The sequence below is a fragment of the Piliocolobus tephrosceles genome, chromosome 13 (assembly GCF_002776525.5).
Source record: "Piliocolobus tephrosceles isolate RC106 chromosome 13, ASM277652v3, whole genome shotgun sequence".
Lineage (NCBI taxonomy): Eukaryota > Metazoa > Chordata > Mammalia > Primates > Cercopithecidae > Piliocolobus > Piliocolobus tephrosceles.
Window position 1 is genome coordinate 48,879,655 of NC_045446.1, and position 144,179 is coordinate 49,023,833.

The window sequence follows — 144,179 nt, forward strand, 5'->3', positions numbered from 1 at the left end:
TTTCTAATGATAATGACTGACATATATTGGGTGCCTCCTATATGCCTGACACAATCTTAAAATGTTGTATTTATTATTTCATTTAATTGATTCTTCCTTTGGTCCACAGTTATTAATGAGAGATTTCATTGAAGAGAATCATAGTCTATTTCTATTGTACTAGAGTTGCATTTTTATATGCTGGTTCAGTGGCAAATGGGGACAAAAGAGGCTCAAGCAATGTAAATACAATTGAGTATTGTAAGCACAGCTGATGAAGTCAGTAAAACTGAGCAATTGCCGATGAAAGACTGAGAATGCACTACAAATAGTTTCAGTTCTCAAATAAAAACATGACCGGATCAGTGAACAACAAAGAATGCGAACAAAAGAATGAAGGAGCCAAAAAGACTGATTCCCTCTATGCCACTTTTGGTTCAGAATTCCATTGATAATTCTGGTGAGGAAGCACTTAGGTCTCAGGGATCCTGTGCAGTATATCTGGGCCTGCAGACCCTTGAGAGCAGGAATGTGATAGTTCACTTTTGATGCCCCAGAGCCTAGCATAGTGCTTGGCAAATAGTGCAAACTCAACATTCTTTAAAGACCTGAACTCTGGCCTATCATAGGGTGGAAAGAAGCTTAAGGAAATTTATCAACCTCTTGACCAAGTTTCCACAGACAATGCCTCTTTCTGTTCCTCTCTGTTAGAGATCTCAGTGGTGGAAGCACTATCATCCCAAGGAGACTTAGGGTAAGTAAATACTCTTCAGTTCTGTCATTTAATATCTGAATATAATCTTTTCTCTATCCCTGTACCTGCCCCTCATATCTGTCCCAAGATCTTGGTCTGCAGGAAGCAGGCAGATGTCAAGAGGCCATTGAGCAAAGGCCTCTTGTGCTCTAAGTAGTGCTAAATTGTGGGGATGTGACTTTGAAGGCTGCCATGGGAATTACATGAGGCTGTGACCGGTGAATGGTACAAGCTTTCAATTCATTACCAGAAAGAGTATGCACTGGGGCCGGGCACGGTGGCTCACGCCTGTAATCCCAGCACTTTGGGAGGCCAAGGTGGGCGGATCACAAGATCAGGAGATGGAGACCATCCTGGCTAACACAGTGAAACACCGTCTCTACTAAAAATACAAACAATTAGCTGGGTGTGGTGGCACACACCTGTAGTTCCAGCTACTTGGGAGGCTGAGGCAGGAGAATCATTTGAACCCGGGAGGCGAGGTTGCAGTGAGCCGAGGTTGTGCCACTGCACTCCAGCCTGGGCAACAGAGTGAGACTCCATCTCAAAAAAAAAAAAAGAAAAAAAGAGTATGCCTCACTCCCAAGCCATCAGGAATTACCAAAGATTGTGCAAAAAACACCCCTCAATTTTTAAAAAAAATTTCCTTCTTAGATCTTCTAGTTCTATCAAGTTCACCTTGAATGGGGAGGAAAGGGAAGACTTTTCATATCTATCTCCCTAATCCAATTCCTATAATATATATAGTAAAAATTGGCTATTAGAATGAGTAATTTCTAAAGAAAGGGGGCTTATTTGGCTTGCAGTTCTACATGCTGTACAAGCACAGCACTAGCATCTGCTACTGGTGAGACTGTCTCACGTGTCCGAATGAAGAGACCACCAAACAGGCTTTGTGTGAGCAACATGGCTGTTTATGTCACCTGTGTGTAGGCAGGCTGAGTCCGAAAAGAGTCAGCAAAGGGTCGTGGATTATCATTAGTTCTTATAGGTTTTGGGATAGGGGTGGAGTTAAGAGCCATGTTTTGGGGGCAGGGGGTGGATCTCACAAAGTACATTCTCAAGAGTAGGGGAGATGATAAAGAACCTTCTTAAGGGTGGGGGAGATTACAAAGTACATTGATCAGTTAGGGTGGGGCAGAAACAAATCATAATGGTGGAATGTCATCAGTTAAGGCTATTTTCACTTCTGTGAATCTTCAGTTGCTTCAGGCCATCTAGATGTATACGTGCAGGTCACTGGGGATCTGATGGCTTAGCTTGGGCTCAGAGGCCTGACAGAGACCTCAGGAAGCTTTTAGTCATGGTGGAAGCTGAAGGGGGAGCAAGTGTGTCCAACCCGCTCTCATGTGAACTATGAAAGTGAGAACTCATTACTATAGGCAGGGCATTTCATGAGGGATTTGCCTCCATGACCCAAATACCTCCCACCAGACTTCCACCTCCAACATTGGAGACCGTATTTCAATCTGAGATTTGATATCTGAACCACATCATGGGATTAGTGCCCTTATAAAAGAGGCCCAGGGTGGCTTGTTTGCCCCTTCCACCATGTGAGGCACATAGCAGGCACCATGTATGAGGAACAGGCCTTTACCAGACTCCGAATTGGCTGGCACCTTGATCTTGGACTTCCCAGCATCCAGAAATGTGAGCAAAAAATTCTGTTGTTTATAAATTACCCAGCTTAAGGTACTTTATTGTTACAGCCAAAATGGACTATGGCCCTCTGGGTGATGGATTATGATGCAAGCATCTCTACGGCATTATGCAGGCAGAAATAAAAGGGTGTAGAATTGTGTATAGTCTTCAGAGGAGAGGTGCCCTTTTTCACTCGTGTCCGTGTAAGGAGACCACCAAACAGGCTTTGTGTGAGCAACAAAGCTGTTTATTTCACCTAGGTGCAGGCGGGCTGAGTCCGAAAAGAGAGTCAGTGAAGGGAGATAGGGGTGTGGCCGTTTTATAGGATTTGAGTAGGTAGTGGAAAATTACAGTCGAAGGGGTTATTCTCTGGTGGGCACTGGCGGGGGTGGGGGGCACAAGGCACTCAGTGGGGGAGCTTTTGAGCCAGGATGAGCCAGGAGAAGGAATTTCACAAGGTAATGTCATCAGTATAGGCAGAAACAGGCCATTTTCACTTCTTTTGTGATTGTTCAGTTACTTCAGGCCATCTGGATGTATACGTGCAGGTCACAGGGGATATGATGGCTTAGCTTGGGCTCAGAGGCCTGACACCCTTGAGTCCAGTTTAAAAATAAATGTCCATTTTCAACAGTCTGGTGATAATATAAATTATTAAAAGGCAGGTAGAGGGAAGAGCATTTACATGGGCATGGAGGAATAATAGAAAATGGCGCATTTGGGGAGCTTGAAGTATCTCTATTTGGCTAGAGTGCATGATCTCTACATGAAGGCAAAACAGGAGACAAGTTTTTTGTTGTTGTTTTTTGAGATGGAATCTCACTCTGTCGCCCAGGCTAGAGTACAGTGGCGTGATCTCGGCTCACTGCAACCTCTGCCTCCCGGGTTCAAGCAATGCTCCTGCCTCAGCCTCCTGAGTAGCTGGGAGTACAGGCAAGTGCCACCATGCCCAGATAATTGTTTTTGTATTTTTAATAGAGACAGGGTTTCATCATGTTGGCCAGGCTGGTCTTGAACTCCTGACCTCAGGTGATTCACCAGCCTCCGCCTCCCAAAGTGCTGGGATTACAGGCGTGAGCCACTGTGCCCAGCCAGGAGACAAGATTTAAAAAGAAGATAAACAGAGTCTGCCCTACATCTTGCGTAAATCATTTTCCATTTCTAATTTTTAATCAGTTCATTTGTATAACTGGACTAGAGTCCCTGCCTTCCCTGATTCCTAGGGCTTAGCTTTAGAATTTATTTTAATTTTTTTAGAGACAAAGTCTCACTATGTTGCCCAGGCTGGTCTCAAACCCCTGGCCTTCAGTGATCCTCCGACCTTGGTCTCCTGAAGCACTGGGGTTTCTGGCATGAGTCACCTTGCCTGGCAATTTTAGAATTATAAAGGGAGACAATATCAGCCAGATGGTGGAATAGGAGGCTCCATATTTTCTCTCTTCCTACAGATACATGGAATAAACAGCTACACATGGATCAGTTTTCTGTGTGATAAATCTAGAATTACAAAGGTGAAGAAAGGGGCCCTTAAATATCATCTAGTCCACAGGTTTTTAAACTGTGTTGCCAGGGCTTCTTTGGGGTCTTGAGGGTCAGCTGCCCTCCGGATGGGGGCCAAATAGGCTGAGATCCCTGTCTCCAGCTTCAGTCAGAGCAGCTGTGCTTTGCTTTGAGTATTGGGCTTCTGCATATGAATAAAGAAAAAAGATGAGGTTCTTTATGCTAAAGTTTGAAAAATCACTGAACTGGTCCAACCTTCCCACTTTGTAGATGAAGAAAATTGAGAGGCAGGAAAAGTAAGGAAATGACTTGCGTGGGGTCAAGAATGAGTCAATTAATGGGCTTTAAGAGGAGACTGGGCTTCCTATTATTGAAGACACATTTTCATGCTCATTTTCTTCTTCAGATCAATCAAGGTGTCCCCCTCCTTCTTCTTGGAGGAGTCAGGCTCCTGCCAGCCAGATCTTCCACAACACTTAAAAGACAAAGGATCAAAGTGAAAAAACAAATGCTAATGCTCCCAACCCTGCTGACCACCTACTGGGCCCAAGAGGTTCAAAGCTTCAAACCCTGGAGGAAAAGCCCAGCCCCCTCCTATCACCTGGGCTCTCTGCAGCTTCTAGGACCACTCTCCAGCTTCCCCTTCCACATGGCTGGCTAGAGCCACTCAGGCCTCCTGACACACTTAGTCCAAAGAGGCTCCCAGAAGGCTCTGACCCCTAAATAGTCCCCATACCAGGACGACTACGTGTTTGCCTGGGGTTAACTGTGGTGGATAACTGTTCCATCTGTTCAAAATATGTTCACAGGGTATAGGCAGAGAAAAGGATTGGTAAGTACACACACTTCAAACTGCTGAAGAATTTTGTGAAAGTGTTCTGTGTGTTTTTAGGCAAACCACTCCAGTTTTCTGGGTCTCAGCTTTCCACTTTTAGAAATGAACAGCTGGAGGAGTTATTTCGAAGGCCCTTATCGGCTGACAAATGCCGCTCAGCCTTGTTGTTTTCTATTCTCTTAAGACATTCTTTGAAGAGAGTTTTCCCGTGAGGAAAGTGCTTCAGAGGAGAAAATACACCAGGTACATGTTTAGGACAGTTAGGAGTGTAAGACATTGTAAAAGATGGAAAGAGAATGGGGACAGAAGACTCATGCTGAGTCTGCAGCAGGGATTTGCTGGTCCTTTTGAAGAATGTAAAGAGCCACTGTGCCAGGAGTTGGGCTCTGAGCCCTGTTGGGAATCCAGGGAGGCCCATGGTGGCTTGATCTGCAGCAGGCTCAAATTCACCCCATGCCTGGCCCCTGGAAACTCTGACACCCTTAGACTCCAGTAAAATTTGAGTAGGGATGCATTCTAAGATTAAGTAGCAAAGAGTGCAAAGTGAAAGATAGTGAGAGGGCACCACCTGTGCCTTGTGCTTTTGTAATTCCTGCTTTGAACCTTTCCCTTTTAATGGTAATAAAAAAACACAGGTAAGTCAGTCACTTTTATGTTGTCATTTCCAAGACCCTCCTCCAGGCAGGACTGATATATGGTGGGTCCACATACCAAATGGGTTGTTTACTCCATTTCTGACCTGATTAGTCAGTCCTGTGCAATACTGGGTTGTTAAATATTTTGAATATCACTCAAAATTCTAGGACTTTTTACTTGGGGTTTTGGAGCAAAGAGACAGAAACCCTCAGGAAGACTTCTTTTCATCAAAATTCAACTAAGCACCTACTATGTGTCAGACTCTTTGACATGTCTGCAGTCCCCAAACATCAGGTCTGCTAGGTGTGGTGCTGTCAAGAAGGAGCTATGATTTCCCAGTATTATCAGATCCAGTAAAGAACTCAGTAAGAATAAAGATTGGAGAACTAACCGCAACCAAGTCCTAGTGCTCCTTAGGCTGCAATAATGCCGCCGCCCTATTGTCTTCTGGAGGGCAGGAAGTATTGGGCGGGAGGGAGAATGGAGGAGAAGCCCAATTGGGGTTATTATTTATATAGAATATAATTAAATTCTATATTTAATTATATAGACTATATAGAATATATAAATTATATAGAATATAATTAAAAATTATTATTCTAAATCATTTTTTGCAATTATCTGAAAGGGAAAGGAATTGCAATAGCAGGGAATCAAATCCTCCTAATCTTTGCTTATCTGGAATTTCCTTCTTTATGTATTTTCTGAGAAGGAGGTTACCTCTTTCATGAAGTTTTGGTTTTCAGATTTTAGAATGGACTTCACTCTCTTTTTTGCTTCTATTACTATTTGTAAGGTCAGCTACTACAGTCTCATAGCACTTTACTATATTTATCTATTTAAAATGTTGTCTTCCCCAGCCAGACCCAGATCTTCTCTAAGAAAGGACTGAGTCCATTTATCTTTTCCTTCTCAATGCCTAAGAGTGCCTGGTACATAATGGAGCTTTGTAAATACTTGTTAAATGAAAAACTGAATGACTAAATAAGTAAAAATGAATGAATAAATAAACACATTCCTAGACTCTGACTCTCTGTAGGCATCACTAAATTATGTTGCCTATCTGGCTCCTGGTGGCATTTGTGTTCTAGCCCTTGCTGTAGGTGATAATTAATTAAAATTAGGATCAGCTGGAGTGTTAGGAAATCCTGAAATCGCAGTGGCTTAATAAGAATCAAAGTTTCTTTCTTTCTCATCGAAAGTCTGAAAGAAACAGCCAGGGTTTGCATGGTGTTCCATGATTTGTTTCTATCTTGCTGTGCATGACCTCCACTGCTAAGGTCTTTTATGGTCCAAGATGATTACTCCAGCTCCAGCCATCACATCTATATTCCATCCTGCAGAAAGGAAGAAAGAAGGTAAAGAGCATATTATCACTCTTTAAGGACACTGCTTAAAGTTGCACATTCCATTTCTATGTAAATCCCATTGATTGTAACAGGATGAAGTCACATGGTCACACCTTGCTCAGAAGAGGTTGGAAGATACAGTTTTTGTTGTTAATAGCCACCGAAAATGTGGGAGTTTTATTACCATTGAAGAATGGTGATTGAAGAACAACACACAATGTCTGCTATAGTAACCACTTATGGTTTTCTTCTTTGTTTTTTGGCAAGAGAGTGGACAGATTAAATCAATAGTATAGAAAAATCAATATGGTGGCTGGAAGGAATAAGACATTAGAGAAAGAAGATACTGGAGTCAAGCAGACCAGTAGGAGGCAGTTTCACAAAAGTCTAGATAGATGAGATGAACTAGGACAGCAGCAGATAGGATGGGAGGGTAGATGCAGATTGGTAAAGCAGTTTGGTAGTGAACTAGTCAATGCCGTGTGAATATCGTCGGGGTGAGGAAAAAGAAGGAGTCTAGAATTAGGCTCCCTTTGTGATTGGTGCCCTCTGAAATGGAGCTGTCACTGATTGATTTGGGGAATTTCAGGAAGACCTCAGCAGGTGAGGTAGAGATGAGTACTGAGAGCACTGACTTTGATTTGGAACGCTTAAAGAGCTGAGCAGACTGATTCAGGTAATCCCTAGAGATCTAGGTAACCCCCCCCCCCTCCAGAGTTTCCCAGAGTGCACCCCCAGAAGGAAACTCTAGGGTTTATTTGGATCAGTCAGTAAGAATGGACAGTTAGTCCACTTGGAATGAGTATAGTGGAGTAGGAAACACAGTTGGAGGGTGAGGGTAGGGTCATCTTCCTGTCTTCTCTCCGGTACTCATGGTCATTGCCCTGTTAGAAGGGCCCCCATTGTCGTAGGGGCTACCAACCAATTCTCAGAAGAGTTTGAAGACAGAAGTGATTTCAAATTCTCGCTAATTAAAATGGAGGCTATCAGCATGTGCCTAAAGTCCTGCTGCTGCTGCAGAGGAAGTAGGGAGGGGTTCTCAAATCCACAGCCAAGCCTCTAGGCAGCATCCTGACTCCAGGGGGAGGTGCTGGGAAGCTGGGGAGGGGCAGCCACGTGCCAGCTGGCTGTGCCAAGTGAGGGAGCCACACGCCTGGGGTTCTGCCATGTGTTTGTTTATTTGGTTTGGCTGATGTAAAACATACACACACAGACTCACAGCCTTAGGGCCTGTGTGCAGAGCCCATGTTTAATCCTCAACTAAAATCAGGAACAGTGCAGGAAAAAAGAAGGAAGCCAAAATAGCAGAATACAACCAGGTAGCAGAGTTTGTTCATTCATTCATTCATTTATTCATTCACTCATTTAGCAAATGAATACCAGGCAGTATGCAAGGCACTGGAGCAATAACGTGAATACAACGTTTCCCCAAGGAGCTCCAAGACAGGGTCTGGGAACAGAGACAAGGGAAGAGGTCATTTTAGTACAAAGTGAAAGGTGCATGATACAGATTTATAGCACAGCTCTAATCTGGTCATTTCCTGGCTCAAAATCCGACAGGGCTCCTCTCATATCTAAGAGGCTTTCATAGGCACGATAATGACACCCTTAAGCCTTTACCCATGCTCCAAGTTCAGGGGAATTCAAGCAGCTCCAGGATCATGCTGTCTCTCACATTTCCTGACCTGCTCATGTTCTGTTTCTCCTGCTTGTTAGGGCCTTCTTTCTTCTGATCTTTGTTGCTTCCCACTCAGCCTTGAAGGTCAAGTGTCATCATCTCCTGGTGACCATCCTCTGAGTCCTCACTACATGCCCTGCAGCCTTTATTGCTGGCACTGCTCAACTGCTACTTTCACCTGCCCATCTCCCCTGTGGCCTGTGAGCAACTCCAGCAGAGATGGATCTTGTCCACGTGTGTATCCTGGCAGCTAATCGATGCCTGGCACAGAAACACTTTTAATAAATGCCTGTCCAAATGAACGGACATAATTTAGTGCCACTATGGATAGCCTCAATGTGCCATAATTAAAATACACTTGGATTCTGGAGTCAAACCCTGAGTTCTGTCACCTCCACCGTATCATTCCCTTCTTTGAGCCTCAGTTTTCTTATTCTTCAGCTTAAGCTGATAATATTTCTGAGTATGTCTTATATGAAAATGCTTTCTTTGGTGTGTGTTCACCTTTCTTTCTTTAATGGGATAAACATGGAGCGTTTATTTATTACTTTTATGATTATCTTCCTAAGAAAAAGACAAGGCCCTGCTCTGAGGAGTGAAGACACAATCCAGCAGGCAGGAGGGATGGCTAAGTTCAAAGTCTTGAGAAGTGCCCCTCATGGACACCCCAGGGTGCCCATCTCCAGGTTACCACCAGGTAATATGACCTTTCAGGTCATTACAAAGATGCATTTGATAATATGAAAGAGTGAAAATATTCTATTTGTCAAGTTTGCTTTCTTGACATGTAACATTTAAATATTTAGATGTATGGTGCTTGAGTCTCTAGTTAGCTTGGGCTGTGTTTTAGTAAGTTTTGGCTGCCACAACAATATCATAGATGGAGTAATTTATAAACAATACAAATTTATTCCTCATGGTTCTGGAGGCTGTGAAGTTCAAGATCAAGGTTCTGGCTAATTTGGTTTTTGGTGAGAGCTCTCCTTGCTGTGGCCACACTTTTGCAGTGTCCTCACATGGCAGGGGGCAAGAGGGGAGTCTCTTTTTACAAGGATGCTAATCTCAACATGAGGGATGCATCCTCATAACCTAATTACCTCCCAAAAGCCCTGCTTCCAAATATCATCACATTAGGGGTTAAGGAATAAACATATGACTTCTGGGGAACACAGCTTAGTCTGCAGCAGCCTGCCTTGGTATCCTTGCTCTAGGTGCCATAAACGTTAGGGATGGGCCTTGGATGATGGAAGTGCAGGGGAGTTAGCTTCCCATGGGGGGGATCCCTCAGACCAGTGAGAAAAGGGAAAGGGAAAAAGAAGGAGCCAAATGCATAAATACCCAGTTAAAAGAAAAAACTTTAGACAAATTAAACTTTACACAGTTTAATTGGGCAAAGAACGATTTGCAAATCGACCAGCCCCCAGAACCAGAATAGGTTCAGAGCTACTCCACATGGTCGAATATTTATGGACAGAAAAAGGAAAGTGACCTAGTGAAACCAGAAGTGAGGTACAGAAACAGCTGGATTGGTTACAGCTGGGCCTTTGCCTTATTTGAACCTGCTTTGAACAGTCAGCTGCCTGCGGTTGGCTGAGACTCTGGTACTTGTTACAAGGGTAGGTTACAGTCTGTTTACATATTAAGTTAGTTTATGGTTCACTGTGTATGGAGAAACCTTTAGGCCAAACTTATAATATGTATGGAGGCAGCTGTAAGCAAACTTAATTCAGCAACTCCTTCCCTTCTCTCTCCTTCCCTTCTCCATTACCCTTAGAGGTGATTTCTCCTTGCAGATGATCTAGAGGAATTCCAAGTGCTGCAACTTACCTACCCAGCAAGCTGCTGTGTCTCAGGGAGGATCCTGGGGAGGTGGTGGCCAGCTGCTGTGCATCACATTGCACCTTTTCTTGCCTCATTACCCTTTTCAACTCATTCTCACCCTGGGCCTTACCCTCAAGGCCCTGGTTTTGCTTCTCCTAAATGTCAACACTTTAACCTTGGACTTTGCTTTCTAGCGGACTGAGAGTGAAGAAACTGCCTCTGTCACTCACTTACTAGTTATGACTTTGAAGCAGGTTACTTGACCTCTTGTGCCTCAATTTTCTCCTCTGTAAAACAATGATAAATGATAATATCTCCCATAGAGAGTTTCTGTGAAGAGAAGACTAAATGAGTTATTAATATGTCAGTTTACTGCCCCATAACTGTTAGGTTTTATAATTCTTCTTTCTTCAAGGATATTGTATTAGTTTGCTCAAGGCTGCCATAACAAACTACAGACTGGGTGGCTTAAACAACAGGAGTTTATTTTCACATAATTTTGGAGACTGGAAGTCCAAGGTCAAGGTGTCGACAGGTTTGGTTTCTTCTGAGGCCTCACTCTTTGGCTTGCAGCTGGCTGTCTTCTCGCCATGTCTTCACATGGTCTTTTCTCGGTGTGTCCCCATTTCCTCTTCAAATTTCCTCTTCCTGTAAGGACACCAGTCAGATTGGAATAGAGCCCACCCTGAAGGCCTCCTTTTAACTTAATCACCTCTTTCAAAGCCCCGTCTTTGAATACAGTCACATTCTAAAGTACTGGTGCTTCAACATATGAGTTTTGGAGGGACACCATTATAGCCCGGGACAGACACTCATTAAGTGCTACCTCTGTGTAGGGTGACCAACTCAACCTCAACCAGGTTTGCCTTGGATTTTCTTGGTTTTAGTACAGAAATTCCGGCATCCCAAGGAATCCCTCAGTCCTGGGTAAGCTAGGAAGATTGGTAAGCCTAACTCTTGCAGAAACTTTACCCAAGTCTTTTACAATATGTAAGGACTAGAGGAACTCAATATATATCTAGAACTCCATCCTTCCCAGTGGACTTTGACAGTCATAACTTGCTTAATCCTCACTTCAGCCTCGTGAGGTAGGTGGGGCAAGAAACAATATTCCAGTTACATAAAGGAAGAAATAGGCTCAGAAAGATTCATCTTTGCTCCCTTGGCCCTGTTTGTCTTTCTCTGGGTTCTTTCATTACTAGGTGCTTCCAACACCAAGATAACCAGGCAATCATAGTAGATGCATCAGTACATCCTTGCCCAAGGGCCTAGACAAGAGATAAGTAACCATGATGTATCAGTGAGTGAGTCCTGAAATTTCTCTTGTGCAATTTGAATTAAAGAAATTAAACAGATAATCATACCTGTACTACTTGGGTAGTGGTGATAGGTGGGCCACAGCGTGGGCCTTAGAGCAAATGCCTCTGGCTGGAAAACTGGAGAGTGGGAGGGAAGCAGGCTATGTTTGAGGATCTGCTCTGAAAGGCAGGGAGGGAAGCCATTGATTAGTGAGCTTTGTTTGATCTGCTCAAGGATCAAAGGGACAAATACCATGTGGGAAAATAAAAGTTGACCTGGAAATCCTGTATCCCAACCTGCTGGGATCCAGTCTGCCTTAGGCCCATGGCTCAGGCTGGAGGACTTTTTTTCTTTTCTTTTTTTTTTTTTTGAGACGGAGTCTCGCTCTGTCACCCAGGCTGGAGCACAGTGGCCGGACCTCAGCTCACTGCAAGCTCCACCTCCTGGGTTTACGCCATTCCAGGCTGGAGGACTTTCATAGGAACCACGGGCAAGACTGCAAGCTCACTTCTTCCTGAATCTGCCCCCTGACCCCTCCCTTACCCATTGCCTTTAAGAAGAGCTTTCTCCTATCTCTTGGGCACTCTCTGGGGTAAGGGGTGCTCAAGGGTAAAAGGGGGCCCAAAGATCAAGCATTCTTTCTGGCCTTTGAAGAATATGGAGAAGTCACCAGATGATATGTGATGAATGCTGTGATTAAGCTGGGCTTGGAGGACTGAAGGTATACCACTGAGAAATCCGTAAACCTACCCTGTGGGGCACAGAGGAAGGCAGCCCAGCATATGTCTCAGGGAATAAATTGATAGAGGAGATGGTTTCTGGTTTTCTTTTGGGAGGAGGGAGAGGAGGAGCACATGCACAAAGCTAAGGAGGTGATTAACAACATGACCAGCCAGTTAATAAAGGACCAGCCAATATTAACTGAATTTCTAATCTGTGCCAGGACCTCCATCATCTCATGGAATCCCAGTGGCATTAAATGAAGCAGCCTTGGGATTCTTCCATTTCATAATGGAATGAGAGAAATGAGGCTCACAGAGGTTTGATAACTTGCCTGAGGCCATGCAATTGACATACAGCAGAGCCGGAATCTGAACACAGATCTGCCTACTTGAAAACCTGGCTTCTCACCCGTAAAGGTGTGGCTGTATCCATGTTTTCGAAAGTTCCCTCTGGTTGCTGGGGGTAGACTGGAGGAGCTAGAAGTAGTGTCTGAGGAACCAGTTAGGACTGTATTGCAATAGTTTCAGGTAGCTGGTATAGTTTCCTAACCCACAAGATCAGGTGTGCAAAACTGAAGCGAATTTTCTATAAACTTGAACCCAAGTCCAGTGTTGGCAGATATTTAATCTTAGTTCAGGGATTTCTCCATCTCTTCCTTCTCCTTGTGGTAGCATCTAAGTTCCACATGAGGAAGGGATTGTATAGCATCAAGTCATCGAATGAGGATGAATGAGAGTTACAGTTGGGGGGTTGGCAAGGGCTATCATCTATTCACACTTTGACATCCAGGGCCTTCCTGGTCACTTTTTCACTAAGATCATCATGTGACCTTTTCATTTTCTAGACAGGGAGGTCTAGACACTACTTTTTTGAGGAATCCCCAGCTATGCTTTGTGGGGAATACAATGGGTCTGAATTAGATCCTAAACCTAGATGTCTGAAGCAACTACACCTAACCTCTTACTGTTCTGTTCCCTGATAGCTAACGGGAGAATTCTGGAGGTTGCCATCTTTCCAGGCAGAAGATGGGCAGGGGAGCACAGGCTCTCTTTGTCCTCAGATCCTTGAAATAAAAGGGAGAACTATTTTCTGCTTTCCACCACTGGGCTCAGACTAGGCATGCAGGACACAGAGACCCCTCTCAGGGGTCCAAACAGGTATTCACTTGATTAATCTTCTGACTATCTGCCAATTCTACCAGCTCCTTAAACGTTATGCTTTCTGTAAGTATTCTTTCTAGTCTATTGTTCAGGCTAGGATTTTGGCTGCTGCATCCGTAATTAATTTGCTCTTTGTATTTCTATTATAGCTACCTTTCTCTGAGGCAGTGGATGCTCAGGCTTTATATTCTAGTTTTAATGGAGGAAAGACCATGGATGTGTAGAAATAATAATGGGAACCAAAGCACTGGAGTTAATATTTCAAATTACTATTCTGTTATACATACAGGATATCTGAAGGTGTGGATCATGGCAGTGGCAGTAGGGGAGGCAATGAGGGAGTAGATTAGAGAGAGCTTTGAGGATCAGAATCCAAATGTTTCGGCGATTGGTAAAGTCTAGAGGATAAGGAAGAGAGATGTTTTCTGTATCTCTTTCAGGTGTTGTTTAGCTTCACATGAATTTTATCACCTTGTCTAGAATCAACCACCATCTGACAGGGTAGGCTGTGGCTGGGCCATGTCATGTAGAACCGAATCAAGGGTACCAAATTATTGTGGACTTACCTGATATCTGGCCACCTTTTGTTATTTACTTAGGCCCCTGACTTTTTCTGAAATTACTAGACACTAAAGCCTGCTAGGGAATTTCATGGAAATCAAGATGACTCAACCCAGAGTCCATTTCAAGGCTAGGATGCTAGAGGACCCCAACAATGGAGTCGGGAAGTGAAACAGATCAGCTCACATCCAAGCCCTTGCATGATCAATCCTGTAGTAGGACTGCTGCTCAGTTGGAACTTGTGACAGCCTGGAAGAGGAAAAGACAGCTCTAAGTATAGCAAGGAAACTGTTATGGAAATGAACCCAAATCTTAAAATGGTGGACATAGTAAAGTGTTTGTTCTACTTAGGGGAATCTAGATCCCCACATTTGGACCTGCACTGGAATCTCAGAAGAACAGGTGCCTGGGGGGCTTGTCACAGAAGCCAAGGTGGTGAATTTCAGGCACATCACAGTCCCCAAGATGGGGAGAAGACTGAGATGCAGGGTAACAACTGAAATCCATTCATGGGAGCCATGTTTATCTTAAATCATTGACAGTGAGATGAGGATCATGTCAGCCTTCATACCTTTGATGATGATCCCAGGCTGCAACAGTGACACATAGAACTGGCTTCAGTAACTAACTACAAATTCCATCAACCAGGGCTAGTAAAGTGAAAGGCAGAAATTGAGAGGAGGGGCTTCTTTCTTGCTTATAAAACTTTATTTGGTTGTGTTGAGTATGTGCATGTATGTATGAAATCCCATAAAGCAGTCTTCTTAGGAACAAGCCAGCATGCCACAAAGTAGGAGATCTTTGGAGCACTGGCCTAAATGGGCAGAGAGCTCAAGGTACTCTGCTTTGTACGTGGTATGATTTGTACCACCACCACTATCCCTGTTTCAGAGCACTGTTGAATTGTTCCAAGCCCAGATTTCTATGTCAGTTACTTGTCTATAGGGCTTGACTAATAAAAGCTAGTTTCTGAAATCTGCTTTGGTTCTGGAATTTATTAGAGGGCTTTTTCTTCTCATTTTATTACTTGTTTTTATTGTCATTGGTATATTATCTCTTACAGTGAAAACATTCACAGGCTGATTAAAGAGAAGATCTGAAATTATTAGGCAGCAAGCATACAAAGCCATTGCTTTATAAAGATAGTATCGTAAAGGCCTAATGTCTATAGTTCAAAGTAGCCTGGAGATGTTGGCTAAATCTTCCATCATGGAGTCCTCATGGGATCTAGAAGTCCTGTTTGAATTACTGATTTATCTTCCTTCAGGCCCAATAAGTTGGCTTTCCACAGCTATAAGTTCCACAACCAACCCTGGATCGAAAACATTTGAAAAAATAATAATGTAACAATAAATAATAATACACATAAAAAGACAATACAACTATTTACATAGCATTTACATTGTATTAGATATTATAAGTAATCTATAGGTGATTTAAATTATATGAGAGAATGTGTGGGAGTTATATGCAAATACTATACCATTTTATATAAGGAACTTGAGCATGAACAAATTTCAGTGTCTGCGGGGGGGCCTGGAACCAATTTGCCATGGATGCCATTACACAAAGACTAATTAGGAACTTTTGCATGGATATGGCACCCTTGGTTATTTAGAAGTGCCTTTGAGGTTGGTAGAGTATATTATTAACTTTTAACAAAAACCTCTTGAGGTAGATAGGGTGTATGGTAGTATCATTTTTATTTAACATAGAACAGTGAGGTCAAAGAGGACCAATGTTGCTTGTTGCAGGCCACATCATTGGTCTCATCCATTTGTTCATTCATTCATCTCAAATATTATTGCTTGCCTAGCCTACCATGTTCCAGGCTCTGGGCTTGGTACTTACTATGATGAAAGAAACAAGATCCAGTACTGAGCCCAGCTGCTCACAGTCTAGTGAAGGATACAGACACACAAAAGAACATTACAAACCAATTAATTTATTCAACAAATATTTATTGCGATCTTACTCGATGTCTGGCACTGGGAACATAGCAACAAGTAGGTCAAAGTCCATGCTCTCCTTTTTGGGAGACACAGATAATAAATGATTATATAATATGTTAGGTGGTGATAAGTCCTATGAAGAAATGTCAGGTAGGAAAGGCGACAGAGTGTGGCAGGTGTGGAACTGTGGCATTTTAGATAAGCTAGAGAAGGCCTCTCAGATAAGGTGGCATTTGGGGGAGAATTAAATGCACTGAAGGAATAAGTCCCAGGAGTCTGGGAAGGGGGACCATCAAGTGCAAAGATCCTGAGGCAGGAGCGGGTCTCGTGTGTTGAAGGAACAGCAGGAAAGGCAGTGGGCCTGGAGGGGAATGAATGAAGGAGGACAAAGGAGCAGAGGAAGGCATAGAAGGAGAAGAGGGCCAGGTCATGGAGAGTGGAGGTCCAGCAGGCATGGTAAGGACTTTGGATATTTTTCAAAAAAAGATTTTGAGCAAAGAATTGACATGACTAAATGATGTTTTGACAGGGTTACCCTGTAACTGTGCTGTGAATGGACTATGAAGGTCAGGAGCAGAAGTAGAGCAGCCAGTTTGGAGATTGTTGCAAATGGGCCAGGGGAGAGGTCATGGTGCCTGGTACCAGAGCGGTAGCCAAGGAGGCAATGAGAAATGAGATTAGGGATATTTCTGTAACACATTTACTGATGTTTGGGTATTGGCTGTGAGAAAAGGAGAGGAATACACAAAAACATGGGCACACTGAGGAAAGATGCTGCTGTTGGTCAAGTTAGGTGGGAGACAGTTTCTAAGTCTTTTAAGCTTTGGGTGCAGGAGGTTTATTGGGGTACATTCTCAGAAACAACACCTTTGAAGGAGCGAATGCAGTCCAGAGAGGAAGAAGTTGTGCTGTGATGCAGTCACAACAGAGGCTGCAGCTGATCCTACAGGAAGCTTGGGAACTGAGACAACCCTTTCTTATTGTCTCATTTAAGCAAAAGGGCCAGAACTTTGTAGCCCCACATCAACCAGTCATTATTAATGGCACACTGCCCTGGGGATGGGGCATAACCATGGGTGAGGTGGCTTCTTTTTGCTGAGAGTGAGTGCTAGAGAGAGATTCTCCTGTGACTTCTTAGCACCCAATCCTATCAGCAGCCCAGGGGGTGAGAACTTATGTCCTGAAAGATGCCTAGGTGCCACACCACACATACACTGTGAACTACAAATGCCCACTCCAGTCTAGGCAGGGAAGAGTCAGGGAGGACTTCCTGGAGGCGATGATACCTAGGCTGGTTTCAAAGCATCCCATGCTACTTTTCTCAGTTATGTGATTTTATTATGAGCAAGAAGGTGCTTAAACACTATCCTAACACAAATACCCTAATTATGCTCATTTGTTAAATCTTCAATGAAACTGAACTCTGATGTTAATTGCCTTTTAAACTAAAGCATTTTCAGCTCCCCAAATTATAATAAATCCCTCTGATTTACAGCTAGGCCATTATATTTTTTTTAAAATGTATTGATTCAAAACATATAACTATTTTTAAAATCTATTGATTCAGAGCATACAACTGAGGCAAAATTGATATTCCAATTGTTCAAATTTCTGGCAACCAAATATTCCTCAATAAACAGAATTCTAACATGCTGATATTTTTATTAGCTCTTATTGGCAGGAAATCCCTTCCAAGAGCTAACATAAATCCTGTTTGGTACAATTTGGGACATTTCCTCTAGATTTTTCTGCAGAGGAGTTGGAGAATGGCTAGCAGCCGGATCTATGCGATAGGCTATTCCTGCACTTAAAGTCTTTTTATTTGGATGGTTCTCATTGTTTGAGAGAAAAATGTTAGAGTTAGACCCTGGCAACTGGCAGAATATATTATAAAATGTGTGCCCCATGAATGAGCAGGCATGTATATGTGTGTGGCTACGTGTTTGCATCTGTAAGTATGTATAGTGCTGTGTGTATATATGCATACACGTGTATGTAGGCAAGTATGATTAGTATTAGGAGAATGTGTATATGAATATTTTTGCTTGTGTTTGTGTGAGAATCTTCATGTGTAGGGACACGTTTATAATGTATGTATGTCTGGGCAAGTGATTCAGGTGTGTATATATATTGAGGTTTGTGCATGTGTGTGCATGAGAATAAAAACATGTGGGCATGTCAACAGTTCTTTCCAGACACATGAAGTAATCAGATCTCATGGTTCCATGGCAAGAATATAAATGCCAAGGTCAGGTTTCTTGCCTGTATCAACTTTACTCTAGTGATCTTGCTCCAAACATTTTCCTTAGGGGCCTCTCTAGTTCCTCCTTCTCTTCCCACCAGGGGTGCAGGCCCAGAGGGGTCTCAGACAGCTTCCCAGCCTTTGGAGCTGTGCTCTGATGTCTGCCCCAGGAGCCTTCGCTGTGGCAGTCTTGTCATGTTGGACTCTGCTGTCACTGCCAAAGTGACAATCGATGATCAGAACTGGAGCTGCCCAGAAACCCAACTTCTGTGCGGGGCCCTTTGATCTGCCCAGGCTTGGAATGGAGCAGAATCTGGCACAGGTGCCTTTGATGAGGCCAGGCCAATGAGGGGGCTGTAGGCTGATCCCACCCAGTCCCCACAGCCTTTGATGCCCACCTGCCCTGCAAGGATCAGGCTACAGAAGCAGGCTAGTTGGAGTAGGAGCCAGCCGCACTACACTCTGCTCCTCAGCTTCGTGGAAAATCACCATCTGGGTGTTTGGCCTGGTGATGCTTGGATCTTGGGGCTGCAGAAGCCAATTCTTAGAAATATTGTTCTTGCAACCACCCATCTATCAATTCAGCTAGTATTTATGGAAAACTTACAGAGTCAGCAGAGCTGGCAAGTTATTACATGCACAGCCTTTCAAGTCAGAATGCTTGGATTAAATTTGGCCACTTATTAGTTGTTCCAACTTGGGCGAGTTAAATAACTTGCATGTGCCCCTCTGTGTCTCCATTTTCTCATCTGTTATGAGGTTGTTATGAAGACCAAATTAGATAGTGCAAATAAGGCGCCTGATACCTATTAAGACTTCACAAATGTTATCTGTTATTATTTCAGGGGGCCTGCATATTTGAGTGGAGAAGTCTTATCAGCTCTGAAGCCCTGACTTGGGTTCAAATCCCAGCTCCAGGTCCTGGCCCAATCATTTTCCAGTTAACTTATCTCATGGGGTTATTATGAGGAGTAAATGAGCAAATATATATAAAGTGCTTAGAATAGTGTCTGGCACTGAATAACTGCTTCATAGAAGTTAGTTTTTAATAATGATAATGACTTGATACGAGGTCAACCTGGGCCAGAAGGTATGAAGTTCTTTGACTATCTCCGGAATAAATCTTCAGTCTTTGATTTATTTATTTATTTATTTATCTGAAAGATCAGATCTACTCCTATAATTTTGACTGCTATTCTCTAACTCCAAAATCCCAAATCCCAAATTCAATCATGCCACTTTACTGCTTAAATTCCTCTAGTGGATTCCACTTTCCAGAGGATATTCCAAACCACTTAACGTAGCATTTGAGACTCTCTGCCATCTGTCCTCTGCTGATCTCTTCAGTGTTGTAACTCATAACCCTTCCTGTTCCTACCTCCCACATCCACTGCCAAGCATACTGAGAATGCAGGCTCCATGCACCTTTATGTGCTTGTGCCCTCTACCTAGACCGCCCTTCCCTCCATTGTCTGGCTGTGAACTCCTTCTGTTCCTTCAAGACTCAGATCTCAGGTCCTTCCCACATAAAGCCTAAAAACCTTCTTTTTTCTTTTATCTTTTTTTTTTTTTTTTTAACTATTCCCTGCACAGTAGAGTTAGACATTACTTCTTTTATGCTTCTGTCTTAGACCCAGGACATGCCTTGGCTTCTATGACATGGCAGGACACTTGCTTGTCCACTTTCCTTATAGATTATGAGCTCCCAGAGTGGGATCTTGAACCATCCCACTCTAAATCAACAACATTAAGCACAGGGCTTGGTACCTAGTAAACACTCCCTAATCATCTGCTGAGCAGATTAACTCAATCTATCTCTCCCGCTTCTCAGGTCCACTGACCTCCCAGACAGCTTTCCCTTGGAATGTCATGGCTCCTCAAGTTCAGCTGATACACGCCATTCCAATATCACTCTCCCTCATGTTGTTCCTTCTTAATTCAATGAATGCCACCATCCATCCATCCAATCTCCAGATATGGAAACTGGAGGGTCACTGGTAAAGTCCTTGCTCGTAGTCATTACGCACCCATCCCAAGCCATTTTGATGTCCTGGGACACCAAAAGCCCCAAGACATTTTTATTTGACCCCTTAAATGTTTCTTCTGTTTTCCCTTCTTCTCCATTTGCATCCCCATTTCCACTCTGGATGATGCCTATTGAAATCTTCTCACATTCCTCCAGGACTTGAAAAGTTTCCTATTATTTCCAGGATACCATCCAAGCTCCCTGGAGTCACTTGTAGGGTCCTCCAGGATCTTACCCTGGCTTTATTCTCCACAGTTACATCTCCTCATTGCATCTAGTGCTCTTGTTATGCCAAACTCATCCTTCCAGAATATGCCAACTTTTACCCACCACTAGCTCACTGGACAGTTGTTCCCTGGACTCCTTGGAATGCTGTTCTCCCACTTCCTCCCCTAGAATATGCTTCCTCTCCCTAGAAACTCAGCAAAAATGCCACCTTGGAACACCTTTCCAGACTCTTCTCCTATATCCTCCCGCCATCTCCTGCTATGGCCACGCTGAGACCATTGTTTCCTCCTGGGTGCTCTCACAGCTCTTAATGATCAGCTGACCATGCTGTACTGTATCTACTTATTTTAAAGAATGTGTTTATCCCCTGTCTAGACTATGAGCCCTCTGAGAACAATTGTGTGAACTTAAGTTAATAATTCTGTCTGACTCTCAGGTTCTTAATCTATCAAATGGGGATAATGTTAGCCATACCTTCTTGACAGGACATTGTAAGGGTGAAATGACACAATGTGTGACAAGGGTCTGGGCTCATAAGAGGCACGCAGTAAACAAGCATATCTGTATGATCTTGCTGGCAGGAACAATACCTGTCATGAGAGAGTTCCAGAGATGAGAGCCCAGGGAGCACCCAATCGCCCCAGCTGAGTTTTCAGCAGCTTAATGGTGCTTTCAAGTAGACTTAGTGAAATGGCTCCATCAATTTCTTCAACTCTCTACAACTGAGTGACTTTGCACTTATTAACCTGCCTCTTTGTATCTCAGCTTCCTTGTTTGAAATATGGAGATAGTAATACTATACTTACCTCACAAGGAAGTTTGTTATGAGAATTTAATAAGATGCATGTAGGTATTTGTATTAGCTATTGTTATTATTATTAATGAGTGAACATCGTGGAGCAGATGGATCTATGCTTGAATAATGCTTCATAAATAAATTATTAGTATCTTAAAGGGGCTACTTAAAGATACAGGTATTTGAAGAGATGGAAACTGAGAGATTCAAAGCCAGTGGCAGCAATGGTCGCAAGGAGTTATAAAGGTGAACCATGAAATCCCAGTTCAGAATGGAGAATTCCTACCCTGCTTGCAGGCTTGAAAACAGAGGGGTGAAATATGTAGCCATCAAGTAGCTCAAACCTAGAGAAGGTTAGGAAGACTCTTTTGAGTAATGCTCAATGATGCTACCCCCCATCCCTAATCCTGAAATTAGGGGTCAGACCTCACTTCCACTTCCTATTCTTAATCCCTCCCCCATCACAACACCCTGTGATGAACAAAGGGCCTCTGGGTGTTGGACCATGCTCAAAAGCTCTGGCTGATGCTAGTCTTCCCTAGCCCTCACCTCACCCAGCCAGCATCATGGTTAAATTCTGGGCATGGACGTGTCAGTCTGCATGGATCACATTAACAGCTATAAGGCTAAGACCTGGGGTAAGTGGGGGGAGTTACTTGGCCTTTTTCAATCTCTGTTTCCTTGCCTGTAAAATAGAGATATTATAAGGATCAACCTCATAAGGTTGCTATGAGGATTACATTATATAATACGTATAAAGATCACTGTTTGGTATATAATAACTGTTCAATAAATGCTAGCTCTTTTGATTAGTTGCCTGCCAGCTACCACACACTTTCTCCTGGAACCAACAAAAAACCTGCTGGTTCATATGTCAAAATACTTTTCCCCACTTCCTGTTAAGTGGGCCACAGTGTATCCTGAAGGCTATATCACTTCCAGCACCTCAATAGACCATGTCTCAAAGAAGAACAATGCCCAGGATCCACTTTCTGGCACCCAAGAGATCCCAACACAGTCCTCACCTCCAGCTGTATCTTCAGTGACCTTCATTGCCACACCTGACGCCACATCCCAACTGGGCTTTTCCCAGTGATCCTAGCCAGCCCTGCCCTTTCTTGTCCCTGGGCTCTCCTCACCTCACTTTGCTTTTCTCAAATTCCACCTCTTCTATGAAGCCCCTGTTGATTTTTCTTTTTCACTTTCTTTCTTTTCTTTTTCTTTTTTTCTTTTTTTTCTTTTTCTTTTTTTTTTTTGACGGAGACTCGCTCTGTCACCCAGGCTGGAGGGCAATGGTGCGACCTTGACTCACTGCAACCTCCACCTCCCAGTTCAAGCAATTCTCCTGCCTCAGCCTCCCAACTAGCTGGCACTACAGGCACCCACCACCACGCCCAGCTAATTTTTGTATTTTTAGTGGAGACGGCGTTTCACCACGTTGGTCAGGCTGCTCTTAAACTCCTGACTTCAGATGATCCACCCACTTTGGCCTCCCAGAGTGCTGGGATTACAGGTGTGAGTCACCATGCCTGGCCCCCCTGTTGATTTTTCTAATGAGAGGGAACCATTCTTTCCTTGGTCTCTTCCCACGGTCTCTTCCCACTTCACCTTTCAATGTGTATCTCATTCCTACTTCTTATCCTGGCCATCCACACTTACTGAATGCAAGCTTCCTCTGGAAAAAGATTTCAGTTTACTCATTGCTGTATCCCTGACATAGGTTCTAGCACACAGTAGGTTTTGCCATATGACATTTTCCTTTTCATTATATACCCATCAAGGAGAATTTGTGAGCTGCCCACTTCCCCCAAATTTCTCTGCTTTGAGAAAGATAAAGCTGTAGGGGATAGCAACAGCCACCTAGCTAATGTGGTACCTGGATGTCTGGTCTCTCCCTAAGCAAAGCCTGAGAGAAGAACTTAGTTATAAGGAGATAATCCCAGTAAGCAGAGATTGGGGAGGAAAAGTCAATATAAAGGTATATTATTGAGGTTGCCACTTTGGGCCTCAGGGGCTATATTCTGCTGCAGGCTTCCGAGTGGTGTCTAGACCACATCCCAGGATGACTCATCTGAGGGACAGGAAGCTGGATGATTTACCTCTCAGTTCCCATACCCCCTCAGTTTAGGTTTGCTCACTTGAGGTCAATAGTTCATCTGCGTTTCCAGGCTCTGCATATGTGAAGACCAAGTGGCTTCTCATGGAGCGGATGAGGGCCCTAGATCCTCATGAAAGTGAATAGATGTGCAGCCCATGGTTGAGGTGGGGTCTGGTCAGTGTGAGATAAGTCTGAGCTTGCATGGTAGTATTCGCTGAAGCTGTCCCTAAACTCAGAGGTGAGCTCAGAGGAGGTGATATGGAGCCCTGTCTTAGGTCAAGGTTCCTGGAAACAGACTGTAGGTGATATTGGACAGCGTTGTGAAGAATAACTCAGAGGACAAGGGAAGCAGAGTTGGGCAGAGGCAGAAATTAAATGGTAATGCACTTGCAACAGTGGATCTGCCAATTCCAGAAGGATCCCTGGAGCTGGGATGGTCCTTCAGAGATGTTCCAAGTCAAGACAGGGTAACTTCACTTTCGTACCCTCACACCAACCAGTCATTGAATGTGTCTTGCTGTAGGGAGGGGGCATAAATTAGATTTCCCCTTCTACAAAAAGCAATTCCAAGGAAAGAAGCTCAGCAGAAACCATCAGCATGTGACCCTCTCAGCAGCTGGAGAAATAAGAGCTTTAGTCATGAAGCAGGGACCCAGTTGGTGCCCACAGAATCCACTGCAGACACCAAAGGCATCTCCAGACTCAACACAGGAGGCTTGGTTGAATAAACTTATTGGGGATTTTTAAATAACTGTGATCATCTCTCTCTTCTTCCAGCCATTCTAGATTTTCCTCACCCTTGGTAAACATTGCAGGTTGTTTGCCCTGAGCGATCTAGACTGAGTGATTTTGGTGATCTAGACTTTCATCTCAGAGGAGTCTGAGTCTTAGTGGTCTTGCTCTGGTTAGGCCTTGAATGCTGCCATTTTTGATCCACGATTTCCACTAGTTGTAGAAGAACCAAAAGACTCCCTTTGAACTTTCTGAGTTCTGATCACTTTCCTCTTTGCCCTCACTTTATAGCAGTAACCTAAGTGCCTCCAGCAGGTCCCATTCCTTTACTTCCTGCTCTACCTGATGAGGAGCCCAAAGTCACCTGGTAGGAATCATAGTTTCAACTTTAGTGGAATACTTATTGTGTCCCCTGGTGAAAATGCTCTTTCCCTGGGAAACAGAACTATTAATCCAGCAGAAATTAAGATTATGGGGATGGGAAACACAAATACTGCAGGTGGGTCATGAGAGTGAGTGAGGACAATTCTACTTTCACATTTGGTTCCTGGACTACAGGAACCAATAGTGGGCTCAGTCATGGCCCTAAAAGATATCAAGTTTTCATCTCTGGAATGAGAAAATGTAATCTTATATGGAAAAAGTGTCTTTGTATATGTGGATTAAGTTAAGGATTTTGAGATGGAGAGATTACCCTGGATTATCTGAATGGATTCTAAATGTAATCAAAGCATCCTTAGAGAGGCAGCGAGAGCAGAGATGCAGACAGAAGAGAAGGCAATGAGAAGCTCGTGGCAAACGTTGGAAAGATATGGCCACAAACCAAGAACAGGTGGCAGGAACCAGGAAGATGAGAGAGGCAGGAAATGGATTTGCTTCTAGAGCTTCTGGGAGAGGTATGGTCTTGCCAACACCTTGACTTTGACTCAGTGATACTGATTTCAGACTTCTGGCCTCCAGAACTGTGAGAGAATAAATTTCTAAGTCGCCAAGTTTATGGCAAGTTTTTACAGCAGCTGCGGGAAACTAATACAGAAACACAGCACAATATACTGCTGTTTGATTTATGCTTATACCACACACTGGAAAACAACAACCTTGCCCTTCAGGGTTTTACTCCAAACTGGTGCCTAGCTAAGTGTTTAATGGGCTCTTCCATTATTCCAGTAGACCTGTATTCACTGATTCATCACCAATATTTGTGAGAAAATACATCTTTATAGACATTTTGGCAACAACATTTCTGAACCCACCAGATCTGAGGCTATGAGGACTAATATGAATTTATATAAGATGCCTCTCCCCCAAGGTTCAGAATGACTTTGCTAGGCTACAGGTAGACGAAGGGCAAATGAGACCTTGGGCCAGAATCTATCTTCTACTTGATTCACTTTTTCTGTAGAATGCTCAGATCTAGTGGGTTTCTGATTTTTTAGCTATAGAAACATGCCTGATGATAGCTGTTTCAGTTTTAGAAGTTTACACTTTGCATATGTTCTATTTTAAACTCAGATACCATGCTGAATTAAGAAGTAAAACATCTGAACCTCAGCAAGACCCTTTGTTTTCGCTTTTCCTTTCTTCCCTGCTACCCATCCCCCCCACCTCCCCACCATGTGGACGGATCTTTATAGCTTAAACCTTCCTCTGCAAAGCAAAATGAGTCCATTTATTCTACCAGCCGACAAAGCCTGGGCCTGCCTTCCTCTGTAGCACAGAGTGCATGTCCTCCTTGGCAAGGAGAGAAAGAAAGGATATTGAATACTTTTATTCCCCGTCTGTTTGATAAAAAAGCATGTTTGTTTTTGTTCATAGATTTAAAGCCCAAAATGGGCCAGTACTGTAAATAAAACATGCAATCTCATTTGAAAAATTTATTACAAGGAATTTTGTTTATGATTTCATGTTTCCAGTAATAATTAATTGGAGGTCTTCTGTGGTCCCCGCAGACCAACAATCATTCAGACTGTACAGAAAGGCGAGGATCCAACACAGCCTCTCTCCTGTCTCTAATCCATGGCCAAAGGAACCATCTCTGGTTTTGCTACCACTTTAGCCTATATCAAGGAAGTTAAATCCATAATATGACTGGCCTATTACAGTTTTTGGGGCATGTTCACTGTCTGTGTGTGACGCTGACGTGAGAACACCCTCTTAGGAATCCCTCAGGTCAGGAAACTCTACCTTTAAACTGTACTGAGAGTTTGGATTATGGCTCACCTGAATTCTCAAGTGCTGAGAACGGAAGGTTGTTGAAACAGTTTGATCAAACAAAGGAAACACTCTTATATACACACATCCCTACCCACACAAATACTGTTGCCTCTCAAACAGTGAAGGAGTTGGGAGTGCTGACCCCCACACAGTCAAAAAATCTGTGTATAACTTTTGATTCCCCAGAACCTTAATACTAATAATATACTCTTGACTGGAAGCCTTACTGATAAGATAAATAGTTGATTAACACGTACTTTGTATGTTAAATTGTGTTCTTACAATAAGGCAAGCTAAAGAAAAAGAAATGTCATTAAGAAGATCATAAGGAAGAGAAAATCTATTTGCTATTAATTAACTGGAAGTGGGTCATCATAAAAGTCTTAATCCTTGTCATCTTCATGTTGAGTAGGCTGAGGAGGAGAAGGATGAGAAGGAATTGGTCTTGCTGCCTCAGGGTGGCAGAGGTGGAAGAAAATCCACCTATGAGGGGACCTGGGCAGTTCAAACCCATGTTGTTCAAGGGTGAACTATAATGATAAAAATAGTCCCAGTCATACAAATGATAATAACTAATGTTTATTGAGTGTTTTTGATGGGTTGGATAATGTACTAAGAGCTTTTCATATGAATTATCTCAGTCCTTACAACAGTTGTTTTAGTCAGTACAGGCTGGGTTAGGCTGTGTTAACAAACAATTTCAACATATGGTTTACCATGACAAGACTAATTTCTCTCTTTGTTCCCTGTTCATGGTGGATTGCTGGGGTCTGTGTTCCAAAGTTCTCAATCTGGAACTCAAGCAGCCAGTATCTGGAACATGGATGGCCTTAGTGGCAGAGGAAAGAAAAGTTCTAGAGGACCTCACATCAGCAGGTAAGTGGCACAGATGACTTCCGCTCACAACTTATTGGCCAGAAATAATCGCATGACCCTTCCTGCTCACAAAGGGGTCACCCCCTCCTTAACATAGTAGGTATAATCCTACTATGTTATAAACCTTATAAGGTAGGTACTTTTAAAAACATTGCTAATAGATTTACAGATGAGGAAACTGAGGAACAGAGAGGATATGTAACTTGTCCTAAACCATGCATCTAGTAAGTGGTGGAGCCAAGGTTGAGACTCAGGCAGTTTGATATTTTCCTGCCATGTGCACTCATACATGTGCATTCATATATACACACATTTAAACACATGCACACACATGCACACTCATATCCCAGGGTACTGTGTAAGCGGCCAGATGCTGTTGGGTCAATGCATTCTGTATACGCATCCAGGAGTGAAAATAGAGTGGTGAATGTGAGCCAAAGTCCCTAGAGAGAATTGAAGGTCAAACAGGGAAACTATGTTTAGCCACTAAATCCAAAAGGAAGGATCAAGGCCAAGAAGGAAAAAAACAAAAAACAAAAAAACAACTAAAAAGCAAGGGTCAAGAATAGGACAAACTGAAAGCGGAACATGGTTGGCAGCAAAGAGGAGCTGGTCAATGCTGGACACCGACCACAAAGAAGCCTTTGTGTTGCTGTAGCGTGGGTGGGCTTGGCTGAAAGGTCCAAGGAGGAAGCAGCGCATGACACATTCTCCCAAGGCTGCCTCTGCCAATCCGCATTTTCACTGGGGTGTGCATCCTTCCCAACATGCAGGAGGTGGGAAAGACCTCAAAGATGGAGTTGGAATCCTTTGGGAATCGGAGTTGGCAGTGTTGTTACTCAAAGAGGTTCTCTGGCCCTGCCCCTTCATGTGAAATTGGCCTGAGCCCTTTTCATATTGGATTTAGAGGCAGAAGCATCACTATGCCATGATTTCTTTTCTTTCTGGCTCTAATTCCTTGATCTCTTATTATTGATGCTAGTCCAATAATTTTTTGAGCTGTGTCTGGCAAGATTTTTCCTGTCTAAGAATGATTGAAAGAATTTAATGAAGGGACTATTTACAGTGAAGTGAGCAGGGTTGAGGCAACTCACAAGAGATGGTAAGCACCCTGAGGCTGGCAGCTGTGGGATCCTGCCACTACCCCTAGGTCTGAAGGGGTAAAGGACAGGTGCACTTACCAGTCCTGGGCTGAGCTATGGCTATAGGAGAGCATTTACTGATAGGGGTGAGGGCATCAGTAAAGAAACTTGGCAAGGAGGGAGCTGGAAGAATAAGTATTCAGACTTCTCCCTTTCCGCCTCTGATCTGCTGATGAAGCACCCCACTGACTGAACTCAACCAGAAGCCAAAGGAAAAAAGTAATCTGAATAATGCCTCTATAAAGCCCATCTTTTCAGAATGTAGAGCAGGGTAGAAAAGGGTGGAGAGGGGCAAAACTACCCAGGATATATGCTGTTCTTGAATCTTATGGTGCTTGGTTTCTAGTCTTGATGCTTCTGAGGAACCTTCTCCCATCAACTCACACTATTACCAGAATCTTCTGGGGTTACCCACTTCTATAACAGTAGCTGTGGTTCTTTGGCTGCTACTTTAGGGATTGTTGCTTACTCATCCATTTAGTCATTTGTTCAAAAAAAATTTAGCACCAATTGTGAGCCAGGCCCTATTTTAGATTCTTGGAATCCAGCAGTGAATAGAACCAAGTGCCTGCTCTCATGGTGCTTACGTTCTGGTGAGGAAAACTGACAATAAACAGATTTACAAAGAGTGACATTAGAGAATGCCAGCTAGGAAAATGGGGCAGGACAAGAAGGCAAAGAGTAACGGAAGCTGCTATGTTAGATGGGATTATCAGGAAAGTCCTCTCTGAAGAGGTGGCATGCTGAGTCACCACATACATGCACATTGGATTGCAGTAGCATGTGGTGCATACACTGTCTCTGTCATTTGGAAATTTTAATACTTTTGGGAACAAGGTATTACATTTTTAAAAAATGAAAAGACAAAGGTTAATTAACAATTCAAGACCCAGTGCGGTGGCTCATGCCTGTAATCTGAACACTTCAGGAGGCCGAGGTGGGTGGATCATGAGGTGAGGAGTTCGAAACTAGCCTGCCCACCATGATGAAACCCCATCTCTACTAAACATACAAAAATAAGCCAGGCATGGTGGTAGATGTCTGTACTCCCAGTTACTCGGTAGGCTGAGGCAGGAGACTCGCTTGACCCTGGGAGGTTGCAGTGAGCCGAGATCATGCCACTGGACTCCAGCCTGGGCAACAGAGCAAGACTACGTCTCAAAAAAAAAAAAAAAAAAAAAAAAAATCAATTCAAAGGGGATTTTTCACAAGTTGAGAGAATGAGGCAGGCATCCTTTAAGAAGTTAGAGCTCAAAGGAGAAGTAATTACCTTAGACAGATCAGGCAAAGCTTCCTGGAGGAGACAGTGCTTTGTAGTTCAGTGATGGATAAGGTCACTGACGAGACAGAAAGGAATAGGATAGTTTGGATGTTTGTCCCCTCCAAATCTCATGTTGAAATGTGATCCCCAGTGTTGGAGGTGGAACCTAGTGGGAGTTGTTTTGGTATGGGGACAAATCCCTCATAAATAGCTTATTACCCTGCTTGTGGTAATGCGAGTGTTCTCACTCTATTAGTTACCTTGAGATCTGATTGTTTAAAAGGGCCTGGCCTCTCTTTTGCCTCCTCTCTTACTGTTTGACACATCTGCTCCCCTTTCCTTTAGTCATGAATAGAAGCTTCCTGAGGCCTCATTAGAAGCCTCAGATGCTAGTGCCATGCTTGTATAGCCTGCAGAACTGTGAGCCAAATAACTTCTTTATAAATTACCCAGTCTCGGGTATTTCTCTGTAGCAATGCAAAACAGGCTAACAAAAATAGGGAGGACATTGGTGGTAGTAGGAGGAGCATGGCAGAGGGAGGCAGTTTGGTGGTTGGGAAGCCAGTGTGAGCAAAGTTGTTGAGATGACAGGGAGTTAGTGACAATGGGGGAGCACATAGGAGAAAGTTAATGAATTTTGCAGGTTGCAGGCAAGGATTCTACAGATGCTTTGAATTACTCTCCAGCCAACTGGCAGCAAAATATTCTAGGATAACAGCTGATTTGGTAGCAGGGCCGGCCTAGGTTGAAATTTTCTTGCTGCCTGAAACTTTCATGCAAGTTTCTCAACTTTCTTGAACTTCAGTTTATTGATCACTAAAGTTAGAAGAAAAACCTAATTGAGATGATATTGCCATGATTAGATGTGGAATATTTGGCACACTACTTATCACATACTAAGCACTAAATGAATATTCTTCTTCTGCTTGGCCTAATCAATGAACATTAAAAGACAAGTTGCTTATCTGGAAAAAAAAAGAGCAATTAATTTTCAGTTAGGAAGCTGACTTTCATGGCAGTTATAAACACAGGCAGTCTGCATTCAAAACTGGGTTTCTCCATTTTCCAGAGTGAACTGGGGTAAAATGGTAAGTAACCTCTTGGGACTCCAGCCTTTTTTTAATTCATAAAATATGATGTTTGTAGTAATTATTATAGCTTGTGAGGAGTCAATAAAACACTGAAGAGATAAGCAAAGTCCCGAGTACAGAGTAAATGTAGTTGGAGTGTCTTCATTGGATTAACTGTCACTTTTCACTCAGAATCATCTCAGCAGTGCTCTGATTCCCATCTGCACAGGGAGAGGGCTTCTATGCTGAGGCTGGGAAATGGTGGCTGGGGAGAAGATGTCAAATGTCTAGCAGTCATTCCTAAGATGTGAAAGGGAGATGTGTAGGTGTATTAGTCTGTTCTCACACTGCTGTAAAGAACTGCCTGAGACTGGGTAGTTTATAAAGGAAAGAGGTTTAATTGACTTACAGTTCTGCAGGATTGGAGAGGCCTCAGAAAACTTATAATCATGGTGGAAAGGGAAGCCAACATGTCCTTCTTCACATGGCAGCAGGAGAGAGAAACCAGTGCCCAGCATAGGGGGAAGCCCCTTTTGAAACCATCAGATCTTATGAGAACTAACTCACTATCACAAGAACAGGATGAGGGAAACCACCCCTATGATTCAATTATCTCCACCTGGTCCCTCCCACAACATGTGGGTGTTATGGGAACTACAATTCAAGATGAGATTTGGGTAGGGACACAGCCAAACCATATCAGTAGGAGAGAAGAGTGTATGTGTGCAAGGGTGTGTAAGCATAGCCCCATCCACTGCCTGAGCATTCCCACTCCTACCTCAGCCCTTACCCAGCCAACAAATTGCAGAGTTGGAAGCACCCTTGGGAAACCACTTACTCACATTACAAAAATAGGATTCAGCAGAATTCCAGTGCACTGAGTTTGAGTACATAGAGGCATATAAGGTAAACACACCAATGTGCATTGTGTGTGTATGTGTGTGTGTGTGTGTTCACTTTAAAACACTACATGCTCCTTCACCCCAGGGTGCTTCCGCAGCCTGGCATGAGAATCTGACAGATCAAGAAAAGGGCAGTCTTGTCCAACTCAAAAATAGTATGTTTGCTGGACACAGCCCTACCCAGTAGCAACATTGCTTGGGTGAAGATCAATCACATTCCATTTTCAGAATGTATAAGCTTTAATTATTCAGGGAAGTTGCAAAAGCAAGAATAGTTCAAGCATTTCACATTAGTTTTGAAACACAGTCAGAAATAGATTTATCTCTAAGTACATATATATTTATCTCAGAATCTATGCCTCATCAGCATTTTTTAAATTAAAAAAAGTATTTTATGAGGTATAATTTATGTAATAAATTATAAATTATTTACAATAAAATATACAGGTCTAAGTATTGAGTTTGACAAGTTTTGGCAATTGTGTACTCTTTAGTACACAATTTACCCAAAGCAAAATATAGAACATTAGATCATCTCAGAAAGTTTCCTCATGGTTCTTTCCAGGCAATTCTTGCCTCCACTAGAGACAACTGCTGCTTTGACTTCTATCACTATAGATTAGTTTTGTTTATTCTTAGATGTCTTATCAGGGGAATACTACAATATGTATTTTTAACATTTGGCTTCTTTCACACAACACATTTTTGAGAGTCATTTATGTTGTGCATATCAGTAGAGACTGTAAAACAATGATCCAATGTGGTACCATGTTATACTCCAACAAAGTATGAGAACTCCAGATGCTCCACACCCTCAGCAGGGCTTGGCATAGTCAGTCTTTTAAATTTTATTCATTCTAATGAGTATGTAGTGAAATCACATTATGGTTTGCCTTGTCAGTTTTATTTGTTGAATATCTTTTTGTGTGTTTATTTGCCATCCATATTGATCTTTTGTAAAGGTATGTTTAAATATTTTGCCATATTTTTACTGGTTTATTTATTTTTTATTATTTGCATTGTAGGAGTTCTTTATACATCCTGGGTATCTATTCCTTTGTTAGATATATGTATTAGAAATATTTTCTCCTAGTCTCTGGCTTGCCTTTTCATTTTCTTCATAGTGTTTTTTAAAGAACAGACATTTAATATTGATGAAGTCTGGGTTATGTTTTCCTTCTGAAGTTCATACACTTTGTGTCTCATCTAAGAAATGTTGTTATCCCCAAGATTTTAAATATTTTTCTCCTAAATTTTCTTCTAAGATGTTCATAATTTTCACTTTAAATTTAGGTTACTGATTAATTTAGAGTTAGCCTTTGTGTGTGGATTGAAGTGGGAGTTGAGATTCATTTTTTTCAATATTGATATCTAGTTGTTCTAGCATCATTTGTAAACAGACAAAAAGACACTTTTCTTTCCCCCATTGAATTTACTTGGTAGTTTGGTTGAAAATTGATTGACAATATAAATATGGGTTTATTTCTTAACTATATATTTTGTTTCATTGGCCTATTTGCTGAAATAAATTATTATTTTGCCCAGGCCATACTGTCTTAACTACTGTAGGGTTACCATAAGTCTAAAAATCAGCTACTCTAAGTCCCCCAATTTTGTTTTTCCTTTTAAAAGCTTTTTTGACTATTTTAGAGCCTTTGAATTTCCATATAAATGCTAGAGTCTCCTAGTTAATTCCTTTAAAAAGGCTGCTCGGTGGGGCGCGGTGGCTCAAGCCTGTAATCCCAGCACTTCGGGAGGCCGAGACGGGCGGATCACGAGGTCAGGAGATCGAGACCATCCTGGCTAACACGGTGAAACCCCGTCTCTACCGAAAAAATACAAAAAACTAGCCGGGCGCGGTGGTGGGTGCCTGTAGTCCCAGCTACTCGGGAGGCTCAGGCAGGAGAATGGCGTAAACCCGGGAGGCGGAGCTTGCAGTGAGCTGAGATCCGGCCACTACTGCACTCCAGCCCGGGCAATAGAGTGAGACTCCGTCTCAAAAAAAAAAAAAAAAAAAGGCTGCTCATACTTCAAATGAGATTACATTGAATCGAAAGCTCAATATGAGGACTTTAAGCTTCTTAACAATATTGTATCTTTCAATCTATGAACATGATATATATCTGTATTTATTCAGATTTTTATGATTTTATTGCCAAATATCTGTCCAAAATTATTTGTAGTTTTTAGTGTAGAGGTCTTGTATGCCTTTTGTTGAATTTATTACTGTAAGTTTGATGTCTTGCCACGCTACAGTGACCCTTAAAAATTATATTCCATTTTGTTTACTTCTTATACATAGAAATAAAATTGATTTTTGTATATTAACTTTTTATCCTGTAATTCTGCTAAATATGTTTATTACTTCCAGTAGTTTTGTTTGTAGATTTCATGTTTTCTATGTATACAATTATTGCACATGCAAATAAAAACAAGTTTACTTTTTTATTTTTAAACTTTACACTTTTTATTTTACTTCTTGCCTTATTACATCAGTTAGGCTTCCAGGATAATATTAATTGAAGTAGTGAGAGCAGACATATATCATTGCTCTGATTTTGATACTAGGGCGAAAGTGGGCAATGCTTCACCATTAAGATGCTATCCATAGGTGTTTTACAGACTCATTTTATCATTGAAGAGGTTGTCTTCTGTATCTAATTTGCTGGGAATTTTTTCATGAATGTGTGTTGAATTTTGTCAAATGCTTTTTCTGTGTCTATGGAGACAACATACGGTTTTTCTTCTTTAGTTTGTTTATGTGGTGAATTATATTAATTTATTTTTGAATTTTACCTCTACTTTGAATTCCTAGGATAAATCCCACTTGATCGTAGTGTAGTGTGCCTTTCACATATTGCTGGATTGGATTTGTAGTAGTTTATTTAAACTGTTTGTGTTTATGTTTATGAGGAACATTTTTAAAAATTTTCTTGTAATATCTTTGTTTGGTTTGGGTCTCTATGTAATGCTGGCCTTATAAAAGAAGCTGATAATGTTCACTTCTCTGGAAGAATTTTTGCAAAATAGTTTTTCTGCATTCCTTAAATATTTCATAGAATTCACCAGTAAAACCCTCTGGAGTTTATGTTTACTTTGTGAAAAGTTTTTTTGTTTTGCTTTGTTTTTTGGTTTTTGTGTTGTTTTTTGTTTTGTGAAAGCAATTACTTTGATAGATATAGGGCAATTTATATTTTTCTATTTCATCTTGTGTCCATTTCTGTTTGTGTTATTTTGCATTTACTGGCATAAAGTTTTTCAGAACCTTCATTATCCTTTAAGATCTCTAGGATTTGTAGGGATATCTCCCCACTTATTGATGAAATTGATTGTTTGTGATTTTTTTCACCTTTTCTTTAGTAGTCTTGTTAAGCAACAGTCAATTATATCAAAGAACCATAGTTTGTTGATTTTTCTGCTGTTTGAACATTATCTATTTTATCAATTTATTCTATTGTTTTACTTCTTTTCTTCTATTTATTTTGGGTTTAATTTGCTCTTCTTTATCTAGATACTCGAGAAGGAATCTTAGATCATTATTTTTACATCTTTCTTTATTCTTAATAGAGACTTTAATTTTTTTCTTTTAAAATTAACATATGTAAAATTGAACATGCTTTTGCTGTACATTTCTATGAGTTTTAATACACACACAGATTTGTATAACCACCACACCACCAGACACTAAACAGTCCCATCACACACCCCCAAAATTCCTTCATGCTTCCTTTTTGTAGTCACCCTCCTGTGACTTCCAACTCCTGACAACCGCTGATCTGTACTCCATCACTATACCTTTGTATTTTAGAGACTATCATGTAAATGAAATAAGGCAGTCTATAACTTACTAAAACTGACTTATTTTACTCAATATAATAATTTTAAGATTTATCTCAGTGTTTTCATGTATCAATAGTTCATTTCTTTATATTGCTGAGTGATGTACCACAATTTGCTTATCCAGTCACCTCTTGAAGGATATTTGGATTGTTTTTAGGTTTGGTGATTATAAATAGAGCTGCTATAAACACGAACATATAGATTTGTGTGTAAATATAATTTTTTGCATGGTAAATAACTAGGAGTGGGGCTCCTGGATCATAAGGTAAGTGCATGTTTAACTTTATAAGAAACTGCCAAACCTTGCCAGTGTGGCTATGCCATTTTGGATTCCCACCAACAATATATGACAATTCCAGTTGCACTGAATCTTTACAAACACTTTGCATTGACAGAATTTTTTGTTTTAGCTATTCTATTAGGTTTACCAGTGGTAACTCATCAAGATTTTAATTTTTCATTTTCCTGATAATGATATTGAATATTTTTCATGTCATTTGTAATCCTCTTTCATGAAGTGCCTGTGTAGGTTTTTTGCCCATTTTAGAATTAATGTTTTTTGTTTTCTTTATCATTTGTTTTTCACCTTTTGTTTTCTTTATATTTTGTTTTTCATATTTTGTTTTATTTTCTGTTAAGTTTCAAATATTCTTTATAAAATCGACTTACAATGCCTTTGTCATATATGTGATTTGCAAATTTTTTTCCTAGTCTGTGGTTTTACAGTATCTTTAACAGAGAAAAAGTATTTAAATTGGTGAAATTCAATTAACAATCTTTATTTTATATAATGAATATTTGGGGTTATATCTAAAAATTCATCACCAAAACCAAAATCACACAGATTTTCCTTGACATTTACTTCAAAAATTGTATAGTTTTATTTTTTGCATTTAGATCTGTGATCCAATTTTAGGTAATTTTTCTGTAAGATGTGAGGTTTAAGTGTAAGTTTATTTATTTGCAAATGGACTTGAAGTTGTTTCAATGCAATTTGTTGAAAAACTATCTTTTTTCCATTGTACCTTTTGCAACTTTGCCAAAACTAAATTACCCATATTTATGTAGGTCTATCTCTAGACTCTCTATGCAACTTAATTATCTTTGTGTCAGTTCCTATACTACATTATCTTAATTACTGTAGCTTCATAGTAAATCTTAAAAAGAGATAGTGTGATTTCTCTAACACTTTTCTGTTTCAAAATTGTTCTGGCAGTTCTAGGTCTTTTGCATCCTGTATACATTTTAGTCTTAGCTTGCTTATAGTTACAAAAAATCCTGTTGGAATTTTTATTGGAATTGCATTAAATCTATTTATCCATTTTGAGACAATTGACATCTTACTATGTTGAGTTCTCCCAATTCATGACCTTGGTGTGCCTTCCTACTTATTTATGTTTTCTTCTATTTCTGTCATCAGTGTTTAGTAATTTTAAACACACAGATATTATATACATTGCTCGATTTATACCTCATTTTTCTTTTTTTGAGTTAATGAAAATGTTATTATCCTTATCACTTTGATTTATAATTGTTCACTGCTTATTGCCAGTGTATAAAAATTTGATTGATTTTTGGTTTGCCTTATATATTGTGGATTGTTAAAGTCTTATATTAGTTCTTGAGTTCCAGAAGATCTTTTTCTTTTACTTTCTTTCTTCCCTTTTGGGGGAGATATGCTTATGTATCTTCAACATAGATGATAATATCACCTGTGAATAAGGATAGCTTTATTTCTTCCTTTCCAAACTGTATGCCTTTTATTTATTTTTATTGCCTTATTTCACCGGTTAAGACTTCCAAAGTGATACTGAATAAGAGTGGTGACAGTATATATCCCTCCTCTGTTCTCAATCATTGAGGAAAAGTGTTTAGTCTTTCACCATCGAGCATGATGGTAGCTGTAGGTTCTTTGTAAATGTCCTTTATATTGTTGAAGGAGTTTTCTTCTATTCCTAGTTAGTTGAGAGATTTTATCGTAACTTGATGTTGAATGTTGTCAAATGTATAGATCATATAGGTTTTTTATTTAGAATATTAATATGGTGAATTATGTTATTTGAGGTTTGGATATTGGGCCAGTAATGAATTCCCAGGATAAGTCCCCATTGGTCATGTTTAATAATTTATTTGAATTCAGTTTGATAATTTTATGTTGAAAATTTTTGCATTTTTGTTCATGAGGGGTTTTTGAGTTTTGAGTTTCTTTTCTTGAAATGTCTTTGGTTTTAATGTCAGGGTAATATGGGCCTCACAAAATGAGTTGTAAATCCACCCTCCTCTTCTGTTTTTGAGGAAAAAAGCATGTAGAATTGGTACTATTTTTTCTTTAAATATTTGCTAGATGTGTTATTGAAATCATACATGCCTGAAGATTTCTTTTTTCAAAGATATTAGTGTAAATTCATAGTTTTTAATAGTTATAGGACTACTTAAGTGATCTATTTCATCTTGGGTGAGCTTTGGTAATTTATGGTTTTCAAGAAATTGGTCCATTTTATCTAGGTTGTCAAATTTATATGGGTAGAGTAGTTGCTTTTAGAATACACTTATTAGCCTTTCAACGTCTGTAGAGTCCGTTGCGATATCCTCTCTTTTACTTCTAATGTTGATAACTTGTAGTCTTTTAACATTTTTTGTCAACGTTAGTAGAGGTATATTAATTTTATTGCTCTTTCCAAAGAATAAGGTTTTAATTTCAAGTCCTCTGTTGTTTTTCTGGTGTGAATTTTATTTATTTATGTTCTTATTTTTTATTTTGTTCTTCTGCTTGTCTTGGGGATTTTTTTTTTTTTTTCTTTTTTTGCTCTTTTAGTAGCTTCTTAAAGTGGAAGCTTAGATTATGACTTAAGATCTTTCTTCTTTGCTAATATAAGCATCCAATGCTCTAGATAACCCTCTAAGCAATGCTTTAGCTGTATCTCACAAATTTTAATATGTTGTATTTTCATTTTCAACCAGCTCAAAATATTTTTCATTTGTTCGTGAGACTGCCTTTTTGACCCATGGATTTCTTTTAGAAGTGTATTATTTAATTTCCGAGTATTTAGAGACTCTCTTGTTATCTTTCCGTTATTAATTTCAAGTTTAATTCAATTTTGGTCAGAAAATATACTTTGTATGATTTTAGTGTTTTTAAATTTGTGAAGGTTTGCTTTATGACACAGAATATGGTCTATCTTGGTAAGAGATCCTTGTGCACTTGTGCTGTGGGGTGTAATGTTCTCTAAATGTCAGTTAGATCAAGCTAGTCTATGGGTGTTATTTAGCACTTACATACCCTTGCTGATTTTCCATCTACTTGCTCTATCAATTATTGAAAGAAAAGTATTGATGTCTCTAACTACAATTGTGAATTTGTCTATAATTTCAGTTTAGTTCATTGTTGCTTCATATATTTTAAAGCTCTGTTGTCAGGTTTGTACACTTTGGGGATTATCATCACTTCTCAGTGAAATGACTCTTTTATCATAGCATTATATCTTTCCATATCTCTTAACATTTTCTTTGCTTTGAAATCTATTTCTTCTGATGCTGTTTAGCCATTCCAGCTTCCTTTTGACAAGTATTTATATGGTATATCTTTTCCTATCTTTTTACATTTAACCTTTCTATATTACTATACATGAAGAGCTCTTTCATAAAAGTAGATTTTTGAAAAATCCATTCTGATGATCCCTGACTTTTAATTGGTGTGTTTAGAAAATTTGCATTTGATATAGTTATTGATATGTTTGGATTTAGGCCTAACATATTATTATTTGTTTTCTATTTGTTCCTTCTGATTTATATCCTCCTTTTCTCCTTCTTTTGAATCATCTGAAACATGTTCTCATTATTCCAATTTAACTCATTTCTTGTATTTTTGACTATATGTTTGCCTATTTTTATTTAGTAGTTATTAAGGAATTTAAATGTGCATACTTACCTTTCCATAGACTACTTTGAATGTTTTCTACTTCAAACGAAATGTAGAAACCTTGACACCATATAAATTCCTTACCCTTTTCACTTATGTTGTACTTGTTATGTATTATATCCACATGCATTGAAAGCCCCATCAGACAATTTTATGATCTTTGTTTTCAACCATCATATATTTTAAATAATTCAAGAGGAAGACAATTTACTTACCATTATTGTTGCTCTTCCTTTGTTTGGGATGTTCCAGGTTTCCTTCTGGTAGCATTATCCTCTGTCCAAAGAACTATTTATATCAATTATTTTAGGGCAAGTCGAGTGGCAACAAATTCTCTCAGCTTTCGTTCAACTAAAGATGTCATTATTCTTTCTTTATTCCTAATGGACATTCTCACTAGATGTAGAACTCTATGCTTACAGTTCCTTTCTCTCAGTAACTTATAAGTGTTGTACTACTTCCTTCTGCTATGATACACATGTCAGAACCTTTGTTTTTAATCTTACATGTCCCTAGGGATCTATTTATTTTAATTAATTCATTCTTTTTTAGCTCTGCTTTTCAAATTGGGTAATTTTTCAAGCTCACTGACTTTTTTCTTTGTGCTATTGATGCCATCTAGTGAGTTTTTAAATTTTGTTTAGCACATTTTCAGTTCTGAAACTTCCAGTTCTTCTTTGTGACTTCTATTTCTTTTCTGAGAATTTTTGTCTTTCTACTTGGTTCAAGAGTACTCACCCTTAATTCTTGGAATATTTTTGTAATGGCTGCTTTATAGACTTTGATTATTTCAACATCCACGTTATCTCAGCAAGGGATTGTTTATCTCTTCCCCTGTGACTTTAGATTTTCCTAGTTATTCATACATTGAACATTTTGGATTGTATCCTGCTCATTTTGAATATTATGTTATGAGACTCTAGGTCTTGAATAACACTATGGAGAAAGTGTTTATTTTAGGTTTATCAATCAGCTTGGTTGGGTTCAGGCCACAAGTTCCAAACAGGATTTTATGAATTTTTGTGTTAATATGAGTTCTTTTTTTAAAGATCTTGCAATGATATTTGGATCTGTCCTGTGTGTGCAGCACCACCCAGTAACCTATCCGGATCTGGATGGTGGGCTATCCTATAGTTCAGTTCTTAAAGTCTTTGGTATTCTGTTTAGGGTCAGAGGAACTGCCTCAAGGAGAATTCTGATTGATAGAGTCCACTTCCAGAATGACTGTGAAGTTCTTCTCTGGAAAATGGTAAACCATTTGTGAGTCTATAGTGGTATTGCCCAGGTAGCATGTGGGACCTAGCTAATGTGGTACTGATTCCAAGTTTACTTTTTCTTAGCTGTCTAATTCAGACTCCCTCCTCAGCTTCTGCACTTTGAAAATGCAGATATTATTTATCTAATAGGCACGTGGAACATATTAAATGGGATACATGATGTAAAGTGCCTAGTCTAGTGTGTGACACATTGGAAGATCTCAGTTACTGTTGAGAATTCATCTGACCTAGTGAAGAAGAGCTGGTATGTCAGTAGGCAGAAGTTAAGAACTAGTTCTGAATTGCTCCAATGCATTTCCTCTGCTTTTCTGTGGATATTGTTAGAATGGTAAAAGGGTCCTAGTCTTTCTATTCCCACTCCTTGCACCAGTCTGAATCACAACCACTGCACAGCTGCTGCTTCATAGAGTTGCAGTGGGAGCCACACTGCGCAAAAGGCATACCAGGCAGCTTTTGAACTCTTTGGGTAACCATGGGCTGGAGCCTTAACGCACAGCTCTGGGGAGTCCTTCAAGGCATCTTTCCATTTGAGATAAAGATGATGAACTCAGCCCTATAAGTAAAGTCTTAATGGGAATCATGAGGGTCACAACACCAAAAAATATTATCAATGACCCCAAGGTATTTTATGGCTGAATAAGAGCCAAAGGGATAGGATGAGGAGGAGAAACAGGTGCATGCGTGGTCCCTGTCTTGACTAATAAGTTAACTGGACTACAGAAAAGTAACTTGATGAAGACTGAGCACTATTCCTCTAGTTTCTGAATAATGATATACACTTAGAGATTATTGGAAACTGAAGGGTCAGAAACATCCTTATTCTGGGCTTAAGTCAGACACTATTAACCAAACATGGCACTCTTCCCTTTTGAGCCTATTCATAGCCTCAGAACACTCCTCAACGGAACCATCAGAGATGAAGCTGAGAAGAAAGTTGTCATCCTGGGTCCAGACCAATACTTTAGCAAGAAAGAGGCAAAATTGGGATGAGAATCTAAATCTTGTAATCCCTAGTTATTTGCTCTTTTACTTGCATCACATTGTCTTTCTGTTTCTAAAACTCATAAATAATGGTACTAATCCTACATCTTGGTAGGCACTTTACAGCTTCCAAAGGAATTGAGGACAGCTTCCATCTATTTTTTATCAGAGATGTGCAGGGAAGACAAGGAAGCTCTAATCCAAATGATGAAAACACTTACGATTACTTTTGGTCCCAGGAAGACTTTCGGAAGCATTGAAGAAGACACAAACCCTCTTCAATGAGAGATACGTTTCACATGCTTATGTAACTTTCACCATCCATACTGGACTTAATTTTTTCTGCATCAGTGCATACTTAGAAATGTAAGTGCATGTGTGTGCCCATGAACGTGCATGGCTTTGTATGTATGTCAGATCTGTGATTCTTGCTTAGTGTGACATGTGCAGGTATCACATCAACATGCATATTTTACATGGCGATCTATGTGAATACCACCAGCAGCATATGAGAGCACATATGCTGGTGTCTACACACATATGCATGTGAGAATATGTGGATTTGACCCACAGTGCTTATCTCTGAAGCTATGGGTATAGGAAGTGTTGTGGCAGATGCCACCACGTTGCTTCTTGGCTGATTCCCCAGCCCTCATTAACACCCACAATTGCTCTACATTCTTCCTATCACTAGGCTGTCCCAGCATCTGGACACCTGCCAATTAGAAGCTGAAACTCCTGACAGTATCCTGGGGATCCACATATCTGTACCTGTCAGCCACTTGGAGAGCCAGGAATCCTCCCAGGGTCAACAGGAGGGAATTCACAGAGTTCAGTCACTCTGCATCTTAAGTGCCTCTTCAGCTGGACCCTTTATTTGGCACCTTAAGCATCAGACTCCTGTGCCTATCTCAGTCCTACAGTGAGCCTGTACTAAGGAGAGGCTGAGCCATGGATGTCAGGCCAGCATTTGCCAGACTTGTCCTGGAGCCTGGGCCTCATTGCAGACAGAGATGTGACCCTGGTGATAGGCATTCCTTGTATGGGAGCAGCTAAGGAGGAATTTATTCATCCAAAAGGCCTTTCTTCCCACTATTATTTCCAGTGCCTAATATATAGTTCTTAATATATGTGTCATAAATTACTGAGTGACTTACTGAAAATATATAGATAACATAAGCTGAGATAAAAGATTTAGCAACATTTAGGAACAGGGGCCATTCTCTCTCTGATGTGCATGTTCTACTTGAGGCTGATAGAGTTGGATTTAAATGTGACCTGCTGTTTCATTCAGTTTAGCCTTGATTAAGCACCTTCTATGTGCCAGATACTCAAGAAGGGGTCCTTCCCCCTCAAAGAATGTCACAGTGTTTGGGGTTGGAGTGATGCCTAGTGAAGCACCCCAGAGTGAGTGGCTTAGGAAACAGAAATGTATTTTCTCACAGTTCTTGAGGCTGGAAAGTTGAGATTAAGGTGACAGCAGGATTGGTTTATACTGAGGGCCCTGAGGAAAGTGTCCGCTCCAGGCCTCTCTCCTTGATTTGAAGATGAGTCTTCCCCCTGTGACTCAACAGCATCCTCTGTCCCTGTCTGTGTTTAAATTTCCCCTTCCTGTAAAAACATCTGTCAGGTTGGATTAGGACTGAGCCTAACAACCTCATTTTAACTTAATTATCTCTTAAAGACAGTGTCTCCAAGTCTGGAGACTTCAACATAGGAATTTGGGAGGGGACACAATTCAGCCCATAATATAGCCCAGGTCTATATTATGAAAGATACATTTCATGTGCTCATGTCTTTACTAAACATCACTTTCTCCATGAAGACTTTTGAGCTTTCTTGGATGGAATTTGATATACTATCCTTGGAGCTACTGCTTGGACAACTGCTTTTCTGAATTTGTAGTAGTAGTTATGTGTTTAGACAAGTATCTTCCTTATTAGTCCAAGAACTTCCAAGGAGGCTGCAGGAGCTCAATACTCTATTTCTAATACCTGGGGTAAACTTGGCATCTAGGAGTAAAGGAGAGCTCTGTTGTACGGGTGCATAGATAGATGGATGGAACTGATAAAAGTTGAAAAAGGAAAGACAATACCGAGGGAACACATCTGGAGGATTTCATGGCACCAGTGATGAGAATAAGGGGGCAAGAGAGAGGACAGATTGGCAGACCTTCTCAGAGAGATCCCCTGCACCAGAATTGATCCACAAAGTTAATCCTGATCTGCAAAGCAGTCAGTAGGAAAAAAGTGTCCCCAAACCAGAGATAACTCCTCCAATTAAGGGTGCATTGTTCTGGACTTCTCTAACTTCAACAGGAGGATTGGTCTGATCGGCCCACGACTGCTGAGGTCACCTGCCAGAACATCTCTCATCCTGTCCCAGCCCTAGCTTGCCTGTTGCCACGTTCCTTTCCTGGAACCAGTATGGGGGCAGTCCAACAAGGGTTTTTACATTTTAAAAACCAGAATAGAGGTTGAAGATAGTCACTGATGCTCCTCCCCTTGGAATGAAGCCCTAAATGTGTGAAGATTGTTACTGAATGGTAGCCGCCTTTCCACACCCCTCGTCCAGAATACTTCTCTGGTACAGCCAGGCTACCCAGTGGACCCAGTGGCTCTACTCCCCTACATTTCTGGGGTTGCTGTCTTCACTTTGCCTCCTCCTCGGAAGGTCCCAGGATCTAGGACAGGAGAAGTCCTGTCTGTACCCCACCACATCATGGGGCTAGTTTCCTTAGACTCTTGCCAGCCTTATCACACAAGACCTGGACTTCTTTCATGCCTATTGCCTTCCTTCTGGCTGAAATTCCCAGAAACACCAGGCTTGGTACCCAATGCCATTCAATGCTCTCTACCTTTCTGAAGCTGCACCCTCATCCCTCATCCTGGTGGCTTCCTGCTGGGATGCCTGGCCCCGAATAGAATTGGAGCTGCTTCTTTCTGGTTAGGACACCTCCTGTGATTGCTTACTCCCTGAAAAGGTCCTGCTCCAGTTCTTCCTGCACACCTTCCCGTTGACCTGGGGCTCTCTGGGCCTGCTGAAGCCTGGGTTCAGGGGAAGGAGTGGATTGACAGTCGTGGAGTGTGATTTCAGGTGGCCCTGAAGTGTAGTGGCACCAGGAGCACCCTGGCACTGCTCTCAGCCCTGCCTAGGGACCTCCCTAGCAAATAGAACGCTGGCTCAGACAAAAGTCATTAGAAATCATGATGACATCCATACCTTGCCATGTCCCTGGCATAAAGGACCTGGCTAAATACCTTTGCAAAGCTTGTATTGTGCTGTATCCTGCGCCGCCTTCCCGAACATCCCTGCACTATCAAATCTTTCTGGGGCCCTTTGTTGTGAAACCAAATATAGCACTACATTGTCTGGCCTTCCACCCATTCTGGCTGGATAAAGAGGCCCGGTCCCCAGACTGGGGGCACATGGCTTCGGGCAGCCTCTCAATGCTATCTCGCCACCACAGCCCACGCCAGGAGCCTGTGGCTCCCCCACCCACCCTCTCTGCTCCCGGGCCGGCGGCTGCTTCATTGATATGGTGTGTATTCTTTTCCATACGTTCCCACGAGCATGTCACTAACCATTTCCTGGGCCTTATCACTGGGAGGAAAAAAAGGAGCGCCTTTGAAAAGTGGAAACAAAACATCAAGCCCCATTGTTGTGTGACTTCCCTGGCCACAATCTGGGCTCTCCATCGCTCGACACGCAGAGACTACAAACACGGCCTAATACAGATACTCCAATCGGCAATTTGAAGAGGACATTTATTGTTCTGTATCTGCAATCTCTGCTCTGCGTGTTTGTGTCTTTTAAATCATGCTTTTCATTTCTCTCTGTTGACTCAGAGCAAGTCAAAAGCCTCTAACGGCTGTAGTCACTGGGAAAGGCAACTGAGTCAATTTGCAAACTTTGATGTGCCTTCTTGTTCCTTGGGAACTCACAGTGGATACAGCCTTGTTCACCAAGCTCACTTTGTCCTTTTTCACCCCTCTTCTCTTCCTCACATTTTTTTTTAACTTTTTCTCTTTCTTCCATTCTGTCTCAGTCTTCCCCTCTCTGATCCATTTGTTAACTCTCACTCCTTACCTAAATGATCAAGTAGAAGAGGGCACTTCTGGTTAATCTCTCAGAATGAATGAAAGGGGAGAGAGGACTTTATTCATATTGCCCTAAGGAGCCTACACTGAGGGAGGTTTCCCAGGGGCAGCACCTGAAGGAGCAAAACCTTCCCAAGCCAGTATCATTGCCTCTCCTGGGCTGGGCCTGTCAGTGAATTTCTGTATCCTTCTAGCATAGTGATCTTATCAAACATAAGATGCACATGATTCTAGACTATTATATATGAGAAACTTCAGAGGTGAACTAGTCAAAGCCCTTATTTTTATGGAGGAAGAGTCAACAGATGCTCTGAGAATAAAGTGACTGGTTCAACACCATACAGTGACTTGGCGATTGCCAGGACTAGAACCCAGGTCTACTCAGCTGCCTGACCATTGCCAGGAAATGCTGTGCCCTGGTTGTCTCTCGGGATCTCTCTGAGAGTCTTCGTGATACATTCCCATTTTAGATGTCTATCTGAGATGGGGACTTAAAAGTCATCCATTGGTCTCACCTTAGGGATCACTAAGGAGCATTTCCTAGCATAGCACAAAGTGGCTAAGAGCACAGACATTGCACACAGAAAACCCAGGCTAGAATCTTGGCTCTGCCATTTACTAGCTGTGTGACCCTGGGTAAGTCACTAAACCCTGCTGTGTCCCACATTCTTTATTTGCACAAGTAGAACTTGCCTCCTAGAGTCTTTGAGAATTAAGTGCATTCCATTACATATAGTGCCTGGTACATAGCACACACTGTATACACTTTTTAAATTTATTTTATTTTATTTTTTTGAGACGGAGTTTCGTTCTTGTTGCCCAGGCTGGAGTGCATTGGCGTCATCTCAGCTCACTGCAACCTGAGCCTCCCCTGTTCAAGTGATTCTCTTGCCTCGGCTTCCCAAATAGCTGGGATTACAGGCATGTGCCATCACGCCCAGCTAATTTTGTAGTTTTAGTAGAGACAGGGTTTCTCCATGTTGGCCAGGCTGGTCTTAAACTCCCGACCTCAGGTGATCGGCCTGCCTCGGCCTCCCAAAGTGCTGGGATTACAGGTGTGAGCCACTGCACCAGGCCACACTGTATAAATTTTAACTATTGAAGAGTTCCCAGGAGAAAATCTTGTGTTAAAATCCATTTTTATATCAATCATACACCCATCTTGTTATCTTATAAATACTGACTTCTCAGAGCTTTTCATACAGTAGAGTTCTTATATATGCACACTGTAGTTGATTCCAAAGCTAGGACTCCCGCTCACCCTTGCAACGTAGGCGTTTTGCCAATAAACATGTATTTATCTGTTCAACGGTATATGTGGAACACATACTCTGTACTAGTCACTGTGCATACTCCTTGCCCCTGTGGTCAGGTGCAAGAGATAACATTAAACAAATAACCACACTAATAAATATGCAAGTACAAAGTGTGACATGAAGGAAAAGTAGAGAGTGTGATTAGAAGTTACATTAGGGGACCAATTCTAAGTTGAGAGTTTAGGGAAGGCATCACTGAGAGAGTGAAATTTAAGTTTAGGTTTAGAAGAATGACAGAAGGTAGCCAAGTCAGTAGCCAGAGAGCACCCGGGCAGAGGCAGGATGGGACCACCTGAAGACCTGACCAGGGATGAAAGGAAGGCTGGCATAAGGGGAGCACAGAGAGAAGAGGAAGGCCGAGAGGTCCACCGAGGGTACGCTGATCACTCAAGGCTGCAACTGATTTTGGAACTTCCCCCTTTAAAGTCAGTACAAATACTTTAATAGTTTCTGAGTAGACCGTGGCTGGTGAGTTAGCGAATGGATAGAGCAAGGCAATTAGGAGTGCAAGAAAGAAGCTCTAGATCTAGTCCAGGTTAGAGAGAAGAAGAGCTTGGACTGGCATGATGGATGTGGAAATAGAGACAAAAACTCCAGGGATATTTTGAGTAGAATCTATAAAACTTGGTGATGATTAGACTACGGTGGGGAAGAGAGAGGTTTGAGTTAAGGATGCTTCTGAGATGAGCATCTGGACTCATGGAGCCTCCACCTACTGAAAAGGGGAAGCCTAGAGGGAGATCTGGGGATCAAGGGCTCTAGCTGTGTTTGAGATGCCAAATAGGCAGTGGAATTCTTGAATCTGGAGCTCGGAGTAGCAGTCCAGGCTGGAGACATACATTTGGGTATTAATAACATTTTATGCACTGTGAATGAAAGACTGATTGAACAAAGTGATCATGCTAAGATCTGAACTCAGATTTGCCTGGCTTAAAAATTAATATTTTATGCACTATTCAATCACCTTCCAGTCAACTGAATTCAATTAAAATTTTGTTTTTTCCAGTATCCAGAGACTGTCAAGTCCAGGGGGAAACGTGATGAATGCCAAGTCCAGAAAGAAGGCTAGATTCTTAGAAGAATTCTTGAGAATGGGCAGAATCTGAGAGTGCCAAGGGCCAGGGGTTCTGGCATAACTTCTGGAGATGCATAGGAAGAAGCTAAGTCTTGGGGGATGTAGGGATCCTTCACACCTTCGAACTTCACTAGGCCAAAACTCTCACAGAGTAGACATTCATAAGAATGTTTTGAGATAATTTACTGGAAAGAACCTAATACAGTGCTGGGCACATAGAAGATGCTCAGTTGTCAGGCTGGACTACACTAGATGGGAAGAACAAACAATTCCAAAATCTCAGTGACTTAGCAGAGTCCATATGAGTCAGGCAGTGTTCCTGAAGGCACCTTTCCAACAGTAACTCAGGGATCAGGGCTATTTTCATGTTTCAACTCTGATTATCTCAACTGTCTTCACTTCTCCCACTGGCAAGAAACTGGAGAATTTACACCTGTTCTTACCAGTTTTGAACTGGAGGCAATACAAATGACTTTTACTCCCAGCCTGCTGATCTGGCAAGCATTCCAACATAGCTGCAAAGGAGGCCAGGCAAAGGGCTAGGGGAGCACGTAGAGATTCTGTGAGGCTTCATTGTCTGTGCCTACTCAGCAAATGCTTGTGCTCTGTCCTTCTTCTGGTGAAAGGATGAAGCAAGGAAGAGGACTGGAAGATCCAAGTGGGAGATGAGGTGGTCAAGGCTGAGGATGATGGGGTTGGAGCAGGAACCCTAGACCCTAGTCAGATCTTTGACTCTAAGAGCTAGGATCAGAAATCTGTGCCTGGAACTTAGTCCATTTCTAAGCATAAAAAAAATGTGTTTTCTCCTATTCTCTGTGTTTGTCTCTCTCAGCATTCTCATTGGAAAATACTGGAAAATAAAGGGGAGGTTACATTAATTTACTGTCACAGTCTGAGGTCTGTGCCCTCCAGTGACTTTTGCCACCCATGATTCATAAAGAAAGGATGTCTGAGAGATTGTGACAAGACCATTCCCTGACAGCCAGATCCTAAGGAGCCCACATCCAGGAAACTGCCCAGGGGCATCACCTGAAGGAGTAAAACCTTCCCAAGCCGGTATCATTGTCTCTCTTGGGCTGGGCCTGGCAATGAGTTTCTATATCTTCCAGCATAGTGATCTTATCAAAGCAGATTAAAAATGAGAATGGGCCCATAAAACATGCATTATGGGTTCTCGTAACCTCATAAAACCAGATAAATGCTCTGTTCCAGAGAACCCTAGATCGAGTTTACACTTCTCTCCATCCCCATAATGGAATCATCAACAGCAGATAATTGAAGTTAAAAGACAAATCAGTAACTTGTAAAGTTCAGCTCAGTGGATTGATTGTTTGGCCTCATGAGTTGCCTGGAGAAAAAGCAGATTATGCCAGAGACACCTGCCTTTCCTTGACCCCAAAGAGCTGCTCCATGTCTTCCATGAGGTTTGGATAAAAGGTGCAGAAAGAAATCTGGGTTATTCTCTCTTTCCAGGTGGTCCGTCTACTCTGCCCGTCTGCCCACTGACACCTGAGTCCCCATCCCCAAGCTGAAGTGTTTCGATTCAGTTAGATATCAAGCTTGCTATGAATCTACCTCCGCGATTTGGACACTTTCCTGGGACTTGTCTTTGACTGAAAGAAGGGAGAGCTGACAATCATACAGCAGGTTCTCTGTCCCTGTCCCACCCATTTCAGTTCATCCTTCCCTTTCTGTTCTCAGGTAGGGAGGATTGAAGGTGCTGGTTTTGAACAATGGACCTCATTATTTCTGTGCCCCAAGCTTGACAAGTGGTTCTGCTCCTGCTGCACTCAAGTCATTGAATAAAAACTGTGCCCTCTGAGAATGGAGACTGTCCCTGGGATGGGAATCCTTCCTGGGCTTAACCAATCCAGCTCCTGGGACTTCCACCCAAACCCTGCTTTCCTGTGAAAGCTCACTTTCCAGAAGACAGTTGCTTATTCCTGATGTTTGTTTGTTTGTTTGGTTGGTTTTGAGACAGAGTCTTACCCTGTCTGGAGTGCAGTGACGTGATCTCGGCTCACTGCAGCCTCCACCTCCTAGGTTCAAGTGATTCTTGTGCCTTAGCCTCCCAAGTAGCTGGGACTGCAGGCATGCACCACAACATCTGGCTAATTCTTGTACTTTTAATAGAGACAGAGTTTTGCCATGTTGTCCTCAAGCCCCTGGCCTCAGGTGATCCACCTGCCTCAGCCTCCCAAAGTGCTGGGATTGTGAACCACCACTCCCGGTCTATTCCTGTTGTTTGAATAAATCCTTCCATCAACCATCCTCTCTATGCTTATCCTAAGCCCTGACCCGAACTAGTTTGGTGCCCCTCCTCTACAGAACTCTGAGCCCCTATTATGGCAGAAACAGTGAGGAAGGAAGATAACTCCTGTGAGGATTTTGGGTCTAGTTTCATGGCTTTCCTTTGGGCTGAGTGTGGCAGTTCAGCCAACATAGATGTCAGTCCAAGTTCCCCCACCAGGCTAGAGGAAGACACATTCTTCCCAAGCATAGTGTTTGTGCCCTCTGTACCCACTGTCCTGACTGCGGAGATGGGCAGGCCTCTCTTCTCACAAGAGCTTTTGTTCTCTCTCAAACCTAAAGCTTAGATAGCATCTGGATGAAGTATCCTCCGTACCCGGCCATCCAACTGCAACCACAATCTCCAGATTGGTCCCTAGTCCTATAGCACTGCACGAAGATTACTGACTTATCTCCAGTTATACTTTATTGTCATTATTTGCTTGTACATCTGCTTCCTGACTAAACCATATGGGAATGTGAAGAGCAAAGGCCAGCTTTGGCTTATCTTTGTTATCTCCAGTGCCTTACACAATGCCTGATACATAGTACGTGCTCAATAAATATTTGTGGCATGAGTAACAATACTTACTTGTGTCTGCTTAGTTCAATTCTAAGCAGGCAAGAACTTTTGCAATGTGTTGTGATTGTTTTCCTGTAAACGGCACAGGGAGGCACTCTGACTCTGTGGACCTCCTCGATGGGCTCTACAGTACAACTGAGACAGAATAAATGTCTGACTGCTCTGTTTTGACTGGTGACAAGAGTTGCAAGCTGATTAATACATTTAAAGTGGTGATCAATTTGTCTTATTCATATCCTCTTATCCTGATTGTAATGAGTAGATCTTTTAACATAATGAAAACTGCATATTTCACTCAAATTCACAGTTTTGCATTCCAGAGGAGTTGAAATGCTGTTCTTTATTTAATGTTAAAATGAGGTATAAGCTCTTGTCTTGGGAGGCCAGGAAAGGTGACAAGCTGCCTCTCCCCTTGAAGGCCAAATGTGTGGAATCAACTGAAACCTTTGAATTTGAGTATGAAAATAGATTTCAGAACTGTGAAATGGGAAGGCACATCTATCTCTTGCCTGGTTTATGGGTACATCGGCCCCGAGTGGAGATCATCTAGTTTTGGCTTGAATACTCTCCGATGATAGAGGGCTCACCACTGCTCCTTTTATTTTTCAAAGCCTCCAAGTGAAAAAATAATTCTTATATTGGTTCAGCATTGACCCCCCTGTTGTTTCCATTTGTTTCTGTTTCTGTGGACTTACCTGCTTCTCTTCCTTCTTCTCTCCCTCCCTCCTTTTATTTCCATTTTAAACTTCTTACAGTTTTCCCTTAAAATGTCTAATATCGTAATAACCTCTTACACTTTGCAAAGGCTTCGAACTTTACTTGTGCTTTTCACATAGCCTTGCAGTGGTTTTCTGTTGATTCTGTGGCATTGCTGCTTCTCTTGGAACAGCCTGTCCTAAGAGTGGCCTCTCTGATCCACACACCTTTCTCCCTCACTCACTGCCATATATCTAACACCCAGAACCTTGCCTGACACACAGTGAGCTCTCAGTCAATGGTCCTTCAATGAATGAATGAATGAGTACATAAATTCATGGTGGTGCCTAGAAAGCATTTTATTGACTGTGACCCTGAAACCCTGTCCATGGTTGCTTGGTATCCCTCCACTAAACAGTCAGCATCACACAGGGGCAACATGGAAATGGAGACAAATATATTTCCACTGTCTTCTATGGTTGAACCTGTGTCAGAAAAGCTCAGGAGTTTTGAGGAGGCTGTGATTTTGCCAGGGAACCAAAGAAGTAGGGGAAATCTGAAAACAGAGGAAAAGAACAGCAGGCACAGAGAGGACTGGAGATGAGAAGCGGAGAAAGTGCAGAGGGCTTAGCAGCCCTGGTTTCCAGGGGTGCCTGAGGCCTAGCGCTGTTCCTGTCAGGGCTCCACAAGATGACCTGGCCTCCTTCCCCAAATTCCCCTTTATTGCTCAAGCCAACTCAGAATAGTTTATTTACTTGCAACCAGGCGTGTCCAACTAAATACAGGTAGACACGAAGACGTCTGCTTCTTAGCCTTGGAAAGGAGGCTCTGAAGGGTAAGAAACTCTCCCAAGGCCACAGGAAAGGGAGTGGCAGAGTCAGGTCTACAGCCAGTTTTCCAATTGAATTGTATATAACCCGATGCCCTCCCACTGTGCTTTCTTCTATGCAGTCACTGAAGCGGGTCCCTGGCCCTGGATTGTGCTCTGCCCCTGCGTCTTGCTTCTAACAAAAGAAAGAGTCACTTCTGGAGCAGCCAGATGTAGCAGAGCAGTGGGAACCCAAACCAAGAGGAATTCACTCTCCATAAATTATGCTTTAATAGATGTCAATTATTAATTCCTAAATAAATATTTGTTAATATTCAAAAGAGTTTGCCTACCAAGAAAAACTCAGGCTACACAGAATAATTAGTGCTTCTTACTGTGCAATGGATGCAGCCCATAATGATTTTTTTTCCTGTTTTGCATCTTTATTTTTTCTGAAGTGTGAATGCCTGAGTGTGCTGGGTTTCCTGCGGGGGTTGGTTGGCCCTCCTCTGAGCAGTCTTGGTTTGAGGTATGTGCACAGAAAGAATGCAAGGAGCTGAATGTTTCCACAGAAGCTCCCATACTGGCCAGTGGTTCTTTCTCTTTCTTCTTTGTAAAGGGAGATTTTAAGAAGAACTGAAGCTGAAACATGTCTAATGAGAGAAAGTTGTAGATTTAGCCAAAAATTGGCATGTGGGGAAGCCATTCAATTGAACAAAAATCTCATGTCATGTATCACAGTTTTGAGCACTGTGCTAGGGCTGGGTCAGCAGGCAAGGGTGGGAGTGGCCACAGAACAGAATAGACGTGTCTCCAGGGTTCAAGGAGTATGCAAAACTAATAGGAGAGAGCATCGTGCTAAGTTCTTTGCTCAGGGGAGAATGAAATTAGTCCACAAAAAGTTCAACAAAATGCCAGGGGTGGCTTGGAGAAGCTAGAAAACACATTAAATTGGGGACAAGGGAAGGGAGTGATTCATGAAAGGAGGTCAAATTTGAGTCAGAGCTTGAAGAATGGATATATTTTGATGGGGCAAAGATGACTTTGGCATTTGAGTTTTGAGCAGGCATTCATTTGTTTTTTCATCCATTTAAGATACATTTATTTGGTGCAACTGGTAGGTGCCAGCCAGCCTGGTCTAGATGCTGGGGATTTATTTTTCAATTCAAAAAATCCTGTGTCTGTGAACTTAGAGTTTACAGTTCAGTGATATATATTAATAACAATGACACCTATAATGTTACCTAATAATTTCACATAGAATATAAAAAATAATTGCAATGCAGTGAGACATGGATCCAATAGAATGACCACCTCCACTGATGACATCAGAGAATTCTTCAAGTGGTGGAGACTCTTGGTATAAATCCCAAAGGAGTCATTTATCCAATTATTCATTCACAGCAAATATTTACTGAGTACCTACACATACCAGACACACTTTGTGTATCCGGATAGTATGATAAACAAAACAAAGTCTTTTTCTCATGGTGTTTATATCCTAAAAGTTTAGCAAATGAGGGGAGGGAAAGCCATTCCTCTCAGACAGAATAGAACATGCAAGTCATGGAACCGTGATGTCCTGGGGTGAAGCTACAGTTAAAGTTGCACAAGGAAGGGGGTTGTCAGGAGGTGAGACTGGAGAAGGAATTAGAGGCCACATTTCAAAGGACCTTACAACTGGGCTAAACATTTAGAACTTTATCTACAGCTGATAAAAAGGGTTTGGTTAAAACAAAGTTTGAAGAAAGTGATGTTGAAGGCTCTGTGAAAGCTGGATTGGAGGAATGTGAGACTGGGGGCACAGACACCAGTTAGGAAGTGGTTGCAATAGCCCAAAACACCATGACAAGGGCCTGGATCAGTGTGGGGATAGAGCAAGGATGTGTTTAAATTGGAAGAGTGGCTCTTAACTTTATGTGTATATGTGTGTGTCCAAGCTTTTTGAGAATAAAATGGAAGCTTCTGCGCCCAGGAAAATGCTCATACTCGCCTACACATGTTATTTTGCAAGCAACTTCAGAGGGCATGAATTCCAGATTAAGAATCCCTGAGTTATAGGAAACAGTTGAGGTGAGTGGGGGTCAGGAGGTGTACACATAAAATAAGAGGCTACAGCAATGGTTTGGACATGAATCCAGTGCTATTCTAGTTCCCCTTTCAGAATCCACCTTCTTGGGTCCTTCTAACTGTCCACATCCCATGACTTGGGTGGTTCCTGGTTGACAGAAACTTTCAGCTACCCGTGAACTTGCCTGTCTCTCACTCCTTCTAGACCAGGCTTGTGCCTGTCTCCATCACTCAGATGCCCACCAGAGTCAGAGGCCAAGGAGACAAGTTCCTTCCGGTCTTTTCAGTCCTGGGGGAAAGTTAGAGTATTCCTCAGTGGTGTCAGTACCTCATGATCCAGATCAAAGAGCACCTCCTTATAAGATGCCAGAGTACTAGAGGTGGGAGGACCCTCAGACATCAACAAATCTTGTTCCCTCATTGCACACATGAGAAAGTTAAGGGACAGAGAGGGGAAGAAATTTTTCCAGAGCCACGCAGAGTAAATGGGTGAGCTGGAACCAGAACTCTCACCTGCTAATACAATGTCTTTTGCCCATCACAGAAGGTAATGCCTCCCTTCTTCATTCTTCTAGAAAAGCAGCATGTGCTTTATTAATGGTACTGATTGTAGCCATGACCTGAACCAATATCAGTAGATAGCAAGCTCCGTCTATGAGTGTGTCCACACTCGAGAGTACTGAATGCAAACCATGACAGAGGAGAGGTTGGATGCCTTTAGGTGTTCACCAGTTTTCTCTGCCTACATCATCATCCCATGTAGGGAAAACAGCAGCCCATGCATTTATATTTCCTGGGCTCCCAGATGCCTTTGCAGTACCACGAGGATGATGATACCCAATTCCCAGGGATGTTGCATACATGAAAGGGGAAGAGCATGTGAACAGACTCCCACTGCTCTCTCAGAAAACACTCTTTTCTGCTTTACTTCTTGGCACTTCTTCCCACACTCACCTTAAACAGTGCCGTGGGAAGAGCTGGGGCTGGGGAAGGTCAAGTTAGTGGTCAGAGAAGAAGGCAGAGGCTGAGTTTTGCCTTTGTTGTGGCCTAGGGCTGCATCATTTTCCATATATTCTATTTCCACATAAACCCACATAGACACCTTTACAGGGTCATTCAGAACTGAAGTCAGAAAGAGCAGTAAGCACAAGAAGATAGAACTGGGATGTCCCCGGCAGACGCCACAGGGATGGCAAGGCCCAAGCAGGCTGGCTGGGCCTGGACTTGTCAGGGAACACAGAGAAAATCATGGTTTTGCCAGACTGAGTGAGCAACTTGTAGTCACTGAGAGCCCTGGCCCTCACCAAGAGTTTTCCCAGGTTCATGGGTAGCCAGGCTGGTGGGCAGGGACAAGAACTGGAACCTTCTTCCAGAGAAGTACAAATGCTGTCTACAGATGGGCAGGATCCAGAGAGGTGGGATCTGCATCCAAATCATAGGGAGTTGTGACTTCTGAGTGTCCCGCATGGTCCCAATTACTTTGAGTCTGGATCATGGACCTGCACAGTGAGAGCTTGGGAGAGACCCTGTTCAGGAGTCAGGTGGTGGCTTCTCACACAATGGCTGTGTGCATTTGGGAGAGTTAGACTCTCAATGCATCTGTTTCCCTAGTTTCTCCATCCACTGGATATGAACAATAATAGGTTCCATCTTGATGTTGGGCTGAGGAGTAAGTGAGATTAAGGAGAGCCTGTATTAGTGAGCAATCAAAAAGTCCACAACTAAAACTGGAGGGCAGGAGGGTAGACCCTCCTGAAGCCACCTGCTGTTGTCTTTGCCTGAACAATTGCCTGCATTCTTCTGCAGCCTTCTTCTTTTTTTAAGTAAACTATTTAAGAAAGGAAAACATACATATAGAAAAGTGTGCAAATCATAAGTTATAGTTTGATGAGTTTTCTAAAGTGAACACACCCATAAAACTGGCTCTCAGATCAAGAAAATGCCCCTCATGGGACTTTTAGGGCCATACCTCTTCCCCTTTCTGACTCCTAGCGTCATGGATTAGTACTGTTTGCTCTTGGAAATTTATATAAATGGGATCATACAATATATATCCTTTTGTGTTTGGCTTCTTTCAATTAGTGTTGTTTGTGAGATCCAGCCAAGTTGTTATATGGAGTTGTAATTTCTTTATTTTCATTGCATGTACTATTCTATTATAGGAACAAACCACAATTTATTTATGCATTTTATGGTTGACGGCCTTTTGGGTAGTGTCCAGCTTTTGACTATTATAAATAGTGCTGCTAGACCGTTCTTATACATGACTTTTGATGAGCATATGTATGTTTTTCTGTTGGCTACAGATTAAATTGAATCAAATTAAGTTGACGTTTTTGCAGATCAGAAAGTCAAACACTGACAATTTAATATGGCTCAATCTAATACTGTGGAGTAAAAATGTTGGGCCATTAGGCATGTATAACATATGCAACTTTCATAGATACTGACACTTTCCCAAAGTGGTTGTAACAACGGACACTCCTACCAGTAGTGTGTAAGAGTTTCAATTTCTACAGTCTTTGAAACAAGGAGTACTCAGGTTCCTCTGCAGAGCCTTATGTACCCACTTCCTCTGTTCCGAAGGGTCATTTTACATCATGAATTTGCAGTATTCTCTGCGTTTGCTTTCCCCTTGGGAAGGTCTTTTTGACAGTTCTAATCCTAACTGAGCCATGTTTTAGTGTATGAAGAATGTGGTTCCACATAGAACAAGTGTTAACGCTGGCAGAAGGAATAAAACTGTGAGAACAAAGAACAAAGCTCATTCCCCTCCAGTGATAACCTTGAAGCACCTGAGTTTGAATGGTATTAAGAAGGGTGACTTCCTACACCAATGGTTTTCAATCTGTCCCCAGACAGGCTATGGAAAGTAAGAGGACAGGAGCTAAGCCTCTTCTCTTTTGCCCAGATCCGAGGAATCTAGATATTTCCAGGGTGTTGGTGCTGATCAGAATCCATCTGCCAAATGGAGGCAGAATGGGAGGCTCTTTCTCCTTGGGTCTGGCATGGCTACTCTATCCATTAGCCACAGTAGACTGAGTGCCTAGGGCTGCAAACATTTAGGGGGCCTACAAAAATGTTTTAATTCTCTTAAAATCAGAGAATTTTAGGACATTTTAGGTCAAAGAAAATGCTTAAATTTATAATATTAGTATTGTCTTCTTTACATTAATGTAGTCATAAAATATAATTTGTTTATTTACTTATCTAAATGGAAGAAAGAACCCATGAAAATAAGAGTACCTAGGACCCACTAAGGTCATACCGTGACCCTGGGGCCTAAGCCACCTGCAGAGTGGATAATTCGAATTCATGGCACTTTCTGAGTTTGGTTCCCCTTCAGAATATCTTTTTGATAGTTCTATCCCTGTTTCAGCCATGCCTCGGGGTATAAAGAATGCTGTCTACATTTGAACCAGAGAGTAAAAGGAGAACACTGGGGAGTTCTTCATTTCACCTCGTTCCCAAAAGTAGGGTAAAGTCTAAGGGTTCCTTAGACCTACCTTTGGAGTCAGTGTGAAATCTGAATCTTTAGACAGCATAGACATAACTCCCTTGGGGTGCAGGGCAAGGGGTCTGCTGAGGACAGGATTGTGTTCTCTAGCTCCCAAGAAGATCCCAATATGGGTATCTGGACCCTGGTCATGGCTAGACCTCAAGCCTGCTTTAGTTCCTGTTTGTTTACTCCTTTGTTCTTCCTCCTCCCGATATGCACATACCCAGAGTCTAATTTAGGGGCTGGAGGCTGAGACATCAAGATCTTATTTCTTCCAAACATGTCTCTGTTGGGCTGGCCTTCAAGGAACTATCGAATGATGAATAGCTGTTTGCTGGCTGGAGGAATTTAGAAAGGACAAGCTATTTAAAGCTCTGTGAAGAGCAACCAGGTTGGGAATATATCTTTTATTAAATGGGGGAAAAAAGAATAATTTTGCAAAATGCTAATGATATAAAATATGAACAGCATGAATCTGATCCATTTTATTGACATCTTTATGTTTGAATTAGAGAGAGAAATGGACAAGGAAAGAAGAAAAAAGCAGATGGTTGGATGCAGAATCAAGAAGAGAGGGTTCTACCAGTTGCTGTGCCACAAATTTGCTCCATGATCCATAAAAAAGCACCCAACCTCTCAGAATCTCAGTTCCTGTATCTGCAAAAGTAATGACTAGATTATCCTGAAGGTCTTTTTTAGCCTTCAAATTTTAACACACAGTAGGAGCTCCATCAGTAACTGCTGAGGTAGTGAGGGAATGCAGGATTGTGACTAGACCAATATTACACACATGTGAAATCCAGCAACAGAGATGGTGAGCTCATCAACAATAGCAAGGAGGCTGGGAAGCAGAGCCCATCTGTAGACAGCATTTGTACTGCCATAAAAATAGCATAACAAGATTATATTGAAATATCCCACTATTTAACTTAATAATTTAAATGTTTGCCTAATGAGGTGGACTTGATTGGATTAGGGCATTCACAATTAATTTTGATAGATCACTTTACACATTAGAGGTGCATTCTTCTGAACCAGGAGGTGGAACGGAAGTGCAAAATGTTTACGTTCAAACGAGCATGTGATTTTGCAGAAAACATTAATCCCAGATCATGCACACTAAGTCAATTTCAGAAATGGCTTCTAGATATATTATTAGAAATTGCTCTTCAAATATAAAAAGCTTGTAATAGAGTTCTGTCCATTTTTCCTTTGGCTGATGGAAGTTGTTTTATAAATATGCCTATGATAGGATGTTTTCTTCATCCAAGCCTTTTGGTACTAATTGCAACTTTTTAAACACTGTAAGTAGTAGCTGTCATGAACACTTTGAATCCTATTACAAATATGTATTTCTGAACAATTTCACATTTAGGGGTGCATTCTTTCAACTATTTTTTGCTACTTTTTCCCCCTGTTTTTTAAAAAAGCGTTTGAATTGGAAACTGTGGATCCCCCTTTTTTGTTAAGGAAATAATTTTATTATGCAATAGGAAAATAGCATCAGCCCCCTCCTACATTCTCTCAAAAATTAAAGATCCAGGAGTGTTCACATCTGCCCCAGGAGTCAGGAATGAGCAGAGGCTAATGGCCTCTGGAAAGGTAAATTGGAATCAGGCCATAAAATCCATGCCAGAGTTCCAGGAAAAACACATTCCTCAATGCCATTGCTGTCAGATCAAAACTGCATCTCTGTTTTCTATCAGAAAATTATCTCATGTAGAGTGTCCATGGGCAAGGTGCTTCTTGAAGAATTCTTTGAGTCTCAAGCTACCCTTCTGAAAGATGGAGCTAAATCACCCACATCTCAAACCTGAGGAATGGAGGTCCTAAATGTGGCAGTGTTTAGTGAGAGAGCATGCAGTCATAAAAGCAGTGGTTTGGGACCGACTGACCATAGCTCAAATCCTGACTTTGCTCTTACTAGCTGGTTAACTTGTAGAAGGCACTAACCCTTTCTGAGACTCAAACTCATCATTTAGTAAATGGGGACAATCACACCTGATGGCGAGTGTTGTGAGAATCGAAAGCTACATCCCCTAATGCATGATAGCAGCTCTACAAGTTTTAATTCCTGCCACCCCACACCCAGTCTCCTTCTCTGGTAGGGAAGCAGTCCAAAATTCAAGGCACCATTGCCATCTTGGTTTCCGCAAGTGCTCCTGACAAGTCTATGGCACTTATGACATGGGGGCCCTGTTCTTCCTGGTCTTGGGAAACATGAGGTCTGCTCTGAAGGCTCCAAGCCACCTTTGTTGGCAGAAGCACCCCAATCTTCCTCCCTTCTCCTCCTCTGAGGTCCAAGCTCTATAATGAGACTTCATTAAACTCACCCAATGTGAGGTTTCAGTGACCCTCATAATGAAATCCAAGTACTTTCAAGGTGCTCTGATTTGAATACATCCCCCAAAAGTTCATGTGTTGGAACCTTAATTCTTAATGCAGCAGTGCTGCAAGGTGGGGCCTTTAGATGGTCATTGGGTCATGAGGGTGGAGCCCTCCTGAATGGATTCTTGCCATTACCATGGGAGTGAAGTACGGATTGCTGTAAAAAGGGAGCTCTGGAGCATCGCGATGTCTTCCGCACCTGCTTGCTTTGCCCTTCTGCCTTTCCGCAACGGGATGACGCAGCAGCTTTCCACAGTTCAGTTACCCGTGGTAAACTGCGGTCCGAAAATATTAAATGGAAAATTCCAGAGATAAATAATTCACAAGTTTTAAATTGCATGCCGTTCTGAGCAGCATGATGAAATCTTGGCCGTGCCCAGGTCATGAACCATCCTTTGTGCAATGCATACCCTACCTGTACGACAGTCACTTAGTAGCCCTCTGGGTTATCAGACCGACTGTCACAATGCTTGTGTTGAAATAACCCTTGTTTTACTTACATTGCAATGCAGTAAGATATTTTGAGAAAGAGTGATGACATTCACCTAATTTTTATTATATTGTTATGTGTTCTATTTGATTATTAGTTGTTGCTAAACTCTTACTGTGTCTAATATATAAATTAAACTTTATCATAGGAATATGTATAGGAAAAATGTCTTTTATACAGGGTTTCGTACTATCCATGCATTCAGGCATTCTCGACGGAGAAGGGAGCGCTACTGCATTCTGAACGCACGAACTCTCTCCAACCCCAGTACTTTGCTTATTTTTGCTGAGGGCTCACTCATCCTGGGATGCCCTTTCCTCTATTCTGCAACTAGGAAAGTTCTTATATTTCAATATCTAGCTCAAATGCCTCCTCCTCCCTTGTGGGTATAGCCACCATGGCTTTTTCTGGTCCTCTTTGGGTTTGTAATCTGTCCTGACACAGATATTATTCTGATATTAAGGCATTACAGGCTCCCTCAGAAAACCTCCATGCCTTTCCATCTCTGTGTCCCTGGGATCCTCAGAAACCAGGCTGATTATAAAGCTCTTAAAATCCTCCCAAGAATCCTATTGAGTTAGGCACTATTATTGAAGAAATCAAGGTTCAGAGACACTAAGTAGCTTGTCTATAGTCACACAGCCAGTGGGTGTAGAACAAGGATTTGAACCTTGAGAACGTCACCTCCAAGCCTGTGCTCTTTCCACTGCTCTATAATCCTTTCCATATCTCCTTAAATCTTCCACCAACCCAGAAGGCAGGCAGGGAAGGCCTCTTTATAGAAGAGGGAACTGAGGCTGATGGAAATGGTCACTTCCGAAGGCTTCCTGACTCATTCTGGGAACTGACTAAAGCTCTGGGTTTCTGATTCCAAAACCGGGCCTCTGTACAGCCACAGGCTCCTGTCAGTGACCTGCTGAGTCACCCACTCCAGAAAGCCACCTGCAGCAGGGTAGATAGAGCCTGGGCTATGGCAATGCCTGACAAATTCATGTGCCTCTCAGGGCCCTTCTAAGCCCCCTCACCACAGAGGTGACGAGTAAATGACAAGGGGCATCTCTGCTCCCAAGGGATTCCAGTCACGCGAACTCCGCCAATTAAGGCTGGAACGATGTCATCTCCTGAAATAGCATTTTAATGAGTGATGGTTGTGGGATAAATTGTTATCTTGTGATCCCTCATTAGAGAGCTTAATTAGATCCATCATAAAACATATTGATCAATGGCACTGAGCAGGTCCACAGGACATTCACCGTCTGCTGGAACATTCCTGCTCACCCTTTGGCAGAGCCTGGTGGGACCAGTCCCTGGGTCCTAAGAGCTGCTTGGGTGCAAGTTCTTTTTGAGTACCTGGGCACCATTATCCTGGTTCTTTCCTTCCTCCCTTATTTTCTTTCACAAATACGTATTTTAGCACCATCCATGTGCCAGGCACTGTGCTGGCTGCTTATGCTTTAACTTAGTTTATCCTCATGAATATCTGTTATTTCCTTATTTTGAAAATGGTGAAACAAAGGCTTGAGGCCCCAAGCTGTCAACTGGGTGTAGCCCCAACAAACTGAGTTATATTTCAGGTAACTTCTGGGGAGTGGCTAATGCAAGATGGACAAAAGTAAAACTGAAGGGAAGAGTAGATTTGATTAAACTCCTAATCCCTGCCGAGACTCTCTGCTGGGCAGTATATATATGTCACGTTTAACCTTCATATCAATGATGAGAATTTTCATCTTCATTTTATAGTTAAGAGAACCGAGTCTCAGAAATGTTACTTGCTCAAAGTAATACAGCCAGTGAATATCAGAGCTGGAATTAGAACATGGCTCTAGGAACATCACATCCAGACAGGTGTGGGTTCAAACCCCAGTGCTATTATATATGCACTATATAATTGTGTAATTTCTCAAGTTACATAAACCTTCTGAATATCAGACTCTGCATCTATAATACTGAGGGTAATAACTGGACCCATCTCATACAGTTATTTTGAGGATTCAATGAAATAATGCCTGTCAAGCATTTAAATAGTATCTGACCTACCCTAAGTGTTCAGTAAAGATTTTTCACTGAACATCCCAAGTGTTTCCGTTTGGAAAGAAGTTATCTGTTTCCTTATCTATAAAGTGAGTCTAGTAACCCTTGCCCTTAAACAATTCATAGGAGAGCACTTTAAAAAAGGTAAAGTATTCAAACTGGTTGGTCACCTTCTGTATACTTGTGTGCTGGCAAAAACTGGAGTCAGCATCTATTTTATGGAAGTTTTTTTTTTATCTCGGCTTACTGCAAACTCTGCTTCCTGGGCTGAAGCCATCCTCCCACCTCAGCCTCCCAAGTAGCTGGGACCACAGGCACACGCCACCAAATCTGACTAATCTTTTGTATTTTTGGTAGAGATGGGGTTTCACCATGTTGCCCAGGCGTTCTTAAACTCCTGAGCTCAAGCAATGCACCTGCCTCAGCTTCCCAAAGTGCTGGAATAACAGGCATGAGCCACTGCGCCCAGCCTGGAAGAATTTTAAATTATTATTTTTATTATTAAAATAATGCACTAGCACAATGGTGGTGGGGATGGGAAGATGGATCAAGAGAAAAAGGTGGGGGTGGGTAATAAAATCAGAGTATTGAGACTTCAGTGGAAGGTAGAGGTTACTTTGGTGGCCCAGGAAGTGGCCTGGGGAGTCTAACCAATGGGGCATGACTGGATTGATTCAAGGGTCTGGGCTCCACAGGGTGTGCGTGCAGTGGTGGTATGTGCACATATCTGCATTGTGCGTGTGTGTGTGTGTGTGTATGTGTGTTGAACATAATGCACATAGGATTGTAGAACTTTTCTATACAAAAGAAAGGACTCTGGAGATTCATCCATGGGTTGTGCAAGCAGGTGTTTGTGTGTGTGTGTGTGTGTGTGTGTTTCTCCTTTTGTGTATTGAGGCCGGTTTCCATGAGAGGGTGACTTGTTTCACCTGTGTATACTTGGAGATTTTTTTTTCCTTTTTTATTATAGTAAATGTAGCTTGAAAGCTGGGGATAGCATAGCTTTTCCCTGAACACAGATCACATCACATAATTTTTCTTTCAGAGAAAAGTGCTGCAAAATAACCTGCAGATGGTGAGTCTCTCTCTTTCTCTTTCTGTCCTGCTCTTGCGTGCTCTCTCTGTCTGTCTGACTCTGTTTTTCTCCATCTGTCTCCATGTCTCTCTGTATCTCTGTCTCTGAGGCCCTATATATAGCTTAAAATGCTTTCATATTTGAACACTTGGCATGTAAAATGCCCCCGTATTACACAACATAGCATGCATTTGGGTTTGTAATTAGATCATTGTTTCATCCCAAGTTCCACACATAATGATGCTGGACCTTGTTCCTTATTCCCTAGTACTACCTGCAAATACTGCCAGGTCTGGGTATCCTGCCCTAACCCCTTTCCCAGTTTTGTTTTTGCCAACTCCCCATGACAATCCTGCAACCTCACTGCTCCCTGCTCCCTTGCTGATCCTCTCCTGCAGCCTTCGCGATGGGTTCAGTGTTCCTCGGCGGCGGCTCAGAGCAGCCCCTACCTCCTCTCCCTCTTTCTCTCTCCCTCTTTCTCTCTCTCTCTCTGTCTTTCTCTCTCTGGCATAGCCTGAACAATCGCTTCACTCTGTTAGCAAGGCCATCAGAATTTCTGAACACAGTCACAAAATTTACATCCCTCCAACTGCCCCGATATAAACACTACCCAGAGGAAAGGGAGGAAAGGTCTCTTTTCTCTAAAATAAGAAGATGTAATTTTTTTTTTAAAGAAAGTGGGGAGGAATCAATATTCATTTTTAACCAATCTGGACATGTGTTAGAGGATATTGCTGAGAACAATTAGGGATGTATGAGTGAGAGGTTTATTTCTCACTTGCTTGTCAGGTCAGAAGACAATCTGTTTATTTTCCTGCTACAATTTTATTCGATAAACTGAAAGGATGGGAGCTAGGAAAGAGGGTATGAACAGGATGTGTGCTATCAATTTGTCAAATAAATAATCGTGCTTGGAAACAACAGATTTTATTAATTAGACAGGATGGTGTATTATTACCATTAAAGTGTTATATTGCATTAATTTTTATATTTTACTCGGCTACTAATTACTGTAAAAGATTTCGGGAATGAAGCAAAATAAAATCATGCCGCATTATACATAATGTAAAGATAGCGTGAATTAATTTGTCGGCCGCTCCTCGCCTGCCTCCGGGAGAGGAAGAGGCATGGAAGGGCCTCCGCTGCTCGGCTTGCCGGCCGCTCCAGAGCTCTGCACCAGCGCTGCTCCCGCCTTGTCGCAGGAGGCAGCTGTGAAGACCTGAGGTTCAAGACCTGGCTCAGCGGCGAGCTTGCTTGGTACCCTTTGGCAAATCACTTCTCTGAGGCCTCGGTTTCCTCTTCTATAAGTGTAAACATCCCTTCTTTTTTTTTTTTTTTTTTTTTTTGCCTTACAGGGTGGTTGTAAAGATCTAACGAATTCCCGAGAAGTAAAAGTGCTTTCAAATGTCAGAGGTGGGGAGACGGGTTGAGATCTAGTACAATAAGAAGAGGCAGAGGTGGGGGGCATCCAGAGTTCAGACCCTGCAGGGGCAACTCTGGTCAGACTTAATGCTCAGAGACTGCCAGGATTGGGGGTCCGGATAGTTAGGGCTTGGGGAGGGAATTAGGGCTCTCCAAGGCCATCCAGCGGTCGTCTCAGCCACCCCCTCACTGGACAGTGCCTGGGAGTGGGGGCCCATGGCCACACCCTGGTTGAGCCGAGTTCCTCACTATAAATGCAGACTAGAATACACCTCCGTTGTCCCCAGGTGCTCACACCAGGGAATCCCTCACTGGGTATTGGCACAGTGGAAAAAAGCACGATTCTTGTCAGACAGGACCAGGTTTTAATACCTGCACAGCCACACACGAGCCATGTGGCCACAGCCAAGTCCCTTACCCTCTCTGAAGGGCAGTTTCTTCTTCAGTTAAAAAAAAAAAAAAGTTGTTTGCTCAGGAATAAAATTCCCACGCTGGGCACAAGTTCTGGCAAAGGAGGCGGCGGCTGGGCCCTCACGAGGGTGCCAGGGTCCCCAGGGCTCCCGATAACAGCACAGCCGCATGGGGACTAGGAGCCCCAGCAGAGCCCTCCCCGTCCAGCTCCATCCAGGCGCTGCCTCCCGGGTCCTCGCTGACCTCCGCTCGGGCAGAAGCCACCAAGTCCCAGGGCGGCCCCCAAGCCCCACCCCGGGGGCGCGGTTCTCCCTCGCTCGGCGGCCGAAGCCCAGCCACGTTTTTCTCCAGGCTGGGTCTCCGCAGCCAGGGCCGGACGAGGGCCATTTCTCACGACCCACTGCCACCTACTGTCCGCAGCGGAGAACTGCAGACCGAGCGCGGCAGGCCTCTGGGAAGCTGCCACCGGGAGGGGCCAGAGCCCCAGGCGGCGCTCAGGCCCCTTGGCCTGGAGCCCCAGTTCCCAATGTGTTATGGATAGGTGCTGCAGCCCTGTGGGAACAACTCAGCTGGCCACCTGAAGCCCTGATGCTCTGGCTTGCACTGTTACTGGGGTAACTGGACCCCTGGGGACACAGGAGCACTAGGGCAAGCGCCTCCCTCCCCATCCGGCTATAGTCCCCTTTAGAGGCCTGAAAATTCTGCCCCTGGGTTTGGAGGGCTGTCTCTGGCTGCTTGAACTGGACCTGATGTAGGGCTTCCGGAACAATTGTCCCTGTTTCCAGTTTCCAGATTAGAACTTCGCCTGTCCTGCAAGTCTGACCTGAGTCTGAGCTGGGCCTGCCTTCAGCTTTCTCCGTATTCTCTGGATGCCTTATGTAACCCTCTTTTGGGGCATGGATCAGGCAGCCCTGCATAAAAGCATGGTCCCAAATCTTGACTTCTCCACTCACAAGCTGGCTGATCTGAGGTAAGTGACTCAGCCTTCTTGTGCCTAGTTTTCCTCATCTTTAAACCAGCAATATCAATAGTAACTTCCATATAGGGTTGTCATGAGGATAAAATGAGTAGATATATATATACACACACACACACAAAGGAATTAGAACAAGGCCTGGCACACAGTAAATGCCTTATACATACATAGTAGTGCATTATCCAATCATTAGGGATTATCTGTGTCAGTGTTATCTGTGTGCCTGTCGCAAGACTTCCATTTGATTGTGAGCTCCGTAAGTGCAGAAATCATCTGTGATTCAGCCATGAATCCTCAGCTACTTGCACACAGAAGGTTGCAGTATCAGTTATCCATGCATTCATTCATGCATTTAATAAATATTTATTCTACTAAGTGCCAAGCACTATGTCCTGGGTTTACAAATATTAATAAAGACAAAGACCCTTCACTCATAGAGCTTACGTTGTTTGGAGAAGACAGAAAGAGAGCAAACAAGTAAGTTGATAAAATGGGTACATCTTGTAATAAGTGCTAGGAAGAGAACAGCCAGACTCTTTGAAAGAGGATGATGGAGGAGGAGCATGGAAGAGAGCTTTTGGATGGTCAGGGAAGGCATTGCTTCTAAAGGCCTCTGAAGAGGTGATAATTAAGCTGAAATTTAAATGAAAAGGAAGAAGCTGGTGGATGCCTGGGGTATAGGCAAAAGATGGACTGCAAAGGAGGAAACTTCCTAAGGTGATGGAAATGTAACAGTGGTTGCCTAAGTATATTTATATAGTTGTCAAAACTCATCAAACTGAACCCTGAAAAGGAGTGAATTTTATTCATAAAAATTATGCTTCAGGATGGGCACAGTGGCTCATGCCTATAATCCCAGCACTTTGGGCCTACGTGGGTGGATCACCTGATGTCAGACGTTCAAGACCAGCCTGGTTAACATGGTGAAACTTAGTTTCTACTGAAAATACAAAAAGTAGCCAGGCCTGGTGGTGTGCACCTGTAATCCCAGCTATTTGGGAGACTGAGGCAGGAGAATTGCTTGAACCCGACAGGCAGAGGTTACAGTGAGCTGAGATCACGCCATTACACTCCAGTCTGGGCAATAAGAGTGAAACTCCATCTCAAAAATAATAATAATAATAATAATTATGCCTCAATAAAGCTGATTTAAAAATAAAAGATGGTAGCCAAGTAAAAAATCAAGGAAGAGCATTCCAGACATTGCAAAGAAGAGCTGATGCTTAGCCTCTGAAGCAGGGAAAATCTTTTTGCATCCTGGGAAGGCCTGTGTGGATGAAGCATGGTAAAAAAGAGGGGAGGTAGCAAGAGATGAGGCAAAGCCATGACATGCTGGACCTGGTGGGGTCAGGATTTTATTATGTGTGAACAGAAAAAGCCCTTGATTTGCTATCAAAAGTCCTAAACCCTGGTCTGGACTTTCTAGCAGTGTTGTCTTGGATGAATCATTGAACTATTGTGAATGTATTTTAAATGTGTAAAATAGGACTACAAATGATATGCAGGGATCCCATCAAAGGGGGCTGCAGCCAGGGTTGACTATGAAGGCAGGCTGACTGACACCTGACACCTGGGGATATACCCACATACTTTTATTGGGCACTCAAAAGATTGCTCATTGAATTAAAATAGTGCATGCCTGTACGGAGCAGAGACCTATGACCTTTCAAATAGCAGTTGGTGAGTGGTGGGGTGGAAGAATGGGAATTATTACCATAATTAGGGCATTGACTAATTAGGACATTGAGTCCTTCAGTGTGTCCTCACCTATCCAATACTGTTTTTCTCTCTTATAGGCAATTCTTCTTTTCCTTGGTCTTATAGCATGTGTCACAGTTTATTATTATGCATTTAAATTCTGTACATCTTTGTTTAGTGTCTGACTTTCTGTGGACTGCAAGTTCCATGAGGACCAGGACTGTATCTGTTCTCTAAACCACTGTACCCCAGTATCTAACACTGTCATTGGTACATAGGAGGCACTCAGTAAATACTAATTGAATGAATGAATGAATGAATGAATGGAAATAACCATTTATCCAAAGACAATTAACTATCCACAGGGCCCTTTCTGGTTCTTCCTGAATAATCCACCTTCTTCCCATTACCCACTGGAAGCTCATCGCTTAAGCCTTCCTTTTTGGGTTTTCTCCATCATCCTCATTCTAAATTCAGCACTGACCAACCCCACAGAGTTTCTTTCTATTTTAATAAACATCTACACAAAATTAAGGAGATAAAGACTGGTGGTTGTGTTTGATTTCACACTGGTTTTGGCCTTTGATATTGTAAACTACTTTCACTTTAATTTGGTTTTCTGAAGTAGATCGGGTTGAATCGACTATAATTCCCATTTTCCACATGAGGAGCCACACAGTTGACGAGATGGATTAACTCATCCCATGGCATAGCTAGGGAGTGGCAGGAACACAGATAAACCCCGGGTCCCATGGCTCTAAATTCCATGATCCTTTTCCCTCCAGGTTCCTCTGCTTGATGGTTCTATGTGCAATACATTTCTCCCTTCACACCTTAGGCACTGATGGTGCATGACAAACCGTGATGATGGTTCTCCACTGAGAAAAGATGATAAAGTCTCTCAGAAGCAATACTGTTCTTACCGTAAGTATCTAATCCACTTCCAGTAGCCATCGGGGCAAATGGAGGACATTATAACACGATTACATGCATAGATCCCAAGTAAGGCCTCTAGAGCCAGATCTGCCAGGTTTGCATATTGGCCTTGCCACCTTCCAGCCCTCCAAACTTGGGTGATTTATTTCAGGTCTCTGTGCTACAGCTCCTCATCCTAAATTGGAGATAAGAATAGTGCTACTATATAGGGTTTCTGGGTGAATTAAATGAGTTAATACATGTAAAATGCTTGGAAAATTGCTTATCCAATAGAAAGTGGCCAATTGATGTTGTCCTTCCTTCCTTTCCTCCCTCTCTTCATCCCTCCTCCCTCCCTCCTACCTTCCTTTCCTCCTTCCTTCCTTCCTTCTCTCCCTCCTTCCTTCCCTCCTTCCTTCCTTCTCTCCTTCCATCCTTCCTTCCCTCTTTCCTTCCTTTCTTCCTTCTCTTTCTATATTTCTCTCTCCACTTCTTTCTCTGTTACTTTTTTTGTTCTTCTCTTTTCTTTTTTCTCTCTTGCTCTATATTATTCTTCCTAAATTCCTGTCTCTTCTCTGAATGTAACTTCACAATAGTGCATCGATAAATATTTGCTGAACCAATACATAAATGAGTAAAGAAAAAGGAAGAGAAGGAGGGAGATGATGCCTGGCACAGGATGTGAAGAAGTGAGGATAGAACAAAACAAGATAATCTTGTGTTTTTATATGTTTGTTTTTATCTTAATGTATGAGCTATAACAGGTAAGACACTCTCATCCTGTTTTACCATGGGAAAGTCAACCAACCTCTCTGCGCCTCCATTTCTGCATCTGTATGGGAGCAGCATTGAACTAGATAGTCCTTATGTTTTCTGTCTCTGACTCTGAGTCTACAATTCCATCTATATGAAATGGGTGTTGACTTTTCCTAGCATTTGAAATGAGATGGGGAGGGGATGGAATAAGCCAAATGTACATTTCCAAATGAAACCTGTTTCACCTGTGGCACCCATACAAGACTTCGCAGGTGAGTACTTGTTTTGATCTCACCCTGGTGTTGACTTCTATCTCCTACTCTGCCTCTTAATAGCAATGGGACTTTGAGCAAGACACTCAACATCTCCAAGCTTCCCTTTCATCATCTTATTATGGGACTAAATGAGATGATGCATTGTAAGATGCTTAGCACAGTGATCAACATGTAGTAAATGTTCATTAAATTACCAGTGATGTGCGTTGTTAAAGTGTGTATATGACCTCAAGCCTTGACAAAACCCACTCTAAGGCCAAATGATGAGTTTCCTATTAGCTGGTATTTTGGGCATTTTATGATTAAGCATTCATTGAAAATCCACTATCTGTTAGAAATTGAACCTCATGATAGCATAGGGAAGTCATGAGTTCTGACTCAAGGTTCAAAGGATTACATGCATTTTTTCAGGTCCCAATATGTTTCTCGTACTTTGCTATATTATGCCCTTTAGTCCTTCTAACAACCCTGTAGGTAGGTTTTGTTGGGGTTACAGGAATGAATTGAACTCAGGAAGCTGCAGAAGTAGAGCCTGCAGGGAGCAGGTGTGATGGGAATTCACAGGACTCAACCTGGACCACACCCAGCTCCTTCCCCTCTGTAAGCCACAGTCAGCGAATATCCTGATTGCACAGTGCCAAGGATGGGAGTGCTGTTGAGACTCTCATCAACCCTGCAGAGTGGGAAAAAACATGAGTACCTCCCTCATGAATTCTCAGTCCTTGCTTCTGGCTTCCTGTCCCTTCTCTTCTTTGACTTCTTCTACTCAAGGCTTGGGCATAAATAATGTACCTGAGCATGAATAAACACTGTGACTGGCTTCCCTCTCCCAGGGGATGTTTTGCTTTTGCAGCTGGATCTCTCATGTCTTCTGAACCCGAACTCCAAGCCTCCACATTCTTACTTAATTAGAATCCAAAGGCCTTAACCCAGCACGTGGGCTCTTCCCCAGCCTCCCTCCCTCTCTCCCTCCCACCTGAGTCAGCTTGCCTGTGGTTGTCTTCTCTGATTCCAGCCTGAAGACCCTGGTCTACTCGACCCCTCCTCATACACCACATCTCCAGGATTCTACTGATGCTGCTTGCTGCTTCTGCTGGAATACTTCACATACCCAAATACTGCCTCTACTTTAGGTCTCAGTTCAGAGATCACCTCCTCCAAGAAGGCCTCTGTGATTTTACAGCTGGAAATAGTTTTTCTCTCAGAGAAATCATTACAGCAGTGGTTCACAACTTTGAATATGAATTTTTGCACATGAATCAGCCCAAATATTTTGTTAAAATGCAGATTCACAGAGAGTAGGTCAGGATGGGGTCTGAGATTCTGCATTTCCGACTTGCCCACCCATGATGTTTGCTGATTCTTCTGGTCTGTGAATTACCCATTGAGTAGCAAGTCATTGCCCAATCTGGCTGTGTATCAGAATCACTTGACAAGCGTATTGAAACTGTGGATCCTGGGGCGAGAGGTTGATCCAGGTTTTGTGGGGCCTGAATTCATTCCATCTACAGAGTCCTTTTAAAAGTATATATATAAAGTTATGAATAAGAAATTGCCACCTATGGTACCAGCTGCTTGGGAAGCTGAGGTGGAAGGCTCACTTGAACCTGGGAGGTAGAGGTTGCAGTGAGCTGAGATCGCACCACCGCCCTCCAGGCTGGCCAAGAGAGCAAGAGCCTGTCTAAAAAAAAAGGAATTGCTGGATCTTCTCCCAAGTCCCTGGAAGGAGCTGTGCAAGTGAAGGGTCTTGACGTATAAACTTCACTAGCTGCAAGGTAAATCTACTTTTGCCTGGGGCCCACACGACAGGAGAATCTTGGAAGGCAGGAACTATATGTGTGTTTTGTTTTTAGAATTTCTCCAGGTTATTCATAGTGACCAATTCTAGACCTACCCCCATGCCCCCTCTAGGAATAGAGCACTTGAACTCCTGTCCATCCACTTACCTCCCTCTATTCCTTTCATCTCCAAAGCCACTGTGCCAGGCACTGGGATAGACCCCACAGAAACAAGGACCAAGGACAGGCAGGGTCCTGCCCTCAGCAAGCTCGTGGTCTACTGGAAAACTGGTCACAGCTTCACAAAATAAACTCCTATCAGCTGTTCGTCCAAGTGCTGCAGGGATCAGAGGAGAGAACAAAACTCAGTCCTGATAAAAAGACAAGACTGGGAGGTCTCCCAGAGGGGCTGACATCGAGCGAGCTCTTACCAAATTACTGGGGCTTCTCCAAGCAGAGGGAACACTCTGTGCAAAGGCAGGGAGGCTGAGAGAATATGTTCTCTTCAAGAACTAGCCAATTGAATCCATGTGTGGCAGAAGAGCAGGGCATATTTTGGGGGTTGGCGGCAGGGGGCAGGGCTGTGAGGAATGGGTATGGAGAGGTGGCTAGGCTCTCAGGAGTTGGGGCTCTTTGGGAGTGGATGGTGGGCAGTGGATGGTTTTCAGGCAGGGGATTAGCATGATCAGGTCTTTTTTTTTACACGTGCATGCATTACTTTCAACTTCCAACAATAACTAGTTCTTTCCATGACATTACATTATTAGATCCAGAGACCTTTATTTCTTTTTTAAAAACATCTTTAGTTCTTTAATGACTATTTCTTTTAAAGTAATTGTTGAATGTCAGATAGCCTGTGAAGTATTTTGATCTTATTTGTTCCTCCTACAAACTCTGGGAGGCATAACGGATGATGTCTATTTAACAGATGTATGAACTGAGGACAGGAAAGTTTAAGGGACTTGCCGAAGGTAACAGAAATAGAAAATCTGAAAAGCCTTAAGACCCATAGATGAGCATGGTGCCAGGCACACAGCAAGGACCAAAACTGTTTGGTGAATTAAGAGATGAATGCTGAGGATAAAAGAGCTTCACTTGTTAAGGCAATTTAGGGAAGCACATGCCAGTAAATTTGAGGGATGTGAGGCCTCCTTTCTGTTTCCCTGGAAATCCCAGGTTCTTGCTCCTGGGGGAGAAAAATTCTTCCTAATTTCCATACATGTGCCCTCTTACCATTCCCTTCCAGAAGCCATGCCTTCCTCATGCACTCTGTCTCAGTCAGAGAAAAGATACAGCAGAAGCACAGACTGTGGAACTTAGTGAAGAAAGTTGTTTTGGTGATTTTATGTGATTGGGTGGCAGGTGGATTTTAATAGGGCTTTTCGAAACCATTGCATTCAATACAACTCAATTCCATTATTCCAATTAGGACAAATGAACTTGACTTTAAAAATATTTAGTGAGTGCCTAATATTGCTACTGGCAAGTGATAGTGAGTGAGAATCCCCAGGATGCTGGAGGCCTCTGGAAACAGGAGTTGAACTTGACATAGATCCTTGATTTTAGTTTTCCCTCTGGAATACATTCTAATCTATAGCAAAATGTGGCTCCTTGTTCATAGCTGGGACCTTCAGCCATTTCCTCCAGTGAGTTCAGCCTTATTTCCCTGCTCTCCTTGCCAAAAATGATGATGGTCATGACGTTTCATAAAGCATGTGACAGTATTTTCTGGACTTGACAATAGTACAGGAGAAAAGAAAAGTTAGATCATTATGATTCCTCTCCTACAGAAGTTCAGAGAAGTTCAAAAACCTGCACAGTTAGGAAGTTGTGGCACTGGGGCCAGAACCCGATTTTCTAATGCCTGGTGGGGACAATTCCAATATGACATTATTGCTAGGTCACCAATCTGGCAGTTAATTAATATCTTTGTGATGATATGTTCACATGTTATTCTCTCATCTGCTCACACTTGTCAGTGTTTTCTTTCCAAATAAGCTGTAAACAAGTTATACGAAGGAAGCTATGATTTCACTCCTATTCTCTTATATGCCAAACACTGTGAGGTATTATTATGGGGGGTACTAGGGTTACAATTACTAATATAATAAACATACTTCCTGTCCTCTGACGGTGTATCATCTAACTGAATAATCATATTTTATGACTTTTTGAATTTTTACTATGTCTTAAGTATTGCGTTCTCCACTTTACAGATGAGTACATTGAGATCCAGAAAGTAACCAGGAACTTGTCTAGAAGGGGAGAGCTGGGATTCCCACAGATTCCTGGATTTCTGCTTCCCAGAAGCTGCCCCAGGGCTGAGCCAACACAGTATGCTATGGCAGTTTAAACACATGGCTTTTGAAGTCAGACAGATTCAAATCTCAGCCCAGCTAATTACTTGTGTGATCTTAGACAGGCTGTTTCCCTTTAAACCTCAGTTTCTACATCTGTAAAGTAGGGGTCATGACAACCGGCTCCCAGTTATTTTGTTACATGGGTCAGTTAAAAATACGAAGAATGTGAGACTCTTAAATGAATACCTGGTGCAGCGCAAGGGCTCAATAAACAGTAGCTATTCTCACTATTACTATTAATCACTGGCAGACACAGCACCACTCTGCCTGCAGTTATGTGCACGGTGCTTTAGTAGTTTCTTTTCCCCCTGAGTTGTTGAGAGTAAAATACTGTCCTCCCCGCTTCAGCTCCCCACATTCCAGAAACAGAGACCACTTACACAAGCAGCAACAGGGTCCATTTCTATGACCAGTGGAGCCAATGGCCCGCTCGTTGGAAACAACAGCAAGCAAAGTGTCAGGACTCAGAAGCCGCCAACAGGCTTCAGGACCCTGCCAAGCCCTCGTGCCCACTCGAGCAGCCAGGGGGAGGGGGTGGCTATGGCATAAACACACGTTTGCTTTCATTTGGCTTAGCTGACTGTGTGTTTTGTTAAACAAATTTAGGTTTGGAAAAGATTATTTTTGGTACACTGCTGCATAATTAGATGAATTTTCATGAGTTTATTCTTGAAATAAACTTTGAAATTGTCCGTGTTTTACTGTTTTTTAATCATCTGCAGATACTGTTTTTTGAGACTTAGCATGAAAAAAAAACCTTGTTACATATCAGTTTAATTTAGATTCAAATAAAATAATTTTTTGAATTTGCAGCAACAACAAGTCTGCGAAAGTGGTTGTAACTGGTGCTGAGTTGTTTGAGGATCAAGATAATTACAGTATAAAGGATAAGAGAGAATATAATATCCTGGCATCCAGTGCCTATTCAGCTAATCCCCAGCCCTTGACAGATGTTCAAACACAGTATTTTTAAAAGCTGACTTTTAAAAAAACAGGGCAATTCACTTATTAGATATAAACAACATGATAAGAAATTCAAAGTCTGACATCCATTACGAACCGTCCGTGTTGAGAAGCGTGAGAGACAAGGCAGAAAGTCAAATGCGCTGTGCTCATTGCTGTAATGGGTGTCCAAGCAGGGCTGGGATTGCAGAAAGACCAGGCCCCCACTTTGCCCGGGGCGCAGGTTTCATCTGTACCAGCCTCCGAGAAGCAGAGCCCCAAAGGCAGCTTCGATGATGCTGTAAGCCTACGCAGCAGCCTTTCTGGCGGCTGCTTGAAACCGAGGCTGCCAGCAGCCAGCACCAGGATAGTTTGGCCGGCTTTAAACAATAGCCACGTAGTGATAGGTGGTCCATAAAGATGGTCAGGCAGATGGAGGGTTAATGAGTGGGGAGTCTGTTGGCTCAAAGATCGCTCTTGTCGCTGGCCTCCGACACCCCTCCACTCTCATTCATCAAACATACTGAGCCTGAGTATCTGTTGGGAATCAAGGCTGACTGCTAGCCTCTGGGTTCAGAGATGAATAAGACTCATTCATGCCCTGCCTCCAAAATCCCACAGTGCAGCAAAGGAGATAAATTATATCCATTGACAACAACTACAATTATTATTATTATCATTATCATTATTAAACTTTGTTTATATGCTAAACTTAATTCTAAGTGCTCTTCCTAATTCCCACAATAATCTTATGGAATAGGTGTTATTATTATGCCCATCTTACAGATGAGAAAGCTATGGCACCGAATGAATCAGTATGTGATGAAGTTATTTCTGACTGTGGCTGGTAGCAGTGGTGGAGGAGGAACCACAGAAGGCTTTATGGAAAGGGTAGGGTTTGGATTGAGTCTGTATGGACAGTGGGGTTTGAAACGTGGAGATCCAGGAAAAGGACATTCAAGGCAGAGAGAACAATGGAGAGAGAAGAGCAAAAATATTATCTGGTGAAGTAAGACACCAAGCTGCACTGAGGATGGCATGAAATTGTCTTTTTTCCTTCCTATTGGAAAGAAATTCTTTATAAAAAGCCCTTGGCACCCTGGGAAGCACAGGCTCAACTGTGGATGCTGATGCTTCTTCCCTTTCTGTCAAATATTTTTTCTGCAGTCCTTAAAACTGCCTCTGTAATAGCAGTGGTTCCAAGGTGGCCAATTGCAGAGGTTCAGGGGAAACTCCAGCAGATGCTTCTCTCCCAGGAAGAGCCAGGCTTCAGCATCAGAGGGTGCCAGTACTGTGTATTATTCCAGGTGCAAGCACATTCAAAAGGCAGACCACTTGTTCCACTTGTCTCTTGGTTTTCATTGCATGCTTCAATGATACATATCATTTCACTACCGCTAATCTGTTTTTAGTATTGTGTTAAGAATTACCTTATCTGCATAGTACTTTAATTAACTAATTTATTTATCTTTAGAGACAGAGTCTCTATCTTTCACCGTGGCTGGAGTACAATGTTGTGATCATGGCTCACTGCAGCCTAGAACTCCTGGACTCCTGGATCCTCCTGCCTCAGCCTCCCAAGTAGCAGAGACTATAGGCACATACCACCATGCTCAGCTAAGTTTCGTTCCTTCCTTCCTTCCTTCCTTCCTTTTTCTTTTTCTTTCTTTCTTTTTTTTTTTTTTTTTTGAAACAGTGTCTCGCTATGTTGCCCAGGCTGGTCTCAAACTCTTGACCTCAAATAATCTTCCTGCTCCCGAAGTGCTGAGACTACAGACGTAAGCCACCACGCCTGGCTCAACTTTAAAACAATTGCTGAAAAGGATCTTCTTTCAGAAAATATTCCATTTTCTCCCACCCCACCCATCCCCGACGTGCTCACAGAGCACATCTTTCCATGAGGACACGCATGCAAGGCAAGGGAGAGGGGTCTGAAGATTATGCGAAGAGCCTGCTCTACTTCCCCTGCTGTAGGGTGGCCAGGGCTGACACACTTAGAATTCAAATGGGCCCACCCTAGACTGGCTAGCTGTCATGGCCTCAGAGCCAAGGAGAAAGTGGTCAGCTGCTGGGTGTGACCTGTACTCCAGGAGTTTGCCAGACAAGTATTACTTGAGTGTTTTCTAGAGACCAGATGTCAGCCACTCATGAGACACAGTCTGTGTTGGGCTGTTTTAGCTCTTGCCCAAGTGGGTCATCAGGAGTGGGTGTGGGAGCACAAAGCAGGAAGAAAGGATTAACTTCTCTATCTCATGCTTACCCTGGGCTCCACCTCAAGGAAGCATAGGTCCCCACTCTGGTTTCAGCCGCACACTCTCTTGGCAGCCTTCAGAAATGTACAAGGCTTCCAAAGAGTAGCCTCTTTCAAGGAACTTCTCGGCCCTGGCTTAGTTCTAGGGGAGGAGGTGAGCCTGGGCAGGGTGTGCCAGGGCTGTTCTCCTGCTCCTTCAGCACCCCTGAGGTGGCCTCTGCTCAGGATGTCCTCATGCTCCTCGGGGTTCCTGAAACAACCACAGGATTCAAGGATGTGGGGCTGTGGTCATTGCCCTCTCACTCTTTACATGTTTCTTTATGACCAGACATCTCAGATTCTCTGAACTCAGACTCAATTTCAAAAGCTTCCTGCCTTTTCTCCCAATATAATAATATTAACTAGCCTTCATGGAGTGTTTTCCAGGTACCTGATGCTGCTCTAAGAATTTTACATATATTATCTAATTTAATTCTCACCCAATCTTAAGGTCTGTAAGATGAGATGCACACATGTCCTGGGGCTAGTACATGCCTATCCTTCCCCACATTTAACAGAGATTTCATTAAGGATGAAGATCAAATGACAGACAGACTGAACAAATGAATGAATGATGGGAGGAAAGAAAGAAGGTCGCCAAGAACATGAAAAGAACCGCTGAGCTGAAAGTGAAAGAAACACTCAGCCACTTACTAGTTGGGAGTGACTTTGAGCAAAATCTGTAAGCCTTAGTTTTCCCTTTGTAAAAAGGAGTTACTGGCACTAGAGTAAAGGAAGGTATAAGTTGTGAAAGTACTTTAATTTGTTTATAGTAAGTGCTCACTTGTTAAATGCATATATATATATATATATATATATATATATATACACACACACATATATATACACATATGTATATATATATATTTTTTTACCTAATACAGGGACAGATTCCACTTTTCTGTATGGCCTGTCTTGGGGAGGGCATCGGAATTCTTGGAAGCAATATAAACATTCTGATGTCTCCTTACACAAATAGAATTAGAACCACAGTTTTTGATTATTTTTTAAAATGTCTGTCCAGTCTGTGCTTGATCACCTTCAGTAACAGGGAGGTCACTACTTCTTGAGACATTTTAATCCATGGTTATGTCACACAGTCTTCATGGTTGACCAGCTGCTCTTTGCATTGGGCTGATTTTTCCTGACTGCCTCACTGGACAAGAAACAGAGCTTTCTTGTCCTGGGCTTCAGCTCTTCTCAAATTGGAATGGAAAAGTATAGATTCATAGAATGTCAGAGTTTAAAGAGACTTAGAAACCCCCTATTCTGGGTCTTTAATTCACAAGAAATCAGGAAATCTCTATGTGAGAGACAGCATTTCAATTGGTTGGTAAGTGGAAAATTCTTTATTCAGCCTTTGTCCAGAGTGTTGTACTGAATAATTTCTCCTTAGAATATATTAAGAGGAAAGGCACTTTGGCTTCATATGTATGTACAAGATGCTTATTTCAGAAATGAATTATGGTGATTGTGGTAGATTGTTGCAGTAATGGATTTGAATTGTTCACATCATCCTATACACCCTTGGGAAGTGCCCTTTATACTATTCTGGTGGCTATGTGACTTGCTTTGGCCATTGTGATGCAAGAGGAAACTTGAGATGTGTTTGTGCATTGAGACATCCTTTCTTACTTCTCCCATAACCCCATGACTGCCTGCTCTAGCTTGATGAATGTTGCTCCATGGCCCCACCAATAGCCAGCTAATCCCCAGAAACAGAGCCACCTCACTGACTGGCAGTTAACTGTAGACACTTGAGTGAACCCATTTGAGACTAGCAGAAGAACTGCCCAGCTGAGCCCAGACCAAATTAGCAACCCTCAGAGTCATCAGCTAAATAAATGGTTATTGGTTTAAGCTAAATAAATGGTTGTTGGTTTAAGCCACTAAAGTTTGGGATGGTTTTTTATGCAGTCCTCCTCCAAATAAAAGCATATGGACCATTTCTCTAACTAGCCTGTCAGCTCAGAACAACCTTGTAATTGACAAAACCACTGATCACAAAGTTTAAAGCTAAGCAAGGAAGAGTTCTTTTACTTGAGCTTTTACTCTTCAGTTAGTAAAAATTTAACAACCATGTTAAATGCATCATTTAACAACAAGGATATATTCCGAGATATGCATCAGTAGGTGATTTTATCATGCTAGGAATATCATAGAATGTACTTAGACAAACCTAAATGGTATAGCCTACTACATACCTAGGCTATACGGTATGGCCTATGCTCCTGGGCTACAAACCTGTAGAGCCTGTTACCATACTGAATACTATAAGCAATTGTAACACAATGGTAAATTTTGTGTACCTAAATATATCTAAACATAGAAAAGGTATAGTAAAAAACACAGTACTCTAATCTTATGGGACCAGCATTGTATATGTGGTCCATCATTGACCAAACTGCGGTTATTCAATACATGACAGTACATGTCTATTCTGAGGTCCTGAGATCTTGCTGAAGGTCACAGAGCCAGCTGGTCATCAGAGAAATCAGAATTTAAACCCAAGTAGGCCTGGTTCCAAAGTTTACACTCTAATATTTTAAGGGAAGCCTACTAGATCTGTCTTCAGGGCCTTTATCTCCATAGAGCCTATGGGCTGTGCTCCTGACTTCCTTATGAAGCCTACTTTGCTACCACCACACAAGACTGGGACCCACCGTGATGGAGCTGTCACAGAAGGAAGGGGAAGAAGGAAATTATGCCATACTCTGCACTAATAATTATAATCACTAACACTGACCTCTAATTATTAACCACTAACTATGTGCTAGATATTCTTCTAGCCTCCTACGTGTATTATCTGATTGAACCCTCACCACAGTCAACTATAGGTATTACTAACCCCATTTTACAAATATTTAACTAAAATGGCCCAGTAAATAAAGAGCAAGAATTTAAACCCAGGTCACCTGGTATTGGAGCCAAGATGTTCACTTCTGTGCTGTGCTGCCTCTTAACAGTGATCCTGGGGTTAGGAGATTTACTTAGGTGGGCTTCTGAAAACCAGGTAGTCGGAAAATCTGTAAGGTTATTTTCAGATACTGGAGCCAATGCTTCCTGCTCTGCACCTGGGTTGCTTAGGGCAATGGAGAGTTTATTGCTTTTTTCTGTTCATTGTTTTTTAAATGGTCTCTGTATGTTCTAAAGACTGCTCCCCAAAGGCCAGAAGAGAAAACACAGTGGCCAGTCCTTGGTCCTCAGAGCCCCATAAAAGAATACAAGCATATTTCAACATATTTTTATCACTGTGGCAGTTGCTGTGCTAGGTCACCCCCGCATGGTGTATTAGTTAGCATGTTCCTTGCCACCACCTTGAGACATCAGTGTGATATCCCCATTTTACAGATCAAATTAATAATATACCTCAATTGATAGAACTCTGGATAAACCGTATTTTCCTGTAATTGGTACTTTTCCAGGGTTGCAAAATAATTTAGCTCAGTAAACATTTTTCCAACAATTTTGTTTGCTTCATTCATTTACTTAGCAAACCCTTTTCCACAGAGGTAAAATCCCATTAATAGAAAACTCTAGGGATATCCAAATTGTTTTCTTGACAGAAATTCTGATGAGTAAGTGACTGCAATTCTTGTTACCAACCTGTGAGATCCTGTAATGTAAACAGGTGAAATGTCTTGGTCACAGAGTTCCACTGCCAGTTGAGTGAGTGGACCCTTTAACATCTGTGATTTACCATATGTATTCTCTAACCCCACCCCCAGAGTGTCTTCATTTTGTTGTTGCCCTTCAAGTTCTGTTGGTTTTGTTCAGATGTTTTTAATGAGTTTGTCCTGCGGCAGCCAGGGAATGGCTAACAAGTCTTCTGGGCCCTTAAAAACCCATTAGAATGTTATTTCTTACAAAGTGAAAAACTAACCTCATGCCAGATGCAAATAGGGCTCAAGCCATCAGAAATAAAGTTTGATTCTGAAGGAAAATTCCACTGAGACATGAAAGTTCTTCAGCTTGGGGAAAATAGTCTTTGATGTCTAGTCTGACTCGGCAGTCTAATATGATTATTAAGAGCATGAGTGTTGCAGAAGTTGGAATGGGTTCAAACCCAGTCTCTTTTATATACTAGCTCAGTGATCTAGGGCATGTTGCTTAACCTCTCTGTGTTTCAATGATCTCACCTGAAAAACCTAGGATTAAAAAATAATACCACATAAAACTATTGTAGGATTAAATAAGAAATTATAGGTGTAGCAATTAAGATTATATTCAAGTATAATTACAAAAGCAACAGAAAAGTAACTTAAATTAGTAGAGGCTTATTCCTCCCTCATTTAAAATAATTTTAAAGATTGGCAATCCAGTATTGACAAGGCAGTTCCACAGTTGTCAGGAGTCTAAGGCTACCTCTACTTTTCTACTGCACCATTTTTAGCACTGGCTTTAATTCTCAAGGTCACCTCATGCACCTCATGGTTCAAAATGGCTGCCAGGTACCAACTCTTAGTCCACATTCTAGACCAGAAGCAGAAAGAAAGGTGGAGGGACAGAGGACATGAAGTCATATCTCTCACGTGGTTATTTCAGGATATTTCCTGGTAGTTCCAACCAACACTTCCTTAGATCTTTTGGGTCCTCCTTAACTGCCAAGGAAATTGGGAAATGCTGATCTGTGGTTAGACATTCTCTACTCACAGTTAAAACTTGGGATTTTGTTTGTAAAGAAGGGGAGAATGGAAGTGGATAGTTAACTAGCAGTCTTAGCTATACCACTCAAAGTACTTAAAACAGTGCCTGTTACATACTTAGCTGTAAATTTGTGCCTGAAATAGGAGGTAGCCTCTGTATTGAATTGAACACAGCCTTTGGAATTCAGCAGACTTGAATTAAACTCTACCACCATCCCTAACTGGGGATGACATCGTAAACAACTTATTGAATTTACATATGAGCCTCAGCATTCTTGGTTATCAAATGTAGTTGTATATATTGGCCTTTTAGGATTTCTGGGAAAATAAAGTGAGAATGAGTATTTAAAGGGCCTGGCACATAGTAGATGTTTAGTAAATGTAAGTTCCCCTCTCTATGTCACCCCATTAAGGCTTAGACTCTTCAGTGCAAAACAAGGATCAGAAGAATAATCCCCACCCTGACCTGGGAAGTGGTCAGAAACCTCCCAGAAAATAAAGCCATGCTTTGCCTCTCAGCTGCCTGCTCTCTGCCCACAAAGTGCTAAAGTCAGTGAAGCCAACCCTGTAATCAAACAATACCAGATACTTTAATTATGGTTTTTTTGCCATGATCCGAATCACTGTTTTCATGTGCATTGCTGTGCATTAATCTCATAACAGTGGAACAGTGGTGTTAATTCCTTGATGCATAAAGAAGTGTTTTAGCTACGGAGATATTCCGCAGAGAAGGGAATGGCATTCACATTTAATTAGCTCCTACTCTCTGCCAGGCACTGAGCTGAGTGCTTTGTAAACCTTATGTCATTTTTTTTTTCACAATAACTCTGTTTGATAGCTATTACCCTCCCGTTTTATAACCGAAAGCATAGAGACTCAGAAATGTTAAGCAACCTGGCCAATGGCACAATTTATGCAAATCCCAGAACTGAGATTTGAACCCATGTTTGTCTAATTCCAAAGCTCATGCTCTTGTCATCATATCCTGCTATTTTGCTGCCTTCTCAGACCCCAGACCAACCAGTCTTTAGAACTGGACTATTGTGGCTGGGTGCAGTGGCTGACACCAGTAATCCTAGCACTTTGTGAGGCTGTGGTAGGCAGATCACCTAAGGTCAGGAGTTTGAGACCAGCCATGCTGGCCAACATGGCAAAACCCCGTCTCTACTAAAAATACCAAAATTAACTAGGCATGGTGGCGTGTGCCTGTAATCCCAGCTACTTGGGGGGCTGAGGCAGGAGAATCACTTGAACCCAGGAGGCGGAGGTTGCAGTGAGCCAAGATCATGTCTGTACACTCCAGCCTGGGCAACAGAGTGAGACTCTGTCTCAAAAAAAAAAAAAAGAATTGGACTATGGCGCTAGCTGGTAGAAGAAAGAAAAGAAGACTGGGCTGCAATTTGGCTCAATTCTTTTGAGTCCTGATTCTGGTCTCACAGCTCAGAGACCTCTGGTGAGATATTGTCTCTGGGGTTCATTTTCTTTGTCTGTAAAATAGTTGGCACTGGGATTTAATGGGATGGTCTGTGATCTCCCTTGAACCTCTGAGAGTCAACAATTATAGAGTGAAGGTATCCACACTCCTATCTGTATGTTCCAGTAAATATTCTCAACTATACCTGACTTGTTGAAAATAAAGAAAAAATGAGACGTAGTCTCTATCTTAGGAAAGCTAAAGTGAAGTTAGGAGAGAGAGCAGCAGATTTTATGTAAATATATGAAAATACTTGGAGGTGCTTTCTAGAAAATAAATCCATCCTAAGGTCTATGTCAGAGGGTAGTAGGCTTCTTGTCCCTGTCAGAGATCCTATACATATGGCTGGATCGCCATATAATAATGCTGCTATTACAATATTGAGCTTTTAGGCAAAAGGATATCTGAGACCAAACACCCACCTAAAACATGGTCATTAGAATAGAATGAGAAGATACAGACATAGCCAAATTGAAAGTCCCCATTCTGTCTTTCCCCCAATTCTAGTCCCTAGGGGCGACAAATATAGTGGACTTCCCTCCAAATCCCTTTTCAAGATACTGTCTTACTAATCACATGTCCTGAAATTTCTATTCAGCATGAACATCTTTCCATGGTGACTCCTGAATGACTGACTTCATTCCTTTGACCAGCGACACAGTGTTCCACAAATGAAAGGGACAAAGTTCATTACTACAGATATATTTTATACATTCTGTTCTTTGCTCATTCCTCCATCTCACCCTTATCTGCTTAAGATACTTTTAAAATTATTGGCTCAGATTAATTTTTAAGCTTATTTATGGTGCTGTTTTCTTAAACATCCACATACAGCTTTAAAAATAGACATGGTCACCTCTGTCAGCATTTTCTCTTCTGACTTTGAACTTTGATAACTCGCTTCAGAAAATATCCTTCTGTCATCTACAGGTCTGAGGATTGAGTTTTAGCTGATACACTTGGGCTTGGCTGGGCTTTGCTTTAAGCTGTAGCTTGGGATCAGTTCTGCTCCAGGTGGCCCTTGTCCTCCTGGGATCAGTGAACTAGCTGGGCGTGTTATCTTCATCGTGACTGTTGATGCACAAAATGCTTTATGTATTTGCTCATGTCATGCCTACTAACATTCTACTGGAAAGCAAGTAGCAGGGCCAACCCCAGAGACCTGGGGTAGAGGATATTTAGATCCCACTGGGAAAAGAGGGAAATAAATATCACATGCCCATGATTTTTAAACAATAATTGCATATTCTTTAGTTGTTTTATAGTTTTGTTTTGTATAGATCTTTATCTGTATTGATTTATACATGCAAGTGTATGTGTATATGTGCACATTAGAGATCTAATGTTAAACAAGGGAGTGAGCATAAGATATGGTGTCAGGATGTGGGAAGTGAGCCACAGCATCCTCTGCTAATGATGGAGAATGATGAAACCACTAGATCACTACTTTCCAAACTGGAAGGCTGGTGCTCCATGGGGAGGGGTTTATTTGGAATTTACAGTTCATTGATCATAGAATATATGATGTGGGTTTAGTTATGGGAGAGCTTATCAAATTAAGAGGCCTATATTAGATTAGTTTTAGGGCTTTGGTTAACAGTGGACAGTCTTACCCAGGTTTTAACCCTGACAAAACAAGCACTTTTTTTTAATAGAAAACCTACAGGAAGGCAGTGGTAATAGACAAGGAATAATTTCAGGTTCAAATATAAGATATAAAAAAGCAAAAAAGAGACAATCGGATATGCTGAGGTACAGTTTTCTTCATTGTGTCTGTCCTGGGAAGAATGACAGTGCACCTTCCCTTCCCTTCTACTCCAGGCTTCAGGTGTGAGGAAGCTGCTGAATGTCTGTGAGCAGGACAGAACAAATTATGGGGCTTTCCTTCAAGCCTACAGACTTGAAATATTCATTCAACACTTACTTACTAGGGAAGCTAATCACTACAGGGTAAACAGTGAAGAGTGAAGAGTGAAGAGTGAAGACTACCAGAGGTGGGGCTCTGCTTCTCCTCTACCACACTGAATTATTCCGCCTAGCCGCAAATGTGCATACCTCCCTTAGCAAAATGAAGCCCCCCAGCTAACCAAACCCACTATTCTCAGGATGCTATTCAGCACAGGTCTTTGGGAAAGTTCCTACACTTTACTGAGAGGCCTATCAAATATTTTGTTTTGGAGGTATATCTGTCTCACTAACGTATATCTGTCTCACTGCTGCCCCCTGCAGATTGCTATCCAATTCAACAGCTCTCTAGAGTACAACACAGCCACTGACCTATTGCCCTAGAAAGATGGAAGCCTCAGAAGTCTGAGAAATAAGCTACAGTTGCCTTCTAACTTGGGCTAATGCTAGGGCTTACTCTATTAAACAACACAGTGGCTGTCTGTGGCAGGAGCCTAACAAAATGGTAATAGAATATATGGGTGTATCCTCCAGCTTAGAGACCCGGTTTACTTACTTTTCCTGTGTGATTCTATGTGCCCCATCCCTGTTCAGTGCCTCCATGCAAAGTCAAAGCCAGCAGGAAATCTTCCTGAGAATGTTACCATTTATTTCTCTTTTTTATATAGCTTATCTTTGGGGAAATGCAGAAAGATTGCAGAAATAAAGCATCTTGGCATGGGGGATTTTGTGGAGCAGGGCTTGTCAGTCTTGAAGTCTTAAAGAGTTTAGGTATGCACTTCCAAGAGTGTGTGCCAGGCCTCATATCTTCTCTGTATAGCTTTGTGCCTTTCAATCATACATAGTATTCTCTTTGAGAGGACTTCTCTTCAATACAATTTTCTTGATTTCCCTCCATTTCTCAAAACCTTTTAGCATTCCATTTGGTACTCCTTGAAGACTGGCATCTTGGGCAACTTCCTACTGATCTATTTCTCCATTGCTTGAGGTGGAACCTTACAGGGTTGTCAGGGCCTCTGTAGCCAAAGTTTCTCCCCTTTCAGCATCCTTGTGAAGGCTCAAAAGGAGCCCTGTGATTAGAATTGGGGTGGACAGGGAAACCATAGAGGTCTCAGCATTCAACCATTTTTGCTGAGTTCTCTCAGTATCCCGGCTGGGGGAGGAGCCCCTCAGGACCGAAAGCTTGGCATATGCAGTGTCCCACGGTAAATGCACAGCGCAGTCCATCACAAATTTGTTCCCTTTATTGAGAAGAGTAAGTGATCTAATACTTTTCATGTGGCTGTGGAAGTGCTTAACTGTGACGCTTTGTAAACAGACTAACTGGCTGAAATAAGAGAAGCAAAGGATTCCTTCTAGTTTAGCAAGTGGCTATATTTGGAATTATGGATTTATTGATAAAGGCACTGCCTTAATATTCTGTCTTCTGGATTCCATTTAAATCATCTTTTCTTGACCCACAATTATTTGCTTTGATCAAGTATTGGTCAGGATACTCTTAGTTGCAAATGACAGAAACCTAACCCCTGCCAACTTGAGCAGGGAAGGGAATTTAAGTGGGGCTAGACTCAGAGACTCCAGGGTCTCCCACAACACCATCAGCACTTTTCCTACCCTTCCCTGTCATGCCTTCCCTCCCCCTTTGAATTGGCTCAGCTCCTCTGTGAGTTGGTCCTATTCTTTCCTCCTACAGCTTGGCTTCCTCCGTGTAGCCAGGAATGGTGGTGGTGTCGGCTGACATGGCTGAAGACAGCTGGAGGCTTACAGCACCTCGGCCAACACCAGAAAGAAAAGAAAATTTTTCTTTCTAAAGTTTGCATACTAAATCCCAAAGAAGGTTTCTAAGTTGCCCTGCTTGAGATGGACTCTCATCTTCAAAGGGTTGCTTCAGAACCTTAGGTGAATGTTTATCTGGATGCTTTAAAAAGTGCCAGTACCTGAACCCTGTGCCCAGAGATTCTGATTCAATTGGTCTATGTGGAGCTTGGCTTTGTGTAAATGATTCTAATGGGTAGTCAAGAGCAAGAACCATTGCTTTAGACTCATTTATTCACTTATTCCTCAAAAAACCCCACACATTTTTGAACTCCACCCCTGTGCTAGGCAGTATACTAGGTACTGATAGAGCAGTGAACGAGAGAGATAAAAGCATTCTCCTGAAGTTCACACAATGCAGGGGAATACAGGCAATGTGCTCATTAATAAATAAATAGTGCTAGCAAATAAATAAGTGTCATCCAGAAAATTAAAACAGGACCAATGTTTGCATGATGGGATGGAGCCAGTCCTGAGCAACTTGGAGGGAAGAGTATTCTGGGCAGAGGGAACAGCTATTGCAAAGGCTGAGAGGCACAAACAGGCTTAACCTATCCCAGGAATGGAAAAAGGCCAATGTGGCTGAAATAGGATGAATGAAGGAAAGAGTGACATGGGATGAGGTCAGAGAGACCGAGAGCAGCCAGCTGCCATGGGGCTTAGTAAGCCAGGCTGAGGGATGTGGATTTCGTTCTATAAGCAACGGATTATTAGCAGATATGAAGGACTGATGGGATTTGATTTATATTTTTAAATGTTTATTCTGGCTGCTGTGTGGAAAAAGGACTAGAAGGGTAAGAGTGGAAGCAGGTGGACCAAGTAGGAGACAAATGCAAATGTCCAGATGAAAAATGCTGTTTGCTTGTACTAGGTTGGTTTTGGGGAGAAGTGAATGGATCCTGGCTAAGTTTTTGCAGTTGAGTTGACAGGACACCAGAATGTAAGCACCTTTGTTATTCTTTTGATATCCCTAATATCTAGGGTGGGGATAAGGGGGTAATGTATATGAGCCAGTAAGTGCTCCAGAAATCCTTGTTAAATTAATAAAACCAGAGTCCAGAGGCATGAGGATGGAGGAGAAAGAATGGAAATAAAACTCTGAGCCTGCATAGCCAAAGAACAGACTCCTCTGATGGAGGCCTGTGCCCAGCACGGTGCTAACACCTAGAAAAGAGGAGTGGAGGGGGACACAAGTGCTAGCTGGAGGAAAGTGTATTTAGTGCCTCTGAAGCTTGTCTAGGAAGCAAAAATATACAGGAGAGAGATCCAGAAAAGGCTTTCAGCTCTGCTCCCAGGCAAGAGGTTTGACAGAAGGAGACACCGCATCACCATCACAGTAATGAGATTTAACAACTCTACTAGTCCAAGTATAACTAGTACAACCAGTCAAGAGAGCTTAGTGAAACTAAGTAGGGATATATCCTGTGATCCAGCGATCCTAGTCTTTACCCTGTTACCCAGAAATCCTAGCCTTAGTTCATTTTTTAGAAAAATTCTTATGTGGGTCTAACTGGGACCCTGAACAAGGATGTCTGTCATGATAAAGCTCAGAGCAGAGTGAAGACAATACAAGAGTCCATCAGTGGAAAACTGGATACATAAAATGAAGTAGATGTTATGAAATAATATGCAGTTGTTAGAAGCATCAAACTCTGTATGTACAGAACAGCACGGGAGACTTTAAAAGCATAGCGTTGAAAGAAAAGCATATGAGAACACCATAGATTAAACATAGACTAATACCAATATGTCAATTAAAAACATATACACTAATGGCATATTTACAAGGAAATGTGCATATTTCAGGGCATATGTCAAGCACATTAGAGTAGATGTCAATGAGGATAGGGAATAGGTGTAGAATTAGGGATTATGGTAGGAAGAATAACAACCTTCCTCCAAAGATGTCCACTTCTTAATTCCCAGAACCTGTGAATCTGTTTTGTTACATGACGAGTGGGAATTAAGGTTACAGATGGGATTAAAGTTGCTAATCAGCAGACAGAGAGCATATCCTGAGTTATCCAGATGAGTTCAACGTAATCACAAAGGTCCTTAAAAATGGAAGAGGGAAACAGGAGTCAAAGGAAGATATGACTAAGAGAAGGCAGTGTAAGTGGGACTAGGCCCGAAGTTACTGGCTTTGAAGTTGGAGGAAGGAGCCATGAGCTAAAGAAAGTGGGAAGTTTCTAGAATCTGGAAAAGGCAAAGAAACAGATTGTCTCCTACAGCCTGCACAGAAGGAATGCACACTGCCAATACCGTCACCTTACCCCAGATCATCTCCTAGAGCCTCTACAGAGGAGTGCACCCTGCCAATACCTTCATCTTATCCCAGTGAGATTTGAGTTGGACTTCCCATCTATAAAACTGTAAAGTAATATGTTTGTGTTGCTTTGAGCCACTCAGTTTGTTGTAATTTGTTACAGAAGCAATGGGAAACTCATACAAGGGTAGAGGGAGTCACATGGACTGATGGGGTAACCAACATGCCATGAACCGAGGAGTCTGAATGACTCAGCTCTCCTCATCTAAGATTCAAAACAGCAGCAGCAGCAGCAGAAGCAGCAACAACAACAACAATGTTCAAATTGAAGGGAGAGAACAAGAAAAGAAACACTCTCAAAATATAAAACCAGATTCCATGGAAAACCATGTACCTGAAAGTAAGTATTCATTGTGTTCTAAAGACCAAAGTAAGAACCTTATAAGCATGATCTCTTTGTTGGTTCTTGGAGGACGAGGTACTGGGACTGGCTTTCTGGTGCAGGGGAATGATTGATAATGATGATAATCCCACGAAGCCTGTGCCTGTCTCCCCCTCCAGTGAATATCATTGTCTACATATTTAAACCTGCAGAGAGAGCCCTTCCTACTTCTCTTCTCTCCCCCTTGTCTCTAGCCTCAACCCTTGTTCCTGACTCATTCACAGCACCAAGCACAGCACCGGGGGCACAGTGAATCGAAATCTCGTGTAGAGCTGAGCCCATTTTGATGCTTAGGAAAGCTTCCGACTATCCTGTTGCCCACCACATCCCAGAGATTTTGTATCAGCGAGTCCATTCATTAAAGAACCCCGGGACTTTCATGAGCTATTTCTTCTAAACAACTTAGAACAACCCTCAGGGCCCCAGTGTGATGTTTGTGTGTCTAATTTCCGTGAGCTATTGATAAGAGCCCACTCCAGCCAGCTAGTTGTCAGCCTCTACTCCACGGGCCTGGAAAATGTACTATTTGCAATTACTTGAAAAGAAACTAATTAGCTCTAAGGAGGAAACCATAGGTAGAAATGACTAAAATCAGCTGTTCAACTGTGCTTGGCAAAAAATTAAAAGGAGTAGGTAATCATACCTCACATTTGTTTTATTTGAAAGAAAAGTAGAAAGAAAGGGGGCCTAGGTAGAAGGGGTTTCTGTGGCATTTTCCCTGTAGGGACAGGCCTCTGAGCACAAGCAGTGTCAGCCTACCTGCCAGGAGGATGAAGGTTATGACGTGTCCTTGAATGCTACGTTTGAACTTCATCCTGCGTCAGGCAAAGGAAGGTATTTGAAAGGAGGAGTGATGGTCAGCTCAGGACTCTCTAAGTGTGTGTTGCTCTTCAATATAAGTGTTGGACTTCTGCATTTGGTAAATAAGTTACGTGTTCTCTTTTAGAAGTAGCCATCGTTAATCATTTTTCAAAACAAATTTAAAAAACACAATATTATCATTTCTTAAAGCCTGGCACTTGCCTGGTATACAGCAAGCCAATGGTAGCAGTGAAATAAGGGGTCAGCACCCTGGCCATGGTGCGGAAGCCACCTCAGATGAGAGAGAACTGCAACAATCTGGAGGAGAGATGAAGAGGCAACAGCAAGAGAGCAGAGAAAAAATGCTTCCGACATGAGTTACAGCAGTAACAATTCAATAATAATAACACCGGAACTGGACATTTATCAAGTGTTTGCCATATGCCATGCTTTACATGCATTCTCTACTGTTATTTCCATTTTACTCTTAAGAAAGCTGAAATTTAAGTACTTGTCCAAGGTCACATGGCTCCTAAGTGGTAAGGCGACTGTTCTGAGTGCAGAAGAAGACTCTGAGCAAAGGATCTGGGTGTCAATTCATTTGCGAGGTGACTCCATGAAATAACCAGTAAAGATGAGAAACATGAAATACAGAATGGAAAGAAGATAAACGTTGAGTTATCCAGCTACTTACCATGATGAGCAACTGGGGCTCTGTCTTGCTGGGGAACTCTCTGAGATAGAGCAAAACACTCTTAAGAGTTACTATTCCATCCTAGAGGCAAGAACACTACGGTGTTAATCTATAGATCCCTTATCTGCCACTGGTTGATGCTGCTTCAGGGACATTAACCCTCCACCCTTCCTGCTTGTCCTGTGCTCAGGCTGCTCATGCTCCACAGGTGCTTGCTATAAGCAGATCACAGCACCAGAGAACCAAGGTCACCATCAGCATCTGCTACAATGATCCCACATCCAGTTTGCCTGGACAGTCTCAGTTTATGTCTATTGTCTGGGAATAATTATTAATTTCCCTTTTACTCTCAGAAGTGTCCTGCTTTGGATGATGATTTATATGGCCACTCCTGTAAGAAAAGGAACAGATTTTCAAATCCTACTTCATGTGGTTCCAGAATCTCTGCTTTTTGCCTCTTTTCTCATCCTCTGTGAGTGCATTTGTGGCTTTCCTCATCAGGTGTTCGGCAGTAGCCCTGGGTGAGGTAGGAGGATGTGGGTCCTGGACGATACACGACTGCTCTCCAGAACCTAGAGCACTTCTCCAGGTAAGTCCTGGGTCACCATATCAGCATTGCATGTGGTGCTGATTAACACACAGCTTCCTGGGTCCTTTCCTTAACCTACTGATTCCAAATCTCTGGGGCGTAGGCCAGGTGATCTGCATTTTTAGCAATATCCCTGGCTAATTCTTCTGCACAGTAAAGTTTGAAAACTACAGGGCTAGCAAAGGGAGACAATGAGTGTTAGCATTTTTTTTTTTTTTAAAGCAGCCAAGTGGGGTGGTTTATAGCAGGGCCTCTGCGCTGGCTTGCCTTGTTCAAATCCCAGCTCTGTCTCTTACGGCTAAGTGATCTTGTGCAAGTTACTGAACTTATGTGTTCCTCGTTGAAAAAATAGGGATAATAATAGTATCTACTGTAACAGGGCTGTTATGAGGATTAGAGAAGTTAATCCATACAAAGCCCTTAGAACAGTGCTGGGCACGTAGCAAACACTTCAAAATGTTAGTTAGTGTTATTACCGACTTTTAGCATTATGCCAGTGATCTTACCTAGGCTGTGGTATTAATCCTCAGAACAGCCACACAAGGAAGGCATTATAAAGGATTTGGGGTAAATAACTGATGCCAGCTGCAGGGTTAAAACACACACTGGGGGGTGGGGGTGAGGGGTGGGCTGAGACATGATCCCAAACCTGTTACCTCTACCTCCGAAGTCCTGGCTGTCTCTCTGATATCAAGCTGCCCTTGGCAGTCTCATTCCCTGTATCCACTGTGGCATCAAGTTTTTTGCCCCAACCCTTGGGTCCACCAGGGACTTCTGGGCATGGGGAGGAGGGAAGCAGCATATTGGTAGCATTTACCTGCTGCATCCAGTCTGCCTTGGCTGGGCTGAAGCTGCTCTCTGGGATCTGGTTAGCAGCTAATGATCAGTGGGCTCTGGCTATAATGATCGGATTAGCTGCGCTTTAATCACTGTCTATTGTTTCAGCAGGGAGAGAATTTCACAGCTCATTGACTGCTCTGACTCCTAATCTACATGGAGGAAACAATGTTGCAGCTCATCAAATGCAATCAGCTGCTAATTGAAAGGAAATGGAATTTTACAATTACAGGCCACCTTTCAGTGCTCAGGATTTCTAAGCACTTCTCCCCACCCTCCTTTGCCAGCTCAGCACTGGCAGGAGCACTTGACAACCTGCTAGAGACTTCCCTAAAAGCTGCATTTAGGACCTGGCCCATTTCTCCCCAGCTCCAGAGCAGCAGCAAAGGGAAGCAGTGTCCTCGCCAATTCCTGGGCTGTCCTTCAAGGCTCAATGCAAGGAAAAACACCCGGGTTGGACACCAGGCGAGCTGACTGCTGGTCCTTGTTCACCTTCCTCCATGCCTTGTGGCAGTGTGACCTTGGCATGCCCCCCTTTCCCTCTGTGCCCCACTCCCCTTCTCGCTAAAATCAAGAAGCTGAATTTGATGACCTCTTGGTTCTTATCAGCTCTGATGATTCTGTTTGTCCTATTCTTGCCACTATCCTCATCCAATGGAAGACATCTAAATTGACACCCTCTTTCTTGCCCAGTTATCTGCTGTTCCAAATGCTTCCAGGGTGACTATCTTAGGTCTCCCAAAAGATTTATCCTGATGAGATTTTAATGGGCCAGAAAGCAAATTTGGGAAACATCCTACTCAGTCTTCTGATCAGACATCTCTCTCCCTGTCCTGGATCCATTCACTTCCTTGGACAAATATCAATCATGATTAAATCTAAAGACAGTCACATAGATGTTTCTGGGTTCTGTCTTTTTCCCAGTGAGATTCTGTGGAGACAAGGCTGGGATGAGGGCTGCCAGCCAGAAAGAGCATTGCTGCTTTTGACCCTGTCTCAAAGCTCCATTTCCAGCCAGCTTTTCCTCTGAGAACAGGACTAACTAGCATCTGCTTTGAGGTCTGGTCTGTGTCATCCCACAATAACACTTGTTCTGTCCGGGAACACATCCGAGGCTCATGTAACCCTGCAGTGCCATTTTCTCTTGGTTCCCATGATCTGTGGGCTGGTCTAATGTGCTTATCGGATACTGGAATATCACCACTTTCCTTTAGGCTGATGAGTTATGGCATACATAAAAAAATTTTTAAGCACAGTCAAAATATTTTTTGTTTGGCCAAGGTTCAGTATCAGTCCCATTTCCCTCGATCAGAGGAACACTCCGTCAGGGTCTTAGTCTGAACTGTTGCCTGGATAAATGGGCTACAAATGAGGAAAAGAAAAGCAGTGATGGGCTGGCTGGATCTCCCCTCTAACAACACTGCAATGAGCATGCTGGGTCCAGGAAGCTCCTGATGCTTTTCTGGAACTCTGTCTTTAGGGAAGGCTGGGGAGAGAGAGGACAAAGGCAGGGTCTCCATCAGGATGGGAGGGGAGGAGAGTGTGAAGGAAGCTCTGGAGCTGTGGGTTTGCAATGTAATGTAAATAGGACAGGAGCTGGAAGTGGGTGCAGGTTGGAGGCAGGAAAAGGACCACTTGGGCAGATCCCACCTACAGGTCTATTGGCCAAAGGCTCAGGGTTCAGAAAGCCAGTGTGAAGGGAAGAGTGATTACCAAAGGTAAGAGTGATGGCCTGAAAAGGGAGGTTAAGAGCCTGAGAGATGTCAGACGGCAGTAAAAAGCTGCTGTGTTGGAAGGGCCAGGCGACGTGGCCTCATGTTGGTACCAGTCACTGGTCAAAGCCCTGCCCATCCTGGAAGAAAAGTGCTGGTTGTTATGAGAGCTGGGATTGGTCTGTCCACTGTAGGTAGAATGGACACCAGCAGAAATTCCACTGGTGGGCAAAATGTGGCATCCAGAAAGTATGAAAATAGGCACTCTATGGTATTTCAGAGGTGTAGTTGGCACTTGGGGTCCTAACCCAGACCCTAGAATGTTCTGATGTGTAAATGGAACACGATGAAGGAGATTCAGACAGATTTTGATCAGGGAGGCAGCCCTGAGATGTCTAATGCTGTCTACATAAAAGTTGTTATTAAAAAAAGAAAGTAAGCAAAACAATTTACATTTCTAGGTTTTTAAAAATCTTTTTCTTTTTTTTTTTTTTTTTTGCCTTGATCATCATTCTGTTATGTATTATATGAAACTTTACATTAAAACATTGGTATTTTGACCAAGATTGGGATGCACTGAATTTAGAAGAGCCTGAGCAGTATAGGTCAAGATACTTTTTTTTTTAGAAAATCATGTTTGAAATATAACTGGAATATTTTGTGGGGCTGCCAAATTTTGAGATACTATAGATAAGTCTCATGGATAAAATTTTCACATGTCTGCTTTCAGATTTGGGGTATCTTCATTCATTCAACAAACATTGATCAAGTACCTATTACCTGTTGGCTACACGTCAGTGAACAATACAGGCAAGATAATTCCCTGACTTCTGGAGCTTACCCGCTGGTGCTAATGCAGCATTTGTTTAAATTAGTCAATCTTCATTTCATTTTGAATACACTGTTTAACATTTTCTATCTTTTATTAATAAATAAGTACTTTTAAACATGTGATGTAGAAATGGTCAAGTAGGTACATAGTTGTCAAAATATTTTAGGGCATACATAAATGAAAAACTTTGAAGTTTACTGTGATAGTCTATCTGCCATGCAGAGCAAAAATGTCCTGTATAATGTGCAATTGCCAAATTGTTGCCTAATTTTTGCTTGGTCTGTCATGATACTGAACCATCATATTCTTTTCCACACAACTCTGAACAGGTGGAAAGTTCTTTAGCTAGGACTCCTGTACTTTAGTGTCCTCCAAAGGGCTCTCTTTCTTCCCTCAGGGACTACTTACAGCCTAGCTGCACAAAGTGTGGTCCTCAGACCAGCATATCGCATCACCTGGAGGCTTGTTAGAAATAAGGAATCTCAGGGCCCATCCCATTTCCCCTCAATTAGAATCTGAATTTCAATAAGATTTGCAGGTGATTTGTGTGCCCATTTAAGTTTCAGAAATACTTATGGACTGTATGTCTGCTCTTCATTTCATAAAGAGCAGCTTTTCAGTTATTTGAATAGCTACTCAGCTTTTTGAGGTTAATCTTTTCTTCTCCAGGCCAATTTGGTGATGAGGTGGAACCTCCAGGTAGAAAACAATGTCTACATATTGGAGGGGTTCTGCATGAGTGAGGCTTGGGCCCAGCACTTGGAGAAGCTGGTTTTACAGATTGGGCAGTAGTTCTGTCTCTACCAATATTTGACCCCTCTTGCTGCTGCTGTGGGCCTTACTCTGGGCCAAAGCCAGTGGGCTTCATGCTTGACCAACATTGGTTAGTTCTGAGGTCCAGCTGTTGAATAGAAAGGGCTCTGGCCTTTGAATCCTTTGTGCACCATTGATTAAATAGTGTACTTTGTATTTTAAATTAGACCATCCCAAATAGACCCTCTAGATTTAGCAGAAGCACATTCTGTTGTTTTGGTATAATAAACAATGCAATAAGTGTGAAAACCAGAAAGTTGTTCGGGATCCACGATGGCTCTAGAGACCGTCCCTCAGAGACCAGAGTTGATTGCTTCTACCCTCTTGCTGCTGCCATCTAATCACCCTATTTACACTCCATGCAAATTTCATCTTTGTCTTGCTCATTTCTGTTTACTCAGAACTTCTAATGTCTCATGGTGACCAAGTGGCCTTCTCCTTGTGTCTTTTACCTTCTGCTATTAACTGACTTTCCGTATCTCAAGTTCAGATATTTGTTTGCTCATGACTAACATGTTAGTGAACTCTGTTTATCAAAGTTCTCCTCATATGCAGTTCACGAGGTGCAATCCAGCTTCCATAATAGCTGTCTTGGGTCTGTGCCCTCCCTAGATTCAATTAGATCCAAGGCTGATGACTTACGAGGAAGGAGCCCATAGAAAGAGCTCTGTGTATGGCACTCCAGTTCAGTACATTCATCATCTCATTTATTTGTTCTTCAAATATTTATTGAGCATATATTTATGCCAAGCACAGTACCTAGAATAAATACAAAGATGTATACACAAGACATAATCTCCTGTATTACAAGGTTCACAGTCTAGTGAGGGAGGGAAACAAGCAAATAAATACCTTTTACACAGGATAAATGCTGTAATACATATCTGTATAGTGTGCTACAGGGATGAAAGAGAAGAGATCAATTCTACTTGAAGGTGATAAAGGAAGATTTCACAGAGGTGAAAATAAATGCACTAAGGAGCAAGGTTGAGTAGAAGATTTCAGGCTGGTAAGTTGCTCAGAGTGTGCTGGGGAGAAAGCTGGCATGCTTTCCTGGTATTGTTAGAGGGTAAGGTTTGGGCTTCCAGGCCATAGATGATTTAGCAGGGTAGGGATCAAGTTACTATGGGCTTTACTGGCTTTGCTGAGGAGTTCGGCTACATTCTGTGGAACAAGGAGAAAATCCCTGAGTGATTTCAGTAGGGGAATATCATGGTCAGATTTATGTTTTGGAAGGAGACCACTCAAGTGGCAGAAGTAAGAATGGATTGAAATGTGTGACAATGGAAGATGAAGACCAACTAGGAGGCTGTTATCTGGAATGAGAAAATGAGGGTCCAGGTAAATGGCAAAACAAATGCATACATGCTGCTATTTCTTGAACCAAGTCCATGGTAGATATTGTTAATTGATCATGGCACTGCCCCACTGGATCATGGATCCATCTGGATCCAGGTGAAATCTCACCATCCTATTCAACTTAGCATATGAGACAGACATTTCCAAAAGATCAATAGATGAAGCCTCTTTGCAGCCTAGGTGTCGTCCAAGTCACTGATAGAGACGGAATAGGAGAAAGGCTGGATATGTTTATGTTCCCCCAAACCATCCAGCGTTCTTTCTTTGAGTTGTCTCTCTGACTGCTAGACAGATGTGTGATCACATCCTACATTGCATTCACTTAAAACTGGGTAGTGCTTTAAAGATTACAATAAAAGCCTCATATTTTAATTCTCACTCTAACCCTGCAAGCAAGGCTGGGAAAGAAAGCCCCACTTTTCTTTACATTCAGCCTAAAAAATTGAAGCTTAGAGCAGTTGGACATCTTTAGCACTTTGGGTTCTTAGGGCACTTTCATCCCTTCAGCAAGCATTGCCTGAGAGACTATTATCTTCAATGTGTCATGCACTAAGGATATAGCTAAATATGACTTGGTCTTAGTAATTTTTTTATTACCCATACTGGATTTATCTGAGTATATTTGTTTTATACCTTCTTCCAGATTGTCAGTTCCCTGAGGGCAAAATATCTGGAAAATGTTGCTGCTCCTAATCACAGCCTGGTCACCCCACATGAGAACGCCCCACAGAAACCAGGCGTGCAGCCTGGATTTGCCTAACCTTGGCTGAAACATCAGAGCTCAGGGATCTAGTTGCAAAACAACCTAGAAGTCTGTTTCTGATCAGCCTGGCAGCCATCTTTAATGCCTGCTAGTCATTTAGACTGGCAGAGAGTAAAGGCCTATCCCCCAAATAGAGTGTAAAACCACAACCGCAATCCATAAGACGTTGAGACGTGCAAATCCAGCAATTACCCAATGGCAAGTATGGGTTTGCTGCAGGGCTCTCTCTTACAGAACCTCTACATCCAGATTCACTTGGATCACCCTTCACTGAACGGAGATGGACACCTATGACATGATTGACCCTTCAGCTCCACTAACCCTGACAATCTCAGAATCCTGAGGATAACTTTGAACCTGAATGCTTTGTAGGTCTCATATTCTCAAATCACTTGGGGGATTTGGCAAGACAGAGGAGCAGTGGGATTGGCTGGCAGTGATGTAACAGCCATGCCAGCACCGCCTGTAAGTGGCTGTCGGCCTCTTTGACTAGCCCTCACCCCATCTTGATTTATACATGATATTTTATAATAGCCAAAGCAACACTCAAAGAAATTTCCTTAGCCTCAGCCTCCCACCACCACCCCAGGCTTGTAATAATGTCCCAGAAATACACAGCCTGTCATGTCTTATTACTTAAATATAGGCCTGAGAAGCTTCTCTACACGACAGCATGATGTGAGTGCTACCCAGGAATGGCCCCAGGGAAGAGGGAGACAGAACACTATCATCTCAGCTTTCTTAAGCGGAGTTATCTCCCAGCATCTTTCCAATTAAAGCTGGAAAACATGGAACCATGGTGCCCAACTCTCCTTTCTGGCATGTCAGTGTAGAAACACAGCAAAGAACGTAGGCCCAGAAGTCTGCTTTGTTCCCCATGTCTGCCACTCATTGCCTGAGTGTTTTGGGAGAGTCGTGCTTTCTGAGTGGCGGTTTCCTCCTCTGTAGAATGAGGCATAATGACACAACTTGCCAGGCAGGTTTTGGACAGGATCAAGTGAAAACACTTTGTAAAGCAGAGCTGTGCAAAAGTAAATATTATTTAATGATAACGATAATCATCAATTTACATTCCTGCTAGCCTCTGTAAAACAGATATTTCATACTGAATGGTATTATCAACATTAAGTGTATATTTTACAGTTTTGCAGAGGACTTCAATAGCCATCCTCTCATATTTATTATTTCCCATCTATAAAGAAGGAAGGTGTTTCTTGGACGGTTTTAGTGAATCGCCCAAGTCACACAAGCAGTGAAGGAGCAGAGAGGGGCCTTAACTCCCATCCTCTGAGCCTAAATCTCATACTCTTCTTCATGCACACTCCACAAGTAACAGTGGAAGCAACGGTTGGTGCTACCGTGTGTGGGGGTGCAGAAGGCATAAGGGAAAAGGCTGGCCAGTCTCCACCCCAGCCACGTGGGGCTCTGTTACTCTGTGCCAAGCAAACCCCAGGCCTTGGTCCATCTACACAGAGGCAACTGCAGTCTCTACCTGAAGCTTCTATCTTAAGTAATTGTGTTCATTGGTCTTATTGTGCCAGGGCCCCTAGTCCTCTTTGCTATGGTAACTGTCATCTGTACTAATTTTACTAAAGTAATCCTGTCCACTGGTTCTTTGGCACTGAAAAAATAAAGTGTCAAGCATACACTTTGTGCTGAGATAGCTCTGCCCCCTGGTTAGTCTGTGCTTGGGCAACTGGGTCACCTCGTCCTTCTGCATGAAGGCATCCCTGGCTTCGTTCCCTTTGTTCTCAGGAATTCATGTGCTCTAGTCCTCCAAGTCAATGTTGCCGGGCCTGGAATGTTTCTGTGCCCGTTGCTTCTGGATGCAGGAAATTCCTAAGTTTCCCTGGAAACAAGAGTCTGAGGCAAATGCAATTGCATGTAGATATTTTATTTAGGAATGGCAGACACTTGAAAGAGAGGTGATAGAGTAGAATAGAGAAGTGACAGAAAGAGAGGTGACAGAGTAGAATAGCATAGGAGAGAAGGCTAGTGCAGGTATATGGTGGGAGATTGGCTGCTGCTGCGAGCAACTGATGCTCATCTCACAGGGCCTTTGGAGAAGCTGCATGAAATGTGTCTTGAAACTGTCAACTAGGAGCATGAAGGGAGAACATATCTATCTATCACTTCCTTTGGTCAAGGGTAGCCCTTGGGTAATTTACTTGCCTGCATTTACAGTTGCACATGCATATGGGTAAGCAGGGCCCATGGTTACTTCTCCCCTTCAATCAGAGAAGCCCCAAGGCGGGAGAGGGAGTACATGATGTATACCCAGGTGAAGAAAGCTCTATCAGGTAACCCTGGGGAGAATCTGGTCAAGTTCCAAGCAGAACTGGTAGAGGTGGGAGGGGCTGGAATAGAACAAGAAGTGGGATTGAGCGGATAAGCAGCAGTGCACAGGAGATGTCCCGGACCATAAGAGAATCATCTGGTCCATCTGGAGCTCATGACTTCAAGGTAAATGTTCACCAGAGCCTGCCTCCCTGTGGGCATCTGAACTGACTGATGTAAGGCCATCAGAGGCACTATCCCTTAGGCTGCACATGTTCAAAGCTGTGGCCTAAAAGGACTATGCCTGGATGAATCCAGTCATGGAGTGAGTGTTTGATTCCAAGGTGACCAGTTCTCTCTGTGACCCAAATCAAACACCAGGAGCGGCACAAGCCATTAAGGGTTTAATAATATGATTATGACAAGGTGACATAGTGTGGGAAACAGAGAGGCACTCAGCAGCCTCAACAGCATGCTCCAGGCCTCACTGAGGGCCACTCCTTGAAATGAAGGGAGGTATTGAAAATGCAGAGCAGAAAGATTGATAATTATTTGAAACAAGCTTAAACATTTGGATTGCTCCAACCGCCTTAAATCACTCTGCCATATTTATACTTGACTAGTGTTCTACATAACAACTTCGAAATCAAAGACTTTTGAAAATTTTCAATCACTGTGTTTTGAAGTGATTGAGAGCTCAGGGCGTGAGCAGTGTAGAAATAAGGCATATTAACATTATTAGCGCAACAAATTTCCTGAAGTAGTTACATTAAGAAATGATCAAGGCCTTAGCCTCTATAAAGGAGAGGGAGCGGTATGTGGCTCAGGCATCTGGTTTTGAAAGAATCTTAACTCTTTTGATGCTGAAAGGAGATCAGTGGTCTGAAAATTGATGATTCTAAATGGATTCTGTTTTCAGGAAGAGCTCTTCTGTCATATTAGTGCAGTGGAAGAGAAGAAACTAGAGAGAGAGAGAAGAAGGAAGGAAAGAAATCATAAAAATAGCTAACTATTACAACAGAACTTACTATATGTCAGGTGCTATTCTAAGTGCTTTACATATATTAATAACTTGTACTTATTCATCCAATTTATCTTATGGGGGTTAGCCAACCCCACAAAGTAAGTACTATTGTTATCCTGTTTTACAAAGTGGAAGGGGATTTAAGATTCTATATTTAGATAGTCAAGAAGTTGGGATATAAACCAGACTCACTCCAGAGTATCTGCTTTTGACAATGGGAAGCATAAGATGTATTTCTAGTCCCATAATGTGCCAGAAACATTTTCTCATTTAAACCTTTGAAGAACCTTCTGAAATTTTGCCTCTCATTCAACAGATAAAACAGAAGCCCAAATAGACTGGCCAAGGTTACATGGCTTGTGAGTGGCAACTACAGAATTTTAATTCAGACCTATCTTTCTGGACCTCTAGTTCCTATCTGGGATGTTTGTTAAGGGGTGGGTTACACTTGATATGCAAAAAGAACTAAATAATCATAACATTAATATGTGGAAGTCAAAGACGTCTTTCTATCTACTGATATCAGGCAACCAGCAAAGCCTACTGCCATGAAAACAACACTGTTGCCAACAATAATAATTGTGAGAATTCTAGGCTATCATACAAAACCATCTCACTAGTAGTTATGGCTCTACCCCCCGGAGGAAGTTAAAGTGAAATGTAAACTGTTAACAGATAGGATCTCAAGAGGTTCTTGCCATGGGACTCACATAAAGTGCCAGTTTAAACTTGACTCAGAAGGCAAAGTTTTCATAAACTGAACATTCTGGCCCCCTCCCATCTGTTCTGTCTCTTTCTGAATAGACTCCTGAGGTGTCCTCTTCCTATTAGGGTGGGCAGGGAAAGATGGAATAGATACCCAGTGGCCTGCACCTTAGTTTTGAGACATCTAGCCCTTCATCACCTGGTGCAAAAGGAAAGGTTTCCCTATCTCTGACGTCTTTAGATATTCTAAAAGGATTCTGGTAAGACTTCTGAACACATTTAGGCTATCCACTCTAAATAATTTGGAGTTTTAGAATACTAGATAGAACAAATGCAATTTATTTGTTTTCCTTCTCTTGTTCAAGCAGGCTGAAACCTTAAACAAGGCTTCAAACACAACAGAGCTATTGATACTTTACGTATAGTGTCTAATTTAAACCTCACACTCATTCTCAAGGGTCAGAATTATTATCCTTGTTTCATGGGTGAGAAAACTACTGGACAATTACACCTCATCTATATATTAAGAATGATTTGATTTAAGCAGATAATAATAGTTGCTCAATATTATTTTTGGAATGATCTGATGATTGATTATCAGATAAATTCCAAGTTGTGCCTGTGGTGCAAAGACCACTTCCTTCAGATGTTGGATCACTATTGCTTTCTATGAATCACCCTGCAGCTACCCTGGGTTTGAGAGACTTGGGGGCCCTTGCTGGGCTGAGAAGCCTCACTATGAAAGGATAAAGTCTCAATCTTTGTCAGAGGCAATCACGTGTTATAAACATTAATAATGTGATCAGCTTCTATAGAATTAATGTCAAAACTTCTCCAGATCAGTGCATTTTGTTAGCTATCCCTAACGTGAATATACCCCCCTGAAATTGTTGGTTGCAGCAGTTACCAGTAACTTCCTCCGATAGCATTTGGGAAATCTGGATCACAACAACATCCCCCAGGACTGTAATTGCATGTTTCATGTCTGTCTTCCTTGATGAATTCTAAACCTCTTGAGGGAAGGGACTGTGTTTTATTACCCATAAGTATTAGTTCTATCAACTCACTTGATGATGGGTGAACTGTAACCTACCACACTTAACAGCTCTAGGATCCACTGGGTTCTGCTAGTTTCTCTTCTCCAGATTGCAGCATCCTTTACTGGGCGACTCTGCAGTGAACTATAGCACAGTGTGAATTTATGAAGCTTTTCTCAGATTTTTTGGTTTTTTCCCCAAAAGACTGACTTGCTTATCCTTTGGTACCCAGTGTCCTTTGGGCTAGGTTGAATAAGAAGACAATAACACTGAAGTACAGGGTAGTGAGGTTGTGGTTGATGTTAGGAGTTCAGGGTTCTAAAGGCACATCTTGGCTGGATGAGGGGGAGTATTTTGCAGGGAGGAAGGAAAGGGGGAATCAGTTGCAGCAGGTGGTCACCGCATTTGAAAGCTAGGTGAGCTGAAGGGTGCGGTTCAAGACCAAGCCTGTGAGTAGAGATTATGTCCTAAGGTACAGCTTTTACATAGTATCTGCTCCATGCCACGAGTCAAGGTAAGGTGGTAATAGTCTGGGCACTCAGAAAATTATGAGGGGTGCTGCCCTATCTGCTAAGCCTTCTGCCAAATATCAGTGTAATGGGCTATATTCCAGTGACTGTAATGAGATTTTGCATTTGTAGTAGCTGCAAGTGACTACACTTGTCAGATTTGCTGGACTTTGGTCAAGTTGTCCTGTGCATCACTTATGACCAGGATTCTTGGAGAGAAAATGGGATGAGGAAGCAACCAGCAATCAGTCCTGCATCCCAGAGCACACAGACCCCACCTCAGGACAAATGAATTAATGAATGTAACAGTGCTTTGTAACACTCTGTAACAAGGTGTTACATAGATGTGAGGGCCTTTATGACGAATATCACACAGGATCTGAACAGAAGTGCTGGCAAGACCCTTGGTACACAGTTCTATTTGAACAGTAAGTTCCTCTGCTGGGCTGAGATTGTGTGAATCTTTAGCCCAGAAAAACCAAGACCGAACCCTTGAACTTTTAGGTGGGTATAGAAATGCAGATGATTATTCAGCTTCATCTTTGTCTGTTTTGGGTTCTGTAAGAAAGGTTGCATACGGGAGGAGATGCACAGAAGGAGTTTTCCAATGAAGACAACCCAAGGACATCTGCAGCCTTCACTCCCTCTCCCTCGTTTGTCATAGTTTCAGCCGTCTTCTTCATCAAGCTTTTTTCTTGGCAAGCTTCCTGGGATGACTTCTGTCGAAGTTGGATGATTATTGTAATATTGGATTCCTATAGCTCTGGACAGAGCCCAGAGCCCACACTGCTGTTCCTGTTTGATCTCCCATTCCACTTTCTGGAAGAAGTTGACTGAACTGAGGATCAAAGATTTCTCCACTTGCTTCTCTTTCTCCCCTATGACAGCCTCAGTGCTAGCAGTTTAGCACAACAGCAAATTAACTCCTTGACTGATCATTTGCTCAGAATTTTTCAGATCCTTTTAGAAAAGGCAGCTGAAATGAACCTTAGATTGCATAAGAGGAGATTTTTATTTCAGCTTGAATGTACCTTCAGGTAAACACATAGTTCAGTTTTCATCCACTCCAATGGGACCTCTCAGGGGAGCTTGCTCATTCCGGCGAAGTGATTTTGTTTGATGAACAAAACTCCTTGTAAAAAATTGTCCTATAAACACAAATAACTTAGATGGTTCTGTGGAACCTCTTGAATTCTGAAATGCTCAGACTGGAAACTTCAGAATTTTCAATGATGACTTGGGCTTTCCAGAAAAGAGGCATATTCTTGTACAAAGAACACATGTATGATCAGAGAATCTTATTTTCTGTTAATAAGATTTAACTAATACTCTAGTAATTAATTATGTCATATTTTCTCCCTCTGGGCCTCAGTTTTTTAACTTAAGCCATCATTCAGGAAAAAAATCAATTCTTAACTTTCTATGATGTGTCTGGCAATGTGCTGGTCAGTGCTCTAGAAGCTTGAGCTCCAGAGCACGGCTCCTCAGTCCTGAAAATGTTTACTAATCATCTGAGGATCTTGTGAAAATACAGACTCCGATTCAATATGTCAAGAGTGGGACTTGAGATTCTGCATTTTTAACTGGGTCCTGCATGGTGCTGATGCTGTCGGTCCGGAGAATGCACTTTGAGTAGAAAAGTGTTGGAGTGGCTAGTGTTCTTGTGTAGACCAGGAGAATTTACAGCAGATTTTAGCATCAGTTTAAAGGGAAGTCTCACATGTAACAGATATAAATTGAATTGTTTTGGTTGAAGGAGGGGAGTGTGGTAGAACCTTGAATCTATCCAGCTCAGCCCTCTTCCCTCGCCCCTGCCTCTAGCCTCATTCACTGATGAGGGAACTCACACGGAACTTCCATGGTGCCACAGAAAGTGCAGGTTGAAACTCAGAGCAGTGAGTGATCTCTGGACATGCTTCTCCCATTCTATGGCTGAGGATGAAAATGTAGAGAATGTAGAGAAGGAATGTAAAATTTTAAGAGAAGGAAGGAACATGGACCCAGGGATAGCTAATCTTATGTGTGGACTTGGCTAGGCCACAATACCCAGATATTTGATCAAACACAAGTCTGAATGTTCTTGTGAAGGTGTTTTAAAGATGAGATTAACATCAAATCAATGGACTTTGAGTAAAGTAGATTACCCTCTATGATATGGGTGGGCCTTGTTCAATCAGTTGAAGGCATTAAGAGAAAACAAACTGAGGTCCCCTGAGGAAAAAAGAATTATGTATCCAGACTGCTTGGACTCAAGACTGCAATATCAACTCTTCCCTAGGTTTCCAGCCTGCTGGTCTACCCTGAACATTTTGCACTTGCCAGCCCCCACAATCTCATAAGCCAATTCCTTAACTCACTTTGTCTTTCTGCTTTCACATCCTATTGCCTCTGTTTCTTTGGAGAATCCTGACTAATACGGCTCCTTCAAGCATAAGGGAGTTGACTAAAATAAAACCCTTTCTTCTAGCTTAAAGCACCCATGACCATTTGATTCTACAAATGTATGGTTTGTGATCTGTGATCCTAGGTGTGGTCCCTGTGGCATGAATCTGTGGAAAGCCCACGCTGGCCCTCTTACCACACCTTCCTTTGTTGTAGTGAAACATGGAATCTGGCCTATGTCTGAACTCAGCACAACTGGGTTGTTGTCTCTGCTATTAACATCCTGGGACTTGGGAACAAGCTGCTCTCCCTGACTGGGACTTGGTGTCTTCCTTTATAAAATAATATGACAATCTATCTCATCTTTTAAAATAATTTTCTGAAGAATATTAGGATCCTATGGAAAAAGATCGGTCACCAAGTAAGTTTGGAAAATGCTGCCTGCATCATCTTCTTCTTTGAGAGTCACAATGAACATCCATTTTAAAGACCCTGAGAAATCTTGCAGCAAAGAAGCCTGCTTAATTCTTGTCCTCAAGCTTAGTTGATGCCCAAATGCTAACACCTAGCAAATCTAGCAGACATATTTTGGGAAATGTAATACTAGGTGGTTGTTGTGGCTTACTTCAGCTCTCAGATGCTTTATTCTTTTCATATGATTCGCAGATTCAAAGACAGAAGCCAAGAGAAAAATTGTTCAAAATCTTTTCCATAATACTTGAAGGGGGGTCCTGCTTTTTACATCCCTAAAATGGGAATATTAATAGAACTTACCACACTAGGTTGTTGTAGTGATTAAGTTAAATAATGCATGTAAAGCCCTTAGCATAGAGCCTAGCACCTACTAGGCAGCCAGTAACTTTGTTTAACCTTGAGCCAAAAATGGTCATATTTGAAAAGTTCAGTTCTAAGAGGAACTCAGGCATTCAATCCTTCAAACCAAACCCAAACCATTTTATGCTTGGATTATTTCACCCTGGGTGAGGGGCAACTTCCAGGCATTTGAAAGCTCTGACATCCTGCTGGCAACCCAGGAGCATTCTGAAGCCAAGATACTAATGATTTAAGCATTAATAAATCCAGAGATAGGTCATTCAATTTTCTTTTAAATCCAGATCATAAAAGAGGGAGGAATATTTGGGTAAAGATGTACTGAACTTTTTCCTGAATCTGAAGGCTTTGGAACATTTTGTAAGCAATAACTAGGGCTCCACTGCATTTTCTCTACTCCGGTGTTCGGAGGGGGGATATGTGAACCTTGAGCAACAGCCTACTTCGTTTCTGACCCTGAACATACTCAAAAAGTTATGTTATGCTTGCATCACGTTTTCAGCCTATCCAAGGATTTCCACATCTATATTTTCTCTTCAACCTCTCAAAATCCACTGACTTAAGAAAGGCTGGCAGAATTGCCTATTTAACAGATGAGGAAACTGAGGTCCAGAAAGTTACATGATTTGTTCAAAGTCCCAAAGTGAGTTGGCTGAGAGGCTGGACTAGAAATGCCACTCCCTGACCCCCAGTCCTGGGCTCTTGTCTGCTGGACCTCACCGCTACACAGGTGATCCACTAGAGCAAGAGCACAGCCCTGGGATCTGAGCAGCTCGCACGCGGGATGTAGCAGATTGGTATGCAAGCTTAGTGGGCTCTGGCTAATCTTGCAGGGAACCCTTCAATCTGAATAACAATCAACAAGATTTTAAAGAAATTTGGGCCAATTTCCTGGAAGTCTATGATTAATCTAATTGCTGGGTTTTCCTCTGTTTTTGTCTCCCACTGTTAATTTCATTTATTTTTTTTCTTTCTTCCCCGACACAGACTGCCTTGTCTCTGTACGCGATTTTGTCACTGTTGTTATTTGTCCATACATAGTTTATCATTGGCAATGCATTCAATGGGATTGTTGTACTCTATGTTTGGGGAAAGAGAATCTTTCAATAGAGACAACATCACACAGCAGGAAGAAAGAGCACTGGGCTGAATTTCAGAGACACTATTTCAAAGCTTCACTTTGCAGATACCTGCTATGCCTCCCTGGCTCCTCAGATACTCCAGGGTTAAGGAGACCTCCTGCTTTTCCTGGCCTATTCCCCCATTACATAATATCTGGAGTGTATGAGAAGCTTTAGGGGCTGCACTATGCTGCCAGCTATTGCAAATAAAGATTCAAAAATAGATTTTGGTCAAATATAATAGAAAATGTTTCCTTTTAGCAAGGGGGTTTGGTTCTCTAGAGGACACGTCAAAGGGATGGGATGGTGATAATATTTTTATAACCAGATGGACAAAGATATTCCAGCACTTGGATGAAGACAGAGGCAAAGGAATGAGTAGAGGAGAGATGGGGAGAGTAAAGGAAGGTGTCAGCAATGGCCATGGCTGTATGTGTTAGAAGAGCCAGAGGTGATCGAAGAGGTCTGGACAGAGATAGAGCCAATCTAGTGTATTCATCGGGTGAATGAAGAGTGCAGCCAACTTTTCTGTTGCCTGTGTCTGTTACCTTGCATGTGCCTAGCTTGGAAGCGTAACTAGTCACTGGATGGGATGTGGGAGACTACTGATGAGCAACGGGCCTGACCAAATCAGACCAGCATCAGAAATGTTAAACTCTTTGGGATAGCAGAGTGGCATTGCTACTGGGGATTGGGTCACTAAGGAGAGGAGAAGGTGAACTTGACTGTAGGGCAACCGGTCACCCCTGGTCACCTCTCTGCAGTCTACCACATGTAGATCCTACTTCACACCCCATGGGCTTTCTGGAAAAATGTGCCATGAAGCCATCCAAGATCTTGATTCTTTATTCAGTCTAAGTCTTATTCAAGCATTATAGGGGCCTCGTTTTTTTTTTTTTTTTTTTGAGATGGAGTCTCGCTTTGTCGCCCAGGCTGGAGTGTAGTGGTGTGATCTCGGCTCACTGCAAGCTCCGCCTCCCGGGTTCACGCCATTCTCCTGCCTCAGCCTCCCAAGTAGCTGGGATTACAGGCGCCCGCCACCACGCTCGGCTAATTTTTTGTATTTTTAGTAGAGACGGGGTTTCACCGTGTTAGCCAGGATGGTCTCGATATCCTGACCTCGTGATCTACCCGCCTCAGCCTCCCAAAGTGCTGGGATTACAGGCGTGAGCCACTGTGCCTGGCCTGGGGCCTTGTTTTTGACTGTTGTGGAAGACTAGAGCTGTCCTTTCTAACCAACTGGCTGCTGGAATGCTGGGGAGGTGTCTAGTTCTTGGTAGGTAACCCAGGAGGCAATAATAATAATATCCCTTAATGTCAGACCCTCAATGTGTGCCAAGTACAGACCTGCCTTATCTCACTGTTCCTCACCCTGAGTATATGTTCTGGTAATAAATATTTGTTTGGTATTTGATAATAAGAACCAGCTACTTAATTTGCAAGGTCCAGTGCAAAACGAAAATACAGAGCTACTTAAAAAAAATAATTGGGAATTTCAAGACGATAAGAGCAGAGTGTTAAACCAAGTTCAGGGCCTTTATGAGAATGGGGCCCTGGAGGAACACACAGGTCACATGCCCATGAAACAGGCTGTGCTTATACTTTTAACTGAGATGTAGAGATACAGAATAACTTCCCCAAGATGACAAAGTTAGTAAGCTGAGGGTCTGGTTGCAAAACCTGAACTCTTAACCACTCTGCAGAATTGACTCAAGCTAGATAGCTGGATAATGGGTGGATCCTCCAGCCTGGCCAACATTCCCCTGAATAGGCAACTCTGGGAGGAGCAGAGCTGATCCCAGTTGAGGAGCCTTGGCCTGGTTGAGCTCTGTCCACCGCTCGGGAGACTCAGTGAATAGCCTGGGCTCCAGGCCCTGGTGCTCAGCACCCACGCCTGCACCCTTTGACTCTAGAGGCTGCAACTTCTGCTGAACCACAGTTGCTTCATCTAAAAACAACAATAGCTACAAAAGCAACAACAGTATCTACAAAAGCAACAGCAACAGCAATGAACAAACCTGCATATTTGGAAATGGCTTGCTCAGTTGGACCACAGCTCTCTCCCAGAACTGATGAAAAAGAGACCTATGTACTTATACACACACACACATACACACATACTCACATTCTCACTCACTCCAGGCTATGTTCCTAGCTGGGGTCATTGGTCCCAATTGCTCTGCCTTTGCCCCTACAGCAGTGACAGAGATTGTATAGGGGTCTTCTAGCACTTCTCTTGGACTTCTTGTCCTGGGGTCCTAATTTCTCTTTTACATTTTCTTCCAGGGTCCCAGAGCTTCCTATACCTCCATATCTCAGGGTTGTCGAGAGGTGGAAGCAGGCTAGGCTGTTGGCTCTTTCTTCACCTCTCACAAGGTGGGAATGTGCATCTTCACTCTCCAAAATGCAAAGGGGAAGGCTGCCACCAGAATCTCTCCTAACTAGACTCTGTGACACTTGTATGGGACTAGGGTGTGAAGTCAGGAGGCTGTCTGGCCTTTTGCCTAGAAGGAGAGGAACACTGCAATGGTGTGAGGTTGTTGAGAGGGTTGACCCTGCACTCTGCTAGGCATGGAAGACGCAGCAATAGTAAGGCAGATGCGGCTCCTCCCCTCCTGGAGCTTGTAGTCTAGCAGGCAAAATAGATAGCAAACAAATAAGTTTTACAAACAATCACTTAATTAGAATTGTGAAAAGTAACGGGGAAATGCAAAATGATTAGAGAGTGTACACAAAGATGGCTTGATCTAGTCAGATGTGTCAGGCATGGTCTGAAGAAGTGACATTTAAGCAGAAACCTCAGCAAAGAATAGGAGTTAGCCAGAAAGTGGGTGGAGGGGGGTGGCTGGAGAGGATTCCTACAAAGAAAACAGTGACCGTAAACCAGGGCATGGCCCTGACCTCAGTGGCACCAGGGAGGGTCACTAGGAGAAATACTGCTATAAAGAGTGACCACTTGGTTGAAAAAGGAATATAGAAGAGTAGGGCAGATGGAGAGAGGAAAGAACAACTGGAAGAGGGACCAAAGAGAGCAGGGCTGGAGGAGAGGGCAGAGTGAGGGAGATGGGGATGACCCCTGTAGAGAGGAATGAGACAATTACCAACCCCATTTCTAAGTCAAATTCCAGGAACCAACCCTCAATCCTCAACTGCAGGAGAAGTAGCCCCAGGCAGAACTCAAAGCTTCCTGCTCCCTCCCACCAAAGGTGCTGCTAGGCCTCAGGCTTCAATGGGAAGCACATTCAATCCCTCCTCTGCAGGGAATGATAACTTTCAGCACTTCTCACCTTACATGAAGGTAATCGTGATTGCCCTGGTGTGGTGTGAGGATTGAGAGAGAGAATGCTTGCAGAGCACTGAGCATAGTGCTTAGCATGTGGGAACACCCCAGAGTGTCCGCCGCTTCTAGTATTCCAGAATGGAAAAAAATTTGTAAGCTTTGGTAACAGAATAAACCTAAGTTTGAAACCTAACTGTCCCGTTCGTTTTGTGATCTTGAGCTAATTACTTCACTTCTCTTAGTCCCAGTTTCATCATCTATAAAACAAGGACCATAAGGTTTACTAATGCAAAGATCTATGGCACACAGTTAATAACCATTCCTTCCTCTTCATTTGCTCTTAATTTCTTAATCTGTTTGTAAATTCAGCCTCTTTCAACATTTGAGGGAATCAGGGTCTTCATGCAAGCAGGATGCAATCCGCTCACTGTCCCTTCCAAAGGACCTTGGATCCTGTCTGGAAGATGAAGAGTTCTCACATCTACTGCCCCCAGTTTGTAAAGCCCATTTATGTGCATCATCTCAGAATCATCTCAGAAAGGGGCCTGGAGGTAGGAGTTATCATCTGCATTTCCTGGAGAAGAAAACAGAAGCTCAGAAAGGTCTATTTACTCCTCCAAATCATCGAATCTATAACCCATCTACTCTTCATCTCTACACAGAACACACCAATTTACCAGCTACAGAAAAAAAAAAAAAAAAAGCTGGGGTTTACACTCAGAAAAAAAGTTAAGTGAGTTTTCTTGAAAGGATTCTTCAATGGGAACCAGTTTGGGGTAGATGTGGATTGGTAGAGGTGACAGAGAGCGGGGCAAGGGAGGTGTGCCAGATCTAACCCGCTCATTATATTCAGGAAAAACTGAATCCACCAAAGGCTCGAAAGGGCTAAGAGTGTCTGTGGGGGCAGGCAGATTCCAGAGTTTTCTGCCACAAGAAGTAAACTCAGACGCCACTCCTGGCCCCTCCCTTCTTCCCCTGCAAGAAGAGCCTTCCTTCCCACTCACCCCTGGGGCTCTGCTCACCCTCCCACCTGGGCTCCATCCAATCCTGCTCTGCTCTTGCCAGGGGCTGGAGTGCTGGTGGCCGGCTCCTCCAGCTTGCCTCCATTGGCCTGAGTGCATCCTAGCCCACTCTGGATATTAGAGCATTCTCTCATTTGAAAGGCTCCTTTATTTTGAGTGCTAAATCAACAAAGCTGTTACTGTCATTTTCCATCAGACCGTCATCTTCCACGGATTCAAAATTACACTCAGCTGCAAACTATTGACACTCCTCTTAACAAAAAAATGGTTTTAATAAATCTTTACATTAGCCTATGAGATAAAAAAAATCTTTACCATGAAATATACAAGTGTATAAGTGTTTTATGAAAGTTTTATTAACTTTACAAAAGAAAAATTGGCAGTGGACCATGAACATCCTGTACTCCTAACACGTGGTGATAAATTACATGTTCTTTCCAATAACATCTGAAAAAGAGACTGTAATTTAAATTTCAAAACCACTTGGCATACCTACTATATAGTGCTGACATGAAGTAAAAGGAGGAACTAGAGAGGCCCAGACAAAGAAGGGAAATATAAAGACGTCCTTAGCTAAAAAGCTGCTGATGGGTACAATCCCCCCTCCAGCTGGACAGGGATCAAGTACTTGCTTGTCATATCATTCAATGCACTGTTCAATCTGGGATTCTTCCTTTCAACAAAAAGAGAACTTAAGTGCTAGTAATCATCGCTTGCAGAACTTTATCTCCCAGATACCTTCTTTATGTCAGGATTTCTCAGTGACCGCTGCCGCTGGCAGAGAGATCAAAGTTGTTATTAAACACAAATGCAAACCCCAGCCCATGCAGGAGGTGTGCGCCCTGGGACTCACTCCCTGGGATGTAAGCCTACCCCTACTTTAGTGATTTTTCATTTTCTGTCTCTGCTTCTTAGGCTATTAAAGAAACTTCCTGTAGGGTCTGTCCAATACAGGGATTGGGGTCCAGCTTTTCTTTGCAAGTGAGTGCTTCAGTGTCAACAATATTTTGGGACATTAAGGTCACCTGGTGGGATTTGAAGAAGCTCCTCATAAGTGAGCAGATGGCACAGATCTGGCAGTAGCCTGCAAAGTTCACCACTTTGGGGAAATCAGGTATCTACCAGGATCTCAGCAGCACTAAGCCTGCCTTCCAGGTAGCAACATTGCAGAAAGGCATAATATAAAGTCATGCAAACCTGGATTCAAAGTGAAATTTTGCTAGTTACTACTTATGTGATTCTGAGCAAGTTACTTAACCTCTCTCTTCTCTTTGAATCATATTGATAAGGTATCAAAATCTGAAGCAGTTTTCTTTGGCCTTTAAGCTCACCATTTACACACCCCTCCCAGATTCAAAAATTTGGTATCTGTTGAAAATGGTTAGTGAGAGGTGCAAAGAGTGTTGTGCACACCAAGATGGCCCTGCAAACATACCCTCCCAAGGCCTAAGATTTCATGGTTCCATTCAAGTGGTGAAATTTCCAGTTTGCCACTGACAAAAAGCTGAGCCTCTAAGATGTGTCCCCAGGTTGGGGTGCCATGTCAGACAGCCCAGGCTGGGAACTAGAAAACAATCCTGGGAGACCCTCTTAGTTGGGTGGTGGGTGACACTGCAAAGTTCAGCAGGGATTCTGCATATAGAGCCAGGCCCAAGTCTTAGAAGGAGTGTCTTGGAGTTTTCCCATAGTAGAAAAAAACTGAATTTCCACTCAGATAAGGGGTATTTTAATGGTTCTTATAGAAGCACCTGAGATGGGAGATTCCTGCTAACATACCTTCCTCTGCTTTCACTTGGCATGGCTAACTTTTGAATGCATTTCCTTAGTTGTTGGATTCATTGATTGATTGAAATCAAATGAAGAAGAAAACACTGTGCTGGAATGACTTAGGAGATTAGACTATGTGGGATCTAAAAGGCCCCATTTCCCATTACAAAAGGGGAATATGTGCTCTTAATGGAAAAGCACAACAACTTTTGACCAAATAAATTATTTTCTTCCAGTTCAAAATAAGTGACGGTCCTTACAAAGCAGAACTTGCCCTCCTTCCAAATGTGTTGAAGGAAAGTGACATGTGTCTTGGATGCAGAATTACAAGGACATCATGTTAATCTGCTGGGGTCACATCACCCCAGATAAGAAGGCAGCCAGACGATGGGGAGTGGGGGACTTGAAGCTCAGCGCCTGAGAACAGCTGTGACTGCATGGAGGTCACAGTCAGGGACTAGGCAGGAGCCGGCAATGGCCAGCCAGCACTGCCCAAACTTCATTATGTAGAAAAAATGCACCCAGTAGCAAGATGCCTAAGATCTGAGAATCAGTGAGAAAAGTTCATTTGGACTGAAGGGAACTTGATTAATTTTAAGCCTGGTGTGTTGCTACTGCCTCTCTGACTTAGTCTTCAGAATATTAATGAGTGGTTTGAGGAAAAGAAACAGCACGGAAGAGGTACCTGAGGATGCAGCCCACTCTTCTTAATGACAATAGCAGCAACAAGAGCAATAATGACAACAGCTATAGTGACGTGGAAAAAGGCTCACATTTATTGAGGGCTCATCATGTACCAGGCCCTGAGGTTGATATGCATTATCCTATTTATTCTTCACAACAGTCCTCTGAGGTAGCTATTATGTGTTCTTATCTCCAATTTGCAAATGAAAACTCTTTGGCACAGAGAGATAAAATGAGTTGTCCAAAGGCACATAGCCTGAGGTTTGCACCACATGTGATCTTTCATTTTCCATGGCCTCGTCAAATCTGAACACCCACCACATGTGCTCACCTGCAGGCTGGGCCTTCACTGGAAATGATCTCCAGGGCTGACTGCCTTCTCCCAGCCCATCTCAGGAATTGGCTAGGCATGTCCAGATGCTCCCTGGCAGGCAGAAAGGGATTGGACTCTGACCTGGAGCTGTCTGAAGGACTGGGCATATGTCAGGGCATCTGACGCAGGGATAGGGGCTAACATGACGGGCTCCCAATATCAGGTAAAGCCTGGCACGTGAGGATGTCAGCCTCTCCCAGCCATAATGGGAAGGCTGATGTAGTAAGTGGGTGGGACATAGAAGTGGGGAAACTAGGCTGATAGTTGTAATCTAAGAAGCCCTGATAGGCAGGAGGCAGGCCCTGTCACCAGCCAGGGAAGCAGGTGAGAGGGAGAGGACAGGAGCTGGGGAGAGGAATGGAGTTCCTTGGCCTGGAACAAGCTGGCCAGGGTAAGAGAGGGCCCACATCCTGGTCGGGGGCTGGAGGCAGGGCAGAGCCCTGTCACAGAGACTTGGAGCCAAGCTCTAAGCCCAAATTCCAGCATCAGACACAGATTACGTGGTGTAGGGATAAGATGCTAGGGCATAGGGCTATTGACCCCCATGGAGGCACAAAGTCAGCAGTGGAAGAACTATAAAGATGAATTATTCTTAAGTCATGGACTCCAGACCAAACAAAACCCTGAACTCATTCAGTGATGCTCTTTCGATCTCCTTTGCTCTCTCTCTCTTCATTCATTCATTAATGCATTCATTCCATAAGTATTATCTGAGCAATTATTCTCTGACAGACATGGGTATAAAGATACATGCATGAGAGCTCACAGTCTAGCTACTACCCTATAGTCAAATGTATATACCAGAAAAAAAAGGTCATAGTTGTGGTTTAGATGCAGGGCTATGAAAGCCTAGAGGAGGCAACACCTGATTCTGCCTGGGGTCATCTAGGAAGGCTTTCTGAAGGAGGTGAGGGATGATTGAGTAGAATCTTAGGGCTTAATTCTTAACCAGGTTAACACAGGGCAATGAGGGAGGTGATTGAAGAAGAGGGGGCAGCTTGGGCAAAGGTACAGAGGACAGAGAGCATATGGCCCATCTGGAATTGGCCCTGAAACCTGAGTGCAGACATATGGGGTAAGAAGGGAAGGGACTCACCTCATTTTCAGAGGAGGAAATGGGTTCCTGCGCCGTGAACCAATGGTGAGCCAGTGCTAGAATCCAGGTCTCTCCACTCTCAGTGCCCAGTCAGACCACTTCAGAGAATAGTTAATGTTGCAGAAGAGTCTTTGGTTGCAGACAGATCTGATGGGATCACATACCTCAGCTATGCCCCCACCAAGGTGAGGAGTTGAAATTGCTTATTTCTTTGAGCCTGAGATTATCATTACAAGGCGGAGGGAGAGCTATTAACACGGACCTTACAGATTGGTGTGAAACGAAAATGGAGAATTAAATCAGATAATGCTGGAACTGAATAGCTTGTTGTTAGTGGAGCTTTGCCATTTGTCTTGCTTCGTTCATTTGTTTAGGGGAAGATTAGGGTGACTGCACATGCCAGGGAGACAGTAACAGGGCTCTGGGACAGGGGACCCCACTAGGGGGGGCTGAATTAGTAACCCAAACATGAGGTGATCAGGATGGCAGTTGCTGCAAATATGCTGTGCAGAAGGAGGGAAGCTTGTGGAGAAGATAGCACTTATTAAACACCTATTGTGTGCCAGGAGTTGCATTAGGAATTTGATTTACATCATTTTATTCAATCTTTACCACAACCCAGTGTCTCAATGTGTGGTCTGGAAAATATGGTAGCTGGATAAAGAAGGAGGACTGATGTTTATTCAGTGACAGCTAGCAGGCACCAATTGTTTTTCATTCAATATCTCACATATGCTTTTTACATACATGTGATATACACTTATATTAATCCTGTGACAGCAATACTATTCCCATTCTGTAGATGAGGAAATAAGACTGGAAGGAGTTAATGGTTTGTTCAAGATCACATAGTTACACAGTGGGCAGGCTTAGAATTTGAACTCAGCTTTCTTGGCTCCAAAGTCAACATGTTCTCCATCTCACTGGGTGTCAGGTAGGAAGAGGAGCATCTTGGAAGATTTCTTTCCTTCCCACAGTCATTCATTTTCAATACTTTTCTCTGCCCTCATTTTGTCGTTTTAGGCCCCAAATAACCTTGCTTTCCTGTCTCTAGCCCACATCAGCCAAGACTTCATAGCCAGGTTGAGACAGAAACGGTCCATTTAAAGACTGGAAGCCCAAGTACGTTGTAGCTTCTCCAGGCCCTTGTTAACTGGTTTTCCTACTTATGACTGGTCTGAAGGGGGGGTGGGGCAGTGAGCAGGTAGGAGCTGGGCTTTTGTCATTAAGGAGACCAGGAGCGGCTGGGCATGGTGGCTCACACCTGTAATCCCAGCCCTTTGGGAGGCCGAGGTGGGCAGATCACAAGGTCAGGAGTTCAAGATCAGCCTGACCAACATGGTGACACCCCATCTCTACTTAAAATACAAAAATTAGTTGAGCATGGTGGCATGTGCCTGTAATCTCAGCTACTCAGGAGGCTGAGGCAGGAGAGTTGCTTGAACCTGGGAGGTGGAGGTTGCAGTGAGCCAAGATGGTGCCACTGTACTCCAGCCTAGGCGACAGAGCAAGACTCCTTCTCAAAAAAAAAAAAAAAAAAAAGACCAGTAGGGAAGAGGCATAACGGAGAAAGCAACCTGGTTTGCGATGCAAAGATCATACATTAAACTTTCTATTACTCTCCAACAGAGGTTTGCAATTTTCTATTTTCAACACTCAATTTCATTCTCAAAATGAAATTCTACTTGAAAGCCCAATATATAAAAGATATAAAAGAGATTATGCTTTTGTTGAATTGGGAGGGGGTGGCCTGAGGGCCTGACCACTGACATCCATCACCCTTGAACCGCCTCACAGGACCTCAGTGCTTCTTCGAAGCCAGTTTGAGAACTGTGGATCTGCTCTGTGACTCTGGATCCAGAATGTACAATGTATAGTTAATTACTGCACAGGGAAATAAAATCCCTAATTTTGTAGGGATGTTTAGGTCCTGATGGAGTGAGATTAACCCTGGACACAACAGGTACAGCTCTTCAAAGGATAAAGGAAAGTAAACTCACATCTATTGCGCACCTAGTAAATACCAGGTATTTTGTGTATCTAGTAAGTGCCGAAACATCGCCCCAGTTATTTTGTACAAAGGTCATGTGAGGTAGGACTTCTCCAACCTTATGCCCCTATTTCTCAGATGACTTAAAGTCTAAAGGGTTAGGTAACTTGGCTCAAGGTCACACAAGTCAGGAGTGGTCAGCACAGGAATTCAAGCCACACCTCTTTATGGAAAGAAATACACTCAATCTCAGTTCTGTGTTAAGTGACATTTTATGTTAAGGAGGATGCAGAAGGTACCCAGGATCTAGAGGACCTTAAGGTACTTCCTTACAGCACCAGAGATATGAAAGGCACAAGATGTGTATAACATAGTGTCACTCACAGAGCCCTGCAGTTGGAACCAAGAAATTGAGATTCTGGTCCCCCTGGCTCTGCCCTTGACTTACCAGGCAAGGGACCTTCCTGCTCAAGCTGCAGGGCTGGGCTGAGGAATGGGTAGATGGGATAGCACTTTGAAGACTTGCAGTTTCTGTGAACAGATGAGGGAATTTTGTAGGGTTGACTGTAGATAAGACCCATTGCTAAATCAGTTTCTAATAATTTTACATCATTCTAACCAACTCAAAAACTGCACAGTATGCCACAAATAAACTCCATGAATGTGCAGCTCCTATGGGCTACAGAAACCAGCAGCAGGGAAACAGCCAGGGAGTTGGAGCCAAAAAAATTGGGATGGATTTCTGACCCCAGCACTTGGTAGCTGTGTGACCTTGAGTAAATTGCTCAGCTTACCCTTTTTGATCCTAAGTTTCCTCCCTGTGAAAACTCCATCTGAGAGGGTTATCATGAGAATTAAATGTGCAAATGTGCAAAGTGTCGAATGCAGCCTGGCAAGTAGCATGTGGTACATACGAGTACCCTTCTTCTTTCTTTTCTCCACTCTCTAAATAGAAAAACAAATCATCAAAAGTAGGTGGTAGTTCCTAAAAACTCCTGTTCATCCTTCAAAACCTAGATTTGTTGATACTTCTTTCAGCAAATCTTCCTTGAGCCTCTACAACAGAGCTGATACCACCTCCAAGTTATCTGGGGACTTTGTATTTGATTCTATTACCTCTTGTTAAAATATTACTTGCATGTTGTCATTTCCTGTTCTTATGTCCATTCTCCCCAGGAGACTGAGCTCCCTAGTTGGAGCCTGGCACATATGAGTTTGCTAGACTCATCTGGGGAGTTGTCAATCACCCCTGAGTAACCCCCACATCAACCCAGCCAGCATTCCACTGATGATTGGGAAAGTCGGACAGGCCTCCACCCAAAACTGGACAATTCATTTAATCTGCTCTCCAGAGGAGCCCTGTGCTGTTAGCCCTCTTTTGTGGAAAGCAATTCTGCAGGATCCTCAGGAAAAAACTCGGTATGTGTGTGTGTGTGCGCGTGTGTGCGTGTGTGTTTATGGAAAAACTCCACAGTCATTTTTTTGGCACTGAAATTCCTGGGTTTTTAAGGAGGAAGATTTTTGCTCTTCTTGATGCCTGCATCCAATATGATCGAAACACAGTGAAATGTCAAGCACTGCTCCAGTGTTTTCTTTTTATTTTTTTTCTTTTTAATTCCTGCTTTACTGAAGTAAGAAACTGGCCCTTGTCAAGACTAATCTGCAGAGAATGCTGGCAACCAATCACACAGTATCAGGTTGAGCTTGGATCTTGGCCCTGGGGCAAGCTTGTTTATCTGTAAAATGGGATCCTGGGTACTCACCTTGCAGGTTTGTGATCGGGATAAGGGAGGCTGTGGCTGCTGCATGCTTAGCAGAGTGCCGGCACGTTGCAGATCCTTTTCCTATTCCCAGGTTACCTCATTACATTCTCACAATGCTCTATTGTATATACAGAGCCATCTCTAAGTTCTAGGTAGCTTGCGTTAAATTTAACTAAACTTGGGCTGAAGATGCCTCTGTACCTTGAGTATTTACATAACAAACTGCACCTAACTTAGTATATAAACAGAATGAAAGCCTAATTTAGGAGTATGTACTTTTTGTGACAAGTAGCTGTGTCTCAGCCAATAACAGACGTTGAGGCTCAGCCAATCACGGGCAGTCAACTCATCACACCACATCCAAATAAGGCCAATGCTGAGCTGTAACCAGTGAAGCTGTCGTTGTGCCTCACTTACTTCCGTTTCTTGGTTCTGAGGGGGCTCGATTTGCGAATTATTCTTGGCTCAACTAAACTTTCTTATATTTAATTTGCTGAAAAAATTTTTTTCACACCTGGAAGTGTGTGTAAAGTGCCTCTGTAGGTAGGCAGCAGAGCTAAGCCTGGAAGTCAGGAATTCTGGACTCCACAGCCCATGGGAAATGTGTCCCTCCTTCATGGAGAAGCCTGACTTCTCATTGAGATTGTTCTCTTTAGCTGTGTAATGGGCTTGCCACAGTTGTCCTCTTAACTCATGCCCAGGTGCCACCTTTTGGCTCTCCAGTAACTGCCCCTGTTCCCTGGCTGAGTTAGACAGGAAACTCCCTTGGACCAGATGCAGAAGTATCGAAGAAGTGGAAAAATAAAGTAAGCAACAGTGACTTCTGATGGGTGTGAAGAATGCAGCTGCAAAGCTGCAGAGATGGCCATGCTGGGGCTGGTAGGAAGCTCGGGCTCCACAAGGAACTCACTGGTCAGTCTCAGGAGCTGCCTCAGCCAGGCTGCCTCCTCCCCAGCAATTTCTTTCCAGGACCCCCTGTGGAACCAGTGAAATGAATGCCAATACAACTGCTTCCCAGGCACAAGCAGGTCTCCAGGGGGCTGGAGCCGCAGGATGTGGTGGACACCATGGTGTGCTGTCCACCTCCCCTGGAGGACCAAGGCACTGTCTCACTTAGTTGACAGGCTGCTGCATCCCTCCCTGGGGGTTGCTCTCAGCTGCAGGGTACTGCCCCACCCAACATCATGTCTTCTTGCTGCAGGCACAAAGCGTCAGCCCATATATTCATTTGGGACAACCTTGAAGGACCCTCTCAGCTCCAGAGCTCCCCATGAGCTCTGCTGAGGCCGCTGTCCCTCTGCTCTGTCCTGCTTTCTTTCCTCAAGTACTCCTCAGTGAACCCTTGCATGCTAATCCCACAGTCTCGGCCAGCTTCCCAGGAGCTGCACCTAAGACCAGGGAGAACTCTGACCTGGAAGACTGAAAAACTTTGTTCTACACCCTCTTTTGTTACTAACTTGTTGTGTGACCTTAGGCAAGTCCCAGCTTCTCTCTGGGCCTTCAACTACAAAATGAGGCGATTCTACTTGAAAGTTCCTTTCACCTGGGACCGTCCTTGAGTTGGGCTGAAACAGGAGCTCAGGGCAAGTCCACAAGATCTGGTCTCTCATGAGTAGGGACCATGCATTGCTGCTTGCCTGTGACGATCTCAGGTAATTCAGTGTAATTGCTGTTAATGTCCCTTTCGCTCTCAGAACTGTCTTGGTTTGGATGATTCTTTTTTTTTTTTTTTTTTTTTTTGGTTATCCTATTGAAGATACCTGGGAGATGAGGAGGGAGATGCAGCCAGGAGGAGAAAGCAGGGAGTGAAATCAGAGGGTCCAGAGTGCTGTCCTTGTGTCTCCTGTACCCTCTGCCTGGCCCTGTGGCACCAGATAAGCTCCAGGCCTGCAGATTAAGCAGCTCTGCCTGACTCCTCTGTGGCCCTTTTCTTCCCCGGGATCTGCAGATGGAGGGCACACAGTACAGCCAGCCTTTATGGGGGCAGCAAAGAGTTAAAGCAGCTCCCTGAGCGCCAGACAACAGCCTCATCAGCAGGCCCTGATTCTGATTAAACAGCTGTGCAGAGAGGTATAGAATATATGTGTGAGTGAGCCAGTGTGTGAGGGTGAGCAGGGTGGGGGAGACTGTAACGAAGCATGTCTGAGAATCCATGTGACATGTGTGAGTATGGCTGAGCGAGTGCACACAGGCACATAGGTGCCACTGTGTGCATTTGCATAAATGTGGGAACATGTGCACATAAAAGCGTGTGTTTGAAAAGTAAGTATATATGTATGTGTAGGACTGGGAATGCAAGGATGTGTATCTGCAGATGAGTATATGGCCTATGTGAGTATGTGAAGCATTTTGAAAATCATCAAGTATTTAAAAATAATAGTCATGATTAAAGTATGTAGTATGGACACAAGAGGGTGCCTGTGCATACATGTGCAAAGGTCTTTTTGGATGAGAAGAGCTGGGAGGGGCGGTCATGTATGTCGGCATCCAGGGCAACTATTTCGTTCTCCAGGTAAGGAAACTGGGGTTCATAGAAGTGACCCGAGGTCACAAGATTACCTGTGAGATGGAGTGGATTATTCTCAGTTCCTCCCTCCTTCCTGCCATGTGACTTGCAGAAGAGGAGTGTGAACAGTCTGTTTCCCTGCCCCATCACTGTTGGCCTTGACTATGAGACTTATTTTGACCAATTGGATGTGAGTTAAGTGAGGGGTTGCCAGCTAAAATCTAAGATCTTCAGGGGCACTTGCACTTCTATTAACACCTTGAAAATTCATTGCAAGGAAAGATTTTGCTCCCAGAAATATGAGAGATTTGTAGAATTCCCTCAATGCAATGTCTAGAATGCAATGTCTAGAGTCAGCCTAGAGTCAAACCCAGCTGACCCTGAAGCAGGAAGCAGAACTGCCACCAACATTTACCTGCCAAATCACAGTTGATCTGCATTTCTGTGAGCATGGTAATAAATAGTTTTTTGTAAGCCACCAAGAATTTGAAGTGGTCTGTGATGGAAACACCTAGCTAATACATCTGGTATGGCTGGAGCTTAGGATGTAGGCCCTATACCTGGGTTTCTAGTTTGGTGTCACCTGAGCAATTAGGTCCCATTCCAGGAATGGTGATTTAATTGGTCTGGGTGCTGGGCTGTGCTTTAGACATTCTAAAAGATCTCCAGGTGAATTTGAATGTGCAGACAAGTTTTTGGACCCCTGACCTACACTGTAGAGATGGGATGAGAGAGGTGTAAGCACAGCCTTGATGCAGCTTTAAACACCAAGCCAAACAGCTTGGACTTCATTCTGAGAGTGATGTGGAACCAGCGAAGGGTTTTACGGAGGATGAGGACATGTTTATATTCATGTTTTAAAAGGATCACCCAGGCAGTTCCAGGGCGTTCTGGAAGCCAGGCCTTTATCTGGCTGGGCTGCAGCGTTTCCTACTAACTTCTGCCTGACAAGGTGTGGGATGTAGACTTGTACCTGGGCACTCTTTCTGGCTCAGGACCTGTTTCCCAAGTGCTCAGTACACAGTCAGGTGGCCCACAGCTGCTAATAACTGTCTTAAAAGAGGAACAAGAAAACAATCTGCAACTTTTTCCAGAAATCCCATGGTTGCTACTAGAATTCAGGCCTCACCACCTCCTACTTGGAATATTACATCCCCTCCACTGGCCCTGTCTGCTCCCCTTCCACCTCTCCTTCCTCCATGTGAAGCCCAGCTGGTCCTGTTTCTGCCCTACCGGAGAGGCAGCCCTGGCTCCTATTCCTATAGGATAGGTCCACACTCTTTCCCAGGGAGTCACGGCCCCTCCTACTGCAGCCCTGATCTGTCTTTCTAGCTTCATCTTCCATTGTAACCTTCCTGGGCCTTCGCATGAACTGAAACACATCTGCAATTGTCTTCCTCCATGCTTTTGAACACACCAATCTGTACCAGGAATGCTCTCCTCTGACTCCTCCACCTGTCAAAGTCATGGTTGACTTTATGGCCTACTTAGGGGCCTTGTTCTCTAGGAAATAAATATTCCTTGACTCCCACAACCTCAGACAGAATGACTGCCTCCTTCCTCAGAGCACTAAAGCCTGTCCTTTGTCCTCTCTCATTTTCCACACAGGCAATTGATATCCACATCCTCTACCTTTCTGAGTTCCTGCAACCTGGGATCCCTGCCCTCCCACATCCTCCAGCACTCTGACCCTAGCAGTGCCAGGCAGGAGAGAGCTTCCAGGTACATGTTTGCTGAGTTGGCCTGAATTTCTTGCTCCATATCTGGGCTGAAGGGTTAGCAAGGGCAATGGGGCTGGCTTCATGCCCTGGAGAGATCCTCCCACCAGCCTCCCCCGTCCTCTCTCCCTGCCAGATTCTCTGGGATGCTCAGCCTTTGAGGGCTTGAGACAAATGCATCTCCTGGAATGTTCTTGCCCTCCCTTATCAGAGCAAGGGCTGGGCCACTGACAGTTCTCTGGTCCACAGGCCAAAGTGTCCTAGAAGGTCACAGGCTTTATCTTGTTTATGTCTGTGACTTTTCCTGAGGCTCCTCACTTCTTGACAGTGTCACGGAGCAGGCCTGCTGCCTGGGATGTGTCTGGAAAGTGGCCCACTCCTTCAGGGCCAGGAAAGAGGACCTAGTCATTGATACTGGTAGGGCATTCCAGGACAGCCTGTGGAAGAACATGGTTTTTTCTTTAACCGCCTGTGATGACTAGCTCCTGAATTTTTTAAATATTTGGTGGGGGTAGGAAGGGAAGGGAACAATAGGAAAAGAAAGGGCACCAAGAACTAAGAATCCCTGTTGTGTGCCCAACAGTAAAGAAAAATAGCAAGTGCAAAGGCCCTGAGGTAGAAATATGCTTAGTGGGTTCTAGGAATGCAAGATGGCCAGTGTGGCTGGAATGGGTAGGGCAAGAGGAACAGTGTTAGGAGTTGAGGTTGAAAAGGAAGAGGAAGGCAGTTCATGTAAAGCCATAGTAGAGACTGTGGCTTTTACTTTGAGTGGGCAATTCCATGACTCTATTGAGTTTCCTGAAGGATCATCCTGGCTGCTTTGGGAATCACAGTTTCCCCCTTCCTCCACAGTGGAATCCTTTCTTCTGTCTTGTTTCCACCAGTTCTCTAGCATCTAGGATGGTGCCTCTTACAGAGTTAGCACTCAAGAATTATTTCCTGAATGTGTTGGCCAGAATTCTGTTTCAAGCTTTTTCTTAGGCTCATGATGAGTGTTGAAGTCATTATGACTCTCACCCAGAGGGATACCATGTCTAGGAGCTTCTTCTCATGTGGGCCCCATTCTCCAGATGTCTGATGGGTAAGAAACTGGCATACAGTATCTTGCAGCTGGCAAAAGTACAGCTGGATGCAATGCTGTGCACATCTGCTACCCACATGTCTAACCATGGACCTGACAGTAAGCCAGATATCTGTGAACATACTGTATACCAGCAGGATAAATGGGAAGTCCTAAGTACTAGCAACAGATGGTGACTACAGGTGGCCCTCAGGATAGCCTGTGGCCATTTTCCAGAGTGACCTTGGTCAACAGGCAGGGTTTCAAGCCCATGGCACGTCAATTCCCCCAAACTCAAACTCAAGTGTATCTAGTTAGGAGGATCCTGGGTGACTCCTTTCCTCGGCCTCAATTTCCTCATCTGTAAAATAGGAGATACCTGAGCTGGAACAATTAAAATCAGTGGGCTGGAGGGCCTCATAGGACAATTGGGTAATTTATGGTCTTGGAAGGGTCTTTTTTTTGCCTCTGTGCTTCAGTTCTACATAAAATAAGAATAATTGCAATAAGATCTCTTCCTCTCCCTAGGCAAAAAGGGGGAAGGTATCCCTCCGTCAGAAACTCTGCCTGGGAACAGACTGTGCCTTGCACTTCAGTGGTTTGGGGAAAAAAAAAAACAGACTTATTTTTGGTTTTCTTTTTTGTATCTTTCTCACTTTACTTATGAGGAGGCCACTTTCTTAAATGAAAATGGAGACTCAGGCGCAATTAATATGTACCATAATTTTAAAATGCAACATTATTGAAGCTATTTTTCTCTCAAACTGCTATTCAATTATAGGCATGGGTGAATTTGCAGGGACCTATTTTAAGCCTTGGAGTCTCCAGTACATTTTAGGGATGTTCTTTAAAAGACATGGCAACATGCAAAAATCCCAGATGTTTGCTCAATGCTCTGTCTTTGAGCTGAGTGGGGAAAGAAAATGTCAATCAGGCCTGTTTGGGGAAGAGAAATTTAGGTTGGAATGCCTCACATAGCTCTATATCAACAGTCCCAGAAAGAAAGGTGTTTCCTTTCCGGGAAAGGAGACTCTTGCAATCCAAAGACTCCTCAGGGAGGAGACCATCTGGGGAGTAAGAGGAAGGAATGGAAGGCTGGGAGGCATTTTACCTCAAATCCGCCGCGACGGGCCTTTCCTTTAGTCATCTAACATAATCCTCACATAAACCCTTGACAGGAGATGGTGTCATCCCCGCTTTGCAGACAAGGAAATTGAGACTCAAAGAGGACCCCCATGGAGGAAGTAATGAAGCTTGAATTTGGACCCAGGCTCATGTCCCTTTCACTTCTTCAGCCAGCCCAGGAAGTTTACAGCATGCTCATGCCACAAACCCTGGAGCTGGATACCCACTCAATTGGCTTGAAGACCTTGGGTAAGCTACTTACCCTCTATGTTTCTCAGTTTCCTCCTCTAAACTGGGACTTGTAACTGTAGCTACCTCACAGGGCTGTTGCAAAGACTAAAAGAGTTAACGCCCCTAGGGTATTAGGTAGGTGCATGTTTGGCACATGGTAGGAGCTGCACTAAATTGTCTCTTCTTTTGATAACCCTGACACAAGCTGGAGTTGTCAGCTCTAGACTATGGAGAAGGGGCGGAATTATCCTCACCAACTTCTCTGTGCTCTTCTCATGGTTCCACCATCCAAGCTCCCTAAGTTCCTTCAAAGTCTTAACTTTTAAGTGCCTTCAAAGTCGTCTTTTCTGCCGCACTTTCCTCGATTCCACTCCCCTCCTTTACGGCCTGGGGTGTATGACCTGCCTCCCTCCTCTTCACTTGTCCCCTGTATCATTCAAATATTGAGCATAAGCTTGGAACATCATTGTGGATTCAATCACCAAACTTGCCACTTAACATCTATATATACTGTGAGCAAGTTTCTCAAGATTTCAAAGACTTGGTTTCTCCATCTGTAAAATGGAAATAATAGTATTATATCTTTTGTTTTGTTTTGTTTTGTTTGAGATGGAGTCTCACTCTGTCACCCAGGCTGGAGTGCAGTGGTATCACGTTGGCTTATTGCAACCTCCGCCTCCTGTGTTCAAGCAATTCTCCTGCCTCAGCCTCCTAAGTAGCTGGGATTATAGGCACGTGCCACCATGCCAGGCTAAGTTTTTTATTCTTAGTAGAGACAGGGTTTCACTGTGTTAGCCAGGATGGTCTTGATCTCCTGACCTTGTGATCTGCCCATCCCATCCTCCCAAAGTGCTGGGATTACAGGCGTCAGCCACTGTGCCCGGCCAATAGTATTATATCTTTTGGAGGACTGCTGTGATAATTAAATGTTATTAGCATACGCAAAAGTCTTAGATGATTGATTGTTCAATTTTAGTTGTTATTATTATCTATCAATGCCTAAAATGCTAAATTTAATTTCCTTTTCTAATTTCTACCCATCATTTTAAGAGCCAGCTAAAATTCTACATTTCATTTCTATCCCTCATGCAACCTTCCCAGAATTAATCTTCTTTCTCCCATAAATTCCTTGTGGCAATACCTATCGGAGACTGCTGGGCCTTTTGGACTATATATCTGTGCACCTTTCTACTTCTTGGGGGAGTACAGACAGACCCCCTTTTGTCCATTGGTAAGTCAAAGGCTGGCTTTTCCAGATGTGATTGCTTTGTATTTTATGGGTACAATGGTCCTGGATCTTCAACCCCAAAGAGATGTAACTTCAGTAGAGAGGGATATTAGAGATGATTGAACCAATTTCTCCATTGTACTGAGGAGGCCATGGAGGTCCGGAAACAAAAACAAAAGCACAGGGAATCAGCATGGTATGTCTTGGAGCAGAGGATTTGGACTCAGAGAAGAAATCCTCAAATTTAAGCTACCCTACTAACCAATTATGACTTTGGGCAAATCACTAAAGCTCTCTGGACCTTGGCTTCTACTTCTGTTGAAAGAGTATGAGAATACATGTCTTGCAGACTGTTATATTTAATGAGCTGACATAGAGATTTTATGGCACAGAGCAGGATAATCATTGTTATTACTCCATAGGGTTGTGGTATACTAGATGAGATAATTTCCTTCCACTGTTCCAAGTTAACTTGCTTTTCCCTGAACAATTGGCTTCTAGTAATGCCTTTGAGGGGGCACTGAGAGCCTACCTCCACCCAGAGCCCTGGTGATCATCCAGCACTTGATACCCAAATCCCAGCATCAGCCCTGTGGGTTACAGCATGTGGCACAAAGACCATGCTGGCCCCCTCAGCAATGTTGTCTTTACGCTCATCTGATTTGGGTATTGTCTTTTTCACAGAAAGGATGAGATGCTTCTGTCTAACATATTTAAAATTTTTAAAAACAAACAAAAAATGTGTTTCCCTGGATCTTCTATTAGTGCTGATAACAGCCACCATACCACACCCACAGTGGAGGCCAGGGCAGATATTCTCTTGGAAGAGATATGTTTCCAAGCTCCTTTATGGTTAGTGCTTGGCTGGAAAATTAAGTGTGTCTGGCTTAAGGAAAATTTCTAGGCTCAGGTTCCTTTTCTTTTCCTGGGTATGTATAGAGGTGAGCACCTCCTCACTCACCACTTTCCTTGTCACCAATACCCATGCTGGGGAAGAGGTGCTGATCACAGGCAGGTCTGTTTGAGCAGCCTGGCATCCTTCCCTTAGCAAAGGCAGAAGAGGCCATCTAAGTTGGCAGGGCCTAGGCACCCCAGAGTTGAAATGTCCACTCAAATATCTCTGGCAAGTTGCAGAACTTATATTTCATTCCTCCTAATCTGGGAGATGCCAAGAGAGAAATCTGGATTTGCTTTCAAACCCTTGAGCTTCTATGATATTTGTGAAAAATAAGTATTTTCAGTGAACATTTCTGAGGGGCAGCCATAAGTGAGGATCTACTAGACATAATTCATTTATTCCACAGAAGGGCCAGGCCCTCAGCTGAGTGTGTATTCATGCTCAGAGATTAATTTGTGACTATGTCAGTAAGAAGTTTCTCACTGTGAGCAGCAAAATTAACTCCGGCTGATGTAAGTATAAGGGAATTTATTGGAACGATAACAGGAGCTTAATGAATCATTGGAAGAGTTGGAGAACCAGGCTTGGAAGTGGGCTGGAACCAAATAATGCAGAATGAGGAGCTACAGGTGTATTTTTATAGCAGGAGTAGTCAGATCATGGAGCTGTGGGAATAAATGAACTCTGATCACCTCTTTGTATTATTCATCTTTGTATTATTTGCTCAGAAGTCAGACTCCTCAGAGAGAGCACCAGCTGGCCCCTGGTTCTGGCAGATAAGCCCTCAGTGACCCCTTCGACCTCTACGGTGGGAGAGCAGGTATATGGATTTACCATTCCGCCAAGATTGCAAATAACAGGGGAAAATTAATTTCTCCAAAAAAATTGAGATCTGGTTGAAATGGAAAATAAAAGCTTTTCAGACAAAAAAAATCCTCTATGTTTTCATAATTTAGAACAGATGTGTGAGTGTGTGTGTGTTTGAATACTCAATCATTCAACAAACATTTCTGAACATCTCTATGATAGGCCTGTGCTAACTACTGGAGATACGATGGTTAAAAAAACTGTGTAGTGGGGCAGAGAGGCTCCCCAATAAAACTTCCAATACACTATGGCAATGTACCATGTACACAGTGCTGTGAGGACACACCCCTCCTCTTCCTGATATGGTCCAGCCAGATTTCCCCAAGGAAGTAACAAAAGCCAAAACTTTAAGCTCTAAAAAAATGGAAATAGAAATGGATTGTTTGTAATGTTAAGTATTCATACATCTTTCCATTCATTCATTAATTCATTCAACAAACACTCATTAGCTACCCTAGAGTGTACAAAGCTTTGGGTTTAGTTGGGTTGAAAAAAAAAAATACAAATACCATTGACATAAAAGACAATCATTGGGTGTGGTAGCTCATGCTGGTAATCCTAGCATTTTGGGAGGCTGAGGTGAGAGGATCATTTGAGTCCAGGAATTCGAGGCTATAATGAGAAATGTTTGTGTCACTGTACTCTGGCCTGGGCAACAGCAAGACCCTTTCTCTTAAAAAAAAAAAAAAAAAAAAAAGAGAGCCATAAGTGAGAGGTGACAGAGGCTTTTCTTGAGACATTCCCTCCTGATTCATGTATTTCTCATTTGCTAAGGTGAGACTCCACTCCAACCATAGTTCCTGTTACCCACTCAGGAGCAAACAAACCAGCCCAGAAGTCACAGGTATTTCTTTTGTATCTTGTAACCAGCTGGACTTTGGAATACCTCATCTTTCTATAAAACTGCCCCCTCCTCTCATCTTGCCCCAGGGCCGGAGTGAGGCCTTTTGAAGCACAATGAGGTGATGGAGAAGAGGAATTGGGGCCCTGCGTTTCCCCATCTTCCTGTTTTCCTAGCTTCAGCACAAATGGCCTCAGCAGCGTGCTCCGTTCGGGGCCTGCTGGATGAATTTGGAAGACCAGACCTCTCACCCAAGCTCTGGTTGTCATCACAGTGTGTGGCTCTGGAGGGGCCGCTCCCTCTCTAAGCCCTTCTTCCCCATCTGAGGAATGGAAGATCAGCCCCCCACGGATTGCTATGTGCCTTCCAGTTCTTGGATCCCTTTGGCCCTGCCTTCTTCTCCCTCATGTTTTCCTGGGCTGAGTCTTTGTCTCAGATACCACTGTTCTCTCCACCATCCTAGGGATCTGATCTAGGTCTCCCTGAGATCACTGAATCTCATGTCTTAGCCTCAGAGTCTGAGCATTAGCAATGTCCCTTGAGGCCCAGGCTTCCCTACGCCTTCACTAAAGGAGCAGAATCAGGGAACGGCATCTCCCAGCCCCGCCTCACCCTACACAAATGTGTCTTTTCTCCACCAGCAGCAAAAACTTTTAGAAAACTTCTAAAGAGGTAGCTTCAAGGATAGGAAGAAGTGATGCAAGGTAGAGGAAGGCCTGCAGAGATGGAACCTCTTTCTCTGCTCCCCGGCCCTGTGAAAACTCCTAAGAGCATTTGGCCCTGTGGGGAATTTCTGAAAGAACCCGGAGCAACCCCACCTTGGCAGAAACCCTCCCCTCTCTGTGCTCTCTTCCTGTGTTGTGACAGATGCTGCTCTGATATCCTTGCTACTCAGCTCCCAAAGAAGAAAACAGATCACCCATCACTAGGTAATTATAGAGCAACTGAAAGGCCATTTAGCTACTGTGTGATAAGCAATAGACTATTTTAATAATAACCAATTACCATACATTATAGTATATCATTTGGCATTTGATGATCTACTGGGGTCTCACCTGTTCCTTCCTTTATGGAGCATTTTGTGGCTGTTCACACTTTCCCCAACAGAAGTTGTGTCACTTTCTAATTGAAGCACTATTTTTAGGAAAGAGTTAGAAAAAGTTTGGTGCAAATTATATCATGCCAAGTAGAAGGATGCAGTCTGCCAAGTGTCTTCTCTGACAGCTCTGCCATTATACTGTGCTCAGCAGGATAGAGAGTGAGATTTGTTTCATGATCTGCATTAGCCTTTTGACATTAAGGGAGGTATAAACCTGGAGACCTGCTGTCCAGGCAGACATGTGGGCAATCCAAACAGACACCCGCTCTCTTCTGCTGACCATTCCTTCCTGGCTGAGCTGCATTCTCACTGCCTGTGAGCAGGAAGTCTTGAGGCCTACCAGCCCACTCCAAGGTCTGCCATGGATGCCGGAGCAGGCCCTGTCCAAGCCACAGAGGTTCTTCAAGGGGCCAGGGAAGATGATCTTCTAATCGCTAAGATCTGCTCAGCCCATTCCCCTAGCCTGGGCTCCCCTCTTTACATTCACTCACTCAGCCACTTCTCTAGGGCACAAGCCTGCCGCCAAATAGATAGCCAGGTTGGTACTGGGTGCAGTGACCACCCTCACGTTTATGTATCCACTGTACTCTTTCCATGATCTCCCTCATCCAGAGGCTTAGCTCTGAATCCTTTCTTCCCAAGAAGATGGTTAGAGTCCTCATGAAAATTGTCAACCCTTTTCACACACACATACTTAAGTTCAACCTCCAGTGAAACCCCCTGTTATGAGTTGCCAGATTTATAAAGTTGTAGTGGTTTCTGTTTGGGACAGGCCGTTAGAGTATCATAGTTTACTCTTCTGCCCTCATAAAGCAGATATGGTTTAATCCATTAGATGCTGTCATCATTGCCAAGTCCATTCACTTTCCCCACATCCATGTCTACCACTAGGGCTGCCACCACCCCTCACCTGGATTACTGCAATATTCCCTGCTCCTGCCTTGCTCCCAACGGTCAATTCTCCACACAGCAGCCAGACAGGTTTTGTTAAAATTATACTCAAATCATGTCACTCTGCTGCTCAGACTGCCCTAATGACTTTCCATCTCATTCAAAATAAACAATAAATAGGTATCTTTTTAAAAACCCACAATAAAAAGCAAAGGCAAAACTTACTAATTACAAAGCCCTATGTAATCTATCCCTTCCTCAAGCCACCCACTTCCACAGTTACCTTGTTGTCCCTCTCCCTGAATCATCAATCAGTTCACCTTGCTTACTCCATCCAGTCCCACTGACCTATTGGCAATGTGATTTGCAATGTCTTTGAACACAATGAGGCAATTTTATTTGAAAAAAAAATCTTTAAATCATTTGTGATGCTTTTAATAAAGAAAATAAAGAAGCTTTATTCTTACTCTTATCATTATTTTCAAAAGTTACCTTAGAACTGAAGTAGAATTTAGAATAACATTTTGAGTCACTGAGATGTTTCAGATAGGGATCTCTTAGTTGTGGTAACAGAATCTCATTCAAACTAGGACCTAGCAGAAAAAGAAGATCTTAAAATAAGAAGGCATTTCATGGACTATGAAGACACAAAGTACGTCCAAACCTATGATGAACTGAACCCAGGAGCTGAGAGAAATCTAGACCAGAGCTGGGCATTTGGGTTGGGGATGAACAGGGAATGCACAGGTTGTCTTTCTTGCCCCAATTAGGATGACACTGGAAGGGGTAAAGATGGAGACACAGATATAGGACAAGAATAAGCCTGAAAGAAAATATCCAGGGGGCTAAGGAGCTGGAGAAGATAGAAACTGGAGAAATGAAAGAATGACTGCAAGGTAGGGATTGCAGGGCTGATGACTTCTCCTCCTCTTGGGAAATGGGCCCACTCCAGATGAAGAGCAAAGACATGGTGCATGGTAACTGAGAAATGAAAGTAATACGCCTTGAAACCCCCTCAAAATTCCCTACTCAAGCTCAAATGACACTTGGTCCTTTGCCACAGCCATACTTTTGTTTTTAAAAAATCACAACCAGATACATCTCCATTTTACCAAGATTAGTTACCATGTTAAGCTCAGTGAAAGATCCAGAGAAGCGTAAATTACTTCCTGTTAGCAGCTTACAATCCAATGAGAAAGGGAAAACATCTGTTGGTGGATTACTTAAATAATAGTGAGAGAGAGAGCTTGGTGTATTGGAAAAGGTATGAGTTTGGGGTCAAGAAGATCTAGATTTGGACCCTGGTTCCCTTGATTACAAAATGTCCCTTAGGAAAGTTTCTTAAACCCTCAAAACCTTGGTTTCCTTATCTTTAAAAATGGGAATAGTAATTGCTACCACCCTGTGGCTGGCACACAGTAGGTGTTGAATACATTGTTCTTTTTTTTTTTTTTTTTTTTTTTTGAGATGGAATCTCACTCTGTCACCCAGGCTGGAGTGCAGTGACACAATCTTGGCTCATTGCAACCTCTGCCTCCTGGGTTCAAGCGATTCTCCTGCCTCAGCCTCCCAAGCAGCTAGGACTATAGGTGTGTGCCACCATGCCCGGCTAAGTGTTGTATTTTTAGTTGAGACAGGGTTTTGCCATGTTGGCTAGGCTGATCTCAAATGCCTGACCTCAGGTGATCCCCCCCTCCTCAGCCTCCAAAAGTGCTGGGATTACAGGCATTAGCCACCATGCCCAGCCTTAATTGTTCTTCTTTTATAATGAAGATCATAATGCAACTGATTGGAAAAAAAAATTAGGACAACCAGAAGTAATCCTCTAGTAGTTCTGAAAGAAAAAAAAGAGTTCAAGATCCCAGGCAGTGGAAGATGTGAGTGGGTCTCTCAGGAGGAGGGGTCCTTGAGCCACCTGTGATGGTTAATTGTATGTGTTAACTTGACTGGACCATAGCATGCCCAGACGTCTGTTCAAACATTATTCTGGATGTTTCTGTGAAGGTGTTTTTGGTTGAGAATCACATTTGACTGAGGAAAGCTGATTGCCCTCCCTAATGTGGTTGGGCACCATCCAGTTATTTGAAGGCTTGAATAGAACATAGAGGCTAACCCTCCGGGTGTAACAGAATTTCTCCCTCCTGACTGCCTTCAAAGTGGGACGCTGACGTTTTCCTGCATTAGGACTTGAATTGAAACATCAGCTCTTCCTGGGTCTCAAGTTTGCTGGCCTTTGGAATAGAACTAAACCATTGGCTCTTGTGGATGTTCAGCCCGCCTGACTTACCCTGCAGATCTTGGGACTTGGCAGCCCTGTAATCATGAGAGTCACTTTCTTGTAAGGAACTAATTAATTAATCCTCTTGGTTCTGTTTCTCTGGAGAAGTTTGACTAATATACCACCTTTGAAGGATGGGTTAGGTTTGGATAGAGGTAGAGAGGAATTGGGAAGAAAAGGGCAAATGAAAATGAGTGAAAATCAATTGGGTGTGTTGACAAAAACTGGAGGATCCTAACTGACAATATTAGCCAATGTTTATCAAGCTCGTATTACGAGCCAGCCTCTGCTTTACCTGCACTGTCTCATGTAACCCTCCTAAGAGTCTGATGACAAATGCTATTTGCATTGGATACAAATACTATTCACTTTTTAGAGATGAAGAAAGCTAGTCATGGAGAAGTCAAGAATATTTTCCAAGGTCCCGCGTCTAGCAAGTTGCAAGATCAGAGTTCAGACCCCACTAATCTGACTCCAGGGACTATGCTGTTATATTATGCAGATAAGCATTTACTGAGGTTTAGTGGATTAAACTGGATAAAGCTAGCACATACACAGCTAGGTTTTAGATGCTAGACTAAGTGGGAAGAGACCTTAGGCTCAACTTCTGCATTCTGTTGAGAAGGAAATTGAAGTTCATAGATGGGAAGTGACTTATCAGGCTCACACAGGCCAGAACTTGACCTTGGACCTTTGTTCAGCTGTGTCAGCTCCTTGGACTTGCCTCAGTCAGGGTCCCTGCCCATTTTGGGGCCACACTGCAATGTGAACCTCTCCTAGGACCAGGCCTCTCTGGGGGACCTCTCCTGCTGAGGGTCCCTCCAGTCCAGCCTCAGCCTTAGAAAGCCAAGAGGAAGAGGGGCTCTTAATCTCCCACTAACTCAGGCTGTGAGAGGACATTTCAGTCTCTCCTTTTTCCAAATGCCCTCTCTTGCCCATGTACCTCTCCCTCTTGGGGACTCATTGCACACACTGCCTTTTCTCTGCTCCCATAGTCCCAGCTTTTCCACATGATATTAATTAGAGGTCAGCTTCAAACAAGCCTCAGGGACCAGTCCTGTCCCCAGCTTGTGGTACTTTAAGTATTATTGGGGACACAGGGTGACTTGGCATGGCCAGCCTGGCTGCAACCTGACACTAACCTCAGGGCGCAGCACCCACTGGTTCCCATTCTCATGGCCTGGGCCTGACTGACTGACCATTTCACTGAAGTCTTGGAACAGGTGCCGGTCCCACTGCACGATTTCCTAGGTTGTTTTCAGTCAAATCAGATTCTACTTCTGTCTGTTCTGAGCCCATCTTGAGGGAGGCTCTTGAGTCCTAATGATAACCCAGATATAGAGTCCGAGTCACTCTGGAAAATAACTAGTCTCAGGACAAAAACATGGAGGCCACTCAATCATTCAGCAATGTGGATTAACCACTTACTGTGTGTCAGGCATTGGTATACAATGATGAAAATGACAGAGTGCCTGCCCTTATGGGGCTGAGAGCAAAGGTCCATCATAGACTAAAATACCATCACAGTCCAGAGAACAAGTGCATGATACGGGAAATACTGGTTGCTAAGAGGAAATACAGCCAGGGCATTGAAACATCGCGTGGTCATTAGGATTGGGGTGGGGTTGGCTAAGAAGGGCTCCCAGCAGCACCGACATCTGAGCAAAAAAATGAATAATTCTCCAGGCAGCAGGGCACAGGTGTAAATGTATGTGGTGCAGCTGTGGCCAGAGAGGTAGAGATAGTTTCTCAGCAAAGGGAATCACAGGTACCTGATAGAAGAGGATGAGAGGAAACCTATTGTGATGTGGACTGACAGTTGTGTTGTTCTGATGAAACAAAGCTTACAGGAGGAGATGATGGATGATGCCAAAGGTGTAATGCAGGACTGGATTGTTGTGGGGGTCCTTGGAAATTATTTTTAGGTGTTTGGGATTTATCCTGTACCCTTACAGAGCCATTAAAACTTTTTTAAGCTGAGGAATGACATGGTTAGCTTTGCAACTTAGGCAAAGAAGTAAGTGTGACAACAGGGATGTGGTCAAATGCTAGGGAGCCAGAAAAGGGAGTGATTGATTCTGCCGGGTTTGAGAGCCACACCAGAAAGTCATCCTCAGGGCCCGAGGCCCTTCTTCTGAATACATTCCTGATTCTGGTCCCGAAATCTATGCCTCTCAAGCCTGCCCTCCAGCTCCTGGCTGAACTTTCTAGCAGCTTCCAGACCTATTATAGAACCTGGTCCCTGCCCTGATACCTCCTGCTGCTGACAAGGGGCTTGGACGTTGTTCTCTCCTGTTAAGCGAGATGTACTCTCCATGCCAGCACCAGGTCAGCCCCCAAGCCCAACCCCACCACAAAGCATGTCCAGGCTTCAGGCCCTTCTAAACTTGCTTCACTCCACAGCAATCTGTTCCTTAATTCCTGATACCATAGCTTAAACTGTAGGTGATTTAAGAAGATCAGACCATGGCTGGGCCCAGTGGCTCATGCCTGTAATCCCAGCACTTTGGGAGGCCTAGGCAGGTGGATCATGAGGTCAGGAGATTGAGACCATCCTAGCCAACATGGTGAAATCCCGTCTCTACTAAAAAACAAAGAAAAAAAAAATTAGCTGGGCGTGGGTGATATAGTCCCAGCTACTTGGGAAGCTGAGGCAGGAGAACTGCTTGAACCCGGGGAGGCAGATTCTAACTTAGCTATGACGACCTTGGGCAAGTTTTTTTAGCCTCTCTGCCCTCAATTCCTTTATCTGTGAATGCTTATAGGAACAAGACCCACTGCGTGGGTTTATTGTAAAGATTCAATGACTTAACATATGTAAAGCTTTAAAAAGCCCCTGGCATATTGAAAAGTTAGACACTGTTGTTACTAAGAGCAGTCTCCTCTGCCCAGAATAAACAGAAACAGCATCCTATGAGATAATGCAGAAAGCAGAAAAGGGGAGGGGTCAGTGAGTCAGGGAAGGGAAAAATTAGTGGTGTTCCCCTCAAACAAAATCACAAAATTTCTTCATAGCTAAGTAACATTTTTAACAGAAACTGCTTCTGTAAGGTAGGCAGCTGCTCAATTTATCCATGCCTATTGGCTTCTCAATTTTGCAGAATCCTCGGGCTTCCCTCACATTGAACATCTGGGACAGAGGAAGAAGTTTGGCCTTTGGGTTTGGACCAAACTGAATTTAGAAAATGACACTGCCATACCCTGGCTGTGTGATCTTGAGAAGCTCACTCAAATTCCATGCGCCTCAGATTCCTCATCTGTAAAGTGGGCACAATCCCACTTGCCTGGAAATGCAGAGATGAGAGAGTCTTTCTAAATAGGCTGGCATGATGTAGTCAAGTCAAGGGAGTCTCCTTCCTCCTGGATCTCATATCCTGACATACTAAGGAGAAACACACTCCAAGCAAAAGGAAGACAGAGATACTCTGTGACATGAGCAGAGACGAGCTCTCAGGAAGTGAAATTTTAGACAGTGGTCACTGAGGATGCCTCCTGTACCTCTTCCTTGAGGATTTGGGGCATTGTCATTCTCAGAGCCAAGTCTTTTCCAGGACTGTGAGGGTCAGAGGAACTCACAGGAGAAGCACAGACCTCCTTCAGTGTTCCACATCCTGCTGCCCCCAAACTGGGCTGTCAGCCCAGGAGTCATTAGCAGGTAGCAGGGCTGAGCGTGGGGCCATCAGTCAGAGGAGAATGTCTGCTGCCGTTCCTGAGATGCAATGGTGCCCTGAGGAGCCATTGGCAGTAATGATGATGGGTATTTAAGCAAATGAACTGTTAATGACCAGGCAGAGGTGAGCTGCCTCCCAGACCAGCTGGAGCCCAGAGTTGGCAAAGGAGGGTGAGGGAGGAATGAGGAGAGACTGGAGAGGAGAGACTTCATTTTCTTCTCAGAAACTGGTTCCCCTAGGGAGCCTTGGTTAGCCATGGGGCAATGCCTGCTTTATGTGCTGTCCCCTACCCTGGGACTCCCCATAACTTCCATGAATTATTTTTTAAGAACTCCTGGCAGCCCTGCCCAGTTATACCCCACATCACCCCTATTCTTCTAGCTCAGTCCTTCCTGCCATGTAGCAAAAAGGAATCTTGCTGAAAGCCCATATCAGCTGGAAGAGAACAGCAGGGATGCTGGCTGGCTGGCTCAGGTCTGATAGATCCTGGGGGCTGAGGACTGAGTGGCTGAGGCAGAAGAAAATGGTCATATTAACAATACGCCATATACTGATAATAATACTGCTACCACAGCTGTGTATGAAATGCCAAATGTGTGCCGGACATTGTTCTAAACTGTGTTTTTGTTTTTGTTTTTGTTTTTGAGATGGAGTTTTGCTCTGTCACCCAGGCTGGAGTGCAGTGGCGCAATCTCAGCTGACTGTAACCTCTGCCTCCCGGGTTCAAGCAATTCTCTCGTTTCAGCCTCCTGAATAACTGGGATTACAGGTGTATGCAACCACACCCGGTTAATTTTTGTATTTTTTGTAGAGATGGGGTTTCACCATGCTAGCCAGGTTGGTCTCGAACTCCTGAACTCAAGTGATCTGCCCTCCTTGGCTTCCCAAAGTGCTGGGATTACAGGCATGAGCCACCACATCCAGCCTATTATAAACTCTTAATCAACATTGTTTAATTTATTACTCACACAATCCTTGAAGTGAAGATTGATGCTGCCATTTAACAGAGGAGGAAACTGAGGCTCAAACAGAAGAAATAACTTGCTCAGAAATTAGGGAGCTAGAAGGTTTGTCTATATAGTCAGCAGAGAGAGTGAAACTAGAGAATTTCAAAATTCCAACCTTTTATTACCCAAAGCACAATGTAGCTAGAGTAAAGAATACTCTGACTTAAAAAGTCTTTGAGAACAGAAGGTGGAGCCAAGATCAAGACACTGTTCCCTTCAGATTCACACAGATTCAGATGGACAGGAGGCAGGTGGCCTCAACAACATTCTACAGGTTCATGTGCTTGTTCCAGCCTCCACACCTTTATACTCTCACTTTGTCCATTCCCTTTAGACCCATCCAAATCCACAATGGTAAATAATGTGTTATCTGGCAAAAAGCATCAGCTCTGCCCTTAGACAGAACCTGCCACATCCTTGCTGTGTGGCCTTGAGTAAATTACTTAGCCACTCTGAACCTGTTTTGTAATATGTAAAGTGGGATAGTGATTATTTTGTAATTGTTAAGTAAATAAATAAACAGACAAAAACGATCTTAGCGTCAGTGTGGTATAGGAAGCAGATCACTTTTTATTTGTTGGCTCTGATTCCTGACAGCAGGGTGGATTGGGTAATTGTTTTGACCTTCTGTTTTCTAGTTTGCAAAATGGAATAATTTTTCATACCTGGCAGGATCATTGTACATTTTAGAGATGATGTGAATAAAATGTCTAATACATAATTGGTCACCAAAAATAGTAACTGCAATTAGCCTTTTTATCAATTAGATGTATATTGTGCCTGACCCATGCCTGGGTTCCACAGTTAGAAGTTCCTTGTCCCTCAGTCTTCTCTTCTACCCTATTATTTGAGTAACTTTCTTTGTGCCTTCTCCAGGAAGGCGTCTTCTGTCACCTACAGCACTCTATGTCCTCTGAGCTCAAAAATTTCTTTCACAGTTAGTAATTAACCAAAGTGCTTCTTGTATTGTCCACTGATGCTTCATTTGTCCACTGGAACTTCATAAGAAGCCTTTAATTGGCCATGTGAATTTGGACACACAACTATTTTCTCTGAAGTTGAGTTTCCTTATGAACAGATGGAAGCTTGGACAAGAACCTGGTCTTCTGTCTCCAAACCACAGGATTTTACAGGACCTCAGGCTGACCCTGAGCACAATCCACTCCTTCTCTCCCCCGAGCCTTTTCTCACAGAATCCATTCTTCCTTAAATGGCCTTACCCCACCTCCATATTCCAGGATGCATCTTAAATGCCCCTTCTTCCATGAAGCATCCTTAATCCCCTCCAGGCAGAAGTGATTTCCCCTTTGAAATTACAGAATCTTTAGACCCACTAGCCCGTGTAGATCTTCCTGACCTTCACCTAGAGCTGCCATTCCTCCTATAGGAACTAAAGTCTCTAATCACAGAAGTGTGAGTCATGCATTCCCATATCTCCTATAGCCTGAGCACTCTAAGCCTTGCTTTATAAGTGTCCCTGAATTTTAGGGCCCTGTTCTGAGGACTACAAAGGGACCCAAAGATTTACTATACAAACCTTATTAAGGAGCTTATATATTCAAGTTACCATCTCTGCTAAAAGGGGACAAATCTTCATGGGATCCCTGGGTATCACTTCCACATAGATGCCTACCTTCCTGTACCCCATCTTTCTCTGTTCCCTGATGACCTTTCTATAGCAAGATTATCTTCATTTCATCATATTTCTTTTGACACCTGCGCTAGGAGCTCCAGACCACAGTGAATTCCCTGAGTCCAGACACTGTATTTTTCTTCTGCTGTAACTGGCATCTGTTCAGGCGGATGAGTGAATATTTATTAGATCTCAGCAGGTTTCGGTCACTTTAATTGTTTTCTAGTGAAACGTGCCCATTGCTGAAACCAGACCTTGTTGGCCATTTATCAGGTCAGCTAAGTGAAAGGGGAGCTGCATGGAGACGGGAGTTCAGGCAGGTCCAGGAAATTTTGGCTGCAGAAAGAAGTCATGCCAAAGAAAAATGAGTCCCTGAATGGTGATCTGGAACTGATGGATTAAGAGATAAGCACCGGAGTTGTGATCTCAACACACAGAATCACTGGACCAGCCATTCTCATAATTAGATGCAAGTGGCAAGCATTTAGTGTATTTTTTTTTAAACTTTTAAAAGTGCATGGAGCAAAAGCCATTGGAAATGGCAATTGCCATTTTTTGAAAAAGAGGTTGGGGAAAGGAAGTGAGCAGTATTTATTCAGAGCCTAATATATGCTATGCACTTAACATAAATTAGTGGTTTCCTTATTTGTTTATTTATTTGTTCAGAAAAACTTTTTTTCACATGATATTTCTCCAGAAGTCCAACATGTAAAAAAGAGAAAAGTTGCTCTTGTCCAAGCTTAGGTGAGACATCTGAAGCCCACCTATTCCTTTTGTCCCTTCCTTACTCAAGTTCCCATCCAATTAGTCCTTGAAGCCCATGAGGCCCCTTTCACAAACATTGCCAATCTCAGCCCTGGCAGCAGCTCTGTAATGATGATATTATTTACCGATGGGTTAACTGAGAATGAAAGCAGTATAGTCACATGGCTGGGAAGTGGAGAGGAGTCAGGCTTAGAACTCAGCTATCCTGACTACAACAAGGTGAGTGCTCCTTTCCACACCATCAGGATATCACCTGGTTGGAAGAAGATAGACTGTGGTCTGGCTATGCCTGTGTATTAGTCCATTCTTGCACTGCTATAAAGAAGTACCTGAGGCTGGGTAATTTATAAAGAAAAGAGGTTTAATTGGCTCAAGGTTCTGTAGGCTGTACAGGAAGCATGGCTGGGGAGGCCTCAGGAAACTTACACTCATGGCGGAAGGCAGAGGAGGGAGGCACATCTTACACGGCCAGAGCAGGAACAAGAGCATAAAGCAGGAGGTGCTACACATTTTTAAACAGCCAGATGTCATGAAAACTCACTCACCATCATGAGAAAAGCAAGGAGGAAATCTGCCTCCATGATCCAATCACCTCCCACCAGGGCCCTCCTCCAATACTGGGGATTACAGTTCAACATGAGATGTGGGCAGGGACACAAATCCAAACCATATCACCCTGTAATCCATGTGAGAGGGGCAAGGGCTGAGAAAAAGAGAGACGCTGGAAAAGACCAAGCAATAGATCTTTGGCCCGACCAGAAATGAAGTAGAAAGGGGAGGCAACAGAGATGAAAGCCAATTTTGCTTTTATCCAGATGATACCCCCATGACAGGGGTTCCGTGTTCTACTCCGCCTCCTCTAAAGTGAGAGGGATCCCCTCCAGTTTGCTGCCCTCCATCTTGTCTGACTGTCCCTGTCACCAGCACTGCCTTGTTCGGGTGATACAGCCAGTTGTTTGCTAAGATCCAGTCCTCACAGTCAAAAGAGGACTCTGAACCTTAGAGCCTCAACAAGAAAGAAGCTGTTGCAGCACTTGATGGACAGTAAAATCCAATGGTAAAGATGGTTTAATGTCCCCCAAATGCCAATTTGCTTGTGGACATGTTGAGTGTGACCAGACTGAGGGCTGAGATCTAGATGGAAGTGTCCAGCAACCCAGCCAGGGTAGGGTTTGGTGGGATGTCTTTCTCCTGTCTAGTCCTCAATAGTCGTCTCTCCCCTTACTTATCAGGTAGTGCTGATTTCCATACCACTGAAGTCACCTGCATAAGCAAGTCTGGCAACAAATAGTCATTTCCCAGGAAATGACCAGAAACTCAGCCTGCTTTCTGTCATTTCACCAGCCCCATAATCTTTCCTTTACTCTAGAGCTCCTGGCACATTTACATGAATCTCCTGAAAGAAGAGAAATGAGAACATTCATTCCATACTAATATAGTTGTGCCCTATGGAAAGGGTCTTTGCTGGCAGACATAGTAGATTGATCATTTCCCAGCTTCTTTTTCTTTGCCAACTTCCAGCCAGAGGTGTCCGTATGACACAGCTCTGGACAGGATAAGTGGAAGTCTGTTGTGGGATTTCTGAGAAAGCTTTTGATTTTCTGACAGAGGCATTTTTGCTTCCCCTTACCACTTCCTACTGGATTGCATATCTGATGGAAAGAGTTGCAGCAGCCATAATGCAACCATAAGGAGAGGAGAAGAGAATTGCAAAGGCATCAACCCACATTGAACTGAACTGCTAAGTTAACACTAGCAGTTACTTGCCTCCAGATATCTTTGTGTGTGAGAATATTAAATCTGTATGTATCTAAATC

The 144,179-nt window shown here is 43.0% G+C and overlaps 1 protein-coding gene across 1 annotated transcript; it reads right to left on the reverse strand.

The window, feature by feature from the left end:
- Window positions 1-10,661: 10,661 nt before the first annotated feature.
- On the reverse strand, window positions 10,662-72,462 carry LOC111555018. Its single transcript, XM_023230782.2, has 3 exons — window positions 72,312-72,462; window positions 11,558-11,671; window positions 10,662-10,841 (listed from the first exon to the last, which is right to left on the reverse strand). Exons 1-3 carry the CDS (start codon window positions 72,328-72,330, stop codon window positions 10,714-10,716), a joined length of 261 nt encoding a protein of 86 aa, XP_023086550.2. The 5' UTR covers window positions 72,331-72,462; the 3' UTR covers window positions 10,662-10,713.
- Between the last annotated feature and the right edge of the window lie 71,717 nt (window positions 72,463-144,179).

Bases quoted from the DNA above. Each gene is read 5' to 3' on its own strand.
- LOC111555018 (XM_023230782.2), bottom strand. The intron at 10,842-11,557 runs GTATGATTATCT...GTGTCCTTACAG, and splicing joins CCACTACCCAAGTAGTACAG to GAAGAGGAAATTTGAAGAGG.